The 141010-nt window shown below is 51.5% G+C and overlaps 8 protein-coding genes and 2 pseudogenes across 8 annotated transcripts; 5 read left to right on the top strand and 5 right to left on the bottom strand.

Annotated features, from left to right (window-relative positions):
* Nucleotides 1-9590: 9590 nt before the first annotated feature.
* Nucleotides 9591-11372, top strand: LOC100908296 (uncharacterized; annotated as a pseudogene).
* A 55518-nt stretch (nucleotides 11373-66890) lies between these two features.
* On the bottom strand, nucleotides 66891-68193 carry LOC100908153 (uncharacterized). Its single transcript, XM_003739188.1, has 6 exons — nucleotides 68042-68193; nucleotides 67787-67933; nucleotides 67627-67671; nucleotides 67443-67522; nucleotides 67064-67264; nucleotides 66891-66963 (listed from the first exon to the last, which is right to left on the bottom strand). The coding sequence occupies exons 1-6, from the start codon at nucleotides 68177-68179 to the stop codon at nucleotides 66891-66893; spliced, it is 684 nt and encodes a 227-aa protein (XP_003739236.1). The 5' UTR covers nucleotides 68180-68193.
* Nucleotides 68194-70125: 1932 nt separating this feature from the next.
* Nucleotides 70126-71300, top strand: LOC100907592 (uncharacterized). Its single transcript, XM_003739184.1, has 5 exons — nucleotides 70126-70228; nucleotides 70363-70442; nucleotides 70551-70776; nucleotides 70897-71029; nucleotides 71144-71300. Coding segments are annotated over exons 1-5 (492 nt in total). The 5' UTR covers nucleotides 70126-70227; the 3' UTR covers nucleotides 71196-71300.
* Nucleotides 71301-73730: 2430 nt separating this feature from the next.
* On the top strand, nucleotides 73731-79929 carry LOC100907445 (serine/arginine repetitive matrix protein 1). The gene is made up of 8 exons (XM_003739183.2): nucleotides 73731-73790; nucleotides 74248-74885; nucleotides 75026-75128; nucleotides 76357-76468; nucleotides 76992-77096; nucleotides 77990-78125; nucleotides 78472-78559; nucleotides 79447-79929. The coding sequence occupies exons 2-8, from the start codon at nucleotides 74248-74250 to the stop codon at nucleotides 79495-79497; spliced, it is 1233 nt and encodes a 410-aa protein (XP_003739231.2). The 5' UTR covers nucleotides 73731-73790; the 3' UTR covers nucleotides 79498-79929.
* A 443-nt stretch (nucleotides 79930-80372) lies between these two features.
* On the top strand, nucleotides 80373-89772 carry LOC100907302 (chitinase-like protein 4). Its single transcript, XM_003739182.2, has 11 exons — nucleotides 80373-80638; nucleotides 81553-81634; nucleotides 82262-82333; nucleotides 82445-82529; nucleotides 83151-83312; nucleotides 83423-83564; nucleotides 83726-83977; nucleotides 84172-84332; nucleotides 84534-84670; nucleotides 84873-85026; nucleotides 89502-89772. The coding sequence occupies exons 2-11, from the start codon at nucleotides 81620-81622 to the stop codon at nucleotides 89621-89623; spliced, it is 1302 nt and encodes a 433-aa protein (XP_003739230.1). The 5' UTR covers nucleotides 80373-80638; nucleotides 81553-81619; the 3' UTR covers nucleotides 89624-89772.
* A 450-nt stretch (nucleotides 89773-90222) lies between these two features.
* LOC100907159 (serine/threonine-protein kinase Sgk2) lies at nucleotides 90223-94986 on the bottom strand. The gene is made up of 7 exons (XM_029113228.1): nucleotides 94887-94986; nucleotides 93316-93458; nucleotides 92486-92666; nucleotides 91725-92316; nucleotides 91402-91621; nucleotides 91035-91283; nucleotides 90223-90911 (listed from the first exon to the last, which is right to left on the bottom strand). Exons 1-7 carry the CDS (start codon nucleotides 94984-94986, stop codon nucleotides 90747-90749), a joined length of 1650 nt encoding a protein of 549 aa, XP_028969061.1. The 3' UTR covers nucleotides 90223-90746.
* Nucleotides 94987-105316: 10330 nt separating this feature from the next.
* Nucleotides 105317-109935, bottom strand: LOC100908013 (manganese-transporting ATPase 13A1). Its single transcript, XM_029113230.1, is given in 11 exon segments — nucleotides 105317-105457; nucleotides 105592-105718; nucleotides 105867-106153; nucleotides 106317-106574; nucleotides 106577-108616; nucleotides 108745-108869; nucleotides 108980-109073; nucleotides 109176-109286; nucleotides 109393-109455; nucleotides 109657-109755; nucleotides 109855-109935. Coding segments are annotated over 11 exon segments (3414 nt in total). The 5' UTR covers nucleotides 109924-109935.
* A 4553-nt stretch (nucleotides 109936-114488) lies between these two features.
* On the top strand, nucleotides 114489-122257 carry LOC100907874 (protein tyrosine phosphatase domain-containing protein 1). The gene is made up of 13 exons (XM_029113227.1): nucleotides 114489-114526; nucleotides 116881-117027; nucleotides 117265-117461; nucleotides 118181-118341; nucleotides 118776-118924; nucleotides 119368-119454; nucleotides 119564-119672; nucleotides 120158-120293; nucleotides 120428-120547; nucleotides 120739-121200; nucleotides 121303-121469; nucleotides 121644-121786; nucleotides 121925-122257. The coding sequence occupies exons 1-13, from the start codon at nucleotides 114489-114491 to the stop codon at nucleotides 122142-122144; spliced, it is 2136 nt and encodes a 711-aa protein (XP_028969060.1). The 3' UTR covers nucleotides 122145-122257.
* Nucleotides 122258-127641: 5384 nt separating this feature from the next.
* On the bottom strand, nucleotides 127642-136213 carry LOC100907734 (uncharacterized). The gene is made up of 7 exons (XM_029113229.1): nucleotides 136193-136213; nucleotides 129907-130538; nucleotides 129630-129799; nucleotides 129369-129496; nucleotides 128550-128867; nucleotides 128168-128425; nucleotides 127642-128013 (listed from the first exon to the last, which is right to left on the bottom strand). The coding sequence occupies exons 1-7, from the start codon at nucleotides 136211-136213 to the stop codon at nucleotides 127642-127644; spliced, it is 1899 nt and encodes a 632-aa protein (XP_028969062.1).
* A 488-nt stretch (nucleotides 136214-136701) lies between these two features.
* On the bottom strand, nucleotides 136702-140520 carry LOC114827992 (uncharacterized protein K02A2.6-like; annotated as a pseudogene).
* Nucleotides 140521-141010: the final 490 nt, after the last annotated feature.

The following is a 141010-nucleotide window of genomic DNA, read 5'->3' as shown; positions in this document are numbered from 1 at the left end:
CTCGAAGCATCATCTGATACGATCCATTGATTCCTCCTGGGATGCTCCGCTGTGACGAGCAGAAGAACTACTGCCGGAGCTTTTTTTTCTGGTGCCAATATTCGTCGATATCAAGAAGATTCGATGGGTTCCATTACATTTCTTGGCTCGATGCCTTCCGCGATAAAAAGACATGTGCGCGATAGCTGAATTGTTTGCTCTTTTTCACTCAATGGATCACGTGACGGGTAATTTTTTTATACTTTCGCTCATCGTCGCCATCGCTCGATAGCCTCTTTTAGGCATGACGGTACCGCATACCAAAATCCCGGGCACTGCCTTCTGAATGATTTGATTGCTATGACCCGGTCGACGTTCCCGACAAGGTGGTGTTGTGTCGCTATCACAGAAAAAATTCTTGGGGAAGCTTGCGCCGGTATTCATGGAATAAGCGGGAGAAAGTTTCTCAGACAACTCCGTTGCCTCCGAACAGAGATTTTGACGCTGTACTTTTCGAATGTTTGCGCAAGCGCAGAATTTTCGCGAAAGCTTGGCCGATGCCTACTTTGCAACGATGGCGCGCTTAGAGTCTTTGGTTGATGCCGAATTGGCTGCCTCAGTCCCCCGCGAAGCCAACGCCGTCCGGTTTGTAGTGAGTTTCCAAATTCGTCTCCCCCCTCTCATCGACTTCATTGCACCTGAGGTGAAACAGCGTTGGGGGACAGGAGCTCGCTGCCCCTTCCCGTGATCATCATGCGTCGGGGAAATTCTGGGCTGATGCGTGACTTCTCGAAAAATGACACAGATATATTTTGATTGACGACGGGTCGTCTTGCAGCTCGCTTGATCGGCCAATGTACAATCACGAGCCTTTTATCTGAAAAGGAATAATAATTTTCGGATGACTCCATGGAACTCGGAATCGAGTCCAGCTTCTCGCCTTTAGCCATCGACTCGCCTTCAATTGCACTTCCGACGCAGACAGGGGGTGAGGGGGTTTGAGAGATCGGTGAGAGGAGTCCGCTTGTCCGAGTCCGCTCATCGACTGGGTTGCCAACCCAATTGTCTTGGATATCTCAACGGTCTAGATTGCCCATCGAACAGAATTAAAGCGACCCTCACGACTCGAGTTGACTCCAGCGCTCGTTTGGCGAAACAACAAACCCTTTTCCGACAGCCTCCTCCGGAGCTAATCGACATGCAGTCGATGGAATTAGTGCGACCTACTTGCGGCTGATGAATGCATGGTCGCAAGTTCAGAAAGGCATTGTTACACGTTACAGCTCGGCGCTTGCTGTATCTAATGTCATCATTTAGCCGCAGACCTTGAGCATGGCTCGTAGGGCTTAGGTGTTAAAAGCTCATCTTGACGAATTGGTTTTGTTGGTTAATGGATTGATCAAATGTGTCATTGATCGCAGACAAGCCATGAGCTGTCGACGGATTTCGCCGAATGTGACAAAGTCATCCAAAGGCACAAAGGCCGTGCTCCTTCAGTCGACAGCCCATTGTCAACAGAAGCTCATCATCATCATTCAATCGTTCATAGCGTCAATAAGTCAGAGAACGGCCCGATTCTCCTGCCGTGACAAGGTGTCGAACAGAATCGTAGTTTATCGCTCAAAATGACTAGTTCCGGAGAGCCAGGCTCTGAAGTGATTCCGATCTCCCGTCGACAAGCGTTCTCGATCATAGGTCACAGGCGAACGGAGGCCGAGGCAGAAAATCCACAAGTTTGTTGAACAAGCGATGTCTGAAGGTCATGGGAATCAGCTCGGCTCGGAATAGATAAGGAGGTCTCGGATTAGCATCTACATAGGACATACATGGAGAGGAAGGTCCGCGAACGTCAACCGTTGTGATCCCCTGCAGTCAGGGATGTCGCCACCAGCGGCTTGCTCCGATTATCGAACGATCGACCGCTCGCCATCCATGCTGCTATTTCGGTCAATCACCCATAATTATGACTCTCGAATGTTCACCGACAATCGAATCAGGTTCTGCTGGAATTTCAACCTGTTCCAGGTCTCCGTCTCACAAGAGCTCCACGAGCCCGGCGACGAAAGTTCTGGGCCGCCGGTGTCCAACCTTTCGAGTCGCTGACACACCTCCTTTGTACTCAAGATGAAGCCCTGGTGGAGACAGCGAAATTCCTTAGTAGTAAATTGAGGCGGAGAACCGAGAGCTGTATCGGTTCGTGATTCTCGGGAAGACGAAAAACTTTAATTCCACGGGTGCGAAGTAAAACCTCGGATGGAAAAATTGGACAAACGACACGAAATGCAAGTCGTCATCTTCGAAGAGAAAGTTGTCTGGCGCCGGCGCCGGTTCCCTACTCATTTCTTCCTGACAGTCGCGAGGGCACCGTGTCTCCACCTCTGACCTTTCGAACGAGAGTAAATTCTCCGTCAGTTTCCTATTTATTCCACCTAATCACGATGACGCTCCATCCGTGAGCAGCGTCGGAGCAAGCTGATTTCTGATCTTTCATATTATTCCGTAGAACTATTTCCGTACAATAAGCGTCGTTCGTTCCGACGCTTCACTGCCCCTTCGAATACAAGGCAGCATATTATCCCCGTGAAGCCGCTGATCAGCTCGGCTGAGCTGAATCATTCGTCGAGGTACTCGCCGACTGACAATGTTGATTCGCAGTCGCAGAGTGAACTCATTCGAAACGAATTCGATGAGCAGTTCTTCGGTAACTAGTCATGAAACCGGCGCCGCCGATTATTCTCGTTGGCTGACGAGCTCAACCGGTCGGCTCGTTCCCTGATGCAGTCGATCGACTCGATTGTTGATGCAGTCGCTTCGATAATAGTGGGAATAATGCAGGATTTGCGAAGCTGACATTTTCGTTACGTTCCGCGTTTCCGTTGGGAATTTCTGTCAGAGGGTTCCTCCGCGCGAGAACTCGTTAAAGCAACAAGCATTCGATCTGATGGAGGATCGATATAGAAATGAAACTCAGCAAGTACCGAGATCATCCTCAGTGCGTCATGGCGGATCCGAAGTTAGCGTGTTGTTGCTTCGCCGGAGCAATCTCGGACTTTGAGAAAACGACATCCCTCAGGCGCGATCTCGAGATACATTCAGAAAGAGATCGCTTACGTGCTCGGTGGTCGGAAAAATGTCTCTTGCTGCGAGTCGAAGACGTGAAGGTAAGCTCTGAGCGCACGCTGTGGGGGCAGTGTTCCGAGAATTGCGGTGTTTGAAGTTTTCCGGTAGCTGGTACGATGGGAGTCATTCACTCACTGATAAGGAGAGCCATGCAGCCCGAGTGGTCTGGTTTCCAGGCTGGTTTCCTCGCCGTTGTTCTCCATGTTATCGGATTCACTTTGATAAGCTCTTGGCGCCGAAAAACTCGAGAGAACTTCCCGCGAAGGTACAAATCGACGATGTCTTTTCTCTCGATGCCAACAGCTTCCCTGGTTCACGTGAGCGAGCGCCTTGCGTAGATCGATTCGTACAGCCGAGAATCAAGGCAATCCGACAAGCAGCGAGTCGACCGACGAAAGTCCGACCGGCCAGCAACGAAAAAACGGCTCTGGACCGAAAGGCGGCGTGGCGCTTGTATTTATCTATCGAATCTTTGCCGTTCTCGAATGACGTTTTTACCTGCGCAATGAGTGGTGGGACTCTGGCTCAAGAGGAGAAAGCTTCCCTCCCGCCGTCGACGTCGTCATCGTCGACTTTTGGAGATCAACAAACGGCTTGGATGACGAACCAGAAGACGCTTCAATCTTATACGAGCGGTTCGCGCTCGCGCAAAGATTTCAATGCCGGAAGGGCGATGCGAGCATCACGTAAAGCGGCTTCTTGAACGTTGTTGGAAAAGACGATTTGGCAGAAATGGCCCCTTTTCTCTTCCTCGGCGGGCAATCAAAATAGGGAAAGGAATTTACACTTGAATGAGACAGCCAGAGCTTCGCTTGCAGATTTTGCTTGCAGAGCTCCGACACACGCTACTTCGCAGTCTAAGCAAACACCCGGCTCACGAGCGTTTCAGCGGCAAACGAGGGGCGATGAGTTGATGAAAAACGGAGCGGAAAAACCTAAGTGGAGCCATCTCAGTGTTAGATTATACGATTCTGCATCGAAACAAGACTTGAAGCCCGATAATCCCACGAGGCGAGCGAGTGTGAGCCGTGTGGCAACCGACCACTATCCTGAATCGATCAATCGCCATCAGGAGTGGTTTTCAACCGGTGGAAGAGAAGTGATCAGAATCGATATCCGGGGACCCTCAGAACTGACTGGAGATTCGGGATTCGGACACTTCCACAACGGTATTCGATTTCGGGCGACGTCACGGGGATGCGCGAAACTATTGAGCTTCGCGATCGGCAAGGCCGATCAGCTGTCTCAAGTCGTGGCTTCGATTGTGAATCGTTTTTTTTCATGGACCGTAGAGACCTAGAAAGCCTTCTCTGAGTTTCACGGATGGAATCTGATACCGAATCTATTCTCTGTCGCTGAGCTCTCTGCCTAATTCAAGGACGGAAGCCATGAACGCCTCCTCGTCTGTTGATCCGGACGCGGCTTATTCTCAGACGGGACATGCCTCGGATTCCACGACAAGGGAATGCATCCATCTCGAGCTTCCCGGAGAGCCATTAGGGTATCAGACATTACAGTGGATTTTCGAGGATTGTTTGCGACGGATCCACCGTCGTCTTCGTCGCCGTCATCGACGCCGTCGCGTCCTTCCAAGAGCGGACGGCTTGGCCGTCGCGGGGATACACGTCACATCTTTCCTCGTTTTCCGATGATTCATTACCATGTTGCGACGGCTTCTGCTTGCCGTAGTGGAGCTGTGGGGAAGCTGCGGTGGTATTCATATTTTATTCATTAAAGAAAAGCCTTCTACCTTCATTTCCGTTTCCTGAGATTTCTCCCGACGGGAAGGAGCGGGACTTGTGAACGGCACCGCCGGCGTCGCGGCATCCCGAGGAGACGGGCCTTAGGGCTACAGCATCAGAACTGGAGCTTGCTCGCCGAGATACGCAATGGCAGCGAGCAGCTACGGAGCATGGAGTAGGTAGTCGGAAGGAGCTCTGCCGAGTCGAGTTCGCATCCACCCCAGCAGCACAAGCTCAACTTTGTACGATTTATCTCTCGCGTAGCACCCGAGCCTGCCGGTCTGGTGCAGCCTGAATGGGAGCGAACCGAGCGACGAAAACATTGTGGGACTCGCAGACAAATGGCAGGGCGCTAGCAGAATGACTGAATGAAATTCTGGCGACCACACGCTACTCGAATCGTTCTCCAGAGAAATTCGTTCCCGTCTCCCCCGTGGGCATTCCTTGAAGGGAATAATTATTTGAACGTGCTTGACTCGGAGAAACACACTGGATACTGACGCGGCGTAAAAAGGCGCTCGAGTCCTGTGGGGCAAAGAGGGACCGCTCGATCGTTTACTGCGCTCTCTTTCTCTTTTTTTTGCCTCGGAAAGATAGAACTACATCTCGGGACGTTCAGCAACTCACGAGTTTCTCGCTTGCCGCCGACGTTTTACGATGGAACGCTTGGTTGGTCGGCGGGCTCGGTAAGCCTTGGTCGTGGCGGGCGCGGACGTTGCCCCCACACCTTCGTCTTTTTGTTCTCATTGTAATGAATCTGCTTTTCTGCATGATTCTCATGCGAAACCGAACTGCTTGTCGATCGCTCGAAGGATCAGCAGGACTCGCTTGACTACCACGCGGGCTGCCTGTTCACGGCTGGCAAAGGCGATAATGAGTCTTAACACATACGGCAGAAAGTAGCAATGAGCTTCCCTGGGAGCCCGGGAACTTTCGCTCTCCGAGTTCTTATCTCTCGTCCATTCCCAAGCGATTTGGCTCATCAATCCATCCATGCAGTCAATCTATCAATGTATTTCCGGTTTTCGGGAGCGATTCCGAATGATATATACGGATATACCGCTATCCCTGTCAACCGATCGCTCCCCCGGCCGAGTTCTCGTCTCGTAGATATCGACCATGCAAGTGGGGGTGTTCATTGTCGTGAGAGAAGGTTCGATTCGGGCAGTCGGCTGGCTACCTGGAACCGCAAAGTTCTGGCTGAAAGAAAGGAGACAGACTGTATCGTTGAAGAGCAGAAAGTAATTCTGTTCCTCTATTCCTTCAATACATGTACATGATGTGCAGTTTTTGTGTCGAGTAGAAGTGCATTCGAAGGAACAATCTAGGCAATCGAATGTGGTTAAAGTAGGATGTACCTCGATTATTATGCAGCTTTTGATGCGCTGTGTGCAACCCTTGGGGCTATCGTCGTACGAGATATAATCAACTGATGCGTCAGCGTCGATAAGGGTTGTTGTGCTGATTATGACGATAATTCAGACGGAAGTCTTCGCGACTACTCGGAGATCCTACTCGGGGATTGATTCCTTAACTTGTGGAATATTGTTTTGCTCAGAGGTTCCGTGGAGAGTTTGCGAGCTGTTCCGAGATTGGGACGAAGCATACCGTGAGGTCCCTGGCTTCCAGTGCTTCGCGTAGGTAGGAGTATTTCATTTCGGCGTGATTTGTCCTCTGAAGAAACTGGCTGTCTTCAAGAGTTTGATTTTTGACTGATCATTATCTATCAGGATTTCTGGGATGATCTCGATTCCGATTTCACTCAAGAACTTTTCGAGGTGAACTGCTCCCTTTGCGGTTCCGCACGCAGCGATGAGTTCGGCATTCGTGTACGAGGGAGACGGAGGTTTGCCTACGGCGATGCCAACTGACGGGACTCTCAGCCGAGCAAGCGACCCATTCAGATACAGACTCCCGAGATAGTGGATTACTGGCGATGTCCGCGTCGGAGCCGAATTCGCTGTCTTCGGGCGCTCCGGATGGGAAGAGTATTCCGTAGTCCCCGTCGAATGACGCAGGAGGGAGATGGAAGCCATCAATCTCTTGCTTGTTGCATTGTCTAGAAATCTCGACAGGAAACTTGTGACGGAGCAGATGTCTGGCCGAGTGGGGATCGTGAGGTGAGACCCATCCGATCAGCTCTCGGTAGAGTCGACTTGGTCAAGATCATTTGTTCTCATTTGTTCAGATTGGGCGATGAGGATCCTGACGTCAACGTGGAGGCCTATCATAGGTTCGCTGTTTCCGAGAAATCCGCAGGAGTCTTGTCCGCTCCATTTCGAGTTCATGGCTGAGAATATTGACTCGATCTCCTTGTGAAAGCACAACGGGCTTCTTTCAATCGTAGGATTCCTTCAGGGAGCAGACTCGGTCTGTCTCGTCTGAGAATCCTTCAGGCTGGAGCATAAAGATTAGCTCTTCAAGTTCTCCATCAAGAAAGGCCGTCTTCGGGTCCATTTGGTAGACGGGGAGTTATAAAACTTTGAGAATCATCTGCTTTCTTTCGAATCCATTGGCGGGAGCTCTGTGAACTTCCAGAAGAGATATCGGCGAGAATCCGCCGGGATCCTGACGTACAGGATCCTTTGACTCAATCTGCAGGAATTCCGCGACCTTATGTTCATGCGCAGACAGGTTATAGAGGCCATCAGGAATTCTGACGCACATGTGTTTTTTCGAATCAGCATGTGTTCCGAATCACGCGCTTGTTTTGTGGGTCTCATTCGCCCTCTGGTCTGGACCATCAGGTCCGATCGAGTCTGGACTGCTTGAACGCTCCAGACCGGTCATGACGCCTTCCACTTGTTGAGGTTCCGCTCTTGGTTTGCGCCCTGCCCGGGGTTTCCGGCATCGGCTCGTGTGGAGTCCTGGTTCCTTGCATCAGTGGCATTTGATCATCATCGACCTTTTTCCAAATCGTGGCGCCAGTCACCGTTGCCGAAAAGACCGTTCATTAGGATAGTGTTCAGGGCATTGAGGAGAATGTACCCGGTTGCGATGTTTCCTCTCGTGAATTGCCTCTGCTGTTGTTTGCCGGTCTCGCTCGTCCCATGATTGGGTTTGAGTTGGGATTCCACCACTTTCCAGGCGTGGGCTTCTGTTGTCAGGTACGCCAGGATCCGCGACTCCAATGACAGAGGGCTCGATCCATCCTCGAAAAGCTCGGGAGGCGCGAATCTTGATCGGATTTTTTCAGGGTCGGTTTTCTTGTCCGGGGTCAGAGTTTGAATGGGTGTCGGTGTTGGCGGCTCTCGGTCGTCGCCTAGCGAGACTTCGGCTCGCTGTTCTGCAACGGACATCGCCTGCTCCGCCGTGGGGCGTTACTCACGTCCGAGGCAAGACCCTCGGTCGCAGGGTTTCGTGCTGATAACGAAATGGTTGAGTATTTGTCGCGAGACGAGGTCCGATTAGGGGAGGCGGCTGGCTACCAGGAACCGTTTAGTCCTGGCTGACAGAGGGAACACGTCTTCTGTATGGGTACACCGCAGAGATTAATTCTTTTCCGTCACTCGTTGAATGAATATCGTTTTATTCGTGCCAATGAGACTGTGGGCTGAGAAAGTGAACGTGCGCCGTTCGAATTCAAGATTTCCCGAGTTTCAGATCTAGCTCTCTTAACTATGAAGGTAGCCAATTGTGTCTATTCGCGGCTGGCCGGATAGCGTGGTTCGGAAGTTTCTGACAAACAAGAATAGAGTTAGAGAAACTCCATATTTCAGCAGGGAGCAAGATGTGAGAGCTCGAGACGAAAGGCTCTAGGTGGAGCAACGGGATCCTTATGAATAATTCCGGGCGATACATTCCAACTGGCAGCGGTCTTACCGCCGTCCTCTCCTCTCAGAGCTGTCGTCAGGTTGCTTCCAGCAAAGGCTTCTCTGCGGCTTTTTTTCTCGGTCTCCTCTCTTTTCTGCTGCGAGGACCGAGACAAGCAGCCGCCTCATACGATTCAATGGAGACCTCGCGTTGAGCGCGGGAAAAGAGTGTCAGGAGAAGACCGAGCGTCCTACCAAATCAATGAGCCTTGTTGGAGCGAGCGAGTCGAGCCAAGATCGTGCGCTAGTTTGAACCATAGCTGATATCTGGAAGCTTGGAATACTCCAGAGGCACCAAAAGCCTTTGAAGATGTCCCAATCGCGTGGAATCTGGACCTGAATTCGATCAGAAATCGAGCTGTTATTTGATTTTCTGTGAGTAATTCCGCCATTCTTTCTCGAATCAATGTCCTTACCTCAATCACGAGGCGTCCTCCATCGCCTGGCCTGAAGCAGCCCACCAATCGACTTGAGGATCGATTTTTAGAGGGAGGCATTTGATCCAAGACGATCGATCGAGGAATATTCAGCTGAATAGTTTCGATAACAGTGTTCCTTTTCCTCGTTCCAGGTGGACGGAAGGCTTCTGCTGCATCTGAAGCGCCGGCTTCCCCAGCCAGGTGAGTCGAAACTTTGAGTTTCTCCACTATCGACGACGAGTAACAAGAGATCAGGTTCGAACGGGGGCTTGTTAGTGTAGGACCGGACAGATCTTACTTAACAAGGCTTATTCACAAACCCTGCAGAAAAACTTCGATCTATAGGGTCGGGCCTAGCAACCGAGTCTCTCATTTCCCTCCCATCGTCGGAGCGAATGATTTGGCGGGATTTCCTTGTCAGCGGTTCTGCCCGCTCCCGCACCAGAGGGGTATTGGATTTGGGAGAGAGATCACAATGTGAGGACGCCTTCATTTTTTCTAGGTACCAAACGTCAGCCATGAGTCCGAATCGTCAATTTTCCGGCTCATGGAGAGCCCTCAAGAAGTTGTCCTACGTCGGCTTGATATGGATGTCGATATGCTTTATAGCCTTCCGTTTCACGCAAAGTGATCTGACTCAGGTGAGCACGGGCTTTATGACGATCTTCATCCTGGGAGGAAAACAAACAGATAGGGAGACGTCCCGAGAGAGGCGGCAGTAACTCGTCTTCGTTTCAGGGATCCTTCGTTGAAGTTACGGGACACAGGGCGCTGTTGCAGAAAATCCAACAAGATTCGCTAGTAGCCGATCCTTCATCGAATATCATCGGACTGGGACCCATGCTTCAAAATGGGACAACAGCAGTTCCCGTCCAGCTGCCACCGAATCGAGACGTAAAAATTGATAAGGACTCGAAGAATATTGACGATGTCCTCACCCAACTCAAAGAAGTCTCCAATATTCCCTACGCCTACTGGGATCCGAAGATAGCGAAGCCTCCGATCACTTCGAAGTCATGCGTCAAGTACCCGCCGCTCTACGACCTCCAATTCAACAATCTATATTGGCAGAAACTCAACACGAACAACGGGTCGTTTTTATCTACGGCGCGTATTTGGACATCCGAGAGCGCGCGGGCAGAGTCCCTCTGATCCGAGTGTTGTCTATGATCGACAGAATTCAGCCACCGACGGTCTACTGCCTACTTTGGTATGACAACGCAACGCTGCCTGTCGTCTCGCTGGCTTCCTACACTTACGCGTGGTATCCGAAATGGGGCAACTACAAAGACGGTTTCCTGCAGCCTTTCATCGTGAGCTGTCCCGCTCCGCTGCAGAAAGGTCGCGCAGCCAACTATCCGTCGTCGGTCTCTCTCGTCGAGCGACAATGTACGCTGCCGACAAACAACGTCCGGGTAAACTACAATCTACCCGAGAAGAAACAAGACTTCGCTGTGTGCGTCAAAGGTCTCGATTTTCTCAAGGATGACCTCAGCGTCCGTCTTGTCGAATGGATCGAGTTGCTGAACATCCTAGGGGCGAAGAAGATATTCTTCTACGAGCTCGAAGTTCACCCGAACATTTCGAAAGTTCTCCAGTACTACACGGGCAAAGGCATCGTCGACGTCACCCCACTGACCCTACCCGGCGACATGCCCAACTTGCCCGCTCTCAGACACCAGTTCCTCCAGCAGAGGATGAATCACAAGCGACAGAATGAACTCGTCCCCTACAACGATTGCTTGTATAGGAACCTGTACACGTACGATTATCTCGCGCTGCTCGATATCGATGAGGTGATCATGCCCATCAACCATCTCGGATGGGCAGACCTCATGAGGGACGTCGTCACCAACGCGCTCAAAGAGCGGAACTACTCGAGGGCCAGCTATAATTTTCGAAACGTCTATTTCATGGATGACATGTTGACAGGGGAGGAAATGCAGCACGAGGTTCATGAGGACGGAATACCCCACTACATGCATATGCTGCAGCACGTGTATCGTGCGAAAAATTTCACTCAGCCCGGGGCGTTTGTCAAGTGCTTCCATAACACCGAGCGAGTAGTCACGCTGCACAACCACTTTCCGCTGAACTGTTTCGGGACCTGTACGACGTATAGCGTACCTCCAGAGATGGCGCAATTGCAGCATTATCGGAAAGACTGCGTCGGTCCCCTGAAGAAGAGCTGTTCCCAATTCAAAAATATCACCGTCAGGGACACCACCATCTGGAAGTACAAGGACAGTCTCATAAGTCGAGTAACAGATACCTTGCAGATGCTGGGTTTCTTCAGTTAGGTCGGTGTCGTTCTATTCGGTCAAAACCCGGAGATCGTTCCCCTCCGAATCAGACGCAAATCTTGGGTCGCTCCCCATTAGGAATTTCAGGGACTCGGCGATCAGATAGTCGACTGTCCGTGGTCGGCCGATGGGAATACCTGTAGGAACGCCGAGTGAAATCTTTTCGATTTCCACCCCGGGCGGTCATGCTAGTCATCCTGCGCGTCGTTCCGCCGCCACCACCGTACTCGGTAAAGTGTTCCAACTTTTGTACATAATATCCCGGTACCTCCGGAAACGATCGCGGGAAGCTCAGGAGAGCGCGACCCATCGTGACACCCGACGCGTTGTTCAGCAGCGAATGAATAGAAGTGCTGCTATGAGTGAGAACGGGACGGAGAGACTGTGAGAAGAAAGAAATTAGACTAATTTATAACCGCACGGATCAAAAATCGCTGAATGAGTGTACAACCAGCCGCTAGTTAGGACACTGCGGGACCATATACGCTTCGTTCGGAGGCGTGTCCCCTCCCACAATGAGAGATAGAGTGAGAAAGAGACACAGAGAGGGAGAGTTTTTCAGAGAACTCTTACATTTATATATTCAAGATCTTTGTGCTTTCATTCAGACTCGCTGTAAATTGGAATTATTTTCGTATGGCTGAATGTTGCGGAGAAGTTGGTAGGATGAAGATATAGAATGTTGAAATCTCCGAGATGCCTGAATAAGGACCGCGAGACCGAAAGTCTGAAGTATTGAAAATGTCAGCTCCCTCAAAGCCTCGGATATCGCGAAGAGAAATATTGTAGTGTAAAATGTCCGAGATTCTCCGAGCTGGGCACAGACAGATCCTAGTGTGGGAGTAGACACCTCTATCATGAGAAATGTAGATCACATCTCAATTCCACGAATCTGATTGGACTTCACTCTATAGTGCTGCGATCATGGACGGCAATTTCGGTGATGAGACAAAGGACAGACCCCGATCCGTGACCGAGTTTTCTTGTATTTATGCTGCGCGATGAATAGTTCACCAAGAGTCGGGAGTTTGGGTTTCTTTCCTGTCTGATCGTGCTAATTCGGAGCCGGGAAAAAGCTCCGCGGGAAGCTCGTAGAGCCGTCTTACTTCCATTAGTTTAAACACGCTGATCAGGATCGATCGCGAAGTCCAGTCTTCGTTTCAGAATCCAGAAGAATGTGATCCATTGGCGAAAATTCCTTTTGAATAATTCGAATTCGAAGACGATCTCGGTACGGATCGGAGTCCTGAGACTTGACAGCAACCTCGAATGGAGGCGAGATTCTGCTCCAGGCGCCCTGTACAAATGAATCGAGAAGGAGTTCGGGGAATGTGCGCACGATATGTGATACTGTAGTCGACGCTGGCCGAATTTCCGTCAGTGAACTCGGAGGGAACGCCGGTCGGTGAGTTCCGAGCTCAGATGGTTTTCTACAAAGACGCGAGATACGATGTCGGCTGTTGTTTGACATGGTCTCTGAGAGAGTCGGATTCACGAGACTGTACTAGTATGCTCGCCAAATGTTTGAATACTTGGAGTGCAAAGCAAACAGATGCATCTCTCGGACTCGGGAAGGTGCCAATAAAATTCATTAAACATGAAAGGAATGATTCCTTTTTGTCTTATTTTCTGTATACTGTATCGGCTAGGTATTTGCTCTCGAACAAGAACGACATCGGAAATTCTCGACTGCAGCTTGTCGACGCGGCGTAAATGAATACTCGTGCCGAGAGTCCATAGCCTCGGATTCCGCAACCGTCTCAACCTTTTTTCTGCAGAGAAGGGGATCGTGGGATATCTCAAACCGTTCACCGAATGATGGACGACTTTTGAGGTGGGAGGGCGCGGAATTTCCTTCCTGAAACTTGGAACGAGAAGGCTTTCGCTGCTCTGATGTGTGATATACGGTAGTTTACCGAAATGTGCCCCGCTCGGGAACTATACGCCTCTAGCTTCGGAAGGTTGGTCGGCAAGCTGATCTCCCATCGGTTGGAAAAAAGGTTCCACGCAGCAAACTTGGGAGTATTCTGCGATGTCTGAGATGAGCCGTCGGAAGGGTGCTGATCCATGGAATTTATCACCGAGAGGGGAAAAAAGACTCGCCAAAGTGCCCATTCGTATGAATGGGCTCTTTTGCACAGGGCAAGCATAAAATCACTTGAGAGTTTTCAGAAATCCCTTGTCAGTCGTATGATTGATGGAAAATTCATCAGAAATCACAACAAAAACCCACGAAAGATATCTGACATTAAATAAATCGGATCTTAGGAAAGAAAGGACACCATGATGTCGGCCTTTTGAAATAATCTTCATTCCGCAAAAGGGCATAGCGTCGTCAATAAGATCCGGCATTTAGGTTTGTTTTCGATATTTTATTCGAATATCCGATGCCAGCCACGAGTGAGCTCGCCCTCGGTGTCGAATGCATGACGCCTTGATGGCTCGAATCAGTTTTTAGCTCCAGCGACCTTGGCTTGAAGATGATCGAAGCCATTCAATGAAGGCGTCCCATTTTATGCCAGCGTTCCTTACTCGTCAGAAATATACGCGTCGATTGAAGCGCGCAAAATTCCGAATGGAACCTTTTTTCGAGCAAAGGCAAGACCCGCGCGCGGTACTCCAGAACGACCTCGATTGACCTATGAATCTGATATTGTACCTGATTCGACTTCCCCTCATTCTGCCGCGCGGATTCGAAGTCCCTGAGTCGATATTCAACCTTCTTTCGCCTATTGTCACTGAGTAGAGATCCGTGAATGGACGAATGCGGCTCAATCGCTGACGAATTTCCCGTGATCTTGAGAAATTCGCCGTCATAGGACGAGATTGCAGGTTGCCGCCGCGCTCATCCGAGCGATCCGCTGTGGGATATCTCAAATAACATCCCCTCGCTATTGTTTGATGAAGGGTATAATCGCTATTTGTGAGACAAGTCCGTTCCAAAGAATTGTGGAAGTTGGTGGTCAAGAATAAGTATTAAAAGAAAAGATAAGCGCATCTCTCAAACGATTTTCCGCCAGATTACACTGCGAGCTAGCACGCAAACCAACTAGCCATCCGGATAGGCGGTCACAGGGCGCGGTTCCGAGGGAGACAACTGCCGCTCTACATATGTCTTCATTAAAGTTCACGCAGTGGAGAGTTTCGCAAGCATCGCTTCGTGACTTTGAAACCATCATATTGTATCGGCCAACGTCATGATTTCACAGAGAGAGATCAAGGTTTTCCCTCGTCGAGAGCGGATCACCGCCCATGCGAAGGCCGATGAACAAACGAATCATCAGATGTATGCGGAAATCTCTCCTCAACTGCGTTGCATCGGCCTAGGGTGTCTGCCCCCCTCCCCATGGAATGTGTCCGGTCTAATGACGTAGATGGCCCTTCCATCGGGAAGAAGAGATCAGCCATGAGGACTTCGTCGTGAGCTCTTGGCCTGTTGGGATCTAGGAATACTATCGCGAAGCCGGATAGAGAACTCAGTGCTTCGATCGAATGTCATCGCTGATAACTATGACGGCGCTGGGGGGAAAATCTTATTCCGAACAAGACCGATTTGTACCTGTGCTCGATGATTCGCATTTTGCGCCGTTAGTCATGTGCAAAATTCCTTCGCAACCATGATATCAGGTCGTGTCCAGGGCAAGCGCGGCCATCCGAAATAGTTCTGTGTCTGGGTGGCTGGCGGCGGTGCCGGTGAAGAAATTTCGGAGGTGTAGACAGCCAAACAAAAGACGATACCCCGCCATGAATTGTCGGAGCGCTGGTCGCACTTCTTCTTCTCCGAACTTTTTCATGCTGTAAAAGGAGTCGTTTTGTAGAAATTCCTCGTCGCTGCCCCACCCGATAAGCTGGACGTTTTAGTTGAGCGGAATCTTCGGCAGTCAAGTTTAAGTCGGATCGTTGGTCCGCTTGTCTTCTTTGTGCCACTCAGATATTGTGGGGCTCCAAAGGCCGTTTTCTTTTATCGCTATGTTACAATAAAACTTTTCGCTTCCCTACGCCGTTAGGAGCGGGTCGGGAACAGATTGGAAACGGCATCGCGAGATGGGTGCACGAGACTGTCTGTTTTCTTGCCTCGTAACGGGACGATTGGACCATGGGGGATCGATATTTGTAGGAGCTTCTTTCGCCGCGGGAGATTTTCCAAGTCAGTATATGACGATGTGGGACCACAGAGTTTGATGAACCTGGACGGACGTTCATCTCTCGAGATGCAAGTCCACCGATCGAGATCGCCGAAGCCTCGCCGAGAGAGCTATCAATGGAAATTCAAAAAATTCCACCCGATTACATGCATTCTATCTGAGTGAAATTCCCCGATCGCTCATGTTCCGAATCTGTCAGCGTTCGGAGTTTCGAGACAAAAGGTTTCCCATGGACCGTAGGGAACATACTCGGCGGTTCGAAACGGTTAGCTTCCGTGACTCGTTCCTTTCTTCAGAAAGATCAACAATAGCTTCTCTGATTATACCGGACTCATTGCGGCGCTGATCGACGCTCATGACGAGAGTCATCGAAACGTGATTCTCTCAGATAGAATCGGACGGAAGTCCCGGGTAGCGGCTTCCGATAGGAATCTAAAGATCGAACAGCAACAAATAATATTTATCGGAGGTACGGAGGCTCTTGAGATCCGAGAGAAGCCCTCTTTGGGAATGTCCATTCCTCTGAGAAAGAGTTTTCCCGGACTGGGAGCATAATTTCACAAGGAGGAACTACCGACCATGCTCGGGTCCTGTCGTGGTTCGATCTCATCTCGCGGAGTCATCCGCTGTGATCCAGGGGCTGGAATCCAAATCAGGAAAAAAAACGTTGGGTAGCAGCGAGCGAGGTAATTCGAGGACGACGTGAAAATATCCAAGACTCGCTCGTTCACTTTTCCCTCGTGCTATTCCCGATGACAAGTCGCGTCTAGTTAACGAACGATTTGACAACCTTTGCCTTCACCCAGGAGAGATCGTCTGCTTCTGCGCTTCCGAGAGGATCGTCGGTTTATGCCCTCACCGGAATGATTCCATGTGTCACATGATGCTCCTCGCGAAAGAGTCCACCTCGTCCATAGATTCGAGCCGGGAAAACTGGCATGAGGAGAATGTACCCAAATCATCCCCCATCAGAGCGAAATCTCGCTTGGTATAGGGGCTCGAGTTTCTGTCAACGACGGGAGACTACCTTGATCCGAACCCGTCTCCGAGCCTGGAGACGTTCCCGCGTTGATGTAGAGATAGAGGACTTCAGGAGTCCGATGACCTTCAAAAAAGCTCTTCATTTCCTTGGTTCATGCCTTCATGACCTGAGAATACAACGAGCGCATCGTGCCAGACTGGAGATACATAGGTCTTCATAGACCTCGAAATTCTCCCTCGCGGGGAGTTCCAGCGGCACTTTCACACAGAAGTACGGCGAGAGCTTTCCAAATTTTCTCGCGGAAGATTTCCTTCACAGCTCACGGACCGCATCCTCATTGACGCCGCATATGAAATTCGTGCCCGGAATCAGTTTCCTCTCTTCCATTTCGTTTATCCTAGGCAAGAGATGAAGAGGAAGCCGAGTACGTAAAACTTCCCCTGGTAACTTCTCCAATCCTCCGGATGGGCCATCGGAAATCAAGTCACCAAGACGTTGAGCTGATCGACTCCTGCAGTCTCGAGCTCGCAACGATTGGCTACGTCCCATCGTCCCTGAGAAAATAATCTATCTGTTCACTTGCTGAGGGTGTATCGGATGGACCTCAATACAGGTCCCACGAAAGTGCACCCCCATCAGGTCTCCGAGCCGAATCTGGCAGATGGACTCTCTCGTGGATTCCCCCCTCATCGACGGGGTTTTACCCCAAAACATCGTCATCGGGACGGAACTATCTGGTCGAGAATGAAGACGCTTCCACGCCGCAATTCCGCCATCCCGGGATGTTAAATTTCTCTACCGCTTATTTTTTCACGCTTGCTCCGTTTTTCTATGCTGGAAGATTCTCGTTGAAGGCTCGGGATACGACCTTCGGAGGATAATTCCTCCTGGGACTCGCTGGTCTACGCCGTACCCATCTGTAGCTCGCCGCAAAACCGTCGTATTTAATGACAGAATGCATGATTAAGCCGGGTTGAGAATACGCTGCCCGCGATCGGTTCAGCATCGAGTCGACACAGGGATTCCCTTATACGCGCGGGACACCATTTCAGGACGGGTTGCACAGCCGCTGCAGAGGGAGCTCAGGAATAGAACATGCGTCTGCGGATTCTGCGCAGCCCGACATAAAACCTCGACAACTCCCGAAGGATATTAACATCGCCGCTCATCCGACATGAGATAGCGCAAAAGGGGGTTTTCGACATTGCGTTTCCCTCACTTAGAGAATTGGAGCTGTACTTGTCGTGTGTGGGGGAGCGAACAATGCTCTTTGATTATATATTTTCAACCTGAGACTTGCATTGACAATTTGGGGCAGGCGTCCGGCTGCGATCAGTCACACGTATGTACCACTCGGCTGCTCTGAAGGGGCTCTAGAACCCAAGGCTTGGTAATCTGAGGTCACTTGATCGTCTCGGAATTCGATAGACTTCAGTCGTTTCGAGCCTCATCGCGCTCTGATACTCGGTGAGTTCCATGATGGCTCCAGCTCGCAACCGTTATCTGAATCGGTAAGGCATGCTTCGAGGACTTCGCTTCTGACTTCAGTCCACACGGAGAGGATGGAGAATAGAGACTTGAACAACTGAAATCTGAGTTCCGGCGGGAGTAAATCCATCTTTTACGGCGACATCGACGGTTTGCGCAACCTTAAGCGAGTTCGAGAATACTGAAACCCTCCGGTGCTTGCTGCCGATATTTTGAGTCGGAAGACTTTCATGGACAGCCCGATCGAGAACGAATTCGCCCAATCGTTCCGCCACGGGGAATTTTTCAAGTTGCTCCGTTGATCCGAGCGCCGCACCGGATCCCCTCGAAGTGAGTGATAAGCTCACCGAGGAGGTTTAAGATCCGCTCCGTCCATCGGTTCGGTTTTATCATCATCGATGCCCCGAATCTCGACCTGAAGAATTCTGCGAGATTCTCATCGGTAGGAGAAATCCAATTTCATCTTTCTCTGCGATCTCGTATGCTCGCGATTCTGGATATACGCCTAAGAGACTATCAGCCGCGATGGTCCCGGATCAAAAATTGGGTTCTACCTATTTTTCGCTGATCGACCTGCGGGCTCTTTGTTGTGGGTGCTCAGCACAGCGGTTCGTGGTGACCTCTCGTTATTATTCGCGATATCATTTTTCACCGCGCAACTCCACTAATGTGGTTCCTTTCCTAAATGGATATAAAAGTGCACCAGAAAAAAAGCCCAAGTGAATCCTGTGACCGGGCATCCTACGAACAGAATCGAATGTGTGACAAAAAAAACTTTCTTGAGGCATGCCCTTGACTTCATGGGTCATCGCGTTCGCTTTCGCATCTTTCACCACCAGAAGCTAATAGCTCTCGCTTCCGTAAGGAGAGCGTCCAAGACTTCTTCTATCCCCCAATCCCCCTTGACTGCGATTCTTCTACGGGATGACTCCGAAACGTGGTTTAAGAGGAGCAGCATCTAATGGATCCAGTTTTCTGCTGTGGGAAAGAGGCTCGTGGAATATGTAGACACTCCTAATCCAGCCGAAGTCGGCCGAAGAGGTTCCCCATGGTTGTCTGTCTTGCGTCTTGGACATCTTCTGTCACGGAGTCGCGCAGCGCCGTGCGTGTCCAAGGAAACCCTCAAGTTATGGTGTTTCAACCACCTCAAAGTCAACTGAGTCAGCTAGGAAGATTATTACGCACTGGGACTGACTGACTATCATATCAAAGCGAGGGTCGACCTCGAACTGAGCAGCCGGCGTGAGACTACATAGCACAATTATTGCTATTTTTACTTGAGCATGTCTTTTGTACGGGTGATCCTGTATCGCGGCTCGAGCTAATCGCGAGAAGTCCCGGAAGCGATTACAATGACGGAGGAGGTTGCTCAATACCATCTTGAAGTATTACGACGAGGGCCCGTAAGAAGTAGTATAAGCTGAACGATTCTGACAGAAATGCTATCGATTAGCGCCGCTATCCGCGCGAGGGAGCCCCCATCAGGCTCGGGCAATGCTCTAGGAAGTACCTCTATGTTTTTCTCGTCATTCTCGAACACTGCAGAAAATCTGGCTGCATCAGAAATCCTGTCCTATACATAATGAGATCTAATCTCATCCGGAAGAACAATCGCGTGCTCAGCTGGTTTCATCGTGCGATTCACGACGGGTCTCTCCCTCCTCGAGCAGGACATAAGTTTGGAGCGCGGATTGCCGACTCCTCGAGGGACAGCTTTCGGGTTCCAGCTCGGTCCCTTGCCGGGGCTTCCCAGCCAGCAGAATATGCAGGCGCCGCAATCCGTCAATTCGGTATTGTGCCCTCCCGATGAACACGCCCAGACGACTGATTTTCCAGTGTCGAATCAGTGGAAGTCCGAGGACAATCGATTGGCTATGACCTAAACGACAACTCGGACGGTGTCTGAGAGCGACCTCGAACCAATAAGAAGTCATACTTATAATGGGACCGATTCCGTGGTGCGCGCTCTCTCCCTATAAAATAAGTTGTCGACAACACGTGATATGCGGGACATGGAGCAAATTATTTTTTCATCGAAGGGGTGAGTTTTGAATCTCAGAAGGGACCGTATGAGTTCTTACCGAGCGCTTTCTCCTGCACCGTCTGTCCATCGCTCTCCCATGGCTCCAAGGGTCCTTTCGCGAATGTTCCTCTGCGACTGGCATCTCCTGTTTGCACCCGACCTTTGCTGGCGTGAAGCTCGAGAAATGAATTAACGAATGCTAGCGCGGCGTTGGTAACAACGACCTCAAGGCTAGTCGGTGCGGAGCTGTTCGCCGTCTTTTTTTAACTGATAGACACAAGTCAGAAAATTCAGATGTCAGTCTCACGATAGAAGGATGACGCGCGATTACCGCTTCATTTTAGCGCGAACCGAGGTGAGCTTCAGCTTCGTGATTATTCAGTCAAAGTCAAGGCTCCCTTGGCGAGAATTTCGAGCGTCGGAGTCAACCTTCCGTCGCGTTGGGTCGGAACACCGAGGCGAAGCTACACGTCGGGCGTCGTGACTCTTTGACTCTCAATTAATCGAGAGAATCCTCTATGTCCTCAGCTGAGCAGAATCAGTGATTTGACCCCACCGATTTAATCACACCTAGTATAGACCAACTTATTGTAGCTATTGTAAGCAAGAAGAGGATTCCGAAATAGCGGGATCTCTGCAGAAGACAGTTCGAGACAGTCGTTAGAGATTCGGAGGTAGATTCTCTTAGGAGCTCCCTAGGTGTATAGCGGGGAATCTCAGATCCATCGCGATTCTCCTATTCCAAGCTGCCGCCGATTCAACGGGTCCTTGCTCTGTACTCAATCGATCCCTTATTTACCCTTTGCCGCAATTGATGGGAAATTATGAGATCGCGCATGACAGGTTCATCCCGAAAAAAAACAGAAAGCCGATCATGAGTCGTATGATGCTCTTTCGCCACATCGGGGTTCGGACTCCTTGAGAAAAACGATCGTCGAAATCCTGTTGTTTCGTCAACAAATTATTGAAATTATTAGGTAATTATATATCGTGTTGAAACAACAGGAAAAACTTTATGAAGATTTTTAGTGAATTCGCGTTCAGGTCTCGCGGGAACTCAACGAGCGCAGGACGGGTTCACAGAGCAGTTGTCGGCAACGAACATGGGGTCCAACAAACCGAGACACAATGCATGAAGGCAAAAGGGTTTTGTAGGACTTGCTGGGAAAATAAAGTTCTCGGCGGAAAGTCAGCGCATTTTCTCCCTCCCGTTTACCCTTTGAACAGACACCGGATACCGTTGAAAGCGGCCGAATGAATAGAAGAAGGAAAAATTTGCCTGTTTCGAGCGCCTTCTACTGCATGGCATTGTTGTTATCGTCTTGCTCGTTGTTGTTGTCGGTGACGTTGTTGACGTTGCTGACGGCATTGAGGGACAGAATGACGCTCAAAGCTTCCCGTCCATCGTTCGGAGTTCCCGGGACTCATCGTTCGAGCATGAGCCGAGCTCGTCGAGGGTTCCCTCGGTTTCAACAGCAGACGTCGTTATTGCTGCTTCGGGAACATTGTCATCTACTGAGCTAGTTCATCGATCATGAAGGACCGCGGCATTTGCAAGTTCAAGTTTGGCTCATGTTAACGCACGAGTACCCTCCCATGCTGTGCCTTGAACTTTCTCGTTGACTCTCTGGGTTGACCTCCGAGTATTTGTCTTGGGTCTTGCCGAATCGCATGTGTCATCACGCAGCCCGAGCCGAACATTCCCTTCGCTATGAGGTGGAATGGTTTGAAGTCAACTCGGAGGCCTAGGTTCCGAGACATTGGAGGAAGCGTCCGAGTCCTCTCATCGCGGGCTCTTCAGCGCAGAAGCTCCGTGGAATTCGATCGCGTGGAAAAAGGAAATGTCGCATGTTGCTGGAAAGAGCCCGGAGAAAAATCTCAACCGGCATCTCCGATCGCGCGCGGAATACAAGATCATAATCTGTGTCACCACCACGCGCAGGATCATGTTTCAATATCGAGGACTTCAGACGGGGTATTCTGATGGAGGAAGTGAATTTAGGCTGCTTTTAGATATCGGACTTGCGCCATTCTGCGTATGACATTCCGCTGTCAGATCAGCACAAGTGTTCGATCCGATATCGAATAGGCACGGCACAAGCGAGCCGATCGATCGGTCGCTCAGAAAGCCATCAGGACGTAGCATGGATCAAATTCACATTGCGCCGACAATGAGATTCGGGAGCAAGCGGATTAGAGCAGTCGGAGAACCGCGAGGGAGACACAATAAATCTCAGGGCTTGTGGGGGCCAATTTCGATACATCCAAGGCGGCAGAGTTCAGAATCAGAGCCTAGATCGAGCCAGTCGCGCCCTTTTCCGAGGTTTTCAGAGTAGTCGAAATCGTTCCCCGGCGCTCGAAATTCTTGGCCAGCAGATATCGATGCAGCCGGAAATTTTATGCGAAGCTCCATGTCCGGTAGACAGCTGCATAGCGGCAGTCCAGAGGTGAATAAAAATCTCTCGCCGAAAGAAAGGTCGAGATTCTGCTGCTGGCTAGTGTGACAGCGACTCATTTTGTGCTCCCGAGCGAGTCCAGTCGACGTGTGTGCATAGCGCGAGATTACAGACACCGTACAGTTTCCATCCAGGAGCCGAACAGTCTTTTCTGTTATGTAGGATTGAGTTTTGCAGGTACTAAGAATGTATAATATTATCCGGTGTAAGCTGATGACGTGGTTGGCGTTCTTGATTCGAAACGGTCAAAGCTCGCACAGGAAAGTTCCAAGAATGATCTGACGACAAAAATGATCTCCTTCTTGGATTCTTTATCTGATCACTGATCACACCGCATGTATCTCTTCAAGGTCTACCGAAATAATTTACGTCGAGATTGAGGTGTTCGACATAGGCATGTTCGACTAATCGTTTCGACATAGTCTGACGAGCATCTTATCACACCGCGACTGATTGAGAAACAAAGCTCCACGAGAATTCCTCGAGCCGCGACGTTAGCTGGACGAGAGCTCCCGAGGCTCATCGTGAGACTTTTGATCGTTTTGACGGAAGCCGGACACGGAGGATATTGCAGCGCGAACCGGACGCAGAATTGGTCTCGGGAGGGAACTCTGCCATTCATCGTGTTTTTCGAAATCGAATCCTGCAAGGGGGATTTAGATACGAGATTTCCCGGAATCACGCCGAGACGGGAAGGTCAAGAGGAGGAGGAGTCGTAGAGCGGATTTGATCCCACATGTACTCTCCTTCCTAGACCGGTGTCCGTTTCATATCTCAGGGGTATTCTCGGAATGACCTCGAAAGGATGAGTCGCTCAGTAACAACGAAACCTGTGACCGATTCCCATTAAGGCGGAAGTCTCCTGATATCGTCTCTGAGGCGAGGCTGCCAGGAAAATATGGGGAGATGCTGTTTAGAGACGGAGAAGTTTTAGAACAATTACCACCAGCCATCGAAGTTGCCGACGAGCCCCAGTTTGATTGACTGCGTAGCCCCGAGGCTTAGTTGAATGAACCTCGTCGCGATGATTAGCTGAACACTGCGATACGCGAGCGGTGAAACATCTAAATTCTGACGGAATATTTCGAGATCAGAGAGTATGCGTTCTAGTTTTTGAAGTTTCCTCCCGAAGGTATGGACCCACCTTCAACATCTGCGTGAGCGAGTCCCGAGGCCGTGGAAGAATCGATCGGCACACTCCTAATTCGGAAGTTCTACGCTCCAATGAGATTAATGATAATTGATCCCGTCAAACGAAGTTTGACTCGTTTCTCGACGTCAGCGGCGGAAACTTTGCAATTGAAGTCACCGACGCGTCCTTCGATATTAACTTGCTCTAATAGGCTGACTGAGTGCCGTCGATGAGGTGTCTCCTCTGATTCTTCGAAAGTCCTCTAGAACCCCCGGCGACAGAAATTCAATGCCGAAACCGTCGACCTTCCCATCCTTCGCCCCCCATGCCCAGAGCCGTCGCCTCCGGTCGCATCTGATTCCATTATTTTAAATAATCACGGAAAATCGCCGCCCTCGCTCTGATGATCCAGCAGTCTCCCGGGAACATCTATATGCCTCCGAATCGATCCAATTGAGAGCCGCTTCAGTCACGATGAATGCCACCGGATTCGTTCACAGGAGCGCTTCTCCGAGGGCTCATGAGGTGTCCCGAGAGAACAATTCGTTATCTCGAAGTCGACCTCCGGATAGGCCACGCCCATTGACCAGCGCTGACTTGTTCGGCAAGCATCGTCCTATCGTACCCCACAGCCATCGTCGGCTAACTAAGTTCAGTTGTTGGTATCGCCCTCGTGCGCGGATAATCACCCGACTCGGAAAGACCAGATCGTGACAACGACGTGCGCCGACGAAGAATTTCGCCAGACAACAAGGTGGAGCTCGGAACACGTATTCTTTTTGATTGTCGTTTGCCGTCGAAAGATTTCATGGTCTCGTCGCCAAAACAATAATAATAATCATTCCCTGAGTCAGCCGGACTCCGTATCCGCAAGCCTGCTGTACCATGTATCTGCGGCAGGACAACTCTTCGACTCCTTTCGTGGTGGACGATCGGAAAGTCCACTGCGTATCGGACAAAGGGAGATACAGATTCGGAATTATCCGATTGATGCTTCCGCGAGGTCCGCTCGATAGTAGTCTATCGATCCGTGGGTTTCCTCTAATGAACAGATGCGAATGTAAATGAAGCGCGGAGCCAGGCACAGCTCGTGGATCGGAGTACCTATCCGCTGATATCTACTGGAGTAAAAGAGAGAGGAAGCATCCTCAAGAGGAACCCCGACAACAACGACGACTACAATGGCCTTGACGGCAGAATATTTGGCAACGTTCCGCTCGGTAGGCGGTGTGGTTGGTTTGCCAAGCGCCGGTGACACCCACCCATCCATTCAGCCATCTACCTTCCTAACCTACACCACAAATGCTCAGTAGAAAGGAGTCATCGGGAGACGTCCGACGGTAGCTCCGACAACGACCGCTCGCTCAACAGGCTTTCAGCTTCGCCACTATACTCGACCGCCACCGTCGACGTCCTTGTCTACTCCTTCGCCGCGACCCCAAATTGTCTCTGCCGTCGTCGTCCGTGTGTCATCGTCCAGAGTTTGTCACAGCGGGTTGAGAACTTTGCACTCCGGAAAGGACGAAAGGAGGCCTGACTGGCGGCAAATGGACTGAAAATTGGTTCTTGATTCGCTGTAACACTCTGCGAGGGCTCGAAGAGCTGGCGGTCCTCCCTAAGGGGAAGGGAGTCGATAGGGCGATTCCCCTCCACGTTCCTCCGACCTGGCCAATCGCGGACACTGAGCGACTTTGCTGACCGGCCAGCGCGCCGAGCATAGGCCTTCGTGGCATGAAAATATTATTTATTGTTATTATATTGTTATATAATCGTATTTGATATTTGTTACTCAATTGCTAGTATTTTTTGCCATTCATTTGATTTCTCTCGAAGGTAGAGGGGAAATTCTTGGCGATTCGGTGATCTTGTACGGTGAGATATGTACGACGCTCCATGCTGTCTGTTACGGGAAACGTTCCTAATAATCACGAGAGCAGAGAAAATTATCGAAGAATACGCATTGCTACTGTTGTGAGAGTGCATATCATGGAGCTTGTCGCGCTTTGATGATTCCGGATTCTTGCGAGAGGTGTCGAGAATTTCTTCGCCTGATTCCCAGGACCCACTTGTCTGAACCGAGCACGCTCACCAGACAACCACTCGGAAAACCCTCAGACGAATGATGCTCGATCCGCTGCACTCTTCGGGTTCAGAGGTGACGTGAGGGAAGTTTTGACCTGATCTCGGACCTGATCTACCATGTTGAGAGCTACATGGTGAGAGCTCCGAAGTATCCAAGAATTTTGAGAAGAAGCAACGGCCTCTTTGCCATGAACCGATCCGCCGATTATTCCTTATTATGAATCGAAAAATCTGAACTCCGAATGAATCGAAAAATATATCCTGCCGGTCCTGGATGAAGTTTCCGCAGGCGAGCTGGTCGCAGAGCTAGCGGACTTCGTCCAGTCGAGCTCGTGATACTATGAGTATTCAGGAACGAGAAGTTTCACCTGTCATGCTGCCACCGCAGGAATCGAGGAAACCGAGACGGACAAAGCGAATATACGGACTGTGAACTCCTCGATATGCAGAGAGCTCCCGATTCGGAGAAGATACCGCTGGAAGAATTCGAAGCCCTCGGGAACCGGTTCGGGGTGATATCTTCACCGGATTTCAGCATTCATATACGGGGCGGAAGCATACATGGAGGAAAGGATACGTGGAGGTGAGAGATACAAAGATTTCTCTCTGCGAACTCCGGAGATCCCTGGAAGGAAGCGTCTCCGGGCCTCTGAGTTTACTCCTTATGATAGAAGAGTTGCTTGGAGTTCGCTGGGAAGGAGCGCTTCATTGGCTGATCATACCACTGTGACTCCCGACTCGGCAGCGAGGCTGATGATATCAAAAGGAGCAGACACAGACATCAAAGCCGACTAACTCATCGGTCAAACTTCACGCTGTACCTGGTGCGGGAGAACACCAATCTTGCAGCGCCGAGGTACGGATATCTGGTTGCGAGAGGACGTACAAATATTAAAGCAGTTTTCGGATGAGATGGTGTTTTTAGACAGCTAATCAGAATTAGCGGCTCCCATTGTTCGCGGTAAAGAGCCCAAGTATTCCTTCATTCGTCCAATATGGATGGACTCATGGAACTCATCTCTTCGCTGAGCACATCTGCACAGCAGGTCGTTGTACAAGGGAATGTCGAAGTTTTTGCTGTTGGGCGTCCACAGGTGGACGTCCTTCGCTCGTTTAGCGCAAACCAAAAAACGTTACTACCTACTTTCTACCGCTGGCCCCATCCGCTAACTGAAGGGGCCGGACGCAGGAAAATGTATGGAGCCCCGACGGCTCAGGCAGAATTTCTCGAGATGCGTGGACGTGAACATCTCGGGCATCGCGAGAACGGGATCTTTTTTCGCCTCTTTTCCAGAGTATCCTCATCTAAATCCTTCCCTCGCGTTCCTTGTGAAGTGCGGACCTTTACGGAACAGCCCGGACGATCCTGCAGTCCGCGACCCGCCGAGGCTTTCTCCCAGCGAATTGTAACGGGGGAAGAATCACAGTCACGCGTTTGCGATGGACCGCGCCAAAAATATTGCTTCGATGTTTCCGGTACTTATGAGCGGAACGCGCCGGACTGTGGCCGAGCTCGGCTCAGAACGAGCGATCCAGACCAGAGGACAGCGAGGCTGTTCCGTGCTCGGAATGCATAGGGCAAAGTAATATTATAAATATTCGCAACCGGAATGCGCTTATTAGAATCACAATGGTTGCCTTAGTAGCAACAGTCGGCGATACGTCCCCCCTTCCCCGAACCGAGCCGTTCGTTCTCTCATAGCCCATCGTTTCTCTCTCCTCGTCCTGGTCCGACCCAAAAAAACACGGCCGACCAGACTAGCTCCTGCCCACGAGGAGATCGGTCGAAGGACAGTGCGCGGCGGAGAAAGGCAGCAATCTTTTCCTGGACATTTATTCAAACGGGATGCTTTCCGCCAATGCGGGAAGCTCGCTATGCACGAAGCATGGAGCTCCTCTTACCGCTCCTCTCGCTGCCTCACGTCTCGAACCCTGGGGTCTGCGATACGCAGCCGATCCGCGTGCCACTACAGTTTTCCCGACGAGAGGGCGTGTGCGACGGATCCGATCGTCTATTAGCTCGGAATCCGCCACAAGGACCGCTTGATAGTTCGACGCGAGACGCGAAGACGGCGGAAAGCGAAGTAACGAATCGGATCAATCCGGCGAGGCGACAGCTCAGCTGAAGGAAACTACTCACACGACTTTCTTCCCCGAGACGCAAGCAGGATCTCGCCTCCTATGCCGGTGGTTTCTCCGTTTGGCTCCCCATCGCAAGCGAGCAAGCAGGCAGGCAAGCTGCAATTCGGAGGATTCTGGCTGTCAACATGTGGCATAATTCATTCGCTCTTCCATTCATTACGTACAGCCTTCGTCCATTTCCGTTTCCGCTCTGAAGACTCCGCCAGTGGGCCAAGCATTCGGCCGGAGGGCCGCTCGTCCGTTTGCCTGTTCGCCGAAAATAGTCAGAAAGCTGCGACGACCCACAGTCCGCTTTGATAGAAAGGTCGCTTGGAAGTTCGTTCAGAGTGCGATGTCTGACGGATATTACGTCTCGGGCCGCGAGAGAGACCGCGTGCTCGCGGTTTTCGTTCACGTCGGGCGAAGCACTAGATGCGATCCGAGGACACGTATTGGAAGAGGATTGAGCGAGACTTCGTCGCTTGCTTTCCCGCTTGCGTTTCGATCGGAGTGAAATAGGGACGCTCATACAACTGAAAGTAAGTTTCGTAAGTTTCCGACGAGTCCGGTTCGGTTTATGTCTTCGAGAGACTGCTCGGTTCGGCAGAGAATTGTTCCGGAATAGCGACGAAACTTCTGAGACCCCGATCGGCACGCACCAATGGTTGATCCTTTCCATAAACGCCTCGCGCCGATCGTGAAACCTCTGTAACTCTCGAGTTGCACAGCCAATGGGCCGAGACCGACAAAGCGTCGAGAGGACATGCAAACATGCGGGAACGCAGCAGGAAAGCAAGCCACGAACTCTATTGTCTGGAAGTGAACCAAAGCCAATCAAAAGAACTCAGCAGTACCAGCCCCATCTCGCGGCTGCCCTGCAACTGCTGTTGTCGCTTCAGAGTTCGCGCCTTTGTCACGTTCGGAGATCTCGCAGCTGCAGCCTTTGTGCTTGGGAACATGCGCGATCGCCCGGTCGCTGCCTTCAGTCAATCGCCATCTATATCGGTCCCTTTCTTTGGACACTGGCATGTATTACAGAGAATTATTCCGCTTCAACATCGATCCATAAGTCATCTGCCCGTCTCGCCGTCTGCAGCGGCGTAAGTTTCCCCTCGAGGAGAATAGAATCCTAGATAATCTAGGAGATATCCTTAGCTCATGTCTAGATAATCCGCCCGAGTCCGAGAGTTTCGGTCGACGCACTACCCGGGGGGGGCTCCCGAGACATAATTTGAATGATTTCCGAAAGAACAACGGACCACGCAATGAAGGTAGGAAAAAAATCAGCGAGACTCAAGGACGACGACGACGACGACTCATCCTAGAAGCGGAGTGGAGAAAATTGATATTTAATGCGAGGATGACGTGACTAGCGGAGGAGCGATTAGAACGAACAATGCTTGCATCTCCTGAGTCGCTCTCCTTGTTGTATCTCGCAAGTTCACGATATGCCCTGCGTACACTGGGGTCGCAACCCCATAGCAAGCTGATAAAGCTCGCCTCAGTGTCCTACAGCGCGAGCTTTAGTGGCGCTCTTTTTTTCACTCATAAAGAAAGAAGGCTCAGTCTTGGGCGTCCAGCCAGGCCTCAGATCCGACCCGGCAGTGTTTACCCGAGCTATGGAGGCTGTTCCGTCCCCGACTTCCCGTAATCGCAGCAAAGGCAGAATATTTCGAATTTCGACGGACGGGGTTGATCAGTTTTCTGCGTCGAAGAACGATTGAGTTCGAACTCGCGCTCGCTCCATCCTCGCGAACCATCGACGGAGGGCATCCACTATTAATACTCGGGAGAGCTGTCTACCACTCAAGCCGAGAACGAAAAGCTTGAACGCTGTGGTCCACGTCCGATAGCGACTTGTATCGGTGACCAACTGGTCCATGACTCCGCTCGACCCGGCCACGTAGCGGCGCGCGTACCACGACCGCGCCACACCCATGATTGTACAAAGTAGCCGCATCACATTTTTCTACTGCGATCGAAAGTGGGTAAATGCACGAGACGACGTCTGATGACCACAGTGGTGGATGTACGCTCGTCACTCGCGAGATTATAGCATTTCCGGTTTCTCCTTTCGAGAAATGAATATAACAAGGAGGTTCTCGTCGTGGTGGGAACGCGGAGCCGCCCATAAAGCCCGGTCTTGTTATTATGTGAAGAGTTTCACAAGGCAAAATAAATATTCCCGTGGGTCGCTGACTGATAAATCCGAAGGCTGTCTCCCCGAAGAACATGACATGTTTTCTACATCGGCAAACCTGAAGCAAAGCCATACGTCTCCATGAATTCCGGATGGGATCTTCCCGGTTTGCTTCGCCCGAGCCTTGTTGTATTATAAAGCACAGAGGTACGGAAAGAAGGAAAAATGCCTCCGCGGCGCACTCCTGCTTCCATACCGCCACTCGGAAGCGGAGAAAAAAACGCAAACGGATTTCAGGAATGGACACTTTGGGAATCGGTTGCGGTGGCCGATGCAACAGCTCCTCTGAGTGAGTCTCCCAGAGCTCGCGTAGTCCCCGGTGTCCGCCATCGCCAGACTTCTCCTTTTCCCGGAGCGCTATCAAACTTTCGGGAAAGGACGGAACTCTAACGCGTCTCTCGTCGTCCCCCGCAAACACCGGGAGAATAAGCCGGGTCCTCCTGCGGAGCCGTTTCCTCTCGGTGAGAACAAAACTCACACCCACCTCGGAGACATCCCGCAAGTATCCTGCGGGACTGCGGAGCATCCCACGAATTCTCCCGGCCAACGCCCTGGAAGAAGAATTTCGATGTCAGCGGATTCCGTTCACGGACCGAGCCGAACATTATAGCATTTTTAGCAAGCCTCTGACGATGGGTTACTTACTGACTCGGCTTTGTGGCCGCCATCCGAGCAACTCTCTCTCTCTTCCGCTATGCCTCCAGTCCGAAACGTGGATTACAATGGGCCTCTCTTGCGTCGCCCCGGAATTTGTATTGAGATTCCCCCGGATACAATGGAACTTCAACGACAACTGGGAAGATTAAGTCCATTGGGCGCGGCGGTGCCGTCGATGAGCAACTTTAGGAGGCCAAAAGCGAGGGCCGAGCTTTTTCGATGTTGAGAGTTTGCAATGTTCCCTCTTCGACCGATCTCGAGCGAGCAATATCGATCGCTCCCACAGCTGGGGTGGCGAGTTTTCATTCGGACTCTATTGATGGAAGTAGCCGTAAAGATAAATTGAGCTTTAATGAATGAAACTCCCGAAAAGCCCTCGAGTGGTGTCCCGCGATCCCGTCCCCGCGAAAAAGTGGGGTTGGTCGTGTCATCAGCCGTCTGACAACAGCGGACGATCCAACAACGACAGAGCGTATTGTAGATCCGCTCCTCGTGTCTTCGAGGAGCTTTTGCTCAGAGCCCGCCGGGATCCGACTCGGCATCGTTGGGGGCTTCCATCCTCCATTTGCCTGGGAGACGAGAGAGATGATCGCGTGGCCGCTCGAAAATTCGTAAAAACAGCCCCAGCTATGAACCGCGAAAACTTCCCCACCGGTCTCGATCACAGGGCGTGCCCCGATTTCGAATCGATTCGACCGATGCACTTGATCCGAGCAGCACATCCGAATCGATCGCTTTACGGTGGATTGGAAATTTTCCCTGGGCTTTATCGCGGTTGCCTCCGCCACCTGATGTTCAGAATCTCTGAGCCGCACCTCGGGAAGTCCCGTTGATCCCGTCCCGTCCATATCCAAGCCGGCGGAAAGCCTGCCGGCAAGCGTTCCACTACAATCACTTGACGCACATTTACTCATTCGCTTACGGATGCACGCATATCCGCGGCTCGAATACGCAAATCCGCTCCGCTCGGGCGAGAGGAGCGGGAGATGGTCCCTGTGTTAGCTGGCTCGTATGCGGAAGGAAGCCGTAGCGACACTCTGGGCTCGAGTGTAATTTTGTTGTCGCCGAGACAAAGCAGCAGTATTAGCGGTTACTCGTTCCGACGTCAGCGTCTCTCGCCTTTCGCGACCGCTCCTCGCTGGAGGAAATCCGAACCCCCAGCTCAGTCTCAGAAAGGGGTGCAGGACTCGGGATTAAGGCGCTCCGTGATGCAGTTCCTGAACCAATAGCAGCACTGGGGACCGCGGCAGGTGATCCTTTGAGGTTTGAGCGAGTGGCATTCGCGGAAGCCTAGATACCTCGAGGAAAATTCGCTTGAAGAACTCTAAACTAGAGACGCTCCTCGTTTGCGGGAGAGCTGCAGATTATTGTGGTCACGAAATCCAGTTTCCTCTGGGAGTGCAAGAACGCATCTGACCTTCCTCCAGGGTGAGGTTGCCCGCCTATCCCTTCTTCGGACACTCCCGGAGAGGGGTCTCTACTCCTTCTTCTGTATGCTCTCGCATCTTCTGACGACGAGAGTCATCAAGTGAAGAGCCGTATGGCCGAAGACCGGAATAAACATCGGCAGGGAAAAGAATGTGGTCTAATAACTCACATCGGCGTATCTAGCCTGCTCGAGTATATCGAGTCTCAAGTGCGCTCGAATTCCTCTTGTGCGCCTCCCCATTTATACAGCAGAGAGAGCCTCTCCAGTTCGACAGCGAGTCGTTGCTGAGCAATTCAGGCACAGGCAGATGCAAGGACAGTGGAGAATAAGCCGAAAAATGGGGACGTTCCAGCGAGAAAATTTGAATATTCCAAGTATTTCCCTACATTCTGCGTTAGCCCCGAGGCCCCTTGCGTCATCATCTGCGTCATTCCAAGATCCTTCGTGCCAAGCTACTAATAAAGACCTCAGCCCGCTCCAAGACCTTCGAGACTTGACCTCTGAAACCCGTATCCGAGGCCATAAGGATCGGGGAAGAGGGGGGAATCATCTTTCGGACGAGAGCTGGGACCGACGATTCTTACAGGTCACGTGAATCCTCAGGAATCAAGTAATGATTTTTCAAGGCCAATCACCGGTCGATCTCATCAGTGCTTGCGTAGAATCTTCAATTCCTCACAGAGCCCGAGAGAGAACCAACTGTCGGAGCAGGAAATCGGCAGTTAACATCTCGACCCAACCTATTCCTTATCTAGTATTCCTTTTCGGCTCCTTCTCCGGAGCAGCTTGTTTTTTCCCCAATGCTATTGCTGCTCTTACGACCATCACTATCCGTCGGCGACATCGTAGACTCACCGGAAACGACCATTGACGGTAACGAAGAGGTCACTAGACAACGATAAGGAAACAATTGCCTTTCCCTTCGGTGAGAAGAACTTCAGCTTTCACCCGAAGACTACTTTCTGAAGAGCCCGAATAGGTTATGCTCGGAATTGCTCGCGAGCGATGTTCGATATTGCCGTCGCGAGATAAAACGAGCGCGTCCTCCCACCTCCCGCTAAGCGGAGCGGATGGTTTCTTCTCTCGATTTTTTTTCCAAGACTCTAACGAGGCGCATTTTCGATCTGGATAGTTGAAGTTGCACGTCGTCGAAGTAACGAATGCCAAAGTACGCTGCCGTTGTCGGGTGTGGTCAGCGGTCAAGGGAGCCGGTGAGAGCCCATGAATATCTGAATACTCGATCGAGTTTTTGTTTTTTGCCATCCGTTCGGCTTTCGCCCATACAGGCGAATCGCGTGGTTTTCTCTCCATTCGAGGGCTCCTCGAACCCTTCGAACGCGCTGTAGAAGGGAGGAGTGAGGTTGCTCACTTCGTTCGGGTTCCCGGGTCTTGTCCGGAGCCTCGTCCGCCGCAGCAGCATAGATTCGCAAATAGCCAGTGGCGTCCACAGGATTCTTCTTGGGGGGGGGGGGCTAGATCGGGTCCTCGCATGGGGCTGATTTCCAACATGGCAACCCGCTCCTATACCTTAGTATTACGAACTCTCAATGTGGAAGAGAGCTATAGCCCCCTAGCCCCCCTCTGCGGACGCGCCTGCGAATAGCACCTGAGTCTTGCGAAGAAGCGATAGTGATTTCAATCGCTTCTGAATTTTCCCCCCAACCAGCAATGCCCGTCGCGCGCCGCGAAATGAAACCGCTGATTTCTCTGCGGTACCAACTCAACTCCCCGCCCCAAAAGCCTGAGCACTCATTTCGGTCCTCCGCTTACGTCATCTACCGGCGGCAATCCCCTGAACAGTGATACGACACGGATGACTGTGTCGTTTGAAACTTCCGAGTATTCGTAGCCAGCAGCCCCAACTGTCCAAATACGATATTCGAGAGACAACGGATCGCCGCGCTCGCTCTCGATCGCTGAAAATGACTAATTCTGCTCCCACTCATGAAACTGTTTCCTATATTATTGTCTAATCCCACACCTTCTCTTGTTTATTCGTATGGGTCTACATAAAATGATTCCCTCATTGTCAACCCCTCCAGCTTCCCTTGCTGATTCCTACGCTGATTCTTTTCCGATTAGTCCGAATCGGCTTATAGATCTGTCCCTCTGCGATACTTAACACGTGTGCCCTTAGCTTATCCGTCTCCCCGTTTCCCCTTCGCTACCCTCCCATGGCGTTCCTGACGCCTCTGTACAGCAGGATTTCCCCACATCAGAACGATCCATTGCGTTGTATACCGCTCACCCTTAATCTATCTAGAGATTTGCTTTTCTCCCTATTCCACCGATCCCCAGCGATGGTAGATTGAGTTTCACTTCCGGCGAAGAAGCACCAACTCGCATGTAATAGTTTTCTTACCTCGCTGACCGACAGCCACCCCCCAAGAACCTTCGGGAAATCCAAGCGGAACATCTGACCGAACTCGGGCGGCATGCGAGGTCGACAACGTCGTTCCCGGAAAATCCCGGATCTCCGGAGGAGAAGTAAGTTCCCTTTCCAATCACAGGGATCAAGTTTCCCGTGTCTCCGTATCTTCCGGGATAGCGAAGCGGCGAGAGCTCCTCACGGATCCGCGCGACGGCGGAGTCGAGTTGCAAGTTCAGAATAACGGGAGAGTCTTCAGAATCCCGAGTCGGTCATGTACAAGGCCTATACAGCGATGTCTCGTCCCATCAAAGTTCAAATATCCCCTCAGAGATTCGAGGGCGCTCAGAGATCATCACCAGTCCGATGCTTCGGAAATTCGAACGCGTCATAGGGTGAATATTTTCACGGAGTATTTAAATCGAGAGCCGATTTGAGATCGAGCTTATTACTCGCTCGGCTCCGTGCTAGGAGTTCCTCTCTAGTTTCCCCTCCTCATGAGTCGAGCACGTATTTTTTGATGAGAGCCCCGGCATTAATATCTCGTTTGATTATGCGGAAATAGGCGAACCCTCAAGGGAGCCGTAGCCTTTGAAGTATTATAGCTCTCCTGGTCTCGTTCCCGCTGACTTCCCTTGTCCCGTTATTCCTCTCTGCTCGACTCGAGCTCCCTTTGGCTGAAGTACGATGGAAAGCACTTTCGGGAGTAAGTTCGTCAATAGACCGAAGGACTACGGACTCGGCCCTCGCCGCTGTCGCCCGGTTTCCGATTGATTCAAACGACCGGTCGCGAGGGGTGTCGCAGGGCACCGTCTGCTCTTACGGGCACGACGGCGGCGCCATAATTCTCGAAATTCGGTGTGCTTCCCAAGATGCGAGCTGGATATTAGCGGAACAAACTTTGCCTCAGGCCACGTGAGCGGGGGATTCAGTCCGATTCGTCTTAATTGCGCCTCCGCAAGAGCGAGGTTCGGACGGGGGGAGGGGAACTGAGATCCTCAGGCATTGATTGAGCTCTGCAAGAATCGAGTTATGACCGGCGAATCAGATGAGGCTCACATCCTTGCTCCCGAATCGAGCTCGAATCTGTGCTCTCGAATCGAGCTCAAGTCCGTGCTCTCGAATCGAGCTCAAATCCTCCGCCGAGTTCTGCGGAGGGAATGGACGAAAGCGAACGAAGGTGGGAACGCGGAAGCGGTCTTGTGGTTCGAGGATAGGTCCTCGAAGTCCTTCAGGGGATCGGAGTGTTCGGAAGAAATAGCTCGGAGATTGAGGGAGCTCATTCAATAATTGTCCCCGAGTTTTCCTGATCTCTTCCGAGTGAGAGTTCTGTGCTCTGAAAGTTGATCGCTCCCATTCGGCCACGCAATACTCTGTTGTGCTCGCCCTCTGCGCTCATGCTCAGAGTTTTTCTCTCTGAGAATTTTACCATGAATTTTCCCCCAGGTTCGAGCCTCCTGTTCGATGAGACTGGGGCAGATTCGACGGCCCAGACGAAGCCACTGAGCTCCTCTCTCTTTTTGTCGATTGGTTGTTCAGGCGAGACAGATAGGTCCTCGCGCGGCGAGAATTCCGTGGGAAAATTGTCCGATGAAAGTAAGCCCTCCGAGGTGATCAACCGAGGGGCACACGATTTCGGGAAGCACGTTTGGTCGTCTGAGAGACTCCGAACTCTGATCGAGGGGGGCGATTGCTACAGGTATCCGCGGGATCAATTATGCGATATCTCGTTCTGCAGGAATAGGCACTCGGAGACTGAAGGAATCCGCAGGCGGGACCACCAGAACCGGAGAAGAAATAATTCCCTCCATAGGTAGCTGCGTGAGAACAAGGCGGGAATGGAGGGACGACGCGCAGCGCCCCCGGAACGAGGAGAGCATCCTTGACCGGTGGAAGTGGTTTAGAGAGCTCCTGACCGAGAGAGTGAAGAGGGAAGTCCTCTGAGTTTCGACATAGATCAATCGATACGATGTCGAGCCTACATCACGATAGGAGAAAATCAGCTCGGGATACCCGGAGCAGACAGATAGATCAGTCGGAATCGTGCCCGAGAGAGGAGTCATAGAGGATTCGATAAGGAAAAGTAGTGAGCGAGCCTCCGAGCGAAAGCATGATGGGACGAATGCGAGAGGAAATTGAGTCAGCCAGGATCTGACTTCCAATCGACGACGGGGCAGGAGGGATATGGCTAAAGCTCTCACTTTCTCCCGCACACTTATTGTGAGAGAGACCGTGGAGGAGACGATTCCGATGGAGAAATGGGGAGAAATTATTTCTCAACCCTTTGGTTGGCCTGTTGGTCGGTAACTTGTTCGCTCACGCACAGTTTCGACGCGTTGAGTGGGTAGCGGAAAACGTCAAACAGAACGGAATCCAATTTCCTTCGGAACGTCGGAACACGACGTCAGACGTCGAAGTGGCGGGCTCACGGACCGATCATCGAAGGAGCGGAAAGGGGAAGGAATGAATGAATGAAGGAATGAACGAGTGAGCGAGTGCCCTGCTGAATAGATGGATAGGAAGACTGACGCACCGATTTCTCTGAAGGACGGCGACGTCGACGACGACCATGGACGAGGGAGCAAGAAATCCAGCCGAGGAAGAATGAGAAGCGGAACATTCCTTCCATCTGCGCGCTTTCTCGTCGCGCGGTTGCCGGAGCGCAGTCGCTCACTTCGATCTCCGCTGTTATTGCGAGGCGCACAACGAATGAAAAACCGGAGAACGACGCCGCGAAGGATCGTGTAGAGATCCGCGGGAAGAACTTGCGAAAGCCAACCGGCTCTGCAATGCCGAAGCGATGTTTTCTTCCACAGACTCCCCTGTCGACTTGACAATCATCGCGGGCATGGGGCTTTGCTCCGCTCTGCACGAAATTCCATTCAACGCTCGATTTCCGGAATAAGCAGGGAGAGAACGTCGTTGTATCTCTGAGCCTATAACGGGAGTCGATTATTCCTCCTGTGTGATCATCGAGAGACGATGCTTACGTTCGGACGCTTTCGACGGGCCAGAGCTCGAAATCGAGCTTTGAGAGGAAATCGAGGTCGATCCGACGGTCCGGGTGTTGTATGCGAACCTCGTCGACGGGCAAGCCCTTTCGCACTTCGCTTGATTAGAGCGATCAAAAGAAACAGCAAGAAGTCGTTCTATCTGAGCGCATCTGCACGGTCGGGAGTTTTGAGGACTCCCCATCACGCGGCTGGATGCAGTCTAAGGTTTGGGTCCTCGTATGAGAGGACTTGACCTAACTCCCCACGAAGTTGTGGGGAACGTTCTTGCCCCTCGCATGTGAAACATGGGAAGATTCTTCAGGACCCTCCGCTAACAGGACGGTGCGTTGGGGAACTCTACTCGTAACGAGCGGCGAGGGGATCATCACGAATCGTCCGCTGTAGACAATATTCTGACTGCGCGACCGAATCGCTTTCAACGAGGTCCGAAAAGTCCGGCTGCTGAATCTCGATGCAGAGAGCAGCGCTGCTCCAAAATAGAGAACGTGCACTCGCTCGATTGTAGCGAAAACTAAAGGGTCGCGCCTCGTGTGACAACATGACCTTGATTACGGTGCTGTGTCTCGCGAGCTTACGACATGCACGACTCGTCTGTCAGCTGACTGGGACGAGCCTGTTCCGGACTCGTTCTCTACATATTCGGCCCGTTCGTCAGACGACGGGCTTCCAAAACGCTGCACTCAGAATAATTAACATATTTCCAGTCGACAAAACCGTGTCCATCCTCGTCTCGCCGAGCAGCATATCCTCTGCCCAAGAATACTAATTCTTGAGAGCGCACACCGATGACTCTTCTGTTCGCATAATCCTCACGTCGGATTCCGTGCTGGCTCGAGGAACCCTCGAACCCAAGATCTACGTAACCCAAGCCCGTATGATCAATCTTTGTTACGGCGCCTGAACGGTGTGAGGCCAATCTCGTGGATAGAAACTATATTGCTGACTTATTTCATGAAGCCCATGGAGCTGAATGAACTGCAGCGAGGGGCGAGTAATGAGCGGGAAATTGAGTGCGAGGCGATTAGGTCGGCGAAGTATCCCGCCGGAACGATACGATGTACGGCACAGCTTACGAAAACTGATAAATGGACCCCTAAATCGTTCATATTGAACATCGTTTCGGTTCAACTTGATTCGCTTCACGTATAGCTCAAAACTCGCCAAGTGATCGGGCTTGACTGAAATAATGTTCCCAACCCCAAAAGCTCCCTCGTGACGATCGGACGGGCTTTGCACCTGACACGGCGCGGAATTCGACGCTGCCCACGAATCATGCTCCCATTGTTCCTGAAAATCGAGCGCGCAGGCCCACCCAAGTCGGTTACGTGTCTTCGCGTTTTTAGGGTCGACGGAAAGGTGAAGCACTGCCGGCGGCAAGCATACTCAGCCTGCAGACAATTACATGGTAGGGCAAAAACTAATCGAGCAAATAGCAAGCTGAGCAAAACAACATGTTAGACGTGCGTCACGTAAGTTTTACGTTCGGATGACCGTTCCCCCGGCTGACTCGCCCACCTGCTTCTCGCCCATCTACACAGAGTCCGCACTCCCCCATCACCAGACGAGGCACAACATGCTCGCGAGCTTCTCGGCGTGATATAGAGGAAATATCACAGGACAAGGGAGGGGAAAATATTGCGTCTGGAAACGGAGGTGAGGTTCGATGGACGATGACCATGTACTCATCTTCAGCATAAGACACATTTGCTTGCTTCCGGGAGCGAGGGCCGATTTAAGGGGAATTTTCTGATGGGGTTCAGAAAAATCGCGCTGTATTCCTCAGACCCCGGGGTCGTTTTTCCCCTGCGCGTCATTGACGTCGATGTTGTTTGGAGACAGCAAGTTTCGATTTCACTTCACTCGTCGGCTTCGAGTCCGTTGCTTTCAGTTGCCACCGGCATTGTTGTCATTGCTGCTGCTGGCATCGTTGTCTTTCGCGTTTTCTTCTATTCCTCTAACAGATTGATGTTTAAGAGGAGAAATCGTCCCGAAGTCATGGACCGCCGCCGTCATTGCGTCCCTTGTTTGTGCGATGCTCCCCATTCGACTTCTTCCATGGCTGACTCCTGACGGTCGTTTTTCTTTAGCTGTCTCCGAGCCGCGGCTCCCTCTCCTTGTCAAGCTTCGGTCGCGTTCATCGTCCTTTGTCGTGTTTATCCAGGAAATGGATTTGCATTCAAGTCGAACAAGCGTGGTCTCGCTCTCGCTTGCAGCCCACACGCTCTTCCTGCTTTTACGGCTGCGTTCTACAATAATAGCGCAGGCACGAAGGAGAGCCGCCAGAGGAATCTATTGGGCTCATCTTCGCCACTTTTTTACGACGCGTCCTTTCGCTGCCACCGATTTTTGTATTCGAATCCATTTGTAATGGTTTTGCTGACACCGAGGCCGCATCCGATCGTCAACGTCTGCTCTGCATTTTTATGTTCTAAAAGAGAGTGCAGACAAGGTAGGCTGAAAGCTTTCGTTTCGCGAATCCTTCCACCGTCGAGTGAGTCGTCCCGAGATCTCAGGGCGGCGTCAAGCCCTCGAGACGATCGATTGCTTAGCGCGACTTGTTCTCGATGACTCCATTAATTTTAATCTCTTCACCAAGACGCGACCCGGCGCATCCAAAAGAGTTCGACGTCAGGTAATCCGTCCGGTTTTCCGTGAGAGTTTCGATGACTCTCATCGGAAGTCGGAATCAGGCCCGGGACTCGGGATCGATGGAGTTCGGCGCTGGAGGAGAAGCTTCAGACGAGTATAAGAATGAACTTGAAACGATGTTTGGACCGCGTTTACGAAGAAAATACGACTGATTGTTGGTTGCTCCGGCTCGTCGTGTTTTCATGTGGTGTTCCCGTGCAGTGTGGGCGAAAGCGAAGTTTGCTAATCGGGTTTGGACAGTAGCGTGCAGCCGGGAAGCGGACTGGGCGGCGTTTCCACGACGAACGGCCTGGTAGTCCGGGTTGTGATTAGGTGCTCGGCTGGCGAACGAGCTCTGTGGAATCCGTAGCAGGAATGCGAGAAACGCTTAGTTAATCGAATATTAGCGGATACGAGCGTGGTTGGGAATTCCGGGCTTCCTGTGGAGGCAAACCTGATTGATATGCAAAAGGATCTCAGAATTATCACGAAATCCTACAGCTGAGGACGTTGAGGAAATATAATAGGATACTCGCATGAGGGACGCTCAATCCAGCAGCACAACGGGTCGCCTCGTGGGCGAAGTCCTTTGCTGTGGTGAAACAGTTGTCTGTCGTAAACACACCGAGCCTGTCGTTCGCTGAAGGGACCTCGAGCGAGTCCGTCCAACCCGGATCGTAAAAAGTTCTCCTCGACAAGACGACGCAACAAGAAATTCTAAGCATGCAAGGAGACTCATCCTTCATTACTTGAGGACTCTATGACGGAGGGTGAACGGTAGCCGGTGGGTCTCCGTAGCGGCCGAATCGTTGGAAACAAGCGCAGCTGACGTGCCGTATAGGTAGCGAACCACTTCAGAAAAGCCGGTTCTTTGGAACAAGGGAAGACGGACAACGGGACGACCGAGCCGCACTTGAATGAAGTCGGTGATGACGTCCTCGACGGCGAGGGACGGAATAACGGCTGTATAGAGGTAGACGAACCAAGCCGAGGCCTCGGAATATGAGGTGTTGATGGGGGGAGGGCGAATTGAGTCTTCAGTCAGGCAACGTGCGATCCATTGGACGGGTCGGACGATGCTTCTCAGTTTCCTCTTGTCGCATCTGCCATCGTCCGAACGGGCCAGTAGGCGACGAGGAAAACGGATGGATGCGGATCTCTGAGCTGCTCGGTCGCGGAAATAGATTGATGGAGACCAAGCAATCGAAGGACCCATAGACTGAATGGATTCGCGAGCAGATATGTAGATGATGGACCTCGCCCTTCCTTCCCCCCCGCTCGTGCAACCGTGACTTTCTTTTCTTCGTGGGGCTGAGGTTCGTGGTCGAGTACGAGCCATAGCGGATTCTGAGAGGGGAATCCGAGAAGGAATGATCGATCTCTCATGGGAAGTCCCTGCTATCGCTTGAATCGCTCCCAAAAGCCCCTAAATGCTCCGGCCCGAGCGGGCTCCGAAAAATCTCTGGGTCCTCGATAATATGTATCGGACTATGGGCTGTCGCCGTCGTATGGGATTCGGTGTCGCTCCTGTTGTCCTTGTTGCCGAACGCTGAAACCTGGACTGGGAACAGGACGGGAAGAAGGCATCGCTGATTGATAACGACTCTCGTGTAAGGCCCCGTCCCACCGTCGACTTGGACACAATTTGTAGATCGAAGGTCAGGCAAGAATCGTCTGAATTTCATCTTCGTCTCGAATGTGTGGCTGCCTCTGAATTAGCGAAGATTTTCGAGAGGGAAAAAATATTTCCTTGTCTTTGACGGACAGCTCTGCTGGCTTTCGAGGAACTCTCGCCGAAGGGATGCGACGAACCGAGACTCCTTGCGGAAACATCACGTACTCCCTGCTTGACGTACGTCAAGAGCGACTCGGTGACGCTGCTAGTGAAAATCATCCGCATGACTGATGAGCCATGGCGGGATGGAGTCGTGAACGAGATTTTCATCTCAAGAGCACTCGAAAAGCTCAGGGAAGAGAACGTCACGCATCGAACCACGGGCTCCTGTCGCCGGAAGCTCGCTTTATTTGTCACAGATCAAGTCCCGAAACAAATCCTTCGGGCCCGACAAAGAGGCACCTCAAAAAACTTTTTCTCATAAGATCGACGAAACGTGCGTGCATCTCACGACCGTTGGATTGCTGAGGATGAATCAATTCGCCAGCGACGTCCGCAAGTAGCTCCCACGATAGCGGAGGCCGGGGCTACGATCGAGCACCGACATCTGGAAATGAATGCGATCGCAGTCCTGACCGCGGTTCGAAGATATGGTTGCCGACGTGCGGTGTGTGCACGCGCATAGCGGATCTTGGCAAGGCACGAGCGAGCTACGACAACGGCGGCTATTCGGATCTCGCAGGAAGACTCATCGATCCGCTTTCGGCCGAGAGCCTGCTGCTCAGGCTACGGCTTCGCATTGGGTTATGTATCGTTGACTCGGGCGGACTGAAAGCTGCCGACAAACGTCGAGTTTGTCACTCAGCTGCTCAGCTGCTGGCAGTGATCTCATCATTTCTTTGAAGTACGAGCAGAAATTCCAAGGACAGGTTCGTGAACTCACGGGGCTCCGCTAGCGAGGGAGTATGTCTCGATTGTATCAGCGGTCCAGAAATGTCCAGAGTCCAACTCTTCTATTCCCCCGTGGTGCCCAAACCCTCAAGACTTCCGCGCACAGCATTAGTTGTCCGACTATGGAATCGTGAATCATGAGTCACGAGGAAAAAAGAAGAAGGACTGAATTTCGGATGAACTTCGTTCGTTCCGGATGCGGTATTGAAGGCGAAAATAGAATCGTAGATGCTTTTCCTCCGTGAGTATAGCATGAGGAGATTCCCCGAGGATTACCCGATCGATATCCGGAATTCACTGCTCGCGCCGCGCCGTGACCGAAAACGGGAAAAATCAGCGGAAGGCGGGCGATCAAACCGATCGACCGAGTCCGACGCGAACCGAGAGTAATCCGAGTCCGAGCCTACCGACGATGCCACTCTCGTGAACTTTCAGCTTCTGAGCAAGAGAGCGGGAGGAACGGAAATTCCAAAGATTTCTTCAGCTCGAGTGAATCGAAACCGGCCGAGCACGCGGAATGTGTCGGTACACGGCTTCTCTGAAGGTTCCGTGGGGAAAGTGGCATCGCTCAAGCGTCGACAAGCCCCAGAATCAGGCGGAGATGCTTGCTCTTTACACCAGATGGATCCGGGATCTTCTTCTTGATTGCTCATCGAAAACTTGAAGTCGTCGAACGATACTCGATTTACTTCCCCTCAGTCTCAGGTGGGAAGAAGGCTCGAAGGTGGGATTCGAAAAAGCTCGACGTTCCTGTTCCTGCCGCCGACTTTGCTACTTACGCCCGGCGGGCGTCTTTTCAACACTTACATCTATCAGTCGATTCGAAATGCTCTTCCTTTCGTTGCTGGCCCACTGGTTCGCGTTTCGATTCCGTTCCTCCAGGGATCCGGGCTCTGGGAATCGACTTCACCGATGCCATTGCGTCGAGTCCGACCGAAAACAGCAGCGAAAGCAACAACTCAAGGAAAAATCGAAGTTTTCTGAAAAGTCGGCGATTCGATATTGATAGCTTCCTTGTGTCACGTAGAAGAAGTCTAGAGCCCGGAACGCTGGCTACGAGGGATTGGATCCGGTGACCTTAACCGGAACCGTGCTCCGCGGACTATTGAGATTTTCTCGTTTTTTTGTCTTCGAGCGACGCAAATGAGGATATCAAATAGGGCAGCATACCTGATACATACAACATCAACACGTCGCGCGTCGTGGTCGTCTGTTCTTAGAAGTTTCTCTCCCCTCTGAATTCTCGACGTGATCCCTCGCTCCGAATCTCGTCGGCAATACGGGGAATGGTGAATTATTCGTGCATTTGACGCAGAAAACTTACGGGAAGCTTGAACGAGTCCGACGCGACGTACGCAGGCAAGACTGGCGGAGAGCATCAAGAAGCGAGGTTTCATAAACAAACGCATTAGGAAAGCATTTCTAAGCCGTCGGAGCTCGCTCTCTGTCTCTCGATGTTCGGATGTTTGCTGAGAGTTGGGAGCTGAGCTGCTTTTCAAGAGATTGTTTGCCATGGGAATGGCGGCTGAGGAGAATTCCTTCGAGTGATTAAAACGTGGAATCTGCGACTGCGGAAGAGTCCACACCGGCTCCGACGGAAGGTGCTAGCGAGTCTGGCAAAGAGGATGAGGAGGGAGAACCGGTTATCTCAAGTATGAATTCGATCGAGAAAAAAGGGATTCGGATATGAGCATTGCGCTCGTTGCCAATCGCCCTGAGCGAGAAATTCCGCACCAGAAGGCAAACAACTGTACCGGCTGCGATCGATAGCATTCCGTCAGAGGTCTGCGGGACGACTAAGGAAAAGTCGAATGGGCTCCCGGGGATTTAGTTGCGAGATGGTCCCCCTTAATAACTAACGACGTGATGCTTCATACGAGTGGGTCGGCGAAATCCTGGATCGATTACGCGTCGTTCGAATCGAAAGACTGAATGGGCTCGCGGGCGCGTCTGATGCGACCGCCGACATCGGGCCATTAGGCCTCCTTGAATAAGGCTGAACGCGTTGCTTTCGGCGGAAAGAGGGCTCTTCCTTTTTTTTCGCCGATTTCCGCGTGGATATCTCCCTTGTAAGTGCGAGAGAGGAGAGGCATTCTCTGAAGTTTGGAGTGACCGAGTTCGTAGTCAGAGAAGATTTCCACCCGATCGAGTCCGAAAGGCTTGGCTGAATCCACCTCTTGTAAGGGGAAGGCGGGAAGAGACCTATCTGGAACTATTCTCAAGCCAACTACTAGCTCTCCCCGAGAAGCGGCTACTGAGCTCTCCTCCGTTCGATATCTAACCAATCACCGAGATCCGTCGTCTTGAAGCCGCTCAATCTCGAATTGGAGCAACCAAATACGGTGAAAAGGCACTCCGAGCTCTTTATATGGCGTGATATTCGGTGGGGAAATTCCCTCTTGCTCCGAGTCGATCGCAAGCTCCCCTTAATCCTTTCAAGGGAGTTCTAGTCTCCTCCTGAACAACGCCGAATCGATTCGAACTGATATGGGGAGGAGGGATGCGGGGCGAAAGACGCAATGAGAGAAAAAGTGACTCCAATCCTTTCTCGGAGATAAGTTCCCCTCAAAGTTTCGCAATTGCGGCACGATTCCTCGTCAATGGATTCCTCTCCGGCTGTTTTCTCCACGCTGCCTTACCTCGACTCTTGAGGAAGACTTCATTTATTTCCTTTTCGCCGTCGGTCTCGAATCCTCTGGTTTGCTCGATCCAAGTTCGGACTCCGTATATCAGATCCGACAACGGTACCGAAGCGCTTGCGCTTCTAACCGTGACACATTCGTCGAGGACCGACAGTGGTTGAGGACCTGTCCGGGCAAATCTCTAGAAGCAGGGTCTGGGTCTAGGTCTTCGTGACGTTGAGCCGTCCGAGCCTATGAATGCTCCTCACGAGAAACCCCGTTTCGATTTGATCGATTACCCACCATCGAGGCATTCAGCGATGAGCACCGGCTATCTGCGGCGGGGGTCGCACGGCGTCTCCGCCAAGATGTCCAGTTCGAATCGCGGTCAGCCACAAGTGATAACGGTGAGATCCGCCTGCGATAAGTTGGCTCGTGTTCGAGCCGTTGGGTCTATCCGAGAAGGACTCTCGTGAGGGAGAACCTTTTTCGCTGAACCTATTGGATACGCTACAGATGTTGTAGCCATTGTCACAGGCTGTGCGAGACGAGGAAATTCGTCGTTGCTTGGAGAGCAGGCTCCGTAGCTTCAGAACAGTCGCTCTCTCTTCTGGATCCATTGTCATATCACGGCCGATGGTAGAGAGTCAAGAAAGTTAACTTCGGCCTTGAATAGAACATAATCTAGCCTACGCCATGCATGGACAGAAACTTTATCCGGAGGTCATGTGAAAGGTGGTGGACGATGCCTTTCCTACGCCGCCCGGCGCCGCTATTGCCGTGAAGACGCCCACCGTGCACACATACCTACTCTTGGAATATCCCTCGCGTTCCGCCGGCTCGAGAGGTAGAACCGATAATAATCGGACACCGTCGGGTGGAAGGCCAGGATGAGACAAAATCTCAGCACGTTATCCCTCGTGGAGTGCTCTGACTATTTCCCTTGAATTAGTAATATTGTGAGCAGAAAAGTTCCCGAGCAAATGTTCATTTTCGAATTGGTCTTCGCGACGGGGGAATTTCCCTGCGCGATTGAGTGCCTCCACGGACGAATCGAGAGGGTGAGCACAATCGCCATGTCAGCTCCACTGAGAATGTTTGGCGTCCCCGTGGTCTTCCCCAATCAGCTGGTCCTGGTCTGAGTTCCGCCGCCGTCGTCACAGCTTCCTTTGATTTGTCGTCAGTCTGTTCCGGTGGATTCGGATGCCGCGCACGCTTCGACTCCGACATTACAAAGGGACGAACAACTGCTGACGCCGGCTTCGCCTGCGTCGGCTTTGTTATCATCATCGGCTACTCTATCGCAAAAGGTTCCCGCTTCAAGAAGCCATCCAACTCGTTCAGAGAGGGCCGAGCTTCCGGACGGGGATCGGCTAGACCTCCGATTGGACCGAGACGCCGCGACCCCGGCCGTGAGGAATTTTCCACGCAACCGGCAATCGGCATGGAATCCCCTTGCAGCAGCCACCCGGCATCTTAATCCTCCCCCGAATTACGGGTCCTCACCTCCTGACACTCTCTCCAGAGCGATTCAATTCCTTCGGAAAGAAAGGATGAGAATGCTTCCGGTGCGGGACAGGAGCAGCGGAGGGAGGCCGTGTCGGCCGCGTCTGTCGGTTTCCGTTTTCCTCGATTGCCGTAGATCGTATTGTTTGTCACTCGCTCCACTCGCCCGAGCTTGACCGTCCTCTTCGAAAATGCGCCCCTACTCCGAGATCCTCGTCACGTCATCTCGATCCGGACAATGAGTCGTGATTCTTTCCGGTCTCTCCAGCCGCCTTTCAGGCAGGAATCGAGCGTCTGATCGAAAGCATTGCTTTGCCCAAACTGATACAGACTCCATCGATTCGGAGAATCTGTATGACCATCATTCGATATCGAGCCCAGGTCCAGCGTGGGAGTCCCCGTCATGCGGGGCACCTCGGGAAACGGCTCCATGTTCGATGGAGCTGCTGTCAGCTCCGTGAAGTGGCAGCGACTTTAGAGCAAAGTCATTCGTCTGAAGCTCGCCCTCCGTCTGGAGTTTTATCGATAGCCGACCGAGCGGCCAGCTAAGCGGCAAACAAACCGGCTAGTTCTCCAACGTCTGTTCCTTCTGTCGTTCGAGAAATCCGATAGCCCCGCAACACGGCCCCGACGCTGTCCCGCATCGGATGTTCGCGTTGGAACCCTCATTCCGATCGGATGTCTCCCGCCCCCTTCAAAGGCTCACTCGCTCGAGCCCAGTCGCAAGTTGCGACTCCCAACATGAAAACAAGCGTTGGACGAGCTGCAAGTCCCCCCCGATGAACTATTCATCGGTTCAAGGACGTTCAAGGACCGTCTTCGCAATCACAGAGTTCACTTGATATGCTCAGTCGCCAGAGTTCCGTTCTCGATTCCTTGGGAAACCTCAGATAAACATCGACTTCTCCTCATCACTCTGCGATCGTTTCCGCTTGAGTTCCGGAATTAAGGTAGCGCTGCGCAGTCGTGGAAAGGAAAGAACGAGGCACTGGAAGGGCTTGTATCTGGTGCCTACACGTAACCATCTCTCAGGGAAATCTGATGGCAGCAGCTCGGAAACTTCGAGACACGGCGGGGAGAAAAAACATTTCTGTTGCATCTCAACACGTTCAGGAGAGCTCCGGTTATTTTTCAGACGCCCTCGAGAGCCAGGTCCTGGAGCACCTCTCCCTCAGGAAGCGTCCCACGAGCAACGATGCGCGCCAGGACAGAGGCTCTGAGGGAAAGGTGAAAGTGTTCGCGGAAACATCGCCTCGCCGGAGACGTTATCGCGTCGTGCGAAGTTTATTCGGCTCGGGAATAGGGGAATACCTCCATCGCGTGCTTTTCCTTGCGCCGACTTCTTGCCAAAGATATTGTTTTCGCTTCTAGAATTGTTGTCAGAGATATGGGAAAGCGTCGCACGACCTGCCGGAGGGAATGTCGTCACAAATCGTCCGTTTCGCAAGCTTCCGAGCTCGGTCACTCCAGACTCCAATGCTGGTCGATATTCAATTCTGAGCGAACCGATCGGCAGCGCGGAAGAAAACGGGACGAAGAGGAGAAATCAGAAGAGACTCGGGAGAGAGACGTGGCGACCGAGAGCTCGATGCGCGTGAATAAGACACACATTCATCTAGGCGGCTCGGAGTCGAACCAAACAAGTGAAGCGGGTAAGCTAGATTGAGGTTTGCAGACTCGCTCGACGCGACCGACCGACCCCCCACAAGCTGTTTCTGCCTTTCCGCGCAATTAAGCGTTTTCCTGTAATGAACTTTTGTTTCAATAGGAGTCTCGGCAACAATCGATAGAAAATCGCTCGACATTATCCGGTTCCGCATCGCCGCTTGAGCTCTCGAAGGTGTTCACCGTAGCCTCGAGCTGGCATCGGCACCGTCTCCTCGCGTTGTCCGACGTCGTCGGATACGTGGGTATGGCCAGCTTGCTCCCTCGGGTCATTCGTGCATAGTCCGAGGACCTTGGTCGGCGACCTCCCGAGGTCTTGTCGGGAGCTCCAATCCATGTTGAATTTTGCGACCCTACGAAGAAAAAAATACTTGTGAGTGCCAGTATTGATTCGCTTTGAGCGCTTCCGTAAATCATCGTCAGGCCGAACAAGGCGTAGTTTGCTGCATCGTAATCGGAGTCTCGATAACAAGGGCCCGGTGAGCATCGTCGAAATCGCCCGCGCTGCATTGCTCCATCGGACAATGAGCGCAGTTTTTTCGAACGAGAGCCCTTCAGGCCATCGAAATGTTTGTTCCGTACGAACGACTCTCAACAACCAGTTGCGAAGTCCGGAGCACCCTTTGCGTGAACAATAGTTGTCCGAATGCTCTGATATCCGCACCTCGATAGACACCAGCTTGGGAGTGTTCCGAGCAATGATTTCTCGATCGAGCCTTTCGGCAGGGCACGCGTCGGTGGGCCCTCACAGGGGAGTCGTTTCAGTCGTACACGTTCTCCTCACATCTATCCGTCGTAATTTGACGCCACACCGCCGCTGCCGGAAGCACGAAGAACATATTCAGAAGAGCCTTGGGGAAGACCGCTCCGAATGCAATGCGCTCTGTGCCTCTGATCGAAAATCAATATTCTCTCTAAAAACTCGAGGATAGGGGGGTAGTCCGGGGCGGTGACAATTCGTTTCGGTTCCGATTCCATGCGGAAAGAGGTCGAACGCGGAATGATTCACGTCGCGCGACCCTAATACTGTTCCGTGCTGTTCATTTGTCTTCAGAGGCACTCGACCGCCATCCGAAGAGCGAGGCCTTACTGACTGGTTGACTGAATGAACGAGGGAGCGAGCGGAGGGATGACTGAGTGGATGGAGGGATGGATGAATGAATGAGGAGGAGTTCGATGCCAATAATCAAAACNCGGACGACCTTTCCTTATTGAGCAGCAGCGTCCTCCGACGGCGTCTTCTTTTGTGTCGGAGGCTTTCTGTGTCCGCGTGCTTCTTCCGGCGAGGTCGACCCTCTTTTCATCTCGAGCCGAAAGTCAACCGGGCAAAGACCCGAGCCCGCCATGGAGTCGCGTTTACGAGGGCACCGCCCTGTATTTTCTCCTGGCCCGGGGCCTGGCAGGTCCGAAAATGGAGGAATCAAGCACTTGAACGGAAAGGAATTCCCACACGAAGCACAAACAAGATGGGAACGCTCCACGGGAAGATCGCTCCGTCCGTGGGAACCCGCGGGGAGATTCTACGGTTGGGCTTGATCCCTTCCGGATCAAGTCCCCGCCGTGGAATCATGAGCCCTTCGAATAAGAATGTCAACCATCGGATCGCCAATGTTTCCTTTTGATGGTGTGCGACAAACTTCCGAAATCCTGTGTCTCCGGGGTTGCGGCTCGTCGGGGGAAAAATCTCGCTTGAGCCGAACGTGACAGAGTCAGGGAGAAGTTCGCGCTGCGTCGCTCGTATGCGGCGCGTCCGATTTATCGCTTCGTTGATTCGTTCAGTCAGAGTTTCTTCAGACCAACTCTGTGTCCCTTTTCTCTCACATCTGCGCTCCGAACTCCGACTTTTACTCAGCTACCGGGCTCGAAGTCAGTTCGACTGTTCACGGAAGGGGAAAGGAGAGGCTTACGCTCTCCGAGAGAGCCGCCTTCGACCGATCGTCTTCGCAAGCACTCAATCAAACTCCAGCAATGGTTGATAACGAGCTATGTCGTTGCATCCGTCCCTGAGGCAAAGTTTGCGTTAGCTTGCCCGACCCCCCCCCTCCACTCTCCGGAATCCGCCACCCTCTCCCGCCCAAGTCTCTCTCTCCCCCGCCCAATGCGCGCCTGTTGCACAAGCAGCGTGATATTTCGAGTCGGTCGCATTTATTTCCCTTCACCTTTCCTCCCATCGACCCCCTCTTCCCATGTTTTTTTAATCAACGAGCCTCAAGTGGAACTCATATGGCTCCGTCCCTCCTCTGACCTTTGAAAAATTCCCCAGACCACCTTTGAGGGTGAATCGGAAGCATTCGCCGCGAAGTTCTCCATCTCAAGCAGCGCGATACCGACCTGAACCGTCTGAGAAGCGATGAGAGGTTCGGTCCTCGACTCCGCAGCTCTCGTCAAGCTGTCAACAAGACGACGGCAGGGGCTGCCGAAAGTATCCATTGGTGAGTCGGCGAGGAATATCACGGATACAGGATTGAACAAAGAAAAATGTTGTCAGAAAAGAGGCGTTCCTGCCTCTCGGCAAGGCCGCCAGAAGAGCTGACTCGACTCGTCTGTTGCCCGTTACTTGAGAGCGCTTTCCTCATTCGAAGCTTTTTCCTCTCGTCCTCGAGGGAACGAGTCTGTTTCTGTCGACGGGAGCGGGAACAACATGACGACGGCGACGAGCAATTCCGAGGATGCCGAACAGGTGGCGGTTGGGTTTTTGCCTCTTATTCCTCGTCGAATTCCTTCCAGCAGGAGTGTAGTACGGCACGAAATTCAGCGAGTCATCCCTGAGGTGCATCTTATTAGAACAGTCTTATTCCTGAGAGACGAGATCGTGAGTAGCGTTTTTATCCTTTCTAGCTCCCTATAAGCCGCCGTCGCCGTTCCCTCCGACACTCTCTCCAATTCTCGCCACGAGCGCCGCGCCGCAACCCTCGAGGCTTTGAGCGCGGTAACTTGCGTTCGTGCTCGACAATCAAATACATCGTCTGTTTGACTGCTAACTCACCCGGTGTGTGACCGCTCGGCCTGCGCGACTCGAAGATACCTCAGAACCTCGTGCAAGGAGATCAAAGACTCCCTCGATGGAAGCCACGAAAATAGGCGGTTCCGCGAGCGGTAACACCAGCGTTCCACGAATAACTCATGCATCACGCAACTCTGCGTCGTACCCGCATCCCATATAGAATGGAAGGGGGAATGAGGCGGAGGAGCGAGAAGTCCAGGAATGCAGAGAGGGCACATGAGTCGAGAACCTGAGACTGCTTGGGTATGGGGCACGAGTTTTTTTTTCCAGTTCTTGCGGATTTGCTTCTCCAAGCCGTCAATGTTTATTCATACGCTGCGTCGAAAATAGGAAGTACCCCCTCTACACTTGGGAAACTTTTCCGCGTACGATTCCCGGCGAGCGATGGGAAGCCCTCCCTGCGGCTTACATGTTTATGAATAACGGAAGGGTTATGATTCTCCCATGTCTTGCATACCAGCGGCGCCAAGAACAAAAAGTTCGCATTCTTTACGGCCTAATGAATGAGTATTTTAATGAATCAGTATTTATTGACGACAGGTCGTGACGCGCGGCGAAAAAAATCATTTCCGCTTTTATGAGGCATACCGACCCCGACACATGGGGTCTGATACATATCAGCGCACGATGAAAAAACCCTTCCTAAAAACCTCCTCCGGGACGACGTCCGACCGCGGCTCAACGGAGGCAGCTTGATATGTCGAATTAAAAGTCTTAGGTCGACTATCGCCAGGCGAGGGAACCGAAAGGGCGAACCTTAACGACGTGTTCCCTCCCAAACACAACTACATCATCCCTCCGCCCAGTGGCTCCTTGCAGATCTAGTCCCCGCTTGACTTTCCCACGTGATTCATCCGCCGAAATTTATTTATTCGCCGCTTCGCGCGGAATCTTTCGATTGACCTACAGCAGGCGAATCGATATGCGCCGAACTCAAGCAACAGAGCTGTACATCGCGACAATCTGACCGAGTATTAGAGCCGATCAGCGCTTCGTGGAAGTCTCCAAGTCCCCATCGAATTGAGTTCCGGAAACATCAATGTTTTTGCCGGAAGCGAGACGATCACAAACCGACCGCGGGGCACAGTGAACTTCATGAGCTTCCCCGGAGACTGAGTCCGCAGAAAACGCCAGGCAGATGTGATTTCTCGAGTACAATCCCTCGACCTCTTTTCGGCTCGCCAGCGATTGTCATGTATTGCAATCGGAACGAGGGCTGACTGAGTGACTTCCTGAATCCCAAATGAGAACAGAGCAAGCAGAGATGTGAGTATGCATGAGCGAAGCAGTTAGTACTCCCCACTTCGGTCAACAAGAGCGGACTCCTGACCGTGGAATTATGATTGACGAGGCAACATCTACCGCGACAACCCCCAGCTAGGACCGCCCGGGTGACGACCACGGCAACAACGAGCGAAATCCGTCTGTTCCCATGCTCCTTGATCAGGTCTCTCGGAGCCACGTGCCTCGTACAAGACGTAGATGGAGCTCGAGCTGACGGAAGCGGTTTCGAATGTGAGCATGATACGCAATTACCGCACTAGCTATAGAATTATTCACGGAAGCATGCGTGGAATTCGAATTAATTATCTCGCGCCGGATTTGAGGGCCTCTCGCAAGCCCCCCACTGAGTGAATACGGGATCGCCCGTAACCTTCGAGTAAACGATCGAAAGCGAAGTCAAGCCAAACTTCGTAATCAGATCGTGTAAGAAACCCAGGAAGGCTATCGCGAACTGGTTCGCGGAGAACCCTCGGTTGCTCGTCCGGGCTGATGTTTGATTCTGTTCAGCTGCCGTTTCGAGATACCTCGGTCGTTCAGCGAAGCCCGAGCGTCGTCGGGTGTTGGCCGAACGCACGGAGGCCCAGCTGTTAGAGCGTGTCTGTGCGCTTGTACGCCATGTTCGTTCGCTGGAAACAAGCTCTCGTCGGGAAAATTGAAATTTGATTCAATTCTCGTCTGTTTCCAAAAAGGAGCCACTTTGTCAAGCGCTGAACTACTACTGAGACGACGACGTGTTGAACGGCGAAAAATGCAGGGAAGAAAACTTCCCAACCCCGTTCATCCATCAATGCTCGTTACGGTGTGGGAACGGACTACGTCTACTTCGCTTTGTCGCTTTTGACACTTTTCGCCGAGAAAAATCCCCGCTCTGAGCCATGTGAGTCTAAACGAGTTTGAGCACGGCAATTCTTTCCCCGAACGGAATAGTGGGAACGGAGGCAAGCAAGTGTCATCGGCAAATCGATCGCCGCGAGAAATTGGACCGATCGTGGCGGATGGCAATTAATCGTATCCGAGGCTTTTTCAAAGGGATCATCGCCGCCGGCGCGGACTTCCGGTCATCCCTGGCAACTCTCCGCAGAGACTCAGACTTGCTTCTCGACCAGGTGTCCCGTCCGCGGAGGGCGTCAGGGGGAAATTAAGTTTTGGAGGAAGGAGGTCGTTGGTCCTACTCGAGGTCACAACCCATTCCCCTCGTGGAAGGGTATGTCTCTTGATGAACGGCTCAGTCCGCCGGATGACGGGTCTATCTCGCGATAGTAGATTCTCTCTACAAGCAACAGATAAAGTGGTTTTCGACACGTCGACTCCCTTGCCCGCCCTGCTCACATCGAGTCCAGGCTTGAATTACATACTCATGAGAACATATCGAGATTTCGACACGGTCTGCAAGAACGCATCCGAGGCCGAATCGAGCGGAATAAGATGCCCTCGTTCGTTCGTCGATCGACTGATATTTCGGAATCTCTCCCATTCTCAGTACTTCTCCTCTTTCAGCTGCCTTGGCACGAAGTATGTTCTCGTAATTGGCAGCCAGCAATCGGGCTCTGACTTTTTTGAACGGAGTCAAGCTTTGAAGGAGCCTGGTCGGGCTGCAGGTTGTGCTCGGTATTCACGACGTACATCGAGGAGGCACTGCACTAATCCTATTACAGATAGAATGACTGTACAGGTTGAGACAGCAGCTGTTATTCTTTTATTGACGACCGCAACTCACTGGAGAGACTCATGGCTTGCAAATTATTGAACACAACAAAAACATCAGATTTTTTTCATTTCGTCTCCAGCTCCCCCGTTCGACTGCGCGTCCCAGGTAAGAGGCCGGCGAGACCATGCAAGGTGATCGTCAATAAATTACGACGATATCGCTTACGCGGCTCAGTTGAGAGGATTTGATCGGTACCTTCGAAGAATGCGCGTCTCTATCAGCAGATTATTATCTAGTTCTTTTCAATTATCTTTCCAAGATCCTGATCATTATCTATCGTTTCCCCGAAATCAGTCAGAGTTCGTTCCCCGAGCTCCGTCATGGACTCGAAGCGTCTCCGAGTCTGAAACAAGTTCCGGAAAATCTCTTGGTGAGCGGATTCGCCGGGGGGAGGGGGATCCTTCTACTCTCCTACAAGAGAATGACGAATGAGACGATGCTGCGCATTGCGGCCACCATGTCCCCTTATAATTATTCAGCTTTGTTAGCGTAGTGAAGGATAGCCACGACTGCCACGGCGTGCGCGGCGGCGGCACCACGGGTTCCTCTAGTCAGCCAGACGATGGCTGACAAAGAGTCTGCACGGACATCAGCAGCGCACTAGCAGGCACTTAATGGAGCGTGGTCTCGACGAAGAAACGAGCGAAAAAGAAGGAAACTACGTTAGTGCCGCTGCCGCCGTGGTTGATTCCGCCGCCCGTAGCGGTGGTGATTGCGACAGCGGCTCCAGCAGCAGCGACAACAACAAGAGCAGCTGCAACGGCATCTCCGTCGCCGGGGAGGAGCGAGTCGACTCGCTGTCGCAGCTCGCGGCCCGGGTTGGCGAACTTCATTCATCTTGACTCGCGCAGCCTGCGGTTCGCCCGAGAGCCATCGGCATCCATCCTGCTTCCGTTTTCATCCCCGTCTCACGAAATCCCCGCACTGCTTTTCCGGAGTCTAATGAAGATTCGAACTCCTTAGAGTTCGGCATTCCATTCTGAAACTCCGATCAGATCGGCGCTCTCCCACAAATAACATGACAGCATCCGAATTTCGTGATGCTGAGCTGAAATTCCGCTTATGTGAGATTATTCGAAAGCCTACGATATGAGCCGTGAGGATCCCTCCGATTGGCACAGTTTCACGGGGAACTCCGAGTCGCCTGATTGGGGAAGCGCTCCCAAGGTGTGAAATTCTGCCGCGACACGAGACTTCGGCTAGCTTCTCCCAGTACGCCGCATTCTAGGCCCCCATCCCCACGCCACATATGTTTGAAGCCCTCGAGAAAATGTCGTAAAGAGTCCAGAGGAAACGACCGCGCCTCTTCAAAAGGTCCAAAGACCAGCCCATTGAGACTCCATTCTCCGAGCTGCTCTCTTCCATGGTCTCTTGAGGGGCAGCGGGTTCCGTTCTACCCATGCGGCTCACGTCGCGTACTGTGGAATCCGACCGTAGAAAGATGATGCTGGTAAGCTTCCGAGTAAGCCGCCGGCAACAAGAATTTGTCAAATACCGAAGTGCCGTTCTCTCAGAGCCAACAATGCTACGAGCGTAGCGTGCAAACTCACCGCCGAACCCTGTAATTCAACACAGGGATCCGGCAAAGCGGCCTCTGCACACCTCGGAACGAGCCCTAGAGTCCACCTCGGCCGTGGCTCTGTTGTCCGAGCGAGTTTTGAAACGAAAAGAACACACGAGCACGATGGAGCGCTCCGAGTTAGCTTGGAGACCGCGGTTGGCATCGGAATGCCGAGTTCGAATTTACTTTTGTCGGCTGCGTTGTTTTCGTCTGTGATCGTAGAGCTCAAATCCAATTGAAGCAACCGAAACGGATAAAAAAATCCGCGTCGCGCGTCTGGGTCCTCTCAAACACGGAAGGGGAAAACGCTTCACGACCGCAGCTCTGTTTCGAGTACGAACTATGGGACGATGGGGGAAACTATTCTACATACATACATATATGTACATCAAGGAGCTGCTCATACATTCAGCATTCGGGAAGAGCGTCGCGTTTCTTCGATGCTTTCGATTTTCCTCGCGGCAGTAAACGAACTTTTTTTACGGCGACAACGGCAGAGATAGCGCTCAGAGGGAATACCGTAAGACGGTGAAGCACGAAAATCGTGAAAGCAGACCTCTGCAGATCTTCGTCGATATTGTGTGGATGCTCCGACCATAACTTCCATCCTTACTACTGCAGTGGATCTGCAGCATACGGAAGCTGCCTGGGTTGCAATTTATATCTCGCTCTGACAATAAACTCGGCTAATCTACGGGATCCGAGAGGAAGAACAGTGACTTTTCCCTGTGTGCTCCATTCGCTCTTTACGACGACGCAGGTTCGCACCATTGTCTCGGCTTGCACTGGAAGGAATACTCCTTGAGCTCGGGGCGACGGTCATAGGACCCCGACAGGCTGGGAGCCGTCACGATACTACGGTAGACCAATGGAGACGATTGGAGGCGACGCGAAGTCGAGACGAAGACCAGATCCTGACGAGGTCGAAACCTAGGTCTTATCCTCAGGCTGCTTTACGACGCTTTCCCGAACTTTGAACCTAAGAAGGATCCCAAATCCTGAGCTCATGCAGTTTTGCAGGGTGGGCGAGTGAACTTCTCTCGAGCATAGGTATCCGGGCGATCGGGCATTGTCGGGGTGAACGTCGGGCAAGGGATTTCAGGACCCCGGAGCTCCGGGCCACGTATTTTTAATTCGAACCTAAACTGTTCGCAGTTCTGGGTTCGAACGCTCGACTGGAATGCTCGCAGCCCGCGGCTAGACGGTCCGTTCGACTCTTCGCTTGGTTGGTTAACGCAGACGATCTAATGACTGCGGAAGCTGTACGAGTGCTGCTTTTCCCTCGCTCCTCCACCCCGGACAATTTCATGGGATTTTAATTACGTACCGCTCACTTGCTTGCGGGACTACCAAATCACCATAGGAAGCGAGACCCCTGCTCGCCGAGGTCCTCATTTTCGGGGAAAAGACGACGATTCCTCCGCTCCGTTTCGATTCTCTCCGCTGTCAACGTTTTCAAGACACCCCCAGAAACTCAATAAGAATGTTTGTGCGGCTCGGGGACTGTCGGAAACACATCCAAACAAAGTCGCTTCTTATTTTCACAAACTCCTTACACGGAAACTTTCCTAACACGACGCATTGTCACACGTCGTCGCTTCCATTCTCAGAGGTTTCCCGCTTTGTCTGGGAGCCTCTGTCCTCCAGCGCTCTTGGTAAAAGAGTGCGGTTCGTTTTCCACCGGGAGCTACGGGAACTTTCTGCGCTCGTTATCAGCATGGACTCGATCCCTCGAAGAACGGCGGCTTCGTCATCTAGTATGAAGGAATCTCGTGAATTCCGCAGAGACATACTCTGGATTTCTGCGCGGATATCGCGGCAGAGATAAGAACGACTAGATAAGAGAAGTGAAATAAGCTCGTTTGAGTCTGGTTGCTCCTTCAAGAGCCGACCGCTCAGATCGTGTTTTTGTGCAGGAGAGGTGTGCCGGCGAACGGAACCAATTATTCTCGAACCGGACAGCCTCCGGGAAGGTTCAGAAATAATACCCAGAGCTCCCGAGTCATCCCCTCATCGCAGTAATGAATTTCCTTCTCAATCATCCCGCTTGAAACGGGGGCCATGAGATCGACGAACGGTCATGAGTCTTGAGGTATGAGTCATAAAGGAGGTTACATTCAGGAAGTGAATAAGAGATGGAGAGCTCCGACGTCGAGAAAGCCTTGAATCGCCAACAGACCCGGATTTAATTCATTCAATCGATCAATCAATCAATCAATCCATCGAACCTCGACATCTCCGAACGAGAATCGGAGGGTTCTCCGACCGTTCGATCAAACAAGTTCCACTGAATAACTTCTGAGACGCCGTAATTGGCTTAATGAATGTGAAGAAGGTGTCCGTCAGCCTCGATCATAATTTGCATACACATTGCAAAGACAGCTGCACGTGATGGAGCCGTTCGTTTTCCCATCAGTCACCGAAAAACGACCGAAGGCCAAGCGAGCTGTCTGCCGAGAAAAAAACGGCGGGGCAGCGACGATCAGGCTTTGTTTTCCTTGCTAGCAGGACCCTTCTTATCCCGCTCAGATGCACCTCGGGCAATTCATTAGGCTTGCCCCGATCAGATAATAAATGGAAAATCACTTCCACGATAAGCAAGCACTGTCGAGTGCAGGACTACGTACAGCGGAGGATCGAAGGGCTCAAGGCACTTGACACCTTAATTCCTCTCGACACAGCATGTCAACCAGCCCGAGAAAAATAGTCCGCAGAGGAATTTTCCCAGCAATCAACTCCTGGCCCGTACCTTCGCCTGGACCATCGCGATCCGGAAGCTCTGTGGCGAGATTCGTTTTTGTTTTCACTCAAACTCGGGGGACCCATCGGGGGCGAGGGCTCACATCCCTCCGGCAGCTTATTCGCCGCGATATACGGCTCATTTCTCTGGGAGAACGGGCCAAAGTTCCTCAAGTTTTCTGATGCTTGTTTCAACAAGGTGATCGAGCTAAAGAGCAAACTGCTCCGCGGGAGAGAGTGGCGCGGGGAATTCCGACGATGGAGCCGTGGCAAGCAGCTGCCGGAAGTGCAGAATTAGAGGGGCTGTTGTTGGACTTTTAATGAAGCTGATCCGTGTATTAAGAAAACTATCGACTCCCTCTTTCTGTTTCTCCTCCTTTCCGCCAGCGAGCACGCCTGCTCGTCCGGCCGGTCGACGCACGGACCATTCGTGGATCCTTCCTCCTCGGCTGCTATGAACGACCGGACGACCCTGGTGGGGTCGACTCGGGTTCCTATGGTCCCCGCAGTCTGACGGATACGCGTGTTTTGCTAATGAACGAAGCTGCAAAGAACGCTCCGGCAGCTGTTGCTAAGGCTTCTCCTCAGTCCTGCGCAGCCGCTTGCCTGGCTGCCGACGAACCGACGACGGTCGGTCGGTCTGACGTCCGACAAGCCCGTTCGCTGGCCTCAACTCTTGTTTGTCATCTAATGTCATCACGCACTAGGTTCAGCCGCATACGCGAGCCGCCCTCTCTTCCCCCAAGTAGAGTGGGAAGCTCGGCGTTGAATCGCTCTTCTGAGACGTCATTCATTACGACTTTACCTTCCCTTTCGGGGTCAGCGCTCTGAGGAACTTCTGAGCTCAAAAGGAAGAATTACTATCGCCTGAGAGGTACGAGATGAAGGCGTCTTCTAGGAACTACATACTTTGGTTGCGGATGCCCAGTAGCTCAAGGATGAATAACTGAGAGTCGTCGAAATTTCCCTCCCCCCCAGGAGTCGATCGGTGTGAGCCCAAGGCAGAGGACATCGAGGGCCCGATCAGGTAACATCCGACAGAGCCTAGTAGGGCCATCCTATCCCATCCTCGATGTCGAAGAAAATCCTTGGAAATCACTCGATGCGCTTCGGACCGTTTTCCTGTAGGGTTGGGAGTGGGTCTCCTCGTGATTTTCGTCTCATTTCTGTCCTCCGGCGGCGTCGGGGTAAGAGGAGCAAGGAAATGCTCCCGGCTCCTGCATCGATTCAATCCCCTATTTGCTCCGGCGAGAGGCGGGATACCTCGGAAATAATGGCGGGCTGAGTGATATTATATCAGTTACGTCTTCCATTAGCCGGCAGAACCTTCTCTCTTCGTCGCCTGCCTGCTTCCTTCCTTTCTTTTTCCTGAAGCTCATGAAAAGCAATATTTCACGCTGTTGCAGTATCTGGGCCGAGAGAAGGCGGAGGGAAAGGGGCTACAGAGTCTATTAACCGCTCATATTGACACAGTAGTGTTGCTCCGCTCTACTGGGGAGGCGCCGCTGCTAATATCAGCAGTCACCGGAGATGGAGTAGTTTCTTCAGCTCGCTTCCCGTTGAGGACCTCCGTTCAGTCGGCGGCATTGTTCATAACATTTCCGAGTCGCCATCGTATCTCAGACGGAGAGAGTCCACGACGAGCGCACAGCGTCCAGACGATGACCCCCATATGTTTTTGAGACATCGGACTGCCGGTGACGGCCTTGCCGCTCTCTGAAAAATTTGTCGAGACGCGCTCCGTTGAGAAGGGACGATGGTGACAGAAAATCTGAAATTCAAATTTTACTCCCCAATGACCCACAAGGCCCGCCAAGCAGGACCTACACAGCATGTAGGCGATCAATTCCAATTTCAGGGCTCTTCAGACCCGTCAAACACCTGCCAACGCAAGGAGAAGGAAGAAGCAGCTCATGACAAGGAAGACACCGAACAGGACCGACCCGCCGGCACGGCGTCCAAAGCTTCTGGTGCAGGCCTCGATGCAGTCTCAGCAGACGTTCCCCTCATGGAAGACCGGGAAGAGATTTCCGTCTCCTAAACACTCGTCATAGACGACTTTGCCGTTTTTTCCCTGAGAGATTCCGTCGACACGATTGATTACAATCCCAGGGAATGACATGCGCAACTATCCTGGGATTCCGGTCTGCGTCACAAGGAAGATAATCGAGTCATCGCATTATTTTTCTCGGTGAGAAGCAATTGCCCCAGTTTCTCCGCAATCGAGAGCAAACCTTTTGGGGATCATACGGGCGCCATATATTTGAATAATTCCCCGCTGGAGGAGAAGTTCATGCGAGCTTTTGTTTCTTGTTGCCCGTTTTTTTCCACTCATCCTCCCGTCATGACCCTCTCGGCGTCGTGGGCGTCGTTTCGGGCCAGCGGGAACGTCTGAGAGGCGCAGCGCTCTTTAGATAGCATTTGGCGTCGCTCCTTTTTCTCAAACAGCATCCTCCTCTTGGGACCTCTCGAAGAAGAGGTTGGGCTCAACATCTGCTACGCTTCGGCTGTAGCAGTTTGAAACGCGTCTTCTGCAAAACTTTAATCGCGATGCTGCTGCTGCTGCCGTCGTTCTCGACGTCACCACGACGTCGTTGTTCCAGCGACGAAGACCGTTCCGAGGCAGCAACCAACGTTATTCCTCGCAACGATGCGCGGTGTCAAGCGTAAACAGCCAGATTCTAAGACGAACAGATGACGACATCAAGAGAGGCTGCTCATCAAGGCCGGCGCTGAATTGTACGAAGAGAGTGCAAGATTCGTTCCACAAATTCCCTTGATTCTTTTCACGAGCATTCCCGAAACTCAGGAAGGAGCTCGCGCAGAAATCATTCGATTGCTCCGGAGATTGACGGGAAGTATCCCGGATCCCTCCGTATCGCTGATGCGCGATCCATTCGACTTGATCCGCTGATTCGATGAGGAACACTCTCTCGCGATCGATTTTTGCGAGGGTCGAAAGTTTCCTCCAAGGAGATGAAGGTACTGATTTATTTGATGATTCTGCTCCTTGTCTCAATAAGGGTTTCCAATATCTCCTTTCCAGTTCAGCTTACTTTAGCCGGAAGCAAAGTTGGATTTTTCCTGAACCTTTGTTCATAAAGCACAAGTCCGGAATTTCCCTCGCGGCGGGCATCCGGCGGAATCTTACCTTTCTGGGCGGAGAAATGATCCCGAATGATCGGGCGGTGCTTCCGATACGATCAGTGGTGCCCGCACCGCAGGCCTGATCTGCCTCGGAGCATTTTTCGGAGCTCCGGAGCCCGAACGGGTTTTCTGCTTCACCCTCCGAGGAGGCTGCGTTTTCCTTATGCCCGAAAACCTTGTTGTCCGTGCACCATCTTACGGATATCCTCGGCATGGCACCTTCAACTGTCGTAGCATTCGCCTGAAATCCCGGATGGAGTCATGGATTTATTTCACGGGACGCTGGTTTCAAAAGTCGAATCTCTGAGGCTCCTGCCCTTCGACCTTTGATTCGCCATAGACACCGACGGTAAGCCCTGGGCCGCGTAGTCGGAGCTCGGCAATAAGTGTGAGCCGGGCAAGTTCGGACACGATGAGATCCGCGGATTTTTCTTCGAATCTAACTCGCATTTGACGCATTTGGTTATTCTTGAAGTCATGCAGAGGTCAAAAGAGAGCGTTCCTCGTCCCGTCAGAAGAACCTCCGGCTCTGGTCTACATCGATTCCTCAGAGAAGATGCTTTTGATCATGATCGTTTCCCATCACTCAGATTCCGTACATGCTATCCAGCAGCGCATTGTAACCCGGTTCTCGTAGCGCCTCGTAACTAAGTTCTCGTTGCGCTTTGTAGCTCAGACTTCGGACTTTGGAGCGATCGCGAGCAGAGAAATATCAATCGTAAATTGGGTCCGCAAGCCAGTGGCTGTAGGAATTATCGTACGCGATGGTCTAGATTCGCAATAGGACCATTTTTCCGACTCAGGCTTACTTCAAAAAATCGAAACTAATTCCTTTGCATGCTCCAAGAACGCGAAGAAGACGCTACATGGAGCGTGTCATGTCTCATTGCCGTCATCCACAGGATGCGGTCGGATTGCGCTCAATCGTTTATTCGGACATTCAGTTTGTGGATCGATCGGTGATTCCCACGATGGCGCCGCCCTCGCCGGAACCGGAACAGCCCCATCGGAACTCGACGTGAAGATTTGTGTCTCGATATTCCCGTCGACGATATCCGTGAGAGGCCGACGTCGTCCTTTTCATATCGCCTTTCCTCTCATCACGTTATCGAGCGTTCGGCGGGTACAGGGGGACTCGTCGGCGTTCATCACGCCACCTGAACCTTCTGAACCACGGAAATATCTGACTCCGAGTGCTCTCGATACCTGAGGAATCCATAGCGGTTTAGATTCTAGATTATCGTTCTGGGACTCCTCCGCTTAGTCGAGGCGCACGTCTCATGATTCAATCTGGGTCTGGAGTGGAAAGAGGCGGTATGCTCCTCCCGTGAGGTCTTGACTGAATATGTGCATGTTCGAGACTTTTATCAGCGATATGGGGGCGTATAAGACGAGTCGTCGAAGGAAGTCGAGATTGGGCGCCCGACTTGCTAGCGACATGACGTCCTGACGTCGAGCGACCTTGGAATCGGGAGACGCCTGAGTAAATTAGCACTTGAGTGACTGATCGCTACCGAGCCGATTTCACACTTTTAGAGAGCGCTCATAGGATGGAGGCGTCCGAGACGAGATATCGAACGCCTCACAGGGTGCAAGGAAAAACGGAGGAAACTTCCGCAGATTTCATGAGGAGAAGATACTGCCCGGACGTTCAGAATTGACGTATTCGCAGGAGAATGGAGATCGGGAAGACGATTTTCCGCCAGAGAGGAAACATATCCGACGTCCGATGCGGGAAAAAACTCAAGCCATGAAATCTGCGAGAGGCTCAACAGGGATTCTGAGGAGGGTTTAAGAGTTATTCAGTGCACAGTATAAAGGAAAAAAGTTATATAAAGAAAAACTTATTATTTTCGACGTAGGCGATTGAAAATTTACGAGCGGCTCGCTCGAAAAGATTCAGGCTAGAGCGTCGATCATAAGTTCGTATCAAGGGGCCGACACCGTCTTGAACCGTAAAATGGGAGGAGGATGGCGGCGGCGACGATGTACGAGAAAATCCCAGCAGCTGCCGAGTGACCGTTTGTCCAGGGCCTTCCTTAGGACCCGCTCGCAACTAAATGCTCCGCGGGACTCCCGCTGCTCTCAGGTCTCACCGGAGCGTGAGGAACCCGATGATGCGTAATTTCATACTTTGAAGTCGGAGAATGAGCGAACGGGGAAGGCATGGTAAGGAGCGAACCGTCGATCCCCGTCGTTCCGAACCGCACTCGCCTCCCGCATGCGGATCGATGCGGGACGAGTTCTTTAAGGCACTGATTGAAGTCCCTGTGATGGAAAGCATGGTCCGCCCCAAGGTTCCTCATGCTCCGGACAAAGTTCCGGAGGTCGACGTTGAGTTGGCAATTTCCCGTGGGATCATTCATGAGCGGAGAGCGGACACCTGACATGACTCCTTGAGGACGGTATGCGCCTTCTCCAAATCTTAACTCAGCCCTCAGATTTCTGGGAGACGAGGGCCCGCACGGCCGTGATGCACGCACAATCGGCAAACCTGAGAGCGTAAGGTCGACCTCATGAGCTTGAGCAAAAAGTCCACGGCGTGAAAGAACGTCGAACCCACGCTGCACTGGGGAGCTAAATCAGGATTGGCACCAGCTCATCCTACCCCGCATCCGATCGCAGTCCGAGGCAGCTCAAATTTCCGACGCGAGCTCGTGTACAAACCGTGCACGGAGGGCTTCGGCGGCGGAGTATGAACGGTATGACCTCGAATTTCTTGGAAAGCTGATACACATAAAGATCGCTGGCTTCTTTCTCATTACGGCGGGCAAACTCCCTCGTTCATCGGTCGAGAAAAGTTTGGCGAATTTGGCGCTTCCATAAGATCGAGCTGGCGAAGGAGCGAGCGCACGACGGACCGCTCACCAACAGCAGCAGGTCTCGCCTTCGTTCAGCGCGATAACCTTTACCATCTTTCTACTCGTTGTTCCTGCTGCTGCTGCTGCTCTTACTGCCGCCGCCGCGGCTTCCGCAGATGCTGTTGCTGGGTCCACCGAAAGTACGCAACGAGGAGCGAGAAGGAGAGAGAGAGTCTCCGGCAGTCTAACCTTTCAGCAATACTCTCATTCGGGAGCTGGAGGTCAAGTGTCGGCTTCCGAAGACGTCGGATCGTCTCTGGAACGGTCTCCGTCGAATTTTTCGGTAAGCACGCGGAACTCCAATTGAACCAACGGCGTTTCGATACGATTTTAGGGGGGGTGGGAGTCAGGGGGGCAGTACATACTGCATTGGGGAGTTCGTTCCCGGACAGCGAATGCGACGAGGTTAGTCGCTCTCTGACCGTCAGGACTGACACTCAAGATGAGAAGACGCGACATCTATGATGGGGATTGCGCCTCTCCGAACGTCTACGCTCGAAAGTCAAGGCCGTCTATTCCTCTATCCACCAATCATTACCGGCGCCGTCGCACCGCGCTCAGAATCATAGCGATGAGTAGTAGGACCTCGGTCGACCACATTGATGGCCTCAAGATTCTCGGCAGCTTCCCTCCCCGATCCTAGAACTTGGGAGGCTGGAGTTTCCAGAGGTTCCCGCCTGCTCCGCCACGTCCCTGATTGGGTTCGATAAGGCTCAAGTTCTGGTTTCAATGGCTGGATCACGTATCCGAGCGGTCAAGCGTCGACTAGAATCGCCTTAATCTCGCCTAATTGGTTTCCAATGAGGCGGATCGAGACCTCTTTGCGGAGCACGGCTCACCGATACTTCATCGGCGGAATGCTCTCGCTCGAAGTCGTTGCGCCTCTACTCTTGTATCGAGTGAGACGGGTACTCCATCCTCTCGCTTTTTTCGGTTGGCTGTCGGATAATCGAATGCTGATAAGAAGGCCCGAAGGCTCTGACCGGCGAAGCGTTTCCAAGGGAGAGGTTGGACAAGCAAGGGTGAGCTTTAATGTCTCGTTCAGGTGGCAGTCAGTTCAGGTTATTGCTTGTGAAACAGCGAACCCTCTATAAAGTGGCTATTTTATTTTACTGCTAATAAAACACTTCGATCTCTGTTTAATAGGCTCAGCTGACGCCACCGCAGGCCTCACACACCTCTTGCGCGAGTAATGATGGTCCTCTTGACCTCTAGCACTCACTCAGCCCGATGATCGAATGTATTACTTCACAAAATCCGAGGGAGCTCCCATCTCACACAACTTCTAGATCGTGACGCCTTCCGAGACTAGAGGAGCGCCGCAATACCTCAATCATGACAGTCCCTCCGGCTCAGCATCGAAATGAGATGTTTGCCACCGGTTCCTCACGGGAGAGTTTCGAGGCAGCTCGAAAAACTGGAACAGCGGCACCGGGTGTTTTCTGCGGGCCGTAAGAAACCCGTCACATCCTCTGGACTCTAGAGCTCGTGGGACCAGTACCGGGTAGTTTTATAATCGCGACACGGAAGCCGAGTGTTTTACTGGATCCTGTACCATAAAGTGCATTTTCTTTACGAGCTCAGCCAACTGGCTGAAAACTAGGATACTAGGTACTAGGCTGGTAAGTCAATGTCGACGTCAAGCAGCCAGCGGACGAACAGACGATGGAATGAGCAGCCAGTCAATCAGTCGATGAATGGAGTAGCTTCATCAGACAAGGTCGCTGTCAAGTCTGCTGTTTTTCGTCTCACATAGTGTACCCCTTCCTCCTCCGAAGTATTCTGGTCGCTTGCTGTCCGACTTATTCAATAAGCTTGAAGTCACGGACTGGGGACGGCTTGTTCTCAAAATCGCAACAGGGCGTCGTGAGTTTCCCATTAGGCGCCTCCTCACCGTACCGGAAACTCCGACCCGCGCGAATGGAAGAACGCTCACTCCACGCAGAGAATGAGCAGAGAAATGATAAGGGAGATCACGAAGGATTCCTCCGGTCGGTTTCCTTGAACTTGCTGACGCCTACCTTCGGATAAAGCAGAATAAATGCGACAATGCTTGAGGATTCCCATCGATCTCGATTACTTTATTCTGGGTTTCGACATTCCGACTGGGATTTCGATGCCTCTGCCCTCAGATCAAGAAGACAGCTCGTGCGATCGCGCTCGTTTGATACGAGCCCCCAGCGGCCGGATCGACCTCAAATCTGCAATTCGAGAATATTCCCTGAATCAGAATTATTCGAGGAATTCGCGAAGCGGTAGTGGTATCCCCAGACTTGTTCCAAATCGTGCACCTCGGAAAACCTGCTGATGAGACTTTTGATGTCCGGGATCGCCAGCCCGGGCTGGCAGCTTGGATTTGCCTGAGGGGGACCTCCATCATCGGTGCCCTCCGAGTCTTCGTAAGAAGATCCCCCGCTTTCTTCGGTGCTCGAGTCTGTCTCTCTCTCGTAGCGAAACAGGTCCGTGGAACTGAAGCATACCTTCCGAATGCGATTGGGTTCGCTGGAATTTTCCCTTCGATCACTCCAAGAACAGTATTTTTTGAATTGATTATAATTCCGGAGAAATCATACATCTGATAATATTTGTCGGAGAGATATGAGCGCGGATCTGCTGATTGTAAGGATATTCGAAGGATCCATCGGGTAGGGCCGATGAACCTCTGACACGTCTGGCTCACCGGTCGATCCGCGGGCTCAGATCCTCGTTCGTCGTAGATGTAAGACGCGGGGAAGTTATTGAGACATGTGAACGGCTCCTCTGGAAAGGCAGCAGAACGAAGATTCACAGATGACCTTACCGGGCTCTGATGAAAATCGCTCACGAAGCGATCCGCGAGTCCGTTTCTTTTCGGAAGTGCTCACCTTCAGAACGATCTCCTTCACTCCAGTCCTCTCGCGATCAGATGTCTGGAGTCAGAAGAACTCTATTTCTCTCTGCTCGTGTGAAAACAATTCCTAAATCAGCTCGGATCGATCGAAATCTATAAAAGCCCCAGTTATCCCCAAGCCCTCCTTCACTCACCCTACTGTTGAATAAGTCCACCAATGCCTTGACTTTCCCTGCAGAGCCCTTCGGCATGATATTCTTAATCAATGTCAAATCGTAGTCGAATTTCCAAGAGAAACCGGTCTTCCCTCGAGCTCTTTGTGGTGAAGTACTGGTTACATCCTGTGCACAAGGAGCGTCTCAATCGATGCCAATGATTCTCGCAAAAAAGAACATTAAAAATCGTTCATGTCTGGGTGATCTGTCTCCATGCTGATGCATGACTCCCACCTTCCGAGATTGACTCCGGAGTTTGGTGCTCCTCCCGATGGAGTCCCTCCTGGCAAATCGGGAATCAATGAACCTGTCCAATCCCTCGCGTTTGCGTTGTTCACGTAGTTCTTCGTTCAGCTTCCTCGCTTGACGCATTTTCGAAAGGAGAGGGTTCCTACGGATTGACATCTTCGGAGTCAGTGATTTTTTCGTTGGGTTGAGTTGAAGCTCGCACGGTAGCCGGAATTCATAAGTTATATGAGAATTATATATATGATGATGCAGAGCTCAGAACGCGATCTGCGGAGTAGCTCCCGTAAGACCTTATGAGTGCTGATCGCCGCGCCACGGAGAACCGAGATGTGTTTCCAGCGAAAAAAACGATCCGAGATTCGCAAGCTAGCATTTATTGCGAAATTTAGAGAAATTCCGCTGACCGAGCGCAGTCTACATTTGGCTTTTTCACACCCATATCACAATAGTATCGAGCTTCTGCACCAACAGGAGTTCCATCCAAGTATCGCTCACCTCATCCGACTCATTCGAGGGGAAGCCCTCAGCAATCATCGAAGGAATCATGATGATGATGTATGTGAACGACTTTCTTCTTCTGCTTCTTCGATCGACGTTGCTTATAGGATGCCAGGGCGTAACCACCACCACCGGCCATCAGAGCCAACGTGCCTTTTTTCAGCACTTTCGTGAACTTCATCTCGCTTTCTCCCGAAGCGGTGCCGAGGATGACGATGCAAAACACGAGGATCACAGCGAGCTGCGAGAATTTCATCTCTTGGGCTCAACTTCAGCATCGATCCGAGCGGCCTGGCTTATCCGCGATCGAAATGATGATAAGCTCTTTATATGGTGGTTATTTTTAGAAACGTTGAGAAAGGGAGCTTGAAATCCATGGATCTTCAATCGGGTCGCTCAGACCGGTCTTCTGGCCTTCGCAAAACTCCTCCGAGATCAACCAAGCGGACTATCGTTCCGTGGCTCACTCAATGATCGCAAACGGCATCGTGATTATCGGACTTCGACCTTTCGGCTTTCCCATTCCATATTTCTGATTTCCGTTCCGCTGATTTCACCCCGTCGGGACGAAACCGCATTGGCCGAATTGAATATTTGCTCGAGGAGCTCGTGAAGAGTGCGCAATCGGCTACGCGAAACGCTATTCCGTGCGAGTGGCATCCCAGGTCATTTTGGACAAGTTCTGATTGGTCCAAAGTCACTCGCCCTAGTTTTTGTTTTGGTTTTCAAGGTTCTTTGAATTGAGCTCCGGGCTTCAGCAAGTCTGGACTTCTCATCGTCTATATTCGCGCTTTCCTAGACAGGATCGAGGCACGCGAAAGTGCTCGATGCGCGCACGGAATGATATCAGGAATCCGCCGCCACCACGTTTGCTTTCTCGATCCACGAGTTGGAAGTCCTCAAGACTGTTTCGCAACCTCTCGCCTTAGGCTGTGGGAGCCTGATGATTCCGGGAATGTCTTGGATTCGCTTATTTGTTCGTCAAGAGGAGCAGGGAGTGTTCCGGCAAAATACAGGCCGAAAAAGATATCCGCGACATAGCGCGGTGGGCTTGTGGATAACTACCATTAAGGGTCTTACTAGTCCCAGCAATGTTAAATTCAAGTTTGAGAGTTTCTTGGGTGTCATCAGTAAGGGTCACTGCCCCAAGATCCAGGCTTGGCTGCTGTTTCGCGATGAGAGTCAATTTTCTCGTTGCAGGAATATGCGCAAACTTTGAATAAATATATCTGACTCGAAAGGTCAGGAATCTTTTGATTGGATCAACAGAATCAGGGAACTGATTAGGAACGCCCTCCGGAGAAGCACAAAAACAGAAACGAGAGCAGAGTGCATTCGACGGCAATGATCTAATTCTGTCGAGCTAGAAGACTGACCGTTGTGGAAGCGTTGCTGGTGCTGATGACCATGCAAAACAGGGAAAAATCTTCAATGAGAACTAAGCGGTTTTGGAGCGTTCTCGAGCTCTCAAATACGGATCAGATGACAGCGTGCTTGCAGTTGTCTCCGACATCTGGGGAAGTCGCGCACGTTGGACGTCGCTCCGTGTCTCGACTTTCCTTCAGCCCCAGTACATTCGGACGGACCTCCGCTCGTTCCAGGGCTTTTCGCTGAGCTTTTGTTTGTGACACCGAGAACTGTTACCTGAAGGCCTAAGCATTGACGGACCTGCGAGTAAGTTCAGACGAGCGGTCAATGTTTGTTCCCTCCGAAATATCTGTTCCTGAATGCAATGAAGCCCTTCGATTGTTAGCAATTTCCTGGATACATCATCGGAGCTCAAAACGATGACTTGCATCGATTCCCAGTGAACTCCGGTCATATGCAGATGGGTATCATCGCGAGAGAACTTGTAGCTCAGGAGCAGCGCGAAAAGGAATGGAAGGAGGTCATTGGTTTTCTGCATTGGTATCCTGGGATATTTGCTGTCATTCTTGGCGTATTATTTGACGAGCAGATTTCTTGGAGGAACTGAATCTCATTCACCGTTCTCCAGACGCACATTGAAGGGAAAGCGGAAGAAGTTCGGACCGCAGACCAGCAGCATGATTTGAAGATCACCGTCTGCAACTCGTGTGGGCACAGGGGGAAAGCGCCTCCTAGTCCTCCTCCCCAACCCGCCGTGTCACCGTCTCAGAAAGATGGACTCCTGCTGCATCCGATGATAAAAGTCAAAGGGAAGACCATACCGTTCACGAAATCGACTTGGGTTTCGGAAATGGGTGAGTTCCGTGTCCTATGACTGATAGGAGTCGAATTTCCAATACCAGGTCTCGAGCGGAATAAGGACTTCAATGATCCTTGGGAAACTTCACTGACATAGCGCGTGCTTATACACACAGTGAAGTCGCTTGAGGATAGACGAGGGAGCGATCAGTCTTCAAGCAGTTCAGAGGAGAGCCTTCCGAAGCTAACTTCTGTAGTATTGTCTAATCACCCGTGTAGGACTCAGGAGTCGGCCGCTGGTCTGAAGAGGTACGATATGGCGGGCTAGACAGACGAATCCTACGATATGCGGCGGCATAATGACGCCGTTTTTCGCAGAGGACAGAAGTCGATCTCTCTATGCCTATACATTTATTTCTTCAGATGCATCTCGAACAGCAAGTCGATGGAGAACTTGAGCTCTAAATTCAGGTGAACTCTGTGGCTGAGTGTCTAGGTGATCGACGAGAACCTTCATCTTGATAAGAATGTCCACCTGTCAGCCCCATGGATTGGCTCCCGATAAATTAACTGGAATTCTCAACCGACTGGTCATTGCAAGCGTAGATATCCGTGGGAGGGGTAGGGAAAGAAATTGCTCAAAAGCTCTTTCGTTCATAGAACCCTCAGTTCAATTAATGCGGGAGATATAACATCCCGTCTCTGACGAGACTACGATTCCTTGGCGGCACTTACGTAGGGTGCTTCTGGTTTTCAATGAGATATTAGTACAATCTCATCACTCGGAGCTAGCGGGGGACGTAGGTAACGAAACCAGGCTGCCCACTGACTTCCCGAAAGCGATGCCTGAGAGACAGTTCCAGAAGATTGATGAAGTATTCTCTCCATCCGGCGAATGCGGGAGACGACTGTGTCATCGCGAGAAGATAAGCATGATCTCTTTTTCTACTTCCATCTAGGTCCATCCCAGTGGATAATATTCGCTTAATTGTAGGCTCGATATTGTCCCGGTAGAATGTTCTATTCCTCGGCGGTTGATCAGATACATGTGTGATTTATACATCGTATGATGATATGTATGCTTAGCGGATGCTCTGCTGATTCCCTCATGGAGATTGGTAGGATCCGGCAGTTGGCGAACGGTAACCGTCAGAATCTGCAGCTCATCGAACGCTTCTAATCGACCCGAACCTTCGTTCGTCGTCATGTGGCGCCCTTTCAATCGACACGCTCTCTCCATCTCGAACGTGGACTCTGGTATTCACCTTATCCTTCAGCTGGTTAAGATGAGGTCCCGCACTGGAGACGCCCGTACCCGCAGAACTACATATATGAGCGTCAAGGACAGTAGGGACTATTGGAGCAAACGATTGAATGTTTCGATGTCTTCCCCTCCTGAGGACTTCTGCTCGAGGATCAACTCTGCCGCGTGATTAGCCGACTCTGTCACTCGCCCCGGCTATGTCTGATGAACGATGTGTTCGTTCACGACGATCGACAAAATGCCCTATTACAATAGAGAAATAGAGTTCCGTATTGGACTCGGGACATATGACCTCGGAAGTTCCCGAGGTCCATTGAATTTCTCCGCATGGTGTCCCGTCCCATAGGAATCCAATCAAAACCCAAGCAATAGCTTAGTCCGGGAGGAATGTGCGCCTCTCAATACCGAACTATTCGATTTATTGAGGATACTCACAATGCCAGCGAAAAAGCAGAATTGACTCCCTTCTCGCAAAGGAATCGCCCCGATTTGGAATCACTCCCAGGGTCTGAAATGGTGGGATCCGCCGGAAGACGCGGTATGTCGACCAAGACCATATTCTCGTCGCTGAGGATCTTCCAGCGAGAGAGATGATGCCGAGGGATTTCTCATCGAGCACTGCGAATTCTTGTGCCTTTTGGGAGAGGCGGCGAGAATCATGAGTCATTCTCTCCGAGGAGACGCTCATCACTCGTCGCCGTTCTTGCCAATTAGACGCCGCCTATTCGGTCTGTTAATTGCTGCAGCATCCTTTGAGAAGCTCTCGTGCTGATAACACGTCCACACACTCAACGACGGCGCCGCGACAGATCCCGCTAGCGGCGGTTTTCCTTCTGGAAAACTTCGACAATGGCAGACATGGCTTGCTCGTGCGTAGGAATCTTTTCATGATTATTTGGGAAGAGGAGGAATAAGTCCTCCGACACGATCGAGATGCAACAAGCCTCGGGAAGTGCTATGAACAAATTCCACTGTCCAGAAATCGAACTTTTTTACTTTTTTCCTCTTCGTCTCCCAAGGGCGCTGCAATCGGCATTTTGTTACGCGGAATCCGCAACTTCAGGTTCCCAAGTTCAGCCCATGACGGGTCCGGCCTCCGGCCGACATCTGCGTAGCTTCCCGCTGCCTTCGATGAATTTGCATCGTTTCGAGGCTAATGACCCGACCAGCTCGTAGACGCTCCAGAGTTGGGCGCTTCCGCAGTCGAGCTGAATTATGAAACCAGACAATCGTTCCAGTAATCGCTTTCTCGCTGCTACGGCTGCTCGCTCCCGAATGAATTCAGATCGGGTCATTCGACGATCCCACGCGTAAGGAATTAAACACCTGTTATGTTCCAAAGCTTCGACCGCAAACACTCTGATTATGTGTTCCGCCTCTACGGGAGCTGATCTCTCAACCTGCTCAGTAACATGAAGGAGAGAGTCTTCACTCACGGCCTGGCAACGAAGGAATCTCGAATTGCGGCGCGAGACGCAGCGGCGAAAACTATTCTCTCTTGGCTGTCAGAGGGTCACGGCTCGAAGACTAGGCTGAAATCTGTTGATCCCGTATCTGATCCATATGAATCGGAATCCGGGAGGCGATGCAGAGGAGATCGAGAGGGGTCCGAGCAACATTCCGAATCTGAATAAATATCCCATGTCTAGCGGTGCACGTTCCGTTTGCAAAATATAAACACGTCGATCGAAGCTGTCCGTGTGCGTGTGTTTACGGGTGCGTGTCTCCGGCTGTAATTCGCCGAAGAGTTCCACGGATATCCCTTCCTAGACACAAGCGTTGAGGATCAACTCGGAGTTTGCGTCGGTAAGTAAGTGATAATGCTCCTTAAACGTGGGTAAAATATCATTTTCTTGCTCACGCACTGGGAACGGAAGTCCGAAAACGAATTCATCTCCCGTATCGCTTTGAATTCCGTGGGTTGATGCTTCTCGGGGAAATATGAATGATAACACGATATCGACCATTCTGTTCCGAACACGAATTTGACTTTGTCCCCTCTCGACACTCGTCTGACGCGACGGCTCAAATCCGAAACTCTTGAACAAGTGCATAAGAAACGATTTCTCGTTGGACCAAACCAATGCGCCGGATAACTCGTATCTCAAATGAGCTTATTGAGAGAAGTGCTTCGGAAGTGGCTTCAATAATTACTGACATTTTCCGGAAAAATTCTTTTGGTCCCTCCGAATGTAACTCTGAAGAGTTCGGAGCGCTACATGGCTCCGTGAGCTGGGGGAATGAAACGTCTTTTCCGATCCAGATGTCTTCCCCAATACCACCCACTCCGCGTAGGGGATTCTGGATGAATAACATCCGACGCAACGACTGTCCTGAATCGGAAGTCGCGGAATCAACGCTCAATCCTCCACCCATGGTCTCCCCGATGCCCCCCACTCCCTCTCCGCTGGCGGCCAGAGTTCTCTGTCCGATCCCCAGAGAGTCCGCGAGGTCGCCATCGTCGGCTCTGAGATCGAAAGTCCTCTGCTCGACGCCATATCGTTCGAATAAGCCCACGCGGAAAACAGCGCCGAATCGGAGGGCTTCACCATTCCCACTGCTCATCCCGACGGAACTCACGTTGAGCATCATTAGGGAGAGTCCGCTCACCGCCGTAGAGGAGCTCACGTGTGGAGACCACGTCGAAGGCAAGGAGGATTCCATGAGCAGCAGTACGCGACCGGCGGAGGAGTCAGCAACGATCACGGAACGACAGTGCGTAGCTTTCGGAACGCCAAGAGGAACGTCTGTTGCTACTACCGCGGCCGCCACCGTCACAGCCGGTGTCGCTACCATTCAAGAAATCCCAGAGTCGATACAAAACACAATGGGAGCTTGCGCGAGCAGAAAATCGTCAAGCACTTCCGAGAAAAACGGCGAAAAATCTCCACCATCGGCAAAGTGAGTTTGGACTTATGTCGATGTCGGCTCCGTGGGAATCGTCGCTCCGTCAGTGGATCAGTGTCTCAGGAACGCGGAGGCGAGAATGGACTCGGAGGGGACGTTCAGAAATCACTATTTTCTGATCTGAATCATTCCAGACCGGGGAAGCCTCTCAAAACAGCTCATCCCCCAGCAGTCAATGACGATGCCATGGACGCGAACGACGCCATCGACGAAGACGATCCCGCACATTCAACTAAGGTGAGTCTGCTCACGCTCTTTCTCGGATCACCGAGCATAGCAAAATGGGGAATCAGAAAATCCGAGACTTTTCCGTAACAATCGAACAATGAGATTCCGTCTAGACTGGATAAACAGCGGAAGTTTCCGAGAAGGCTCCGAGAGTCAGACGAGGAGGGCGCTGTCAGGTACATTGTGCTCCGTTAAGGATACGCCTTTGATGGCACACCTGCACCACAGAAACACTTGAGCGGGTGAAATATTCGCATTCTTAGGCGGATTCAAATCCTACGGCAGAAATTCCCAAAGCACAGGATCTAGCATCCTCTGTGATTTCTACCAAAGATTGATCGCTGTGGGTGCAGCTGACGCTCAAGTTTTTTTCTAGTTTCGTATTTCACCCTCGAAGATAAAGTCAATACCGAGTGAGGACCGTGTCGGTCAGTGGGCAGCCGGCTGACTATCCTCCATGCTCCCGAGCTGTACGATAGATACTGACGTATCTCATTTTGCACCGAGCGTCGATTCTCATGACTTCGAGCCGGACGAGCAGGCGGACGTTCTGATATCACCATATCAGCGTAACGAGTGGAGCAGCTGTCAGTTTTCCGAGAAACAGACGACAGACGTTTCCAGAAGGATTTGGCGATGGGAACCAGCTTGTTTCGGGTGTAATTCATTGAAAGTCCCGAACGGAACGGTTCGACCGGAAACTCCAGGCTCTCGTTTATATTCCGACGGGAGTCAATGAGCTTATTGCGCGCGCGAAGTGTTCGCTAACCCAACGGAGCTGCCACATCCGACCGCTAAGGGCAATCCAGCCGGCCGTAATCCGTAATCACGAGCGCTCGAACAGAGATGAGTCGTAAACAGAAGAAGAGAATGAAGTTATGCTCGTGTGTCGGGACGGACAAATGTTTGTTTGTTGACGGCTAGCCACCTAGACAGCCCAACTCGACATTTTTCTCCTGGACGGTCTCGCTGGTGGTCGCGAATGATCTTTTTCTCGCACTCTGAATGTGGAAGGTCACGCACGACGGAGCACAATGGAGTCCAGTTACAACAACAACATTAAGCGCAATGAAAAACGCGTGTCGGCTACAGCAAAAGAAAAATGAGCCGTCAAAAGCCGAAATCGCAGACAAGCGCCTCAGCAGCTCGATCCGATAGCGCTCAGTATGTTTTTGGAGATGTGGTGGTCTTCGTGTCAGCGTTGTAATCTCTTCCTGTCTACCTGCACTTTTTCCAGTTCAAACTCAAAAGGGACTCCATTGCTGTGACTAAAGTCCGCTTGATGAAAACGCAAGTTCATCAGGAAACAACGATCGGCGAAGAGGAGGAGGCCGAAGAACAAGAGCGAGGTAGGTGAATTCCACGAGGTGCGGAGTGAATGGGTTCCCTTGCGAACAGGCGACGACCCAGCGCTCGGAGAAACGATTATGATAGGTTCGGAACGAACTTTCTGGAAATTGCCCCCGAGGAGTTCCTGAGTCGATTGAAACCGTCACTTCCTCGCCCCTCCTTTTGATATCGACCCCTATCCCTGAGGCTCTCGACCCGGTGCGATATCTGTGTCGCAGGTTCGGAGGCCGTCGCGAAGACTTTTCCTGTCGTGCATGGTCGGTTTTTCTCGCGAAGGGCGACAAGCTCTCCCTCGATAGACCATTTCAGAACTGATCACTCGGACCGGTACGCCTATGCTGCTGCGAAAATGGGGGGGGGGCGCTGGGAAACTCTTGATGGGGAGAAGTCCCGTCAGATTTGGTCATTGGAGTTTCGTTTATCTCATAGGCCCGCGCTCAGGATACCATTGTAGACCGATCGTGGAGCGGATCATCACAAGACGGACCTGCAGAAATGAGCGGTTTCCCGTTACTGTTGCAGATGATTCGGGGAGAGGAGAAGATCACGTGCATTTCGACAATCACGTCAGCAAACAGAGTATCCCCAACGACTCCGGAGTGTCTCTAAACAGTTGCCCCGACAACGGTATGACCAGCACGACGACCGCGACGGTGACGACGTCAACAAGCTCGACCGCAACCACAACCAATCACTTGATACCTGTCTCGTGATCCGTCTGCGTCAATGAACGATCCAATCATCAACGTCGTCGTTCAGTTCCCGCTTCGTTTATCGTTCTGCGTTAGCCGTGCCCTTATCTGCCTCCTCTCTATTGCACCGTCGGAGCTGATCACTCTGTCACATTCGCCTCTGAGCACCTGCTCTCTCCGTGGTTCCGGAATCGTTCTCCTAATCGACTCGAAAGGTCAACTCTACTAATTGTCCCAATTGCGTTCAAATTCATACCCGGCATCGATCTCGGGAGTGCATGGAATCGATTGCAAGCTTTCCGTCCGATGGCATCCGCGCAACGGGTCTTTCGCGTCTCAAGTGTTGCTTGTGCCGATCTAGCTCCGAGTCTCCATTGTCCCTTTTGTAGTTCCACCGCTCATCAGCCCCGGTGGCGGCTCGATCGTCCCCGTCTTAGACGAGATCTTCACCGAAGGTTTCTGTAATTTGTCCTAGTCGTGGTCGTTTCATTTAATAAACTCTGTACAGATGTATTCGTGTTGATTAGCGTCGTTTGTTACCTCCGGACAGTGTAGCGCGGATCTTTTCGAGATGTCATCAGACTGCTGTTCCGTTCCGCGAACTCCTCGCCGAACGAGAGTTTATTCCCGAATGCATCCGCCTCGAGGCGAAGCGCTCTTCCGTCACGAGACTGTTTTCTTGCTGTGTCTGTCTCGAATTTTCCGTTCGTCTCCCTGGTCTCGACTATGAGTGGGTTCGAATCTTCGAACGCGTAGAGAGAGGAGTCTGCCAGTCATCGCGTGGAAATACTAAGGATGCTCAGAAACAATCCCCCTGTTTTCATTCAGATCTCGAGAGTCTTTGCCAAGAGGATCGCGAACGGTCGAATGAGGATTTCAGCTCGATCAAGTTCGATGGAACGCTCGATTGTGACTCGACAAGTGAGATCTCTCTCGCCAGTAACGTAACCCTGAGGTCCTTGAGGTGAGCCTACTATATGGGAGCTCTCCGCGAGCACTCCGCTCAAAACTTCCGCTCGCATCGAATAATCTCTCTCGGATCTCCGGGACACAGGAAACGAAACTCCACGCTACGTTGGATGCTCATCCATTCTCGAGCTGTAACGATCTCCTTCTCGGATCGTCAGATATTCTGATTAGGAAACCATTCAGACTCACAGAGAATTTCTATTCCCTACTCGCTCATCTCTCGAGCATCGGAGTTCTTATCCCAGTATCCAGAAGATCTCGGAGTCGTATCTCTGCCCATATTCCCGTCTGGACATTGACAGGTGGTTGCTGAAATCTAACCAGTGACTGATCCGATTCAGGAGAGAGAAGGTCGTCGACGACGAGAACAGATCCTTCGACTTCAAGGCACTTCGCCAGCGAACCGAACAGCTCATAGAAGACCAAAGGGTAATGCCCAGGGCTCACCTGTGCTCCCTCAAAACTCAAGATAGCATGCATGCCGAATCGCTCGTTATTGCATCACCGCCTTGATGTTATTGATGATGATTCAATTTGTCGTCCCTCGACTTCGTTCCCCGTCAGCGTATTCTGAAGCTTCAGAAGCTGCCGGTCGCCGCCTTGTTCGAGTTCATACCGCCAGCCATCAACAAGCCACCAGCGCAGTCAACAGACTAGCTCATAAATGCAGCGCGATCTGACGCGACCGAGCGCAATCGGGATTGGCAATCACGCTTTCGTTATGCATGCGACCACGAGATTCATTGATTTGTGACTCGCTCCGTCGCTTCCGACTCCTCCGGAATCCTCTGTATCCGTTTTGGTGTTGTACTTTCCGGAGGCCCTTTACGCACCACAGAGGTGTCCGACGGGATTCTTCCTGCACCTGAGACCCTGCAGTCAGGGTAGTAACCTCGTTTCGCGATTATGCGGAACCATTGAAGGTGTCAGCCGATTTTTGAGTCTCGACTGAGCCGGTCGATAGAACTGTCATCCTCGGTCGGAGCACCTTGACCCATGAACTCCGCGCTGAGATGGGACCGAGAATTTTGTTGTCTCTTACGCGGAACCACGTCATACGCATCAAGCGAGACGCCTTTCACGCCGTCTTACATCGATTTACCTTCGAGTCAAGTAGAGAAGTTGCAGTGGAGGCGGTCGTCGTAGTAGCCGACGTCGGGCATGTTTCTGAATCGTGGTAGTAAGCGTGAGATTTCGTGAACGGCTTGCGGAGGCATGAATGGCTTATCCTATCGGATTCCGCATGGGCATCGGTGACAAAGTGATTGTGGCTGTCACGTCCGGTATTCTTCTCCAATTTCTGCTCCGATTTCCAGGAACCGAATACTAAAGACCTTTCAAGAACTAATTCGATCCAGCGATGGTAGTGTGCTCGCTGATCGAAAACCCGGTCAGTCATTCCTGATCTGCAAAGAGAAAAACGAGCGAGCCGACTCGCAGCATTACGCTCGGTTCCTCACCGACCCTGTCCTTCGGACCCCTTCGATCGACAGGCAGCCACTCCGGCGAACTTCCGGTGGATCCTGAATTTTACTCAATATATTCTCGCACGAGACATTTTTTTACTATCATCGAGTCTGCTTGCAGTACTACGCTGCTCGTCGAAGACTTGAACAGTTGTACGGAACTCGAAGATCACCTGTCGAACTGGTCCGTTTGACCGGGCGTGCATACTCTTATGCCATGGAGTCATCGGATCTCCGCGACGACGCATATACCAGTTGAGCATAGGCTTTTGCGAAACTGAACTTACTAATTTATATAAATGTCTGAACCCAAAATAAATCGAAAGCCCATTATTCGTCATTGCCCGTCGATGATGCGCGTCCCTGTTTATCGATAGTATCTGCGGGAGCCCGGGTCCTAGAACCGCTCAAAAGCTCTTCAATTCCTCCACAGCCTCGGTGAACGAACGGATGAAGCTGATGCCTGATCAAATCTATGTATGGCGAATGAAGTTCCGTCGGAGAATCGACTCATCGCTCTGATTATCATCCGTGCCTTCAGAGTACAGGAGCAGGCTGAAGGCCAACGCGAATTCGTATCGCGTCGCCGTCTCTCGCGAGACGGATCGCGTCCAGAGACAACGGATATGGAACGGGAAACTGTGATCGTCGCTCCCGATCTCGCCGTCGTTTGGATGATCGTTCGATCCATCTCCGGGCCTCCGACTGGCATCAGCTTCATCATGTCGTCATGAGCTTGATCAAAGAAAGTTGCGTCCTCTCACGTATCGTAAAATAGAATGGACACCCTATTGATCCGCTTCGGGCTCGGAATAAGGCTACGACTGGATTCATGGAGAAAATTGGTGGTCGCGCTTCCTCCCTCGATAATCTCTCTTCTCGATCGCCGGACGATGGTCTAGCTCGGCTCCATTGACGTCTTTGTCACGAATGTCGCTCCCGTATGAAGGACAGACCCCCATCGACTGATTACATGAACACTGAGGAGCCCTTAAAACGGAAGCCCAGGCAGTCGACCCGCCCACAAATCAAGCTCAAGCAGGTACATTAGTAGGTTCCCGCGTACGCCTTTCACCGCGCATCGCGAGGTTCTTGCCGGATGACCTCTAGCATGAGGATTAGCTCCGGGCCAGCTGTTTGAGTACATACATAGGTAGATTGTCTCAGGAGGCACATTCGAACGCATACTCTATCGCCACAGCGAAGGATCAAGCTATCCGCCGATGCTACATGTGTAGGGCAACCAGAGCGGTAGCTGCCCGAGAAAGGAGAGAGAATCTCAGAACGTTCTGCTTCCGGCGGAACCTCTAGAACTGTCGCAATACCGCTTCCGAAGCTGGGAAGAGGGCTCCGATAAAACGAGGTCGACGTTCAGAAATCGAGAGAACCTTGTCAGCGGTTCGATATTCAGCAATGTCTCATAGAAATCGTCACCTGTGCCGGAGATAGGATGCTCCCCGACGAACAACATTTCGGGAGAGCTCCCGCAGGATCGCTGGTATAATAGTCTGCGGTCTGCATTAGGGGGCTAATCATAGCTCTAGAAACATCGTCGAAATGATATGATCGCTATCTTGCTGATGAGAAAATCGGCGCCATGATCCATTGGTTCGCGAGAGTTCAATTCGGTACTTTGGCATTAGTGACACGGAGAAGAGGTGGAAGCCACTCGGCGAAAAGGCTGTTGTGGAGAGGAGACAACACAACACGGAGTACTCCGACATGGAATCATGCTCCCACTACATAGCCATAATCGTCCCTTCCCTCTCTCAGCTGTCGAGCAGCTGAGAGTCTCGCAGCTGCTCGACTGCTGAACCACCGAGAGAAGTCAATGTTGGCGTGTTTTTTGAACGGAACAATTGTCGACTCCATGGAATGGGTATCATCCAGAGTCGATAAATCCGACGACGGATTATCAGACAGAGAGACTTAATCCTGATAGATTCAAGTCGAAAGGTGGCTGGAGACAACTCGTAATGGAGCACGGAAATTGAAACACTCACACCGAGCATCTGACGTCGCCATGGGAACCCGAGCGGTAAGTCGGACCAGAGTAGTGGTCGGACTAGGAGCTTTCACCGCGCGGACACGGTGACTTGTTGTTGATCCGACCCGAGAATCGAAGCCGCGCCATCGAGGATAAACAGTGCCGATACTTGTTCGGCGAGCATCAGCACTGTTTGATGATGCCTCAGCATGAGGATAGGTATCAAGCATGATTTGGACTCGCTCGGAGAATCGAATTCTGTGTGAGAGCTCTCAGCATCCGATCTGATTTCTTGCGCGGGGAAACTTCCAAGTGACCATCCCGTGGAGCATCGCTGCCTAGGGTCGACATTTGGAGAGGAGTTCCCGTGACGACTCGTTCAGAAGTCGATTGAGGAAAATTGAGGATTGAACGCTCGTTTCGGAGTTTCGGCCCTGTCGAGGCCTTCTTCTGAGGCTCGTCGTTATTCAACTCTCTGGCGACTCTGAACTTTTGCTGTTCCTGAATTTTTCTTCCTCGGATGCTGCGAGCCAGACACTTCTCAACGGGTCAAACCCGTGCTCAAAGACAGGAATTCACTGTGACCAGGGCACCCTGGCTTCGTTGACACGAGCTGGAGTATCAGGAATGCTCTATCGCATGAAATTCTAATCTTCGACCTCGTCTTCCTCTACCCAGGAGAGCTCGTCGGTCAGTTACGAGGCTTTCCGGAGCAAGTCGGAAGCGCTAGAACGATTCCATCTCCGGCGGGTGAGTTCATTCCCGGTGTTCCACAGAGAGCATGAATTCCCCGTGCGGAATTCGGTTGGAAATCGTCCTCTCAATAGGGTAGTTCAGTGATACGGACTCAATCGTTTCCAGAGACGGCAGCGTTATTTGAACGTCTTCCTCCTCGCGACGACTTTGCTTTTGATAAATTTGATCGTGTTCTACGTAGTGGATCAAAGTGAGTACGAGAGCCTTTCCCTCAACACGACTCGATTGAGCTATTTTAATGAATAGAATTCAGAAATACGAATACGGAACTTCTCGAAACCACGAGGGGTGCTGGACACGCGACTCCCGGCAAAAGCGCCAGAGACCCTTCAGGGAAATTTCTTACCGCCCCGAACGATGATTGACGCTTCATCCGTGGACTCTCGACAGACGTCACTAGAGCTCTTCCGCGATGTCCGAGAATTCCTATACGATTCAATCAAACCAGTGAGGAGAGTATCCGTGATGCTCTCTCTGCCGCGAATATTTGTCTGAGAGCTCCCTCCTGAAATCAGTGGATCGCTCGCTGTGTTGATCTCGCAGCCCCCTGACATTGTGATCGAGTGACAATCAAAACAGAGATTGATCGGATCTGATTCACGGGGACTCTTGCGCCGATCAAATGACAAGCTGAGAATGCTTGAACTGAGCACCTCGTGGTTCGACATTTTCTTACGTGTATCAGCTGGAGCTCTGATCAGTGAGTGGAATGCGGTCGACTCGTCTTTCACCGAGACATCTTCGACCCCGCATCACGGGAATGGGCACCAGTTACAACGGAATGACCTCGATCGGGTCTGTTTTCTTCCAGCCCGAGCTTTGCCCTCTCATCCCGCACCAGCGCAAACCTTCTGCTACTTCGGATACGATGAAAACGATCACAGTCTTCAACCCGAAAACATTAACGGCACCTTATGCGACCATATAATTTTCGGGTTCGCGGCCATCGAGAACAACAAGCTCGTGCCCCGTGGTGAGTAGCATCCGGACAGATCGAAATCCACAAGCAACTACCAGATTTTCATGACTTCGGTTCACTCCTGGCTCGAATTGACAATTTGAATAAAACTTGATGCCCCATAGGCAAAGGGGACAACAGAGATGAGATATGGCGTCGGACCGTGAAACTCAAGGAGCGTTTCCCGCATCTATCCGTCATGATTTCGATCGGTGCTCCGGCCGCACAATTCAGCGCGACGACCTCCAACGAAACTTCTCTACGAACGTACGAATGCTGGAAGGAGAAAAAAGTTAATGATGTTCTCCCCTTCTGATCGAGACGGATACTGAATAGAATCACGAACTCTCCTCGTGGGACTCGTCGGGAACTGCAAGGGAAACTTGGCGGAGGATCCATTTGAAACACGGAGTTTCTTCCAATTTCAGTCTCGTCGAATCAGCGGTCCAAATAATCCAGAAATACGAATTCAACGGCTTAGATATCGATTGGGAATTCCCGGCGTGGGGCGGGATGCCAATCGCCGACCAAGAAAACTTCATAAGTTTGTTACGTGAACTGCGTAAGGCTTTCGACGATTCTACTATTTTCGGCAACCGGAACCATCTGCTTCTTACCACCGCGGTGGCTGCTCCGATCACGATCGTTCAGACCAGTTACAAAGTACCGGATATGGCGCTGTGAGTGCTGGTTCTCATGACTTGATCGTCGGTAGTAGTCCTCTGAGTCTCTTATCACATTAAGACGATATCAGCGGAAAATGAGCTCAAGCCTCCTCTGGGATCTCCCAAAATGATATCATCCTGGCGATTGGCGTATTTGTCAATGGTTTCCCCATGATCTAATCGCTTTCCTGATACCTCTTCATTTCCAGCTACTTGGACTATTGTCTGCTGATGGGATACGACTTCAATCGTTTCAACAAGCTTGTCCCTTTGGTGGAGTTCAATAGTCCTCTCCATAGACACACAGGGCAGGTTTCGTTCTTGGCGATGTTGAACATCGCGGAAGCGTCGGAACTATGGGTTCAGAAAGGTTTGTAAGGCTTCCCGTTCCTTTCCCTCCCCGTAGAAATTCGGGACACGGCGGAATCGAGTTCCCCAGCGTTCTGGGAATTTTATTGAAGGAATCGATTCAACAAGGGAAGAATCCTCTCAGAGAGCCTCCATTCACCTCGCTGGCGGGAAATTGAAAACGCCCCACCAGAGATATCAGACTTCTTATCATTTGTTCAAGGTATGCCCCGCGAGAAGCTGGTGGTTGGCATGCCATTCTACGGGGTTACTTTCAAATTAGCGGATCGGAATCGGGTCGAAGTCGGCTCCCCTGCCAAAGCCGTCGGCTTGTATGGAGGATCGCTCACATATGCCCGGGTAAGAATCCAGTTTATTAAATCATCATTCGAGAGAAGCTTCGAAAAAGATTCAGGATTATGCTTCAAATCGATCACCATAGGACTGCATCCGTCTCCTTGGATTCATTAAAAACCAGAGATACCTAATACAAATGAGAAAAAGATCATAAGTTTTCTATTAGGTTTCTGAGTCTCATTTTCTACATTTCAATCCTCGCCAGATGTGCGCTCTTTTGGAGGAAGGTGATTGGACGGTGGTTTTCCACAATGAATCCAGAGTGCCATATGCATACAGAGGAGATGATTGGATTACATTCGAGAACCCACAAAGTATACAGGAGAAAACGCAGTGGGTACTGGACCAAAAATATGCAGGTGAGTTCTCAACTTGGTCGAGCCGCACTGATCTCACACTCCTAGTCGTGCTGTCATGGATAAAGTCTTTGGCAAAGTTCTCTACTATGTACTTTAAAATTGTCGTTTTCCTAACTCCCTCCTCGGTCCACACTAAAATGACCGTATTGTCGTCCAAGTCGTCGATCCCGCGGAACCTTCAGCTATTTCAAGAGCTGTTGTCGTCTACGTATAAATTTCCTCCGCTGGCTGGTGCACTGCCGCCCAGATTCCATCTTCATCGAATGCAGTAGCAGAACTTCTCATAGACCGTATCGCTGAGACATCTCGAGTGTACGTCGTATCGGTCCAAACGCTCTGGCAGGCCAATGAGCGAAAAGTTCCCGCCGTTGTTTTCAAACACCGTCTCGAACCTGACTGCCGCGTAATTTGTTCCGACTGTGACCTTGAAAAACTTGAAAGTCGATTTCGCGCTCGGCAATCCCAAAGCAACGGCTCGTAGGGGTCTCGGTCCCTCGAAAGTCGAGCATTTCTTTCCTAGACCATTGTTTTCGAGCAAGTGGTTGACTACGTCGATTGTTCTGGCGGCCAACATCTCCAGAGGCAGCGTCGACGAAGAGAGCTCTACGTCTTCCTGGACGTAACAAGCGCAGTACTGCGGATCGATTCCTGCGTCCCCGCATGTCCTCACAGGCGATATCCGAGAGCTCAATAAGCTCTGTCCCAAGTCCGTTGATTCTACTCGGCGTCCTGAGGGACGAACGGCGAGGTCCAGGAGCGTCGCATGGATGTCGTAAGGTGTTGTGAGACGGTTGCGGTTTTGTTCAATGTTCTTTGTATCGCTCGGATTCGTCGTGCGGTAGCTCCTCGGCAGCAAAACGAACGCAAACGGCAACATGTCTTCGAGTGCGCCGAGCGGACTATCTCGATACGGATGGATGCGGTAACCGTGGTCGGCCAACAGAAAAACGACCGTATTCTCCACCAAGCCACTTTGCTCAAAGTCCTCGAAAAATTTCGACGTTATCGAATCCGCGGTCTTGGCCCCGGTGACGCTATCGTGTGTGGCTTCGCTCAACCAGATGTAACTGAAGGTCGGCGAGGAACTCACTCGTTGCACTTCGAGCCAATATTTCATGGTGCTCGTGGAAACGTGCTCATTTCCCATGCAGGCGCTGTACTTGCGGGTTCTCCTGAACTCATCGCGGATGATGGTCAGAGGACGGGGCCAGTAGTCGGTGGGAACGTCCCGGAGACCCCGGCGGCCGGGATAATTGAAGAGACCGTACCTCATCTGCTCCTCGGCGAAGAATGTCGTGTAGCCGCTAGCTGAGAAGTTGTCCCACACGAAGCTTCCGAAATCCTCGAAGTATTCGTTATGGATCACGTTCTCGTCGTGACGGAACCTCTTGCCGGTCAACATCGGTATCTGATTCGGAGCGGAGTTCGCTCCCACCTTGTTGAAACCGGATAGTTCGATCGCGTTCTTGCCGTAGATCTGTTGTATTTTCCGGTGGGTCGATTTCATGAGTCTATGGAACATGGCTTTCGAGACAGCGTCGACTCCGAGAACTAGAACGCTGAGTTTCTTCTTTGACGATTCTTTCACGCTCGTCTTTCTAGGATTCTGTGCGTCGACGGAGACGTAATTAGTCCTGGGCGGGATATCCTTCGCGATGAAAAGAGCTTGTCTATACGGCTTACGCCGCAAGGAACACTCGATCCAGACGTAGGGCTCATCGAAGCAGAGATCGAGCTCGAGAATCTTTGGCTTCGAAGACGAATATTCATTTATCCAGGGATCTCTATCGAATCGGTTGTCTACCACCCTGTATGTGCAATGAATCCGATCGGGTAGCAGCGAGTAGTCTTCGAGGAGGATGTCATCGTGCAGCACTAAGCAACTCTGGTTGCCGCGGGATCTCGTCGAGAAAATATACCTCGGTTGCGGCGAGCAACTCGTAACATCACCGACGAACCAGTCCGCTGCAATCACTTGATCGGCTGGGTCGATGTACGGTATACGGCATCCGGGTAGGTCGATTTCAAACTGGCCTTTCCATTTCTCCATTCGTTCGAACATGCGACGGCTCCGCGCGTCATGTGCACGGGACTCGGAGATCACGTCAGCTGTGACGAACAGAATCACGAAGATCGCGGTCAACATGACGGAGTTCCACAGCCAGATCGAGAGGTTTCTACGGCAAGCCGTCAGACACGACCGGTGACATCTCATGGCGATCTAGAATCAGAAAACATTTTGAGCGCTCAGATCATACGGTGCGCGACCGTCGCAGCATTGGCTCTGCGTGAGCTTCCCACCACTCGTTCGACTGATGGCCTGGAAGACAATTTTGCTGACGGTACGAATTTCAGCGAGCGATGTTCGAACTCAATTAACCCGCGGTGAACTAGCCTGCAGGCTGACTTCAACGGATCATCTAACCACGTATCGCTCCCGAAACGGATCGACTCTCGACTCGCTCCCGATTTAGAATTTCATCAAAAGGCCTCTGACTTCGATATCTAATTCTGGAGTCTGGCCGTCAACGTCATGACCGAGGAGCACTGTTGTGATGGTTTTTTTCTTGATAGGCTTGGCAATCCATCCCCGTAGAGACTGGCGATCGCGGCTCACTCCGCGAGAAACACTCTACAGAGATGCCCGCATGGAATTCTTACGCACGACGCACTTCTGTGGCTTCGTTGTCACCGACTCATTAGAAGCTATCGCCTGCGGTAATTTTTCGCGAGAGCACCGACAGTTAGGGGAGGGAATCCTCTCGCTTAGAGTGCGGGTTCGCCGGTTGCATCATTTTCCAATTATCAATGAACCACAATGGGATCGAATGACTGCTCACCGTTTTGAGTTTGGGCTCTCTTCTCCGCGTTTTCTTCCGTATCTTCAGATGGATTCTTATGAGTTTCTGATTCGCAATCATGTCGGCTCCCATGGGGTGTCCTGCTTATCTTCGGAGAGCTGATAGTTTGATTGTGGAAGTGGGTCGAAGGAATTCTGTTCGGTCGTATTTTTCCGACAGCGACTCCGTGGCTTCGATTCGTCGTGTCGCGGAAGTGCAACATGGAACAGGGAGGCAAACAGAAGAGATGCCGTCAGTCATCGATGCATTGACGAGAAATCATCATCGATCAATCATTGCATCTAAAGCGAGTCAGTTCCCAAACGTGTCTCGCGCTTTGTCCCATTCGACCGAAGCATAGCGAAATCAAGGGTTGATGGCTCCAAAAATCGCGAACTGGAAGCAGGTCATGACTATTCAGGAACTGTTTCAGACCGTACACGCGCGTCGCTTGCGATGGTGTATCACGGCAGCTGATCAGAGAACTCATTGCAGCGTGAGCGAGTACGCTTCCAGGGACTTCTCTCCACTTGGGGGAACGAATCGAGCCCACACGTGGATTTTCAATCGACTCACCGTGCAATCTGGCTGGATTCGATGCCGCGCGTGGGAATCACCGGACACAACAACAAACAAACTCACGTCTCCTTTCACCGTGGAGGTGACGGCTGTCTTTTGGTCCGAGCCACATATGTTCAGTCCGTGCGCATCGGATCGGTTTCAATAGTTCCTTGTTTTTTTATTTCGCGTATGGGTACGAGAAGCTTGCAGCCCTCTAGCCGAATCGACGGAAGACGCCGACGAGACGTTCCGTATGCGTCGAACGCGGAGTGACCTTATCTAGAGTCTCCCTTTGATGTTGATACAGCATGGTCGGAGAGGGCTACTATTCGCGTGGACGTAGACTGACAGACATGGAGACAGAGCTCATTCGTGGGTTTGTGATTCGCGCCACGCCGTCTGGAATCAGCCTCCCAGATCGTGTCGACGGAACCACTCCGAAACGTTTCGCCAAACGCCAATCTCATGACCGCTGGGAGATCCGGAGACGACAGAACAGTGTTCCATGACTCAAGCCGTTCCGAGAATGCCTTTCTTTCTCTTGGGAAATCAATGGGTTTGACCGATTCGGAACTTCTCGACCGGCTCAGTATATAAATATCGGCCACGATACATATACGTGTGGAACTCGGCAATGTCTCCGATTGTTCAGACATGCTTCCATCATCTTCGAATGACGGCTCCGCCCGTCGCCCGTGATGAACCCTGTCCGATGCTTGGGAGCCTCCACGAGTTGCGATATGATATGCTCCGGCCGTGCGACCCAACTTCAGCGGGATTCACTTCCAGCGCCAGGTCTCGACCCAAGGCTACCTATAGGGGCATCGTGTCCAATCGCCGAGGAAATGAGATGCTCACACCGCGATTTTCCAGCGACTCGGAGCCGAATTCTCGCCAGGGTCCGGTGCAGCGCTCCAGCCGAAGGAGGATGGTTTATCTCCACAAGTTTGGAAAAAAAATGAAGCTCTCGATGGCGTGCTGAAAATCGCGAGCATTCTCCCATCGGAGAGCGTGTGACCCGTTTGTACATAGTGTCATAATGGTCCCTAATTGGTGAATTATCTTCTCTTCCAGGCATAATGACATTCGATCTCAACTACGATGATGTCAATAGGACGTGTAAAACTTCGAAGGAGAATTTCCCCTTGCAAACGATAGTTTTCCAAGCGGTAAAATCCCTGAAGCCCGTTCGTTGATAAGACGCCGCGATGGCCTGCCGCTGCTTCATCTCTGGCCAACACCTTCGTCGGGTTTTCGGGAAGACTGGCGACGGCGATGCTACGAACCAAAGATTTTAATTTTTGAATGTCAGTCGAGTTACTTAATAAAGTTCGTTTTGAAAGTTCGATCTCTATCCGTCCAGTTAGCGCGAATGGCATGTCGTCATAAGTCACTGATCAAGCGAACTACATGGTCCTATTCGGAAGAGAGGCGTTTTCGAAATCGCCCGAATCGTAGAGCTTGTGGAATGATATACAGCGATTTTCGACAAGCTCATGCTCCGATCGGGAGCATATTTAGCCATCTCATGCCATAGGGAGCGCTTTCCGGCGGGAGCGGCATCGACAGTAGAAGCTTTCGAAATTCCATTATTATTCGGAGCACATTCTGCGGTTCGATTTTCTGTCCTGCTCGGTTCGACGACCAGAATTCTCTGATCGTCGGGTATTTCAAGCCGCGGAAGGAACTTGCGAAGAAGTGGATCCCGAGAGACGATTGTGAAGACTCAAGACGAATCACGGCGAGGCGGCGCGATCCTGGTTCGAAGCGTATCGAAAGAAAAACCTTCCAAGGCTCCTGTTCATTCCGCGTTTATTTGTGATTTCGTTACTGCGTCAATGTACACATAGGGGAAGTATATACAGCTTGCATTTTGTTGGAAAATAACGGGATCACAGCAGTCTCACGGGGCGTTCAAAAGTTCGCGTATCTAAATAAGTTGATTCGGTGAGTTCAACCGGCGAGGCCGTGCTATCTTAATCTTAGGAATGAGACTGTCCGTTTCTGAAATGAAGCTATCGACAAATCCGGTAAAATGAACGGAAAGCCAATCCGAATCAGGTGGCCAGCTGCTAAGATCCAGGAACCGATGGGTGAAATAAAATGTTCCGAATCGAAGCGCATCGTTGGCGAAGGGAATTCGAATCGCACGGCTCGCCCTCCTCGATTACGCTGGGAGTTGGGATCTGGATGACCATGATAGTCTGCACGAAGTCTTTCGAACCACCAGACTCGATATTGCACATATTCGTCGAATTTTTCTTACAAAACTAAGAACAGGGATGTTCCTTCTCGCAGACACGGAGAAATTCTCTCCATTCAATAAACATCGCTCCGCATGGAGGACGATGGCGCGTACGAGAAGCCTTTAAAAGCGTTGTTCTCCATTCCTACGCTCGTCGAGCCAACGGATCGGTAGACAGATTGCGGTACTGGCTCCCTGGTGAACTCGGGATCGATGTTGTTGAGATCGATTTTCCCATTCTGCAATATTGGGAGAAGGAGGATTAGAGGAGTCGATCCACCATAAACCGAGCCGGCTCGGAAGGGGCAGGGAGAGATCTTGAGAGAATCGTTTAGGATGTCTGCTCCACCGGAAGTACTCACCACGGTCGGTACGAACGGCGGTTTGACCCTACGTTTCTCCAGTTCATTCCAATTGATGTCGTGGAAGAAAGGATGACCCTTTATCTCAGCTCCATCACCGTTGGCACCCAATCTTTTCGCCTTATCTTTCTGTAGAAGTCCCGTCAGAATGTTTCGCGCGGACGAAGACATGTTCGTTTGTGGGAACGTTAAGGGCTGATGCAAAATGTTGTCATACAGCTGTTTGCTGTTGTGACTGTAGAAGGCCGGCTGGAACGGTTACGTTAGGTCAGACATTTGGACCGGGTGCGATCGGTATCAAGAATTTATCTTTACGATTCGATCATGGAATGCTCTGGAGATCGTCGAATCGCTCGGCGATACTCACCAACCCTGACAGCATTTCGAACAGCACGGATCCCAAGCACCACCAATCGACGGTTTTGTCATAGTCCTCTTTGCGGATGACCTCAGGGGCGAGGTACTCAGGGGTGCCGCAGAACGTCGATGTCGTATCGCTTCCCTTGATACCGTCCTTACAGAGACCGAAGTCCGTCAGAACGATGTGACCCGTGTTGTCCAGGAGAATATTCTCGGGCTTGAGATCCCTGGAAAAACATTCATTGGGATTTCCTCTAACAAAAATATTCGCCAGCGGGGCATCGCTGCCATCTCGGGGAGATTTCCGACGCTTCGAATGAAGATCCTTACCTGTAAATTATGCCCTGAGAGTGGAGATAATCGAGGGCACAGGTGATTTCCGCGGCGTAGAATTTGGATCGCTTCTCTGAGAAACGCTTGTTCTGTTGTAGATGGAAGAATAGTTCCCCGCCATTGACAAAGTCCAGCACGAAGTAAAGCTTGTTCGACGTTTGGAATGAGTAGTGGAGTCCGACGAGGAAAGGATGATGAAGAACCTTGATTAAAATGTCGCGCTCCTGCATGATGTGGCGGCTCTCGTTCCTTTTCATGATGTGTTTTTTATTGAGAACTTTGACTGCATAGTGGCGGCCGGTCTCGAGATGTTTCGCCAGTATCACTTTTCCATAGGAGCCGTGACCGATTATTTTCATGAAGTCAAAGTCCTTTGGCTTGACGTGGTGCTTCTCGGTCTTGCCTAAGTAGTCGACTTCTTTCTGTCCGTCCTCTTCCGATGACGTGAACGAGTTTGTGGCTTTCCGAGAGCTCTCGATGCCCTCCATGAGTTTTTCCTCGGCAAGTTCGGTCTGGAGGAAAACGGCAACGTGCCTGTCGTTCCTCAAGAGCTCCGACTCGAGGAGCACGTTGAGGAATAGCTGGAGTCCTAAAAAGAATCCCAGGCTTCTCGTGAGTCCAGGGGGGTCGAAACTTATCGCAATAGGAGCAAATAATCACAAACACTGGAGGAGGCTCATCGTCGAGCCCTCATCGACCTTCGATTCGAACGGATCGCTCAAGAATCAGTGTTAGAGATCGCGGAAGCAAGAACGTACCCTTTGATCTTTTGGACACGAACTCTTCCGATCGGTTGTTGAAGAGTGTTTTCGACGGTAGTTTCGGGACAACTTCTTTCGGGAAGTATTTCTTCAGGCTGTCACTGAGCACCATGAAGTCCTGGAATCTGCGATGGACGTACCAGGTCTGCCCGTGGTATTCGACTGCGATACGGTACATCTTCGGGAAGAGAAAAATACCAATCTGAGTTTTCTCGATGTTGTGCAGGAGAGTTCCAAGCGCTACATCTATCGATACCGTGTCGAGCACCACATGGCCAGTTTCTGATATAGATCTCTAGGATTCCCTAGAGATTTTTATCGAATAGATGCCAGGACCGTAATCGGTCGGTGGTACACGTACGAGTGGTGCACTCTACTGGGAGGCTTGAGCTTTCGATCAGTTCGCTCCGTAGCGACAGACCGAAGAAACCAGAAATAACCGGCGCAACCAAGTGGAGCGGATCGCTCTCTTCTACAACGCCGAGCGATCGAATTTCTCGGTGGTCTACCACGAGGTCAAAGTTGACCACGGCAGTGTCAGCTTAAGCGAAATCAACGTCATGCCAAAGGTTACGAGGCTCTGCAGCGATCTCGAACAGGATAAGAACTGAACGGTAATAGATGACCTTTTCAAGATAAGGGTCGAAGATCTACATCTCTCCGATATCTGCTCACTTCGGGGCTTCCAGAGGGAACAAAGAATGATCGATTCGATTCGGGAGGCCGTTCTCTCGAGTGTTTCCGCCTCTGAACGGAACATTTTCCAGCGGCTCTTGAGAATTCATGACTATCGAGCCCCGCATGAGGAGGAAAAAGAGGGCTCTTACGATGATTCTGTTCTCCACGAGGTACGGTGCTTCGATCGTGCATCTTAGGCGTTGGACTTCCTGCGGACTTTTGTACATGACACCGTCTTCGATTATGTCACCTCTTAGAGGAACCATTCCCGTGGTCAATGCTTGATTCAAACCTAGAGAAACAGATGGAAGTGGTTAGAGACTACAGGGCCTATGAAGTTCTTTCGAAACTTGCATTTCCTTCTCGGAATCATTTTAGGCCTCAAAACTCGTCCGATAGCTTTAGGGTGGCATCCCTCGCGACGTAAAGTCGACCGAGGCCTCCACGAGAGGCTCGGCAACCGAAATGTTGCCCGCCTACACGGTCTGAGATCTCGGTGGTGAAATTTCGAGGGAACACAAAGGAGAGGCAGTTCTCTGTCCCGAGGATAAGCTGCGGACGGCGCTCAATCCGAGATGATAGAATTACCCCATTGTGAGAGCTGAGCATAACTCCGATAGTGCAAGTTCATGGGCATCGCCATACGTTCCCGCCGTTGTTTGTATTCGACAGGGTTGTCACCGGCTACACCTGTTGTATCAAAACAACGATTCCGCGATGCCACATTTCCGATCCGCATATGCACTCAGTTTCGTGTACCGAACGTGGCGCACGAGGGAACGAGGAGTGAGACGGAGAGAAAAAATCATTGCTCAGAAATCTTCCGTACATGGACCTCAAGATGATACCTAATTCATCGACGAATTGGCCAGCGTTCCGAGAGCATTGTTGGCACCCGATGCCGAGACCGAATCGTGATGTATTCATGAACAGGAACTCTCGGCCAGGATTTGTCCGACGCCTCGCTACCTGCGCGCATAAGAAGCTGTTAAGCGCAGGACGTTCCGGATTATTCATCGAGTTTACAGCCAAGATTAGGGTCCTTTCAATGTCATCGGACGATAAGAATGTCCAGTCAGAGGAGTGGAATGAATTATTATCGATACATGGAATGAGCCCCTGGGAACGGGGATTCCCCATACTCGTTTGCTTGGGATAAATCCTGCCCTCATGGCTTTCGCTAACCGTATTCGAAATCGGATTGGCCCACAATGCGACAGGCTGAGATAACTTATGGAACGGTATGGGGAAGCACGTCAAGTCGAATCATGGGACCTTCACTGCTCTTGCTTTCGGGCCTTACGCGAAAGACAGGATACAACAGATCCTGGTTGTATCAAAATATTGGGTTTCTGTTAGGCTTCATTAGATTCATGTCTTATCTCGAAAACAAACTAAAGCGATACTTTAGACCCAGCGAGGAAAAAACGCTCGAGGAAAGGCGCGTCACGCGCACTCTCTCGTATCTTCCGATTCGAACGCAAGTGCAGCAGCCAACCAGAGATCCCAACGATTTGATTACACAGGGTCCAAATACCGGCGGGCACCTCAAATCTACGTCGCTCCGCGAGGAGACCTCTCGCTTCGCTAAAAAAACATCTTTCGACTCGTCTCCTCAGGGGACGAAGTCTCTTGGCATCGAACCATTGTGCGAGTTCTGGACGGACAAGTGATCTCATTTCTCATAGAGCTCACCGTTCGTCGAATTGAAATGACGTACAGTCCTCAATCGTTGTGAAGAAGTTTCTCTGTAAGGGATCCCGTCGCGGAGTTTCACAAATCGTCAAGGTGTAAAGATGTTCACTTGCTCCGAGCATCATGATGAATAAGAAGTTCGCGGTTCGATCCGACTGATCGATTTGAGTCTTAAAGGTTTTGAAATTGTTCTTCGGTCGACCGGTCGGTGGCAGTCGAGAGTCAATGCACCGAATAGGAAAAGAATCTCTCAGGTGGATGCGTTGTTGTAAACACTCGAGGAGCATCCTACTTTTACGAGTGGAGGATTCGCGAAATCCGAGAGGGATATCCCATGCACCCGAGCGGACCATCTGGAGAATAACTCGTCACTTGACCAATCGCTCCACCGAATTTCGGATTCGCGCTTCGTGAGCATCAGCCCCCGGGTACCGCTCGACGGCATCCATTATAATCCCGAGCGAACTCGTCAGAATCGTCATCAGACTTTTTTGTAACAGATCTCCGAGCACCGCTCTGCCCGTCTCCGTATCGGCGGGATCCGGCCGGACTTCTCCCGTATATGTTTTTCCATGTCAAGGACGAGCTGTATTTGCCTTGAAACATATTTTCTCCGCCTCCGACATCTACACTGTGCTTCATCGCATCATGCAGGTCCCCGTTCTACGGAGGTCGTCCTCTCTGTCTCAGAGCTTGGAGCCGTGCCGCTTTTTTTTTTGCTCGCCACCAGCGATACCGCGTTGCGCTTTGCAAAAGCCCAGATTACCGGGACGGCTTCTTTTTGCCCGAGAGAGGCCAATGAAGCTCATGTCATCAGCAGATCGTGTCATCGTGATTCCTCTGCCTTAATGTTGCTGAGAGATGCTATTTCATCTATCTTATCCGACTCTTCAACGATACATGTAGTCTCGTGTTATAGTCCGGAACCCAAGGAGCTGTGAGCAACCCCAAACGAGTCGAGTACATACTTTTCTCGCGCAGCGTGAGGTCACCCGCTCACTTGAGTGTTCAAGGTTTCTCTAGTTGACGGCTACGTCTCAAGGTTTCCGGCTCTAACTATCGCTTCCTAATCTTAATTGGAGACTCGGAAACGACTCTGAATGCTTGGATCAGACGGGAGTTGGTGGAGCGCTTACATTCGCAATCGAGATGACAGCTGGAGCTTTTCCGCGCGACGCGTCGCAGCGGCTGGACGAGCTCGTTCTCTAATTACGGAATTCATCCTCAGCGACTAATATCCGATGCGCCTGTCCCGAAGAAAGACTTCGTTGAGACGAAAGGCGATCGCCTCCCGGGTCTCTGTGGACCGAGTAGAGGAAAGAAAAAGCTTCACACAGGAAAAAGACGGTGGAACAACTGGAACGAGAACGCTCGACGCGCGAATCGAACGGCTCTTGAGCTTCTCTGGGAAAAGTGCTGACCAAGAAACGGGCGTTTAGCGTTGAAACATGAGGATGAATGACCTATCGGATGGAACAGTGACCAGTGTCCATAGTGGCCTACTCACTTTGGTTCCGCCGAATCACAGCCCTTAACAAAACAGGCATTTTCAACTCTCTCGAAAAGAAGCAAACAAAGCTGACGGACACTGTTGTAGCCCACTCTCCGCTCACTTGTATGTAGGCAAATGTTTCTGATGCGAATGCTGTTGCCGCCGCCACCACCACCGCAGCTTTATACAGCCAGGCTTTGATTGGCTCGGAGAGGATAAACTGTTCATGAAAGATTTGAGCGAAATGCTTAGTCGCCACCTATACCTCTTCTAGGTGGTATTTGGGCGCCGCCGCCACCGAGCTTTTCTACACAGTGCTTGGGAGTCATCGCTCTCGCGCATTCCTTGCTCGAAAAGCGACTTTGCGGATTTTTAAAATCACTGATTCCCGCCAGGGCCGCCCAAAGTCTCGTGTCGATTACGTTGCGTCATGGGATTGCATCGGCAGGAATGAAATCCGTATGGAACCTGTCGACGAGGGACCGATTGACGATGGAGGAAAACAGAGTCGAGCCTTGAACTCGACATCCGTCCCACGTAAATGTTCACTCGGGCGTCGACAGGGTCTTTTCGGCATTGACTTGACATTTGCGGTCGGCGTTCTGGCGGAACGCCCCGTTTCGAATCCGACCGATAGAGTTCCGGCCTCGGCTTCGAATCTTCTGATCGGACCGGGCTGTCCAGGACGGAACGCAATGAATCAATGGACTCATCGAATGCTGTTTCCATGCACCCCAGAGGCGCCGAGCCAGCCACTGTCTTTCACGATGCTCGCCGATGGATACATTGGTGCCGCGCGCGTTCTTTCCGGGATGCGACAAAACATCCGGAGTCTTGTTGCAATTACGCGCGGTCTCAAGCAATTGATCTTCTTCTGGCGCTTGTTCTCCCAGTTTGAGCGCGACGTCGACGCACAACTCAGGACAGCCGGAACATTTCACCTGTCCATCTGGAGTGACTGACCCCTGGCGGTCTGTGCGTACCGTACTGCGGCCCAGCTGACGGCTCTTCCTGATGTCAATCCCAGGACCAGAGCTATAACACGCACAATCCGGACAATGACCGCGGAAACGAACCCTACTGCAGAGCCCTACGAGCGCGGAGTTGTGGGGGAGGAAAGGGGGGGCTGCTATCAAGGCTCCTGATGTTGTAGACGAAGGAAACCGTCTGGGGAACTCACGGAAAAATTCCTTGATTTTCATCGCCGTGTTGTGTGGAAGACGCTCCGAGCCGGATCCCTCAAGTGAGTTCCTTTCTGTACTCCTCTGAGCTGAACCGGTGGCAGCGGCTCGATGGATAGAGTATTCCTCCGATCTAGTCACAGTACACTGCCCACTCAACGCTAGTCAGTGGCGGAGCTCTCATGAGCTGTTGAATCAAGTGATCTCGAACTCTCTCCGCCGTGACGCGCTGGGGAAAGGAGGTGCACACTTCTACGGTTGTGGGATTACAATTAGCGGACTCCCATTGAACCGTTCTGGGTTTATGCATCGGTATCCGTTTATAAGCTCATACGGCTGGAGAGTACATATTGTGTATCCGCACGGGAGGGTGAGCGTTTTCGGCCGGTCCGTGAATCCGTACGACAGTCGGTTGTCCGACAGATGGACGTCTCGTTGAGCCGGTTGTACGACGGCGGTCAATTTCGCGTGTCAGCGAAAAAGAGAGAGATAGAACTCCTACTCGATCTGTCAACTGATCTCGCTGATGAGGAGCAGTGAAATAGAGACTGCCCTCATTCCCGGGTGCCTGCCGCCCGCCCTAAAGGAAATGGAGGAACATGACGTCAATTATTCAGTTCTTTCTCGAGAGGCGCTTGCTTTTGCGGACTTTCCCACGTTTTTTTCCCTCGGTCGATACTCGCCATGGAGATTCGACCTGTAGGAACTTCGTGAGATGATCACGCCGACGGACGTACCCGTTCGGGTCGAAAAGCTCGGAATCGTCACTCGTCCACCGCAAGAGCGGGGGTCTGCGCTCGGGTATCTGACGCAAAATAGCTAGTTCCCTCGCGTCTTGAGACTGCAAGATCTCTGAGTACACGAAACATGACGATGGTGTCCCGAGCTCGACGCCTCAGATGGGTGAAGTACGGTTAGAGATCGCTGCTCCAAGGAATCGCGGTAGACGGCCTGAGCCTCCCGGGAACGATTCCGGATTTCCAGGTGCCGATGACTCTACGAGAACGATCGAGAAACTTCTTTCCCGAAGAGTAATCCGGTCGTCTGGCTCTCCGATCCACCTCGACGAAGGAGGAACTGTCATACACCTCCTACTGATCGACAGTTTCCACAACGTACAGTCTTCGGTTCGATGGTTTGGATTTTCATCCCAAGGAGAAACCTTTCGACCACTGCCGGAACCTGTCAGAGAGCGATCGATGCTCTCGGTGAGGGACCGGTATCAGCCCAGATGTTCATCCGTTTTTCTGACACGATACGCGTCCCCGCTCCCCGCGGACTGTTTCATGGCGATAGGACCCGTCAATTGAAGAGTAGCCCGTAATCGCTGTCGCCACGATTATCGCGGCGTTATACCGATGTACCGATTGACGACTGTCAGCAAATGTGTCGCTGGCATGCGTGGAAACGGATTCCTTGAACCAAAAAAAAGTGCATCGCCAGCCTATCGACTCGATCCCCTCAGACGGTCTGTGCAGAATGACCGATCAATCTATGTGAACTACCGATTATCTATAGGATACTCGGATTTCTTGCGCTAATTCATCCACGCTCAGCGCATACGAGCTCCTACGATCCGAACAAATCCTTGAACTTCCGGAGTTTCTGAACCTGTACCCGAGCGCTTGGAATCGATACATTCTGAGCTCGAGCTAATCGCAGCGTCGGGCTTCAAAGTCAAGGACAACCGAGAAAAGAAACAAGCATTGGAAACAGACATCTGATGAAATGTTCTCGAAGCCTTCGATTCAAACCAGACGTGGTCCGCTTTCGCTCCGGTTCGAATCAGACTTGAGTAAAAGAGGAGTGATGAGCGATGAATTCACAAGCCTCTCTCCCGAGGTGTGTATTACGCTACAGAATGAAAGGAACGCGTTCACAAAGAACACGGGTTTGGGTCGGAGTCGCAGTCTCCGACTCGTGGCGATCTCCTCAAGGGGGCGATTCAAAGGATGTGTGGAAGCGACGCGAGCCTCTGACGCCCCGGAATCAGAAATTCAATCAATCGAAAACCGGAGAGCCTGTGCAAGTGACGCAACGGACGATCGACACAGATGATGGGTATCTTCGCGGACGCGCGTACCAGTCAAGAAGCGCAGCGGAGAACGTTCGCGGAATTTACCGCGGATCGCGATGCGTAGACTGTTTTCGATCCCCTCTGCATATAATGACGCCAGAGACTGCGACCCGAATCGTATTCTGGCAACGTTTCCATTCAACGCATTGGAGGAACCTCCGGCCTGCGATCAGTTCACGGTTCGAAAGTCGAGGACAAACTGCCGCGCTCAGCTGTTGCTTACGGCGCGAGAGAAGGAAGATGGAACGCGCATGCCACACCGGCTTCGCCTCTCCATTTCCGGTGATTAGTGTCGAAGATCTTGTTTTATTTCTTCCTCTCCTATCGAGCGAACGCGGTCGACCCGCACCTTATGATTCATCCTGCACGGTATCTGGAGATAGCTCGCAGCTTATTCATTCGGACCGGCCCGTTCGATGCCATAGATTACATTTGCTACAAATACCGATGCGTAGAATGTCTTCTACTGAGAGCCTCTTGCCACGCTGTCGAGAGCTGCCAGAATTCCACTAGTATGAGTGTGATCCATTCCAAAGTAGAACGCAACTTGTTATTGTTCGACAAATAGAACGATTAGTTGTTTGGCTTTGTGACAGATCGCCTCGGCTCCCAGTACACTGTCTCGTCCGAGCCAGCGGAGCGAGTCTCCGAGGAGCAACACTGAAAAGTGATCGTGATCGAGATGGGCTTGGAATTTAGAATGGGATGACGGACGGTAATCCGGGAACCCAGGAGGAGGATTAGGAATCCTCCGAGCTGCTCTTGAGCCCGCATCGATCCACGTTCGACGAGCGGAACCTTGTCGCTGTCACGGTGCATGCTTTTCGTGCTCAGGCCGGACTCCCAAAAGAAGAGGGTCCTAATGTCTCGATCCAGGAGCAGCGGAGTCTGTTCACGGTTCACTGCGGATGATTCGGAGAATATCACGCGTGACCTCAAGCCCGCTTGTATCGTCGTTACATTTCCGATTGCTTATCAATCTCGATCTCGGGGACAAGTTTTGCGAGCTAAAAATAAGCGAGCGAATTCTTCGTGGAGAAATATTATCCAAGTCACGCTCCGCATTGGTCAATCGCGGCCACTTGAACTATTCGCAGTCGGCGGTATATTTTCATCGTGCTCACTCGACTTTAAAGATAATTCGCTCACTCAGTCCAACTCTTCCCAGGCTCTGAATCGACCCGGAAAGAACCTCCGCCGTCTCGAATCGTAAGCCCCAATTTCGCCCGCCGTACGCTCTTGGCTGCCAGCATCCTCCAATTTGAATTGATCGAAACCCACAGAATTTCGGGCCTAGCCCCGAACCGCGACCCAACTACCATTCGAATCCTCGATGCGTTCTTAGAATGAACGAGGAACGGATTACCACATACCTGCTTCTAGAGCCATGGTAGGTGGTCGCAAGATCACTGTACTCGAGACACTCTGAACCCAACTCCGCTTTTCATCGCCGTTTGAGCTGCTATTGGTGTGAAAGGAATCTAGTGAGAATGTGGGCGTCCCCGTTCCTGGATAAACTCGTTGAGTACGTTCGAGAAGGCGAGAGTGTCCGGTTCAAGTTCGTTCACTTGCCTTTTTCCCAACAACGACATCCTCAATAGCATTGGGATTGTCAATCGGGGCTTCCAGCCCGTCGGCAATGTACCGCCGTTGTCTAACGACGGCCTTGAGCCAGACTGTCCACTGTCCGTGAAACCCTTGAGCTGAGGATTACTCCGGCTAACCCGATGACGGCTGTTTTTCGTAGACTCGATCTTGGTGATGGGGAACGAATTAGGCTGATTTCGTAGAATTCCGAGGAATTTCCACGAAACTGCGCATGGTGCAAGTACCCCGATAACAGGTTGCTTTTCTCTTGTGCGAGCGTAAATACATTTTCCCATCCACAGAGCACGGAGAAACCGTCCAGTGATACGTTCATTCTCGAGGTCATCTTGGAACCGATCTGAAAACTCGGATTTCCGCCTGTCTTTCCTCAAACGAGATGGAAGAGCTGAAATCTCATCTGGTCAGACTTTCCTCCCATTCCGAATCCCCGAGTATTGTTTTTCCTTCTGCGGGGAACTTAATTTATGCGCCCGTCAGTACGTCCGAAAGTTCCGAGACCGATGGCCCGATGCAGGCTTTCCCGGTTTCCTCCACGGATGAAATACAGCTAAAGGATCGGAGAAAACGTAGCCCCTGATTCCGGGTTCGGGGGAGATGGAAATTCGTGGGTGATCATTTGTGTATGGGGATTTTATGTCAGTCGTCCTCACCAGTAAACAACAAATATTTCATCGTTCCGTATCATTAGCTTCGCGAGTGTTTTGCTATTCACAGTGGAAATATCCCGCTTATGAATGGGATCAAGGTTTGGCCACGCTGTCGGTGCGATGTTTTCGATGGTGAAGTCGACTTTGGTTATCCGTCGAGTTCTTTCCTCATTGCTCAAGTGCCAGCTATCCGGTCGATTAGCGTGCGCACCGGCCCGGCCATCCTCGACGTCATCGCATATGTGATTTTATTCCTCTGATAGTGAATCACGCGAATAGTTCTATCACTCGTAACGAATAAGACTGTATGGATTTACATTTTTAAATAAAGAGTTCGAGCGAGACTTCCGTCGCGTTTCATTGACTGCATCCAGGACAGACGGCTGTGCTGGCGGCGGAGCTGTGGTGCAGAACTTGTGCTCAAGCTGCGTCGAATTCCGCCGCGAGTAGAATACCTGGGAAACATCGACATCTTCTTTATTTCATTCTAATGCCGGAGACCCAAAATCGCTTCGGCACAGCGCTGCCGATCGGTTCCAGAACTCGAAATCATCGCGGGAATCGCACTGAATCTATGCATTTGGCCGGGGGAGGTTTCCCCTCTCGCAAGATCTCGCAACCTGTCTACTGATTCGCGTCAGATCGTGACTTTGCGAAACTCACCTTCGCGTAAACCGCACCAATCACGACCACCCACAGAACGACGAGAGCCCCGCCTCCCGCAAACACGAAAAGCTCTCGGACAGCGACATCGTCGACCACTGTGTATCTCACATTCTCCTCCGGGAGGAACGGGATTCGCTGCAAGATGAACTTATTAGACGATGTCCGAATCCAGGCTCTCTGATCCTTATTGACGAATTTCAGAAACGAGATAGGGATTCATCGTGGATATTTTTCAGTTGAACCGCGAGGAGAGCGTGATCGTCTTTTTTCGGTCTTCAATGATTTATCTCGCGCTCCATTCGCCATGGCTAGAAGTTTATCAACAGGAATCGACCTCGAGTCGGAATTCACAATGTGTCTGTTGCTTCGATTAGCTCCGGCTTTAGATATCAGGTCGAATCGTGAACTTGACCCGGGCAATCGAGAGCCTAGTCTCGAGTTTTTTTCCGATGGCGATACAAACAATGACACCAATGTCGCCGACTGCTCGGTCCCCGAAAAGAGCTGGCTCGGAGCTTCCGCGAAAGAGGAGGTCTCTACGAGAGACAATCGTCTTGGACGGAATATTACGCCGCAAAATGTGCTTGGTCGCACCATTTAGATCGAGGGGTCATCGGCTTTTCGCATGTAGAAACAACAAAGTTCTCCACGATCCGTGCAGTTCAGCTCACCATTTTCACGTCCCTCGAAACTCAGACCGCGAGGCACAAACGATCCGCGAGATAGTGCTCACTCCTGTGCGCCGGCAGATCCTCCCTTTTCTGGAGCTCTTACGAGTTCTCCGAGCGTGGAAAATATCTTCACCAGGAAAACGGAAAAGAGGAAAGAGTTGAAGGAAGCAGAATGAAGCACACGGAGAGTCCGTCACTGATTCTCCGCACATACGTCAATCAAGCGTCGGGACCTGATATGGACAGACGTTCGAGGGTCGACGGACTTGACGACCGACGTTGAGCCTGGCTTCTGCGCCGGATCGCATGCCGTGACTCGCTGAACGCAACTTGAAATATTTCTTCCCACACCTAACACCCATCTTCGTCCTACAGCTCTCGCAAGTTCACTGGGGGAATTGAGTCGAGTATCTCGAAGTTGCCGAGCCTTCAGAGAGGTGAGGCGGACAAAAAACCTCAATTAGCCGAAAACTACAGCGGAAATTCAAGCTACTTCGCAGCTCCTGTAGACTCCAGATGAAGAACCGTCTCGAGGAACCGTGGACATTTACGGCACTCGACGCAAGCCGCGCGGAGTCCGCGGTCCTTGGCGTCATACCACATCCCAGGTCTGCGCGTCATCAGCCATTGCCGTAATACTTTCCTCAGATTTAACGTCACCACAGAAAAATACGGAGCGATGCGTATTGGTAGAATAACAGCGATGTAGGAAGTGATCTGGTCACAACATTTGGCATGTAGATCGAATGCCAAGTGTTGTGACCAGATCAGCGCCTCCTGGTTGGATTAGGATGCTCGGATAGTAATCTGATACTTTTCGATAGGAATGAGGTGACGATCGACATTTCGATATGCATATTGATCGTAACCAGTACACGGGAAACCCCCCAAATCCAAGAACAGACGCATTTCTCGTACAGATCAGTTTGGAAGACTGTCGCAGAAGGGAAGGTGAAGAGTACGGTTAGAATTTCTTTCGGAGTCTCTCATGCAAGTCAGGATAAGATCACTCAGAAATCCGGGTTTTCGACGGCTTGCTCGGAGGGGGCACAGCCGTGATCTTCTGACCTGAGTGCCACTGAGGGACGCTGGCGTCCCACTGAGGAAAAAGGAAGAGAAAGAGGAGAACCGGTACCGGAGAGAGATGTAGCGAGCCACTTCGACTAAGCTTCTCCGGAAAATTTAATCTCTTCACCGATGATGTGAAAGGAGGACGGAGCGATATGCAGGGCAGATTTTCTTTTAATGAACTTCATAAATTAAACGTCCAAGCTCACGCCGCTAACAGCATGATGCATTGAATGCGTTTCTATTCTCTACTCGTTCGGTGGAAAAATAACGTTTGAATTATTCGAACGAAGATCTCCCATACAATTGGTTTCACACGGCTTCCAAGATAAACATTAGCTTCATATTCGCATCGATCGATCATCATCTCCGTCTGATTTATATTAATTCAACTTCATCCGAGACTCAGTACTCTGAATCCTCCAATCGATTCCCGTGGACAGCAGCGCGATACAAAATGCTCGGCATGCTGTCCCCGACGTCCATTCCGTCAATCATCCAATCAAGTATCCGTATATTAGCTTATGTAACCTAATTGAACATCAGGCAAATCCATACGGCACTGCCTCCAATGAGTCCCTTGCGGACACCCCCATGAAGACTCGAGCTTCTTCAGAGTTTGCCCTTGTTCCGATGCACATCATTCACCATAGACTATGAGGATACCAAAAAGGCTTTCGAATATAATACATCCTTGATCTAGTTTGTGGTTGGGCGAGACACTTTAAAACACGGTTCCGAATACTCGCTCCGTTAATTGCTCGTCGGAAAGTTCCCGAGCGAGTCCGCGACGGGAGCTTAACCGAGATTCCGCCGGAGCTATTCCCGAAAATACGCGATCAGCGCATCTTCATACTGCTCGTCTTGGATCCATCTATCACAAATACGACGCTCTCGCAGTCGAGCGCCCCGGAATCGAGCAGTCGACGAGGAAAGAATGTCCTCTACCATATTCTAGGTCTCCGCTGCTCTCTCTCCATGATGTTTTCTGTAGCGCGGGCGGAGAATTTTCTTGGACCTCCGTCGTGGATAAACTGATATCTGATCATTTCTTCAATCGCGGTAAGGGGATGGCATCGCCTCGGGCCAAGACCGCGGCCAAGGCTCTGTCGATGCACAAAGCTGCCAAGAAGTCCGCTATCAGAGTTCCTAGGATCAATTGTCCCTGATCTGGCGGGAATTCCACCTGGAAAATGCGTTGAACATTGGAAGGATTGGATTTCTAGACAATCGTTCTCTACATCACCACGGGTAGAGATAAGTCACCCGTCGGTAATCACATCCCGAATCGCAGAATTGGTCAATCCCGCGGAAACTTACAAGCTCCAGCTGCGCGGAGAGATCGGGCATCAGGTTGTTCACCAGCGCCATCACAACGAGACTTGGAACCACCAAGGCGTACATTAGAGGCTTGTGCTCCCAAAGACTTTCCATGAAGGGTCGACCTCTGCATTGAGATGTGAAAATGAGTTGAAATACTCGTAATCGATACCGTTCTTCCCAGACCCCTCCATCTCTGCACGAGGTAATGCTCCTGAGACGAGCCTCGTCCACTTTGGATCCAGGGGACTATCATTGATTGACTCATGACTCACCGGTAGTTAACCGCGAACGTCGAAATTTGCAAGGCTATCGAGAGAACATAAACGGTGGAGTTTAGGAGAGACGGCTCGAACTTGGAGTCTTCCTTCACCTCCTTCGGCTTGAGGCCTTCGTATAAACCAGTCAGATAAACGAGAGTCGTCAGGTGCACCGCAAACTGCAGCATCACTGTCAACAACGTGTACGCGTTGAATATGTTTGCCAGAGGTCGTTTCGAGGAGAGTTTCTCCAGCGGCTTCGATCTTGAGATGAAAAGGAAGCACGCCGCTAACAGGAGTCCCTGCGTGAGGAAAAATGTTCAGAGCTCTGACCGAAATCAGGGAATCCTCATGATTTCGTCCGTCAAGATGAAGGACTAGTGAATCCCCTTCGTGTCACTCAAGTATATAACATCGACCATAACTTGGTACGGAACGCGAAGTTTGGATCGAATCCAGTCATACCTGCAGTGTGGCCTGAGAGTCTGAAAATTTGATTCCGTCGAGGTAGAGCACCGATTGGGAATAAGCAAGAATCAACGCGTTCAACGCGAGGATTTTGAACATCTGCAGCGTGGTGACCAGGGTACAACGTCCTTGTTTGAGAATGTGACACAGGCATTCGACAGAGGAGCCTTTATACGTGAAAGGAGCTGCGATAGACGCATCACCGAGCTTCACCACCTCAACGGCTTCCTCTTGCTCCAGGTCCTGCGGGGGAGAGATTCAAAGTCACCTCAGAATATCGAATTCGGAATTCTTCTCCGGCTCAGCCGATTCAGGGCACAACGGAATGTTCAACCCACCTTCAGCATTTGCTCTAAACTCGCTCGAGTTCTCTCGTGGGGCGGGAGTCTCTGCAAAAGTTGCTCGGGTCTAGGACGCGGCTTTATCGGTTTGGGTTTTGCCGGTCCGTCGGAGAGCAGCGCGACGCCAATATGAGCGTGTTTCAGTGCTCCCATGTCATTGGTTCCGTCCCCTGTCATAGAAGTTACCAATCCTATGGAATTGAGCCGGGTGATGATGAACTCTTTCTGCTTGGGCTGAACCCTGGCGAACACCCTGACGTGCGCGAGGGCTTTAACCCCGCAGACGGCTTCGAAAATCTGGAGACCGTCTCCAGTGACGCAGTAATCGTGATCAAGGGGTAGAATTTCCCCGAAAGCGACGCTCGGTGCGTTATGACCGGTCCACTTTTTCTCGACCGGGTCCAATACGAGGCACGGTTTCGACACGAAACCGAGTTCCCTAGCTATATGACACGCGGTGAGAGGCGCGTCCCCAGTGATGATTGTCACGTGGTGAGACGAGTGCTTGATCTGACGAATGGCCTGCAGAGAGTCTTTTTTGATCGGACAGCTAACGACCAGGAACCCACAGAATATCAGCTGGGATTCCACGTCGTCACGTGTTAGTTCCCGGAGCCTTGCGCTATCCAGAACCCCGAGCTCTTTATAAGCCAATGCGAGAACTCTGGCTCCGTTAAAAGAAAGTTCTCTGTGGGTTTCATCATACCCGTCGGGTACTTCCTTCAGCATCGACCGCAAGACCTCGGGTGCGCCTTTCACGGTGCTGATGTACTCGACCTCGATGACGGGCTTGAGACTAGACGTGATGACAGACATTCGGCCGAGCGCAGAGCTGAAGTGGAACCTGCGGTGGATTTTCATTCCGAATTGTTTCCCTCGGTTGGGAGTGCAGGCATCGTTTTTCGTCACGGACCACTCGATCGAACTGAGAGTAGCCTTCTCCAGCGGATCCCCCACTAGTCCCGCATCCGTCTGGACGAGCGAATGGCAGGACGCCATGACCCGTAGCGTCTCGATCGACGAGTCTTTGGCGGGTACGACGTCCCCGCCGATTTGAGCAACACCGTCGATTTGCAGTTTGTCGGACGTTAGGGTTCCCGTTTTATCGAAGCAGCAGATATTCACCTTCCCGGCGAACGGTATCCTGAACGCTTCTGTGCAGAAGATCCCGAGTCGCGCCAGAGCTAACAGGGAGGAATTCACAGCGAGAGACAGCTCGATCGGTAGCTCTGGCGGGACCACCGACGTTAGAATGAGGGTGCACTCCAACATCAACTTGTAACGGCTACGGGTCGGATCTTGAACTCCTTTCGTCCAGACGTACGAGGCCGCTGCGATCGCGAAGACGAGAAGGAACATGATGAAGGCGAACGTTTCCTTGTTGTTCGCCGTGACCCTCTTCACTCCGAACAGGATGGTTCGCAGCAGTTTCCCCTGTGAAGTGCTGAATCCTGTGCGCAGGACGTACCCTAAGCAGCCGCTATCGGACGGCTTCACGCCACCCGAAGTCTTCCCCGGCCCTGTATGCTGCAAGACCTTCGTCCCGCCGGACAGAACGTGGAGCTTGGTGTCGCTCTGCAGGTCGAGTAGGCGTTCAAAATTATCTGTCTGATCGAGTCCCTCCTTGATCAAAGGTATAGATTCCCCAGTGAGCAGCGATTCGTCGACAACGGCCGTTCCGCGTAGGAGTAGAACGTCGCAAGGCAGGGCGTCCTCGGAACGGGTGACCGATATCAAATCGCCTGGAACGAGCTCCTGGCTAGAGATTTGGATCCAGCGTCGATTCCGGTAGGCGAGCATTTTCCGGGGAGATGAGTAGTCCGCCATACGTCGAATTTCAGATAAATTCCGCATGGTTTGTTGAACCAGTGTGCATTCGAACATGATCAGCATCATCAGAGTGAATAACGAATAGTACCAGTACTCGTCCAAGCACCAGAGTCCGACGCAGAACACCTGAAAGGAAATGAGGCTCGGAACTAGGTCAGGGAGTTCTGCTCGTGCCCTACGCGAATAAATCTAGGGAAAATGTCTTCCATCGAGGTTGTCTCGAGCACTCGAGAAACGTCTGAAATCCGACATACTTGAAAGACGAAGAATGGTGCCGTGGCCCTCTCAATGAAGAGAGGCCAGAATTCGGGAGCATCGATGTTGAGGAGATTGATGCCAAAGTGACTCCTACCGTGGTTCGCATGATCGTCATCCAGGCCTGTCAGAAAATTACCAGGGTTCAATACGGACCCATATCCTCCTGAGGCGAGAAAGCTGCCACGAGTGCTACCCCTCGCTCTGAAGAGCTGTACAACGAAGATGACTCACCGACAGCTTTGACGTAGTCTGAGAGCTGTTTATCGATTGGGTATCTGAGGGGCTCGAATTCCGACGTTTCTGCTTTCAGGATGTACTTAGTTTTCTGCGAAAAGGGACTCTCGCAATGTTGAATCTGGCACAACACACGATCTTCTCGGAGAAACGCAATGGAGTTCCCGCGTACCCGTATGGGTGGAGGACTTACTTGGAAAATAAAATATCGAGTCTGACGGTCTCTACAGAGGTTCACGAACTCCGCGCTGCCATTGTTCTCGGTTGGACGAACTAGACAGGTTTCGGCTTCTTCTGCTGGAACCTTCCGGGTGGAATCGAGAAATATTAATATCCCAATAGCTGTGGATCCGGCTTTGTTCACAGATCCGACCAGACCCGAGGGAGGATTTATGGGAATCAATGCTTACCCTTGTGCAACACAGTATTCGCCGAATATCGACGGACCAATGGACTGCCAGGAAGACGAGAGCCTGAAATTGAAACGCAACTTTAGTAGTTCACCCTATGCGGCCGGCGGCCGAGATCCGCTTCCGATAACGATATCTTTACGATACTGTTTGGAGAAATTCAGAGTCTCAATCGCGGATACTTCTGGTGAGATCCCATGCTGTACTTCCACGGAAGGTGACATTGTCGATGGTGTATTCCATCGTCCGATGGCCACCTCTCACCTGTAGAACGATGATCGCCGGTAGCGCAAGGACACCATACTCGGACCCGGGACCGAGGATTCCCGCCCAAGCGGCATAGATGATCCCGAAAGGCCACACCTAGAGTGTAAAACCATTACCGAATGGATCCCGGGACAATGTAATCCAACGAAAAGAAGATCTCGGTAGAGTATCGCGCTTCGAGAAATTACACCTTACCCGACCATCTTTCAGCGGAGGTCGCCATACGAATGTCTCCACCGAAGTGACGAGATCGTCCAACGGCATCTGTGGGTTAGAAGTAAGAGTTCAATAGGGGTAGGAGACTGGGGACTCATTCTCCCGGATCTCGAGCGCTCGCGAGACGGACAATGTTCTTGTATTGGCCGCTCTCCTCGACACCGAAATATTTCCCCGGCTGATCCCGAGCCGATATCATTGGGTGACACGATTAGCGTCGGGACACGAATGGAAAGACATGAAATATATTGGAGGTCGAGCACGCCGCTGATGATCCTCGATATATTCCGAACACTTAGGAGAGACTCACTTAGAGAATCAAAGTCTACGATCGATGTTTGATGATTCTTTCTCGCACCGTTACATATCCCGCACCTCATTCGGAGAGGAAATGGAGGGGAGTACACGTGTGAGCGAAGAATTTCTGGAGGAAATTCCGATCTTGCAAGTCGGAACGGAAAGGAGGAGCCTAGTCACATGAAGAATATCGAACCTGGACTTATCCGCTGTAGTGTCCCTTTCAGAACAGGCACACCAGTTTCTCAGTGGCACATAGCAAAGCGAAAGATTTTCCCGCGTATAACGATTGTCAGCACTGTTCACTATTATCTGCTAAGCGGGGAGTAAAACTCTCAGGTTGCTTTCCGAATCCTCACCTTCCGGCTTTTGTTTCGAATGATGTGTCGTTCCGTAGCTCAGGAGCAACGCGGTCGTCCGACATCAAAACATTCCACACTGGCATCGAGATCCGCGCCTCGCCGCGAAATTTCCCTGAACGAAGATATCGAGCCCATTATGGGCAAGGGTGATGTCCCACGTAGCCTCGTATGAATCTGAGGAGAGCGAACTTCTCGTAAAACCAGGATCTCGATCGAATGACTCGGTGTGTGCGATTTCGCGCGCGGAGCGATATCATTACGCCATCAGGGAGCAACATCGACCCGCGCAATCAGACACTGAGGATGCGAGCTCACCGATCTTAGAATCCACGTAAAATTATACGTCTCCACCTTCGTTGGCTATTCCGTTTCGCTGGGATGAGTCTGACCGCTCATTGTACAAAGACGCTGTGCACCCGGAGAATCCGTGAGAGAGTGCAATGTTTTCGATGGACTACTGCTCTATGTCATAGAATGGAACCTGATTGAGTCGGATCCTATGGGGAAATTGTGGTGCTCCATTTATTTGCGGCGTATCGCTCAAAACATGGATGAACATGATAAACACGGAGAGCCGAAGCCCAAGGCTCGATAGGTTAGAAGATCTTCTTTGCTGAGAGGCAGGATTCACCGGATGACGGAAATGCTTTCCAACCTTGATGAGATGCACCTTGAGCTCGCTCTGTTTTATTTTGTATTGCTTCCTTTCTCCGGCATGATGATACATATTCGCGGTCTGAGCGAGCTCGATGGTGAATCGCTGTGAAGCTCTCCTGATCCCGCTTGGCTCCCAGAACTAGGCGAGTATCCACGAGACACCATGCGCGAGAATGTATTTGAGCATCTGCGATCTGCATTTCAGCTAGTGTTCATTGTCTGCCCCTCATTCCCGACAAAAATACCAGATGAATAAGGGAGACAAGATGAGAAAATATTCCGATGCTCGATCCGATCTTCGGGATGCGGATTTCAGACCTCCAAGCGGAAACAGTCTCTGAATATCTGATGGCTGTCAAATAAACGCAACTTTATTTATTAACCCTAGCAGCCGGGTCAAGCGGCGTGCCGTCGCGATCATTGGCAGGTCCTGCCCGACTGCATTTTAAGATAAGAGAATGATCTCCTGCCAGAGATGATATGTCTCAAAATTGCATCGACGACTTTTGCTCGGCGTGGATGGCATCGACCGCCACACAGTATCGAAATCGAGCTCTCTTCAATGTGACGCGCGACATCTGCTCACGCAGAACAGCTCTGAAGGGAGAAATCGGCTGGCCAGTTCTGCAGAGAGGGAGGCTCATGCGAGTACACATGGCAGCATGTCGGGGCATCTCGGATACAGCCGCGCTGAGTGAACGCGACAGCGGAGCTTCTCAGCCCTCGATTGCGTGAAGAGCATCTCGGGCGCGAGATCAAATCTGAGATCATGATCAAGGTCCGTAGGGTAGGACTCACAGCATCGATCATTGTGAGCAGGCCACGAATGCGAAACTTCCTGGCTGCCCCCGCTACGTGCGCGCCGAAAGCGGAAGTTGTCCACGCTGAGGCCGGGAACTGTGGCGCTGTGGGCAACCTGCAGGCTGGACGGGCCTCTACGATAACCGTCGACGCAATTCCTCAGTTGAGGTTCGAAGTAGGAGTCGTTAGCGGGCGCTGTGTCTGATAATAATAATCGAGGAGCAATTCGAAAAACTGCGTAAGCCGTGGGAGAATCTGTTCGCTCTGCTATCTGCTGAGGTCGAAGCCTGAGAGATCATTGCGACTATAGCAGAACTGGAACCCGCCTGCTCCATCGACGAGCGAAGAGCGCGCTCCGAGCCGGAATGGGTCTGCTCAATGGTCGCGACGCCCGCTTGGAGACCGAGGTAATGACTCAAGGACAGAACAATATCCCATCATTATCGTAACTGACTCGCACGAACCGAAGACCAACCGGGACAACGCAAGTGCGAGGATTCGGGGCCGCTGCCGCCTCCCGAAGAGCATCTCGGAAAATCGCGCCACTACTTCCGCGAACTTCAGTTTTCGACTCACCCTGTAGCCACGGTCAGCACCACAACGACGATCAGAAACCCAAATGCATATTCGAACACACAAGAACATGCAGTCAGATGATCAATTATATTATCATTGCTTAATATTTACAGAACGCTATCCAACGTTACGGCTTTAATAAACCTCGAGCATGAAATTCGCTTGAATTTTCACCTCGCGAAATACCCTCTAGGAGTTAACCGGAGACGCGGCAACGAGGTGATTCAGTATTCCATTCCTAAATCGCTCAACCACAGCATGCGAGCGACCGGCGTGGATGCTGGGGTCGACTCGTTACATAAATGCTTTGTTGGTTGGGCGCCCTCGACCTTGTCGAGAGCGAGTGTGGCCCTCACGAGCGTTATCTGAATCAGACCTCTATCCGTGTACCGGTGACCCTCAGTTTTCTCCGTCAGGAAGAGCTCGAGGGCACAGACTCTGCCCCCGGACAACTATTACGTGATCTATGATCCGAGCGTTCCAGAAGACTGAAGTCTGCGTGTCCACGAAGATCCGTTTGCTTCGTATACATACGGTCGTGGATGGAAATTACACGGAGCGTCGAATTGTGGCATGTCACGTTTCCATTTTTATTCCCTTGGATAAATAACGAGCAGCGCGAAACGGCTGACGAAAACCTTCCCGGACAAGCGATCAAAAACGGCTCACGGTGGAACATGCTGATGAACGGCGATGCAGAGGGGATTCCGCGTGGCCTGAAAGAGCCTCGAAGAGGGACGGCATGGCGCGTACTACTGGCGCCTGGCCGACTTTCGGTTCCGGATTAGAGGCGGAAGCAACGTGACACCGCTAGAGAACTTCCGCATGGACCCCTGTTCAAGGCCCGAGAATAATCGACTTTGTACGAGAAAAAAAAGTTTCAGGGGGACTTGACCACCGATCATGCGGAGAGCGGCTGGAGGAAGGTTTTCACAGCTATCGAAGGCCCAATCAAAATTGATCAGCGGATAACGACCATCGAATCGTCGGATCACGTGCTCTAGACTTCCGTCTCACCACTGAGTATCCCCGATTTGGTGAGCGCGAACTGTGTCATCCTCGCGGGGCTTTGTTCAATAATTCCCGATGTACCAATCCAATAACCATTTCATCGCTCACTGCCGCCGATAGCTATTTCTGGAGCCGTTCTGGAGCATTCTGATGATCCGGGACACAGACGGGGCTTCGTTTTCGCTCCGCTAATCTCATCATCGCGAAAAAAATCCATCCAAATGATTCCGGAAAGGGCATTCGTCGACACGTCTGTCAGTAGAGACCGAGGGCTGTGATGTCTCGCAGTCGATGATCGTAAGCAGAGGGGGGCTAATCCAAGCCAGCAGGTAGAACCTCATTCTCTTTCGATATATTTCAGTCACGCGTAGAGGTTGCCCCAGGAGTGGAACTCAAAATGCACATAATTGCTCCAATTACGATGTACTCCAAGGGAACGAAACACAAACTTTCGCTTCTCGCGGCTCGCGTGAATAATAATCGCGGGATTCGGACTTTTTCGACCTCTGGGCGGCGACCGACTCCGATGCCGTTCCAGTTCTGTAGCTCTAGCTCGAAATTCCTTCGTCTACTCGGGACCTAATAGCAGCGGACAAATCCTCATCGCCTATTTTATGTATAAAGAGATTTAGGCCCATGAATTATCTTTTCGGGAATGAATTTTCATATTATCGCACGCAAGTTTTGACGCTCGCCCGGTACGAGCGGTGGTTGTCGATTCGGAGACGTTCAAAGCTCATCCACGCCCCGCGGTGGAGCGATACCCTTCCTTTCAAACGTCGCTGCCCTCAAATGCATTGCGATTCCTATGGAAACGCCGTGAGAGTACCCTCGCTCATTCAGACTCCTGAGTCCGCCATGCAATCGCCTTCAGACAGAGATTTGCCGTGATGAGGGGCTTGAAGCACCATGGTTAGCAGCATGGCCGATGAGCCTCCTTCGCCAAGGTAAAATATTTCCCCACTCAACCTCGATGGGCAGCTCACATCATTTGGGAATGCCCTAGGTTTCCTTCGTGGAAGTGACTACTGCTTCTCCGTGCCGGTGGCAAATGTGGTTTCCTAAGGATATGTTGCATCCGTGGCGTCTTCGATCCTTCCGCTGAGGCCAGGGTTTTCGAGACCTCGCTGATTATGTGGTGTAACTAGATTCGGGCCTTTCTAGCCAAGTGAGTCATTCCAGTCTTAGAGCTCTGACAAGTCATCGACGCGCAACAATCGTTTGAAATGACCGGTGAAGGACTGGGAGCGGGAACCGGAGACGTTTCGAATCCCCTAAATTTGTGGTCGGAGCAGTCGGAGAGGATACATTAAGAAACCTCGGAGGAGCAGAGAGAGAGAGTTTCAGAAAGGCATCGACACGGAGATCCGGGAAACCTGCCGTTCCAACTCGTCTATCCCCCGTGTGAATGCACGTCCGATATATGCATGTTCCGGCAATGTGGTAACATTAACGAGGGACCAGAGCCTGATGGGGAGTGTCGGTACGAGATGCTCGCAACCGGTGTCTGCAACAAGTATGAGCTTGAGGTTCGGAATGTCTTACGATTTATTAAGATCTGCGGCGACGAGAGCCGGAAGTCTGGGATACCGAGGGTACGAAAAGCTGCCGTCACAGAAAGATGCCTGCATCTCCGACACGGTGGATAGAGCGTATCGGAGCCTCGGTGCCGATATATTTGAGGCATGAGGAATCTCCGGTCGAATGCTTAAGACCCTCCCGCGTAGCTCCGATGTCAACCCGGAAGAGAGCTCCTCAAGAGTGATTGTCACAGCCTTCCGCTTCCCATTTCCATGGAGCTTTCGCGATGGAGGAGCCTTTCGGGAACTCCGAATCAGTGATCCGAACTCTCGCTTCCTTAGGCAATTGAATTTCCCAAGGTCGCTACTGCATCTCGAAAAATCCACCGAAAGCTTCGGGGACATTCGCTTTCTCCCAGAGTCCTAATGACGAGGATGCTTAGTGTGGAGACGTTCAGTTCATGAAATTTGCTGGTTATCCGGAAAGAAAATCAGGTCCTTGGCCGTCCTGAAGGAGTCGGGACGTTCAAGAGTTACCCTCGCAGACTCCGACTGCCCAGGATTTCCATGACGAAGGGAGGAAGAGAAATAGACCCGTCCGTGCCTGCCTTGATACTCAAAGCCCGGTATGAACATCCAAGGCGTATTTGTGGCTGGAGATTGCTTTTTTGTCTCATGATGGAGCTGGCGCAAAACCGCACCCGAAATCCGCGGCCGCTAAACCTTATGGAGTGCTCATATCGCGAGAGCATACGGGCTTGACCGGCGTACGAGCATATTGTTGACCGCGAAGAATAATCGAAGCGTGACGACGGTCATAATCAGACCATCAACGGCCGAAGTATACGGTATCTTATTTTCTTGAAGCGATTTTCCCAACTTCATGTAGTAAAGAGCGCTCAGTGATTGAGGAAGGCTCGTCTCCGAAAGCCGTTGGCGCCTGCTCTGTGAGCTCTGCATAACACTACAATACATATGTAGCCATTGGAATCCACACCTTGAAGTCTTTGCGTCGAGCTCTGGGGTAGCGGTAGGCTGGAGTACGTGACCGAGGCACACAGGCACGCAAGTTGATGACTTGGTATGCAAGCAGGCTATCGCTAGATTGAGCAAGTTGGGCAGCGGTGAGATGCGGCGAACTTGGTCAGAGACGTCTTTGTTGTCAACCGGCCCGTACTCGTTCACCCGTTGTTCCTTTGGATTCTCTTCTATAGCGTTCGATGAATCAATTGAGTCGCGTAGGACAAGGCTCATCGAATTTCGAAAGGTATCGACCGCCGCGAAACGTTCGCTGGTCCCCATATAGTTCTCATCGAGCCGGGCGAACGAGTAACTATCCGTCGCACATTTTTTTCTCGTGGTCTTCGATGTTTGCTCTCCGACGTAGCGACTGTGATCCTGTCGGGGGAGCGTTTTTTCGTGGAAATCCACCGTGAAGTCTCTCTCATGGGGAGAAATCACGGTCATATTAGGTCATATTAGGCAAGATTAGCCGTTTATCCGGGAGCCTGACCGTCACGGCCGGCTGCAACCGATGCCATCTCGTTCTCCGGATTGGAATTCATTCAGGAATGAAGCGCAGATCTAAAACAAGAGGGACCCGCGGATTTTCTAAAGTTTTGACTCCCTGACACTCGGAATCCCTCCCTCTTCAGCTGAAGTAGCTCGATCTTGGGGATTCTGAAGCTGTGCGTTAGCTCATCGATTGTGTTCCCGAGGAAATCCTTGCTCCAGGGAGAACGGTGTCTTCTTCGACTTCTCAGGCCTCGCTCTCTCTGCAGTTACCATGCAATTTCGGAGCGGCTCCGGAAAACGACGTCATCTGATCTCCAATGTCAAGTTTTCTGCGGAGGCAAAGGATGCAAATATTGTGGGGGCTTCGCGTGGCCCGAGCAGCAAGCCGCAATCAGAGGCCTTTTCTCGCATTGGTGAGTGATCATCGATCTTCGATCGCGAGTCTGAGCTTATTCGCTGGACAGGAAGTTTTCAGGCTTTAAGTTGGGCCAATCGCCTATCGTGGTATCTCGATCGGTCAACAACGTCCCCAGGAACGATCGAGGACTCGGGCCGCTCCGCAGGTTGTCATATAATCGCTAACGATTCTACAGCTCTCAAATACCTTTACGGGTCCACAGCTTTCACATGATCTCCTTCGATCCTCACAGGGTCACAGATGATATTCTGGCTATGTCCCGACCGACCACAAAGCTTATTTCCCGCTACGATATTATCGGCCAATTTAAAGACAGTGGAATCATGGCCGTGTTCAACTTGCAAACGCCCGGGGAACACGCATCGTGTGGACCGCCTCTCGAGCCCGAGGGGTTTTCGTACAAACCATTGCAGCTAATGGAAAATCAAGGTACGGTGCTTACGTTTTTTGCGCATCGAAAACTTGGGCTTTGCACTGGAATTGTCTGGCCATGAGCCCGCGGGGAATCAAATTTTTCTGCGTCGGTCAGAGAGTGTATCAGTCCGGGAGTAGAGCAATGGGATCAAAGACCCGGGTCGATACCGATCAATTCGGAAGATCGTTCCGACACAGGCGCCTCCGAGGATCGAGTTTCCCGCTGTTAAAACAGGGTGATTCTGGCTCGGTATTTTCTGATAGATTTCGTCACGGGATCGCTTGCATTTCCATTAGGAGCGCGAGCGTTCTACATTCGAATCTGACTAGCCGAGGCCAGCCTAGCCTGCGAGTCGGGTATGTCGTGCTTGAAGAAGCACCCTGTGACCTTATATCGATCCTCGAGAATTTTCTGAGAAATTCATCGAGTCCCGCGCGATGTCGACGGCTTTCCGCTGCTTCCCGAGAATTCCAGACACAAACAGATTTACCGTCGAGTCAGCATCAGAGTCTGGACTCAGTAATCGACTACACGTTAAGTTTTCGTGGGGTCCCCTTATGCTCGGAAACTGGCACCGCAAGAAGGGTAGAAAGACTCGTTCTTGTTGAGTCTGATCGATTCAGCATCGCCGAATTGGCTTTGGGGAGAGTCTGAGAGCCGAATGGGGAACGTTTGGACTTCCGAAAGAGACAAATCCGCCTTTTGAAAAAAATACGCCTTTTTTTTGTTGCAGTTTACTTCTATAACTTCGCCTGGAAAGATTACGGAACGCTTCCAAAGTGGACCATCCTCGATATCGTGAAGGTTATGGCCTTCAGCTTGAGACAGGGAAAAATTGCGGTCCATTGCCATGCTGGGCTTGGAAGAACCGGCGTGCTGATCGCCTGTTATCTGGTGAGGGTTTTTCTGCCCCTGGAAAAATGCTAGCTCGTCTCTGGAGACACGCACCGCGGGGGCCTAACGTTTCATGACTGCATTGGGGGAAGGCTCCTGGATCGCTTGTCGGTTTCACGGTTGCGGAGCCCAGAATGTTCTCGCCGTACGGTCGCTGCTCCGAGTGAAGTCGATCGCTCGTGGACTCGCTCGCTGACCTCGAGATGAACATCTTCAAAATCGATAGTATTGAACAACTATCCTGAGTTCGTAATTTGAGTTTGAGCTTCGCTGATTCCGTGCTATACTCGCTCGATCTCCAGCTCGGAGTTGAGCCAGGATGGAAACGACGACTGGTGGGCTTCGGGATAGCTTCGTCTCTCGAGATAATTCCCCAACTCCGTCGAGCACTGAAGGATTATTGGGGAGAGTTCGCTAAACTTCCCCCGTTTCAGATATACTGGTTACGGTGCCGAGCGAATGACGCAATTCGATACGTCCGTCTCAAACGACCTGGCTCGATTCAGACGTCGGATCAAATCCTATGCGTTCAAGAATTCGCTCAATACGCGCTTCCTCTCTTCGTGGTCTTCCCAAGACAAATGTGAGTGCTACCTAACGAGTTCGTTGACGAGAGATATCTGATGGGTAGAAGGACACCAATGACTCACAATCTCCGGGAAACTCGGATGAGGCTCGCGGGTGTTTGCAGCCGGTTTCGAGCCTCACGGATAGTCGATTGGATATCGCATAATGCACGAGACGCCGAAAAGCCTCAAATCGTGTTTATTGACCACCCCGGACTCCGCTCGAAGGCTGCGATGGGCCTTCGCCGAGTCAACGGACGAGCGAAACACCGTCAATATCGACCAAACCGTCTACGAGACCGTCTCGAAGAACTCGGGGGAAGTGCGCTCGAAGACCCGCCCTGCATTGCCATCCGAATACATTCGGAAACAGGGCGCGTTCTCCATTGAGAGCCTCCTGCGGGTTCCAGAAAATGATGCCAGCTCGGGGAAATAACCGGATTTCGTCACCGCGTTTCAGAGACAAAAAGAAGAAGCCGTATACACTGTGGCAGTGCCTGGAGGACCAAAACAAGGTCCTACATGGATTGGAACAGAGGCATCTGCGGTAGGTGCACTTCAATCATTCGGAATGGAACCGCTGCTCGGGTGGTCAGCTGTGGGGAGGCTGCGATGCTCAATCAGATATTTCATGGAGAATTCTCTGTCTCGCGCAGGTACATACCGAGATTGGTATACCATTGCTGCGAGCGTTTACTTCAGCTTGCGACCCCGCTGCAATCCCATTCCATATCCGCTTCTTCGGATGACAGCGAAAATATCGAGGTGGGTTGATGAAATTCCCTAGAGTTCCTACGGGGAATCGCTTTCCCGGAGTTCCGAGATAATTATAGAATAAGATCGTGACCGGAAGCAACGCCCCGCTCGGTCTTCTCGTAGGGGACGAAATGCCGGAATGAGGACGCGATGCGTGTGAATATCCACGACAGGATATAGAGTCTTCCGATTCGTTACGGACCGCGCATTCGCGAGTTCCGTCAAGAGACGTTCCGGCTGTTGAGTCTTGAGTTCCGTCAAGAGACGTTCCGGCTGTTGAGTCTTGAGTTCCGCCGATCGATAAGCTGAATCATTTGAGACCGTATCGGAAAGTTGTAGCTCGTCGTATGGTTCTATAGAACACGTCATCAACAGAGTTGCCTCCAGCTCGGCCTCCCGAGCATACTCTATCTGTACGCAAAGGTTTCGTAATTATTCGGAGGCAGCCCGAAGCGGCCAGAATCGATGATTGATGCCTAATGAAAAATTTTCAGCTCGGCGAGCTCACGGCGTTCTACAACGATTTTATTGGTAACACCTACGACCCGACCGTTTGGAAACCAGCGACCACGCCCTCGCCGTCGACACCGGCGCCGTCATCGGCTGCGAGTCAACAACAATTAAACGAAGGTAGATTAATTGACCTCGACCGGAAGCGATGATTTACGACTAGAGCCCCGGACACGCGATGCTTGTAGACTCTACGAAGGCTGCATTGGATGACGGCGTCCCGATTGGTCCGTAATTCGTCGATGTTCTGCCAGATGACTTGATGGTGTCCGGCCTCAAAGGTCTCCTCGAATCAGCGGGATTGTACTCCAACTTGGACTCTTCGGATGGAGATGACGAAGGCGACTCCGACGTGAGCGAAGGCGACGTTGAAGAATTCCCGATCGGTGAGAAACAACTCAATTCCCCCGCTGCTTCTCAGGCGGATTACTCTAGAATCGAGTAGCTCTTGGAACTCCGCCGTGTCCGAAACAAGCACGTGCCGATACAATGCGGGTGGCTCTCATCGATCGATCGATGATAATTCTTCTAAAATTATTCTCTTGACGAACCTCAGACGCACATCCGAGCGACGACCAACAGAGCCAGCTCGAGAAGAATGTAATTTATCAGCAGCTGATGTCCACGAAGGCGGTACGTGAAGTAGAGCATGCAACACCAGCGGGCTGCGGACGCCTGACAAGTTCATCCTGTTTGCACTTGCCCTTCTCGAACAAGCACAACAAAGTTTCTCCATCGCCGTCCGGAGATAATGAACCGATGGGACGCTCATTGAATCTACTTCAGGCTAACGGTAATCTCTCAGACCACCGAGATAATGGCCTTGAAGACTCTTCGTCCGACGAAATGCGTATTTTTGAGAACCAACATACGAGAAACGAACAAAACGGCCATCATTCGCAAGCTACGCGGAGTCGAATGAGCGCTAATGTGGTTGCCAAGTGCATGCTCTTCCAGCATAAAGACCTACAGCCTTCTTTCTGGTTATTCGTGCAAAAGTACAAAAAGGCCCTCAACGAGAACCCAGGTATGCGATTTTCCGTCAAAATCTCAGCCACGTTGAGGTCTTCGGGATGAAAACAAATCAGCGCTTCGGAATGAGGAGCAGACGCACGCTTTTCTTTCCTAGGTGCTTGGGAACGACTCCGGAACGAGCCTAATCCTTGTGTGGTGTCCGCGTTGCTATGGGGTTTCCTTGAAAACAGTTTTAGCGAACCGGTTCTGACGGCGAGAGAATTGGCTCAAATTGTTCTCAAACCCAATCAGCCGACAGCCGTGCTACCGGGACTCCCGAAGGTGAGCGAGAGACCGCAAGCTCTCCATGCGGTCTGAGAATTTTTCCGAGCCCGGTTGGTTCCTCAACCGAGTCTCGAGATCCACCTCCTATCAGGAGAAAATCACGGACACCCGTTGTCGAGAGCTCACCATAGACTCCCAAGACTTCTATCTGATTCCTCTTTCCGACTTCAGGGAGCTCGGATGACGATCGAATATTTGGTAAGATTTATCAACAAGCTCGATGTCGACTGCGACCTTCGAATCTGTCTCGTACAGAGACTATGCTCCGCCTTGACCCATCAGAAAATGTCGTGCAAAGGCTCATTGATGCCGAAGTGAGTTTTGCGATCTTGACGTCATTGAGTTTCGCCACGTGTCGCGCCGAAACGCGAGATCATTGTGATGCCGCGCCCACCACCCTCTCGACGCGGAGTGGGGCTGTATCATGGTGACGATGGCTGTCTTCTTTTCAGAAATGTCAAGTGGCCGAAGATGAGAGAGGGAACTGCGAAAGAGCTCGTGAACTTCATCAACAACCTCTCAGATATAACATTGGGGGCACAATGGGAGTCGCCCTCGTCACCCGACTCCTCGGATCACTCATCGCTCAACAACAACACGGCGGCCTCCGTGAAGCCACAACGGATATCCGCGAAAGCAGTAAACATTGTAGCCTTGGCGATTGCGCGATGAATTTCTGCATTACCACGATGATGCTGTGATTCCCGTCAGGGAAAGGGAGGTATCCGGCAGACGGAGCATCGTACTCGGGTCTCACTTCGGACACCTCAGACCGGAGCGGAGCTTGCTCTCGACATTCGAGTTCATCGGAACCCCAGTCGATGATAGAGAAAAATTGGTCGATTAAGCTCCGGAACGAATTCCTCGCACAGGCCTCGATTTATTGGTGGTACCCTTCGGGAGGTACTATCCTTCCGATTGACATCTCGAAAGTCAAGGTGTCCGCGCGAATCTTCCGTGTACAGTTTTTATCCGCGAATAACTTCGAGGTCATTATCGATTCTTGTAAATTTTGGGGTAGAATGCGATAAGGCGGAGTGCACCGCCTCGTGAGGCCGCATTTAAATTAGTTTGAACCTTGTTCGGCAAGGCTCCTGCCCGGAGGCCCCAGAGATGATTTGGAACATTGTTCATGAAAGAAATCGTGCGGATGAAAGGAACGTTCTCGCGGATCTCCGGCATTGATTCCAAATTGGTCGTCCAGTATATATGGTGAGCGGATATGTACCGGATGCAACGAGCGGTGCTCGTGGAATGTTTTTCCTCGAGATACGCTATGCCATACGGGACATAAGAGCAGGACAGAATCCGGAGGGGGGCGTATCGTTTGAGGAAGGCTGTGAATGTATGTATTGTAAAGTAGAGAAATAAATTGTCGAAATTTGACTTGCTGGCCGATTTTCTCAGCCCAGGCCCCTTGAAGCTCCCACTGCTGAATCCCGGCTCAGAGATCGCATCATTGAATGTCGGGCGTATCCGTGAAACACTGCGGCAGATTTTGTGGAGGATCTTACCTGGGAGACGAGCCGATGACTTCGACAAGCTTCTCGATCGCGTCATCTCCCTCACCTCGATAGTCCCTGATAGAACAGTTCAACCTCATGGGAGACTGATATCCAGCAATGTATTATCCCTCGATTCTGCGGCAGACCAACGAGATCGTTCAGAGTTCTGCGTGGCTGGCATTCCACGCGTAAGACGTGAATTCATCTTCAGGACTCCGTTCCGGAGGTAGATTTCCACCGACGGCTATGTTCAGAGGGGAGAGGGGGGATTACCGTGAGGGTCTGCGTCAGGGTTCCTGACAGGTTTCCCGAGAGGGTTCCGCGTGGGAGCTATCGACGAGAATATTCCTCTGAGCTCCACGCGTTATCCCCTCCCGGGTGCGTCTGCTCCGTGGAATCCGACCAGACAATCGATACCTTGTCGGCGATGGCCGAGACCTTGAAATCGGGCTGAGTCACTCAGCTCAGCAGAGAGAATCAAAACTCGTGGCTCGCGGTCCGCTGCGGTCTGGTCACTGACCCCCCAACACTAGAGAAGATGTGCCTATCCTACATGCACCGTGAGGGACGAGGACGGAGGAGATCTCCTGAAGAATTCCTACATAGGCCTTCTAATTCCGAAAGCGGAAGAGCAAGTGGTCTACCGCTCTCTGCGATTAGAGAATTCGAGTCAAGAATAGCCAGGAGTTAGAAAACGAGTAAATGTGGCAAAATGGAATCATTTTGTTTTATTTGAAGTAATGATTTCTTACTTTGTTTGTTGATCTGTTACGGATCGTAACTCACTACTGTAGAATACAATCATAATCGTTCCCATCATCTCAATCATCAATATCATCATCATCATCATCATCATTAGTTATTTTCGGGGTTGGTATGTATCATCGTCATCGATCTATCTATCATTCGTATTGTATCCATTTTTGTCATGGTGATCATCATCGGTCGATATGAATTCTGTATATTTATATTTTTCTCAGCCCACCGCGTCTGTTTCCTTGTATCGTGTCCGTGTATATGTAGGTATGTCTTGCATGCTTTCCCAATGCCGTTGTTCATGTATGTAGTTGTTCGAGGCCGCGACGAGGACCGAGCAGCGAGTTCAGAGACCAGTTCCATTCAGGTAACTTCAATTATTATCAAGTGATCTAGAGTCTAGTCAAAGCTACGCACACGTATTCGGTCGCAGTCACGTCCTCCGCAATTCTGTTCTCAGGCCAGGAGTTACGTCGTCGTGATGAGGAAGGAGAATTATTATTATTATCCAAACTTGCATAAGCGAAAGTTAGTTCATCTCTCATACAGTGTTCAAGCTATTCCCTCCTTGTCTTCTTCTATGTTCGTTGAAAAAGATGAGGGAGCGGACCGTCATCGATCTGCGCTCCCCTTCCATATCATCGGCAAGTCTCTGATCGATTCACTGCCCTCACCCCGTCGCTGGCCTTATATGTATCAGTCTCCATCTACTTTGTTGGTTATTGCTGCTGCATTGAGGCAACTCGTAGTCGGCATCACCTACTCTGGTCGAAGTCCGACGATGTCGACGCCGCCGTGGTCACCGCCGTCGTTGGTGTCTCGATGCCGAGACCTCATATATGCCGCGCCTGGTGTTCGTCAGCATGAGGTCTTTCGTGACCCATAGGAACGCAATGCCTCGTCAACTCAGGCTCTGTTCCCTCGTACTCGGGCAGTTCGACCAACGACTCGACACCGACGGATAGACTTGATCTACATAAATCTACTAACATTAGTAACCACAGTATTAACATTGCATGGCGTGCCGCCGGCAAGGTGACGGCCGCAACAAGGTACTAGATACATTACGTATGCTGAGGTAAATTGACTATAAGCTCTTCTCGCTCCCATCCGACTATCGGCAGCGTGCCATCGATGATTTGATGGTTCGATAGATCTACCGACAGATCACTGGGATCCTACGGAGCAAGGCGCGAGGAATTGGGATTTCAGGTTCCAGGGTTTCCCTGCTTCCGACCATTCCGCAATTGAGGAACTAAAAACCCAGGGCTGGACTGTCTGGCGGGATCGAGCGCTTCCCGTCGTGGAAGACATCCCCCGTTCCTTCTCCGGTCGCGTATCAACCGCCAAGAATAGACTCAATTTACGGTCATCTTAGACTTCGATGATATGTTGCAGTTTGTTCGTTTATTGTACCCTTCTGGCTGAGCTGAATCAGTGGCACGGGGACAGATTGCCACAAGGTGCTAAAAGACCAGATGGGGTTCTTGCATAGGAGGGCCCTTCGGAGCCGGAGACATTGGACACATTGCGCGTAACTCCCGCGGGGGAGCTCCTGCACTTTCAACGAAAACTCATCCCCGAAGCAGCTTTCTATTGCTTAGCAGGCCTTCGACCTAAATGCATGTATTTCACTCCTCATTCGATTATTTTCCTTCCGATATGTATCCACCATCCCAGGAACGGACGCTTTAGCGTGTGAGCCGCAATCAAGAGTCTGTTGGTACGCTGCCGTTTAGCGTCGAATATCTTCGCTTCGACACAATGAATGCGATCGATTAGTTTCTGATTCCCAGCTCGAATATTCGAAAATTTTCGAATATTTTGGCGATTTTCGACCGCTTCGAAAACTCGCCGTTCTTGCAGCAAACATGTCGCGTCACGCATCGTTCCAAAGACTGTGTTTGTTGTGTTGATCTGATCTGGCCAGCTCAAAGGACCAGGAGGCCTACCCTGTCATCCGTAAGCGAACTTATTACTCTAACTCTAAGTCTATTACAATACCCATCAACCGACTGACCACGCTCGGAGCTGTTGTAGATGCAGTTCCATGTCACGGGTGTGACGGTGTTCACCATTTGCTCCTACGGGACCGGGGGAGCCACGGCCCCTGCCTAACGATTTCTATGATCGAATCCCTGGTAAATTCAACTGGGGCTCCACTCCACTGGAGCCGACTTCACCTGATCGATTCGAACCGGAATCCATCGCTCTTACTATGATGTTCGTGAGATCAAAAGTCGAGTTAGGAGCCTCCCGCGGGAGAGAGATGCTTCGGATTCTTCAGGAGTAGGTGGCTCAGTCGACTCCATGGTTTCGCCGCTTGAGGCATTTAGGATTTTCGACTCGGAGGTGCGACCAGGTTCCGCGATGAAACTTCGAATTCGAATCTTCTGGAGGAAGTCAATCCCGAGTGAATAACTCCCGCTGGAGAAATTTCCTCTGCCAGCTCCTCGGATCGGGGACTGATCGTCTGATATCGACGCTGCAATGATAATAATCATTCGCAGCGGAATCATTATTATCCGAAGTTGTCGTAAGCTGAACAGAGGCGAAGGGAGGCGAGAATGATGGGCCTCGAGAAACGATCCCCGGCTCTCTAGTTGCTTCCGTCAGGAGAGATGAGCGAACGCCGTCTCCGAATAGCGGGTTCAGCGACGCAAAATTCGTTGATATCCAACCGTGTCTGTTACATGAGTTGGAGGGGGTAACCGACCAACAAATCAACCTCCTCGCAAACAAGACGATTTCACACGATCTCACAAGTCGTCTACCAGTCCTACGAAAAGTGAGAGAATATTGCTTTACGGACCGCAACCCCTGATCAAGGCGTTATATATAGTAATAATTATTATTACATAATAATGTATATATTGTTTTTACGCTACTCATGAGGAAGGCAAGCCTGCGCAGGGAGCTCTGAACTTGTACCGTCGCGGTTGCATTTGGCTTTTTCCCTAACTTCATGTCGCCGTCGTCGATGATGATGATGATATCCTTCGTTCTCGACATTTCCACGGTATCCGTGGTCTGTCTCGTGTATTCCGGTCGAAGTGTATATCAAGTATGCTCTAATGATGTTGTAAACATAGTATCTGGGGAAGTTTTTCGGGAGGGATCTCTGTTGTTGGTGATTTCTCTTGTTCTTTCCTTCTTCTCATTCTCGTTCCATCGTTGCTTCCGCTGCTACTGCTGCTGAAGAACTGCGGCCGGAGTCTATTTTCAGTGCATAGATTCGTTCAGGAGTTCTTGTCGTGACGCATTGGGTCGCTTCAGATTGAAGATGTTGCCGATGCAGTAAAAGATGTCTCTTTGGCACATGGAGGTAGATTATTGGCACCTTCGCGCAAACTCAGTCCGGTACCTGGTACGCTTCATGGCCGAGGTCGGGTAGGCGTCCGCATCTCGTCTCGGTCAAACCTTCATGGAACGCGATTTCGATTATCACAGACGATTCGAAATTTCGGTCAGAAATTCGGGAACGGGTGAAACAAACGTTCCGACTTTGTCGCTCGTGGATTGAGCGCACCGTAGCGCGAGACTTTCGCCAGAAACGAAACAACTTCGTCAGTAAAGTCTGCAAAAATTCAACGAACAAGGTTCAACAGAGAGAGACAGTAAGCGGGGGTTTCGTGGAGTCGAACGCAATGTCGCTTTAAAATCCTAAGCGAGGCTTTCCGAGGCCAATGTTCCGTTCGATCGTGCATGATCCGCAGCTGCTTGTTGATATGTTGATTTTGTCCCTTCCTGAGTAGTTGATATGGATACGGTGGGTTCCGCCGCGGGAAAACCTGGCGCTTGGGTCTAGCTGGCTGCTTGGCTGGCCGGGCTGCTCCGACCACGGCATCCGGCGGGTTGGGTCTCCCGACTGACTGGCTGATTGACAGGCTGCAGCCTCATCGGGACAGTCAGTACGAAACGGGATATGGGGGTTGCTGATGGGGAACTAACGGAGGTCCCGTTAGCAAGGGCGGCGTGTACTGCGAATGTGGGCTCAGATGTGCATGTGGCGTTGATGACATCGGCGGCGAAACTACGGGAGGCGGTACTCCCAACGACGACGCCGACGAGAGCATGCTACTTGTCGGCGGGTAGTAGTTACTGGCGATCTGGTACGTCTTGGACCTCAGCGAATGGATGGCGAGGATGTCTGTGGAGCTGATGAGTGCCTGATGAGTGAAAAATCGCTCCATCGTGTCGAGCATCGATAGAATCTCCTCTGGCGTCTGTTGTCGGGCACGTTGCAAGTGGTAGTACTGCATCAGAGCAGTATCCATTGCCTGCGGGAGGGTTTCGGGAGGGTCAATGATATGGCTGCTGATTAAACTGAGGGACTGACGACGGTCTGCCGAGGCAATAATAATAATAATAATTTATTATACCGGTAATCCCCGCTTCCAAGCGGAGGGGGACGGGGGCTCAATAGAATCTCACCTCATTAGTGTAGCCTTGAGGCGCTCGAGAACTCTCAAAGGCTTCCTCGGAAAATGAGTATGAGGTTGGGAATGAATCGTCCAAGTGAAGAAATTCTACGATTTCTTTTCGGCTCAACTCAGAACCGCCAACAGGACTGCCTGCGCCTTGCGCGTTGCTGATGGATTCTCCGCAGCAGATTTTGCTCGCCTTCATCACTTGACTGAGCTCGTGAATAGCTTCTTCTTCGATGTCCTTACGACCATTGTACATCCGAAACTGCGGAGTTCCAAATTTGAAATTAGATCCCCCTGAGAGACCCGCGGTCTCGACCGGTCCGGTCAGTGAGCGCGAGAATTCTCCAATTTTCTTCGCAACCGACGGAGACATCGCCCCGACTTACCGAAAGCAGCTGTGAGCGGGTCCACGATTCGAGGAGTGATTCTCTGCTTAGCGATTTCCAAGCTTGATTCAAGATGTAGAGTGCGTCGACAAACGACAACATTGCCTCAGGAGGCGTCAGGTTCCAGACTCCGTTACTGTTTCCGCCACTACAATTACTGTTTTGTCCTAACTGCTTGTAGTTTTGTTCGATGTGAGAAATCATCTCGGCCTTATACCGCGCCTTGAACTCGGTCATGGCACCTTGATTGAGCGGTTGCAGCTGACGGAGCGAGTTTTGAAGAAACAGAAGCTTGATTTTGTCACTTTGTACGCTTACCTGCAAGTAGGCAAACGATATCGCTCAGCGTTGCCGATCGAGAGTCTTCACAGGAATGGAAGAATAGAGAGAGAGAGAGGGGAAGACCGCTCGCGGAAAGCAAGCGGCGGTGATATGGAGAGCACAAACAGAAAGACACGCTGAGCCTCTCGGAAAATATCGCTCCAGCCACCATCCAATCAGTCGAGTCGCAATTCGATGCTGAAGGCAAATATAACCGAAGACGCTGCGCGTAGAGCGTTACGAGTCAACGACGGGAGGAGAAAACGAGCTTCAAGAAAACGGGAAAAGTCATTATGTAAATCTGATCGGATTGGTTTCATCGCAGATGGCAAGTGGAGCGAGCACCGGCTGCGGAAGCCGCGTCTTCGAGAGAAAGAAAAAAAGAAACTCGGAACCAGAGCGGGGTTCCGGGCGATTTCGAGATAGATTCGGAGAGGGTCAATGGAAACATGCTCATGCTTTGATCAGTGAAAATAAAACAAAATTCTGACTACGTACACTTACATGAGCAGGACTCGTGTCCAACAATAGGACGCACGGGTAATCGACTCGCCTCTCCAGCTCCCAGATCCACTGCTGGAAGATTTTCCCCGTGAGGAAAGAGGATCTTTGAGTCTCGTAAGACACTGCAAGGAAGAGAATTCCGTTAGGCGCGTGAATGGAGCCGAGGCTCCCAGGCGAACGTGTCCGTCCTCAGCCTTCTCCATCTTAAAAATACATGTGTGAGTAGGTCGTCGATCAAGGAGTCTCGGAGCTCACCTGGTAATTTGTCTCTGTTTTCATTGAAATCTTCACCATCGCGACGCGAGTTTATGACCAATGGCCGGAGTTTTTGGCTTCCGTCAGCATTGGCACAAAGCAGAACCGTGATACGCGACTCGGCATTCAAGGTGTCCGAGAAGGTATCTCGTTCAGAAAGTGGCAGCTTGCTGCAAACGGGAGAGGAATAATTTATTGAATGCGTAGCGATACGTCGAGGGTTCGTTCCACGCAGCGTATGCAGCTGGGAATGACAAGCTCATAATTTCTCACTCACTTGAACAAGAGACACGTCTCGCTGACTGTATAGATTCTCGAAGGGTCGTAGTCGTTCAAGGCTTGGTGATAGTTTGCCAGTTCGTAGTCGGGCGAAGGTTTACCAGGAGTTTGTACCGCAGGTGGCGGACTTATGTGTTGGGGGGGAGGTGGTAGAAACGGCGATGGACCCAGTGAAGGAATTTGTTGGGACGAACCGAGTGGAGGTGGAGTCACGAGATCTCTCGGAGTGTGAGGTGGAGGTGGCGGAGGGGCCATGTGGCCGCTCAGATGAATCGGTGAGGGTCCTAGTGAACCTAATTGCTGGTGGGGAGGCATCGCTGAGGCTAAGGACGGTGCCCCTCGCTGCTGCATCCCCGGATGCGGAACTACAGCTGCTATTGAAGCTGGTGGAGGATATTCGCTTGGAAGACACGCGTTGGGCGGTACCATCGGAGGTCCGGGTGGGGAATGCTGAGGAGCGGTCATCGATGGGGGGGCAGAGTGACTATGGGTTGAAAGCGGGTGTGACGGAGCGGGCGCTCCGATTCCCATACTCGATTGAGCCGCTTTGCTGCTCATGACGAATCCATGGCGCTCTTTGAACTTGTATAGCCAGCCATTGGAAGCCTTGAAGTCATTGGTTCCCAGTACCTGGAAAGAATGAACACGACGGGTCATCACATGCTCGAAATAATAATAATAAGTAAAAATTACTCTGATTAATTCTACGCGCACGGCTTCGCCGGATCTTGGGAATATCCCGCGATTGGATCACATCACATGGGTCCTGGGAAAGTCTAGGCTTATTGTATATATATATTAAATTAAATTTTATTTTCTCCGTAATAAATAATAATTCGACCATAGTTCTAATTTCATGGGTATAATTCTTATTTTGAATCTCCATACGTTCTCTGGTGTGCCATAGAGACGTCATCGAATATCTCGAGACAGTGAGAGCTTCCTCCTTCCGTCACGCTCGGATCGCATTTGTGCTCAGTGGCACGATCGTCACAATTGATGACGCAGGCGGCTCATACAAAAGGAAAATGTGGTTTTTCTTTTTCATTCCCGCGAATTATCTTCGCATTAGCCGCTAGTCTCCCCCTCCCCGAAGAACGCGGCTAACCTCCGTAAGCGCTCGACAGACGAGACCGACCGACGCAAGCGAACGTAGGGAGCCTCGCTCAGACGAGCGAACGACCGCACAGACCGACAGAGAGACGGACAGACGACCAAATGAACGAACGAACGAACGGGAAAACGTCGAAAGGAAGGGAAAGCCAAGCGGCAAAGCCATTACAGGATTCCCGTTCCGTTGGGCATTAACCATTAGCTGGGCTACGCGGAGCGAAGTCATCTGCTGGCTGGTTGGCTGTCTGGCTTCGGCACCGGGGTTTGCTGCGGCAGATCCTACAGTGGTCCTTCCCTCTGTACTTCCACTCTTGGTTCGCTCGCTCGTTCGTTCGTTCGTTCGTTCCGCCGCTCACCGACCCACTCGTTCGTTCGTTTCCAAATGAAATACCAATTCGACTGCAAGCTGGTTGGTTCGCTTGCTGGCTGGCTGGCTCGACGACGTCGACGAGGAGAAACAATCTTCGTGGACGGTCGATGGGTGGGCCGGCTCCTTCGCCGTACGTTAGATTCCGCTGAACCCACAATCGACGACGGAACATCGCCCAAGGATCCCCCCCAACCCAGAGAATGCCCTGAGAACCGGCGATTCCAGGAGTAATATACGTCAGCGCATCAATCGAGGGGCCACGGCGCGCATTCACATTTTTCAGGCTTTGCAGGGCATCATCTTAGATGGAAAGACCAACCAGCTCTTTTCCGACGGTATGGGGGAGTCGATAGAATCTTGTGCTCCGATACGTCGAGGTTGATACTAGCGTCCCCTCAGATTACAAGCTCGATCGAATCGACACGTCATTGATTGTCGACGCGAGAAATTTCGAGAACGCCGGAATCGTCGTCGGAAACACTTTTCCGCGCTATATTCCGCGATCCCTTGGTCTGATCTCTCCCTTCCGGCTCGTATGCTCCTCCCACGATTGTTCTCTTGTAAGTCCGCTCCGCTCGATCCCTCTCTTCACCTCTACCCCTCATCTCTGTACAGTTTTCCTCAAGGTCGGGACTTCCCTCTGTGTTACCTCACCGGCTGTATGGCGAACTGACTGCATCGCAGGATGGGAGTTTCTGCCCGCGATGCGGGAAGAAGAAAGAGGGGTGAAAAGAAGAAGGGGAAAAGTAGAGAAGAGCGAGCCGAAGAGAGGTGAATGAACTCTCCATCGACTCTCTTTCTGTCCCTTTTCTCGTCTCGCTTGCCGCAGGGAAAACACGACCGACCGACGGGACAGCGACAGAAGCCCCGGCCGCAGGGGAAACGAAGGCAGAGAGCGGCATCGAGAGCGAGGAGAACAAGGATGGGAAACGACTCTGGGGAAGGAGAACAACAAAACCGAGGAAGAAGGGACGAGGAAGCGGGGAATGAGAGAATATTGAGCGAGAACGGCCAACGAACGGGAAGAACAGGAAGGAGAACGACGGTAAGAGAGAGAGCCACAGGAATAAGAGCCCGGTGAAGGGATATCCCAGACTTCGCTAGATACCTAGATACCACGTGCGAAACATGCCGCGCCGTGCTCTTATCCGCTCCGAGAAGAATCCTCTTCACCCAATACTTTCCGTCGCAACGTCGCGTCGTGACTGAATTGCGAAATTCATTTCGCAGCTCCACATGGATATCCTCGAGGTAATTCGACATTTCAGAAATAATCCCCGCAACGCCGATGATCGCAAGACGTGAGCCTGATCGATTCGATCCCCACGGGCCTGGCTGAGGATGCATCCCTCTCGCACGCTGGCTCCGATCGGATAAATCGCTCGATTTTTGACGTCGAGCTTGTTCATCCGACCCGGCAACGTGAGGCAAACGTACGCCGCGAACGGGGAATACCCTCTTCATGTTGGCCTTGGCCTTGTAAGTACTTCTCTCTATCCGCGGCCGCTGGAGCCGACGATCCCACTTCCTCACCCGAGCTGCCCCTCATTTCCCTCTTTGCCTCCTGTTTCCTCCGACGGTCTCGTTCCCTCCCGTCGGTCTCTTTTCTGTCTGGTATCCCGCCAGCCCGTTCGCCTGCCCGGCATGGCACGGCTCAGGGGAAAAAGAACGCGCTCTCTATATCCGGCGCCGTCTGGGACGAGAACGCGTTGAGGTTACATCACTGGTGAGAACAGAAAGAAGAGAGGAAAGAAATATATGGGGAGTAGAACGGGCCGAGCGCCATACCGACCGACGGAAGGAAAACAGGAGAACAGAGAGTCTTTCGCGAGACATAGAAACTAGAGCAAGAGTACGACGACCGGAGGGGAATGACGACGGAGGAGAACAGCGATCGGAGAGGAACGGCCAGACAGGGAAGAAGAGAGCGAGAAGACCGCTGGGACAGGAGGAGTTTCCCTCCCAGATCTCCTTCCCGTCGGTTCGTTTCCTCTCTAGCGGTCTGGTTTTGTAGGTCTCGGTATTTGCCACTTTGCTGTCTGCGCAGTGTTCTACGGGCGCGGGCGATCCCGTGTACCGATTCTCATCGTTACCCGACAAACTTGTCCATCGCCCGCTCGACTGACGAATTTTAAGCTTCGCTCGATCCGACATCTCGCTCTTCCCCCTCTCCGAAGGGGTGATTATCCTCATCGATAATTGTGACGCTACGATAAAGAGAGAGAGCGGCACGAGACGAAACTCTGGGAAAAATCAACGGACCGAATTCCCGCGGGAGTAGGGGCGAGAACAGAACGAGCGAAAAAGGAGGTCTCCGTGTGATACATGCTGCTTAAGGCCGTAAGCGAGAGACAGAGATTCCTTCCGCGTCTGTGAGAGCCGCCCCTCGCCTTCTGCTTTCGCAACTTCCTCGCGGCTTAGAAAGATCCCGCGCTGCCCCAGACAGACTATGCCTCCGCGGGACTTTCTTCCTCCCCGAACGACGTTGGAGAAGGCTCCACGTGGTCGCGACCACGTGGCAATGGAGTCCACGTCTCATCTCCGGAATATCCCTACAGGAAGCTTCGGACTCACTCAGCATCGGGAGACACGAGCTTCTCTCACCCACGCTAGACTCGCCGGGAGATGGACGTCCCATTGACGAAGGGCATTGACGATCGGAGATCGGACTGAAAACTTTCTTGATGACCAGCACCCGAGACTAGGTTTCTTGAACGCCCCTTCGCTTCGGAGCGACACTCGAGCAATTAAAGGAATTCGTCACTGCTGGTTTTATTGTCGTCAGGACACAGAACGACATGCGACTCATCGCATTTTAACAAGCGTGAGATATTTCGGCTTTTCAGCATCTAATTGGGAGCGGACGAAGATGGACGATGAATGGCAGACGGGGTAGGCGTTCGACACCCGGTGGATAGTTCAGCTACCATTCGAGGAACGGAGTCGGTACAACAGTCGAAAGTGTCCGTCTTCGGATTGTGTCCTCCTCTTGGCGACACTTCTCTGAAATCGCCCGAAGACACAGCGACTTCGGACGCGGTCGATCCCGTTCCGAACTTTGTTTTCGATCTCCGTGCTCACACCGGTCGGAGGCGCGCTGATACCAGGAGAGAGGAGAAGAATTTTCGACTCTGAGAGCAGAGTCCGGGTCTCGAGTTCTCGAGTCCTCGATGGAACTCTTTTGCAGGAAAATTCTTCGACCTCCCGTAGAATTTAATGCGAGAACTTTGGAGCAGAAAGGGATGAGATATACTCGAATTTTCGGCTTCTGACTCCACGCATTGGGCTCTCCACGTCGCGATTCCCGGCGGTGTTTCCCATTCGGAAATCTTAACGAATCATCCATCGAAAATGATCGCGATTCCCAGGAAGCGATTCATAGGTGGGAGAACGAGGATGATAAAGATTTCCATTTTGAAGGAAATCCCATTCCCGGCTGCATTCCGAATTCCGATGATCTCCATCGAACTCAAGCTGGACTCCCGGAAATTCCACCGTTTGTGGTACAGAAAAATTGACTCAACCTCTACCGGTTTGTCAATTCGTCTGCCAGAGAGCATGTTACCCGATTTTTTTATGGACACCAAAAGATCCTCAGCCTAGGTCGGGTGCCGAGCCCAATTTCAAGCCAGAGTCGTCTCGAGCCCGCCGACACGAAGCGATTCCCTTCGACGACGGGAACAGGTACTTCTCGACTCGACGTGAGAACCTCGGGATTCTTGTGTAGCGAATCGATCGGAGAGTATCTCAAAAACATCAACAGAGACGCGTCTGCTTCGCTCAGTAGTTGATCTTCAGAATTCGAATACTCGAGAAGTCTGGCAGGCTGCCTAGCAGGCGGGAGTTTGTGGTTAGACTGAACAAGTCAAGGTAGGAGGCGCCTGTATAAATTATTCGATGCGAAGCGCCGACCGTGATCTTGGCTCGGTTGATCTTGCTCGATCTTCTCCGCGGTCCTAAGCGAACGAACGAGCGAGTGAGCGAGCGAGCAGAGCAGACAGGACCGGGGGAGGGGTTTTTTCACAGTCAGAGCTTCCTTAGCTTGGTAGCAGCCAATAGTCACCACCAGTGATCCCAACATGCGAAAAACCCTCCAGCGAAACACATCCCTACGGGGAGAGCGTGAGCCTCAACACAGAACGCACACAAATAGTCAAAGTTATGGGTGACAACTCGGAGGGTGGAATGGGCTCAGGAGGGAACAGACCGGGCAGTTGGACGAGCGGCCTGGCTGCGTTACTCGGATGATGCCAGCTTCTGGAGGGAACTCCGCCGCCGCAGCAGCCACCGTCGTCGAATCAAACGATATCAAATAGTCCCTCGAATTCGCTGCTCCAACACCGTGCCATGGGATGGATTCTACTACCACCGCAACAGCTAGTGCTATCGTCACAACGACGACAGCGACAACGATGAGAATAAGAACCAGCAACTCGAAGCAGAAACGCTGCTGCGGATTCCCAGCGAGCCGAACGAACCTTCGAGCGACGAACAACCAAAGTGACTCATCTCGCTGGCGCATTGCAGGACAGGATCCTACTCCGCTCGGCAATAAAACGTCTAACGCCCTCCGACATTCAATCCCGGACGCTGTGAGTCCCGCGAAGACCGATGAGCTGATGATAGCCTCCTTGTTTTCCGGAGATAGATTTTGTGACAACGAAATCTGACGAACGAACAATCCGTATTGGTTTTTCCAAGCTGCTCCGAAACAGACCTCCGTCTGCTTCCTTCAAGCTCCGTGAGCTCCGCATACGACCCCGAGTCCCGGGATCGACATCCATCCAGATATCATGCTCACCCGAGGCGGCTTCGAAAACATGTCATTAGGACGATTCGCGGCAGAGACGAAGCTATTTCATGGAATGCAGCCGAACGCTCTTATTCCTCAATATAGAGGATGGATCTCCCAAGGAGGTTCGTTTCGAAACGAGCTCCGAAGAGAAAACCGCAGTGGTCATTCAAGGTTTCTGAATATCGATACCCCCAAAAACTCCGAACGCTCATTGAGTGGGCATCTGTTCTTTTCCGAGGTGTAAGAAGACCACAGACTCCCATTACCTCTCGAGAAATACGCAGTCGAATCAGACGCACATCATCAGGCGGGGCGAGCGCAGATCACGCTTGCTTACTATCGTCGGAGGACGCTCTTCATTTCGCGATATTTTCACTTTAAGCATTCGACCGCGGACAACTACTCCTTCAAAGACGAACTTGGAATCGGGAACGTCGATGCTCCAGCTTTGCTCGAGAATCCTCTAGCGGGACTGTTAGGTCTTAGCGGAGCGAAATGAAAACGTCCGAGTGCTGTGGAGTGAATCAGCATACTCGATCTCTTTTATTGAAGCAGACCGCGATGTATTGCTTTTCCAGAAACGCCATTCCAATAGCTCGTATCTAGGGTACCTCTTAAGCGCGCGTGAACATGCCAGAACATTGAATAGGGCCTAACAACTCTCCCTCTCTTATCTCCAACGCGCCACTTAATTTATCCATTCTCCATATCGATTGGGTTCCCTTCTGACTCTAGCTGAACTACGTCTAGTGGCGTCAGTCGACACTTGCTCTTCTGAACGGTCTCGCAACCTCTCGACAGCTTCATCGCCAACTGTTTCACTCATCTCATCGATTACTACCTCGGAACTCGGCGTGCTATTACTAACTATCTGCGGCGATGCGCCTACTATGGCTGGCTGCTGCATACTGGACGTCTCGAGTTCCGATGCTGAGTTGTCTGCCGATAGAAACGAATCCTCAGAGACGAGCGACTCGTTACCATTCTGCTCGCAATCTGACGATATGTACCACGGAATTTCGTCTCCTTCGGCGTCTTGCTCTTCTTGTAGTGTTCCCTTTGGAGGCGATGCGATTTGTCTTTTTCTTAGCTGATTGAAATGTCTCTTCCATTCTCCGCGCTGTACCTTTACAACGCAGGTATTCCTTCCGAGGATTCTGATCACCGTTCCTGTTGCCCATTTTGCAGATCCGCTGTAGTTCCTTGCGATGACTTCATCGCCCACGGCGAACTTGCCATTCGGGTACTGTGGGGTCACTCTGATCCTCGGGATTTCGGGCACTTCACTGATCACGTCCAATTTGGATCTGAGTTGGCGCCCGATCATGAGCTCTGCCGGACTGCGATTTGTCGCGGCGCTGCTGACCAGTCTTTGCCGGAACAGAAATCGCTGGATCATGCTATGGAGATTTTCTCCGCTCCCCTCGGCCTTTAACTTTTGGAGTGCTTTCTTTGTTGTCTGAACGTATCTTTCTATCTGACCATTCGAAGCTGGGTGGAATGGTGGGGAAGTTTTGTGAACGATTCCGTTTTCTTGACAGAAGGTCTCGAATGACAGCGATGTGAACGTTGGGTCGTTGTCCGATACTATCACTTTTGGGAGTCCAAACCTGGCGAATACCTCGCGGAGCATCTTGAGCGTGTCTGCCGTTGTTTTCGTTTTTGCTGCAGATATCTCTAACCATTTTGAGTTGGCATCAACGAGTAACAACAGGTACTGACCTTCTACTGGCCCCGCAAAGTCGAGATGTATTCGATCGAATGGGTGTTCCGCCGGTTCCCAGCTGTGGTACGACCTCGCAGGATTCTTCGCGTGCATCTGGCATATTTCACATATGCTGGCCTTCGTGTCGATATCTCTGTCGATGGTTTTCCACCATACGTGTCGTCTTGCAAGTTCTTTCATCTTTTTTGCTCCGAAATGTCCTTCGTGTAACTCCTTTAACACCTCGTTTTGACACGATTCAGGGATCACAACACGGTGTCCTCTGAAGAGTACGTCTCCACGAACCGTGAATTCGGAGACGTCGATGGTAGCGAACTTGTTAGAGCCGATTCTGTCCGAGTTCATTGCTGCTAGCAGCGAGACGATAAACTTGGATTTCTTGCTCTCTGCTGCTATTCTCTTTAGATTCAACGGTGTTTCATCTGCAATGTAATTGATTAACCACTCTTCGGCTTGGTCTTGGAGCGACGTCAACTCTTCGCTCTTCGTGGGAAGCCTTGATAATGCGTCAGCATTCCCATGCAGCGTTGTGTTTCTGTATTCGATGTCGTACTGAAACGCGGTAAGGAACATGCTGTAATTTTGCATTCTTGTTGCACTGAGGGGGGGTAACGATTTTGATGGGGAAAATATCGAAACCAAGGGTTTGCTGTCAGTTAACAGTAAGAAGCGCCTGCCGAATAGATAGTAGAAGAACTTATCCATTCCGGCTTTGATACCGAGTGCTTCCTTCTCTAATTGCGTGTAGCGTCTCTCGGTGGGCGTCAGCGTTCTCGAATAGTACGCGATCGGCCTCTCTGTCTTGTCTTCGTATCGATGCGATAGAATCGCTGAGATTCCATACGGTGACGCATCGGTCGCGAGCACGAGTGGTCGTGCTGGATCGAACGCTACCAGTACTCGTGGCGAACTCAGTTCTGCCTTGAGCGCGATAAAGCCTCGTTCATTCGCTGCGTCCAGATGAATTTTGCTTCGCGACCGCTTTTCAACGCATCGTATAGGGGATTCGCAATGTCTGCTAATTGCTTTGCGAACGGTGCGTAGAATTGAATCATTCCCAGGAATCCTTTCAATTCGGTAATCGAAGATGGTGCGGGAGCGTTTCTAATGGCATCTACTTTCTCAGCACATTTGTGAATCTCGCCGTGCTTGAGCGTAAACCCGCAGAAACGGATTTGCTCCTTGAAAAATTCGCACTTCTCTTTGTTGAGCCGTATGTCTTGTGAATCGAGCTTCCTTAGGACTTCTTCTAATCGTTGAAGGTGCTCGCCGTCTGTTGGTGCTGTTACTACGATATCATCGATGACGACTTCGACTCCGGGGATGCCTGCGAGTATTGCTTCGATGTATCTTTGCCAGACGGCGGCGGCACTGGACAATCCATTCGACATTCTCGTAAACTGGAATAACCCTCGATGGGTGTTGACCGTTAGAAATTTTTGATCCTGTTCTCTGACTGGCATGTGGAGAAATGCCGACGATATGTCAAGTTTAGAGAATTTGCGTCCCGTTCCGAGATTATCCAGCGCTTGCCGGATGCATTTCAAAGGATGATCTTCTAATTTCAAGAATCGATTGAGTCCAACCTTGAAATCGGCGCAAATTCGAACTTTCTTACCAGCTGCACGGGGAACGACCACTATTGGATGTGCCCAGTCGCTTACTTGAACGCGCTTGATTACGCCAGACTTCTCGAGATGCTCGAGTTCTTTGTCGACGAGCGCTAGCAAGGCGTGAGCGACCGGACGCGGTCGATGATAGACTGGTGTCGGGTTAGGTGCGCTGAAATGGAGTTTCATTTCGGTGCTCGGTATTTTGCCGATTCCGTCTTTCGTAAGGTTGGGGAATTTCTGTAGTAGCTCTTGAATCCGATTGTCGATGTTTTCAGTTTCGTTGTAGTTGCATGCCTCGTGAATCATCGGTTTGATCTGGAACGCTTTCATCCATATTCTTCCGAACAGGGTTGGGAAATCTGGTTGATTCACGAGATAGATACGCAGGTTCTGAATGTTCTCGTTGAACTCGACTTCGACTGATGCGAATGCTGTTGGAGTAATGATCTCCCCGGATGGAGATCTTAACCGGACGTCGTTTTCTTGTAGTTGATGATTCGGGAACTTCTTGACGAATTTGTAGTACGGCATTGTGGATAGAGCACAGCCTGTGTCCAGTTCCATATCAATTCGCTTTCCGTGGATACGTACTTGCATTATGATTGGGTCTCGATCCACAGCTGTAGTCATGAAGTTCGCCGGACACTCTTCGAGGAAGTTCTGCTGGAATCTTTTCTTCCTGCACGCCGATGCTAAGTGGCCCACTACTCCGCAGGTGTCGCATCGTGAGTTGATATGCGGGCACTTCGGAGCTAAGTGGTTGGGGTTGCCGCATCGGTAGCATTTTAATGAACTTGAAGCAGTTTGTCGAGGTGCTTGATTCCTTGCCGGAAATCGTCGTTTCTGTTGCATTCGGAGTGCGTTGACTTCGACGTCAGGGTTCGATGTGGGTTGAGTGGATGACGTTGCCTTTTGGGCTTTTCGTATTTCGTCGGCGCACGCGAACACTTCCGAGAACTTCGTTTTGTCCTTGCATTTGACCATTAAAGCTTGTTTCGTATGTCAATCGGTCAGCCCGGCGATAAACTGCTCTATAAGGCTTAGCTGTTTCTCTGTATCGGGCCAATTGCAGTCGATCGACATTTTCCGAAGACGGCTTTCAAAATCGAGTAATGGCTCACCGGACGTTTGGACGAGTTTCCGAAACGCGATCCGTGCTGCCCATTTATTGGCATCGGGTTGGGTGAAATCCTTCACCTTCGTAACGATCTCGTCGAACGTAAGGTCGTTCGGATCCTGTTCCGGTGAAATCCTGTCGAACAACTTCGTATATGTGTCGGCGCCCATGTACGCCAACACCGCGTACTTCTTCTCCTCATTCGTAGTCTTCTTATTCAGCATCAGGTGGTTATTTAATCGACTGACCCAGGCGGGCCATCGCTCAGTGGATGGATCGAACTCACGAAAATTCGCCGACTCCGTAGACATCTTCTGGATGAACTTCTCGCACGTGACGGGTGTATCGTAGTTTTGATGAATCAGGCG

The sequence above is a fragment of the Galendromus occidentalis genome, unplaced genomic scaffold (assembly GCF_000255335.2).
Source record: "Galendromus occidentalis unplaced genomic scaffold, Mocc_1.1 scf7180000076437, whole genome shotgun sequence".
NCBI classification, from domain to species: Eukaryota; Metazoa; Arthropoda; class Arachnida; order Mesostigmata; family Phytoseiidae; genus Galendromus; species Galendromus occidentalis.
Note: the sequence above shows the minus strand (reverse complement) of the source record. Positions and strands in the feature narration are given on the sequence as shown.

Bases quoted from the DNA above. Each gene is read 5' to 3' on its own strand.
- LOC100908153 (XM_003739188.1), bottom strand. From the start codon at position 68,179: ATGCGTCAAGCGAGGAAGCTGAACGAAGAACTACGTGAACAACGCAAA. The intron at 67,934-68,041 runs GTGGGAGTCATG...CCTTGTGCACAG, and splicing joins TCCGGAGTCAATCTCGGAAG to GATGTAACCAGTACTTCACC. The intron at 66,964-67,063 runs GTTTTCCGAGGT...CTCGAATTGCAG, and splicing joins ATCAAAAGTCTCATCAGCAG to ATTTGAGGTCGATCCGGCCG.
- LOC100907592 (XM_003739184.1), top strand. The intron at 70,777-70,896 runs GTGAGTTCCGTG...TTATACACACAG, and splicing joins GACTTGGGTTTCGGAAATGG to TGAAGTCGCTTGAGGATAGA. The intron at 71,030-71,143 runs GTACGATATGGC...TTATTTCTTCAG, and splicing joins TCGGCCGCTGGTCTGAAGAG to ATGCATCTCGAACAGCAAGT.
- LOC100907445 (XM_003739183.2), top strand. From the start codon at position 74,248: ATGTCTTCCCCAATACCACCCACTCCGCGTAGGGGATTCTGGATGAAT. The intron at 74,886-75,025 runs GTGAGTTTGGAC...GAATCATTCCAG, and splicing joins AAATCTCCACCATCGGCAAA to ACCGGGGAAGCCTCTCAAAA. The intron at 78,560-79,446 runs GTAATGCCCAGG...TCCGATTTCCAG, and splicing joins AGCTCATAGAAGACCAAAGG to GAACCGAATACTAAAGACCT.
- LOC100907302 (XM_003739182.2), top strand. The intron at 82,530-83,150 runs GTGAGTACGAGA...GTTTTCTTCCAG, and splicing joins GTTCTACGTAGTGGATCAAA to CCCGAGCTTTGCCCTCTCAT. The intron at 83,565-83,725 runs GTACGAATGCTG...TTCCAATTTCAG, and splicing joins AACGAAACTTCTCTACGAAC to TCTCGTCGAATCAGCGGTCC.
- LOC100907159 (XM_029113228.1), bottom strand. From the start codon at position 94,986: ATGATGCTCGGAGCAAGTGAACATCTTTACACCTTGACGATTTGTGAA. The intron at 92,317-92,485 runs GTACGTTCTTGC...GATTCTTTTTAG, and splicing joins CGTGTCCAAAAGATCAAAGG to GACTCCAGCTATTCCTCAAC. The intron at 91,284-91,401 runs GTGAGTATCGCC...TAACCGTTCCAG, and splicing joins TCGAAATGCTGTCAGGGTTG to CCGGCCTTCTACAGTCACAA.
- LOC100907874 (XM_029113227.1), top strand. From the start codon at position 114,489: ATGGTTAGCAGCATGGCCGATGAGCCTCCTTCGCCAAG. The intron at 118,925-119,367 runs GTGAGTGCTACC...ACCGCGTTTCAG, and splicing joins GTGGTCTTCCCAAGACAAAT to AGACAAAAAGAAGAAGCCGT. The intron at 121,201-121,302 runs GTATGCGATTTT...TTTCTTTCCTAG, and splicing joins GGCCCTCAACGAGAACCCAG to GTGCTTGGGAACGACTCCGG.
- LOC100907734 (XM_029113229.1), bottom strand. From the start codon at position 136,213: ATGTTTTCGAAGCCGCCTCGG. The intron at 130,539-136,192 runs GTGAGCATGATA...CATTCTTTCCAG, and splicing joins TGTTTTCGAAGCCGCCTCGG to GTACTGGGAACCAATGACTT. The intron at 129,800-129,906 runs GTGAGTGAGAAA...TCCCGTTTGCAG, and splicing joins GAGACGTGTCTCTTGTTCAA to CAAGCTGCCACTTTCTGAAC.